General features: G+C 32.6%; 8 protein-coding genes, 3 long non-coding RNA genes, 1 other non-coding gene and 1 pseudogene across 36 annotated transcripts; 4 read left to right on the plus strand and 9 right to left on the minus strand.

The window, feature by feature from the left end:
- Positions 1-28,439: 28,439 nt before the first annotated feature.
- Positions 28,440-31,289, minus strand: LOC106385205 (notchless protein homolog). The gene is made up of 12 exons (XM_013825150.3): positions 31,033-31,289; positions 30,832-30,913; positions 30,656-30,745; positions 30,456-30,581; positions 30,258-30,385; positions 29,972-30,171; positions 29,690-29,753; positions 29,435-29,545; positions 29,227-29,361; positions 28,929-29,126; positions 28,796-28,852; positions 28,440-28,697 (listed from the first exon to the last, which is right to left on the minus strand). The coding sequence occupies exons 1-12, from the start codon at positions 31,186-31,188 to the stop codon at positions 28,614-28,616; spliced, it is 1,431 nt and encodes a 476-aa protein (XP_013680604.1). The 5' UTR covers positions 31,189-31,289; the 3' UTR covers positions 28,440-28,613.
- A 70-nt stretch (positions 31,290-31,359) lies between these two features.
- On the minus strand, positions 31,360-31,432 carry TRNAK-UUU. The gene has a single exon. It is a non-coding gene; the product is annotated as a tRNA-Lys (tRNA).
- A 7,084-nt stretch (positions 31,433-38,516) lies between these two features.
- On the minus strand, positions 38,517-40,878 carry LOC106383393. The gene is made up of 9 exons (XM_048748754.1): positions 40,606-40,878; positions 40,489-40,551; positions 40,129-40,402; positions 39,924-40,038; positions 39,546-39,626; positions 39,353-39,464; positions 39,119-39,276; positions 38,922-39,042; positions 38,517-38,855 (listed from the first exon to the last, which is right to left on the minus strand). The coding sequence occupies exons 1-9, from the start codon at positions 40,876-40,878 to the stop codon at positions 38,517-38,519; spliced, it is 1,536 nt and encodes a 511-aa protein (XP_048604711.1).
- A 1,169-nt stretch (positions 40,879-42,047) lies between these two features.
- LOC125581680 (protein SAR DEFICIENT 4-like) lies at positions 42,048-43,126 on the minus strand. Its single transcript, XM_048747520.1, has one exon. It carries the CDS (start codon positions 43,124-43,126, stop codon positions 42,149-42,151), a length of 978 nt encoding a protein of 325 aa, XP_048603477.1. The 3' UTR covers positions 42,048-42,148.
- Positions 42,048-46,559, minus strand: LOC106407018 (DNA-directed primase/polymerase protein). Its single transcript, XM_048747519.1, has 14 exons — positions 46,316-46,559; positions 46,089-46,234; positions 45,843-46,003; positions 45,617-45,763; positions 45,487-45,538; positions 45,194-45,368; positions 44,957-45,039; positions 44,637-44,843; positions 44,403-44,519; positions 44,112-44,268; positions 43,920-44,027; positions 43,770-43,835; positions 43,450-43,682; positions 42,048-43,322 (listed from the first exon to the last, which is right to left on the minus strand). Exons 1-14 carry the CDS (start codon positions 46,398-46,400, stop codon positions 43,224-43,226), a joined length of 1,836 nt encoding a protein of 611 aa, XP_048603476.1. The 5' UTR covers positions 46,401-46,559; the 3' UTR covers positions 42,048-43,223.
- Positions 46,560-47,797: 1,238 nt separating this feature from the next.
- LOC125581681 lies at positions 47,798-50,218 on the plus strand. Of its 18 annotated transcripts, none has more exons than XR_007319322.1 (7): positions 47,944-48,271; positions 48,378-48,497; positions 48,687-48,777; positions 48,932-49,037; positions 49,447-49,532; positions 49,628-49,736; positions 49,820-50,218. It is a non-coding gene; the product is annotated as an uncharacterized LOC125581681 (long non-coding RNA). The 18 variants fall into 18 exon arrangements; XR_007319327.1 differs by having other exon boundaries at positions 47,946-48,271; positions 49,710-49,736; XR_007319330.1 differs by having other exon boundaries at positions 47,798-48,271; positions 48,378-48,777; positions 48,849-49,037; positions 49,116-49,532.
- Positions 50,219-54,880: 4,662 nt separating this feature from the next.
- On the plus strand, positions 54,881-64,461 carry LOC111214240. Its single transcript, XR_007319336.1, has 4 exons — positions 54,881-59,610; positions 59,707-59,961; positions 60,047-60,147; positions 60,244-64,461. It is a non-coding gene; the product is annotated as an uncharacterized LOC111214240 (long non-coding RNA).
- Positions 64,462-77,158: 12,697 nt separating this feature from the next.
- On the minus strand, positions 77,159-79,096 carry LOC106404583 (annotated as a pseudogene).
- Positions 79,097-86,061: 6,965 nt separating this feature from the next.
- On the plus strand, positions 86,062-87,153 carry BNACNNG18230D (uncharacterized protein PAM68-like). The gene has a single exon (XM_013847448.3). The coding sequence runs from the start codon at positions 86,569-86,571 to the stop codon at positions 87,043-87,045; it is 477 nt and encodes a 158-aa protein (XP_013702902.1). The 5' UTR covers positions 86,062-86,568; the 3' UTR covers positions 87,046-87,153.
- Positions 87,154-92,556: 5,403 nt separating this feature from the next.
- BNACNNG18240D (heavy metal-associated isoprenylated plant protein 13) lies at positions 92,557-93,474 on the minus strand. The gene is made up of 3 exons (XM_013845271.3): positions 93,270-93,474; positions 93,070-93,145; positions 92,557-92,977 (listed from the first exon to the last, which is right to left on the minus strand). The coding sequence occupies exons 1-3, from the start codon at positions 93,279-93,281 to the stop codon at positions 92,712-92,714; spliced, it is 354 nt and encodes a 117-aa protein (XP_013700725.1). The 5' UTR covers positions 93,282-93,474; the 3' UTR covers positions 92,557-92,711.
- A 3,832-nt stretch (positions 93,475-97,306) lies between these two features.
- LOC111212019 lies at positions 97,307-100,109 on the plus strand. 8 transcript variants are annotated; one of them, XR_007319338.1, is made up of 8 exons: positions 97,307-97,594; positions 97,698-97,785; positions 98,382-98,441; positions 98,522-98,573; positions 98,682-98,789; positions 98,906-99,027; positions 99,190-99,553; positions 99,798-100,109. It is a non-coding gene; the product is annotated as an uncharacterized LOC111212019 (long non-coding RNA). The 8 variants fall into 8 exon arrangements; XR_007319339.1 differs by having other exon boundaries at positions 99,841-100,109; XR_002662815.2 differs by having other exon boundaries at positions 97,308-97,594; positions 97,678-97,785; positions 99,820-100,109.
- Positions 100,110-106,593: 6,484 nt separating this feature from the next.
- On the minus strand, positions 106,594-107,460 carry LOC106404934 (heavy metal-associated isoprenylated plant protein 13-like). The gene is made up of 3 exons (XM_013845575.3): positions 107,313-107,460; positions 107,092-107,167; positions 106,594-106,997 (listed from the first exon to the last, which is right to left on the minus strand). Exons 1-3 carry the CDS (start codon positions 107,322-107,324, stop codon positions 106,684-106,686), a joined length of 402 nt encoding a protein of 133 aa, XP_013701029.1. The 5' UTR covers positions 107,325-107,460; the 3' UTR covers positions 106,594-106,683.
- A 32,579-nt stretch (positions 107,461-140,039) lies between these two features.
- LOC125581682 (heavy metal-associated isoprenylated plant protein 13-like) lies at positions 140,040-140,903 on the minus strand. The gene is made up of 3 exons (XM_048747523.1): positions 140,766-140,903; positions 140,550-140,625; positions 140,040-140,457 (listed from the first exon to the last, which is right to left on the minus strand). Exons 1-3 carry the CDS (start codon positions 140,772-140,774, stop codon positions 140,213-140,215), a joined length of 330 nt encoding a protein of 109 aa, XP_048603480.1. The 5' UTR covers positions 140,775-140,903; the 3' UTR covers positions 140,040-140,212.
- Between the last annotated feature and the right edge of the window lie 3,276 nt (positions 140,904-144,179).

The following is a 144,179-nucleotide window of genomic DNA, read 5'->3' on the forward strand; positions in this document are numbered from 1 at the left end:
GCTGGGTGAATATAAGGCATCACTGATTTCTAGATGCATACCTTAGGCACTAATATATTAGCCTAGCCATAGTCTTCTTTTTGACTGGCGATACCTGGTTTAGTACTTATATTGGCGTTTTTCAGTGTACTCATATAGAAAAATCATTCATTCATTTAATCTAAGCAGACAATGTAAAAGAAATAAATTCACGGAGATAAAAATCAGAGAAAGCATACAAGCAAAGCAATCACACAAGTTTGATGTCGAAATCAGATTATCAACTTGATTCTTTTAGGCAATCATAAGTCTCATATTCCATAAGATCATCTTGACAATGTTCGAAATTATTTTCACCATCTTTATAGACCAAGTGGGTTTCAGGATTCTTCCCTTTCAGACTCTCTTTAATAGAGGTCACAAAAATGTTTGGAAGTCCTTCATATCTTAGCTCAATGGTTCCCCATTCCACATCTATGGCACACTGTTTTGGTCGAGCTTTGTGGTTTAATGTATATACCACGGCCACTGCCTTGACCATGGTCAAATTGGGTTGATACCCACGGCCTCTGCCATAGTGATTCCCACAGCCAAATGTGTTATAGTGGCCATGGCCACGTCCTTTCCACCCTCCACGGCCATGACCGTGTGGTATATCATTCTGGACGTGGTTACCTTTTTTTTTCTTCTGTGACCTTATTGGTATCAGGTAATGGGGTTAATGCATGAGGTCTTAATTCACTGTTTCTCATCAGTAATCCATTATTTTGCCCAGCTAGCAATAGACTCATCCACGGACTTATAGTCATGGATTCTGAGATTCCTCCAATCAAATATGGCATTTGGTAATAACACCGTTCTTTGGTGATCATATCTCGATTTTTAACTCTGTCCAAAGGTCTAGAGGATTCTCTATAGTCAGATACTGATCTTTGAGACTCTTAATAAGATGATGGGTAATAATTAATATTGCTCTGTATCAATCTTTCTCATTGGCATTATTATCTTCTATGATACATTCACCAAGTCTTTTTGACTTTAGGATAATCTTTGTATCCAATGCCCACCGTAAATAATTATCTCCAGAGATATTTAGGGCAGCAAAATCCAGGTTGATTTTTGACATCTCAAATCATATATCACTCAATATTTAGGTATAATTTTCATGCGATCTTACTCTTAAAAACAATCAATTCGGATTTCAATCTTGTGAGGACAATGAGACTATCAATCTTAAAGGCATTTAATCAATCAGTCAATTTCTAGCAAGTCTCAGCAATACTATTTCTATGTACTCATAATATTATTGTTTATCAAGACTAGCAAAAACGAATTCAATTAATCATTTAATTAGGGTTTAACAATCAATGGATTTTAGCAAGACTAGTAAAAAGATTTATCAATCACTCAATCAGTTTCAATGCTGATTTTAGCAATACTAGAATATAAATTTCAAGCATGAATTTCAATGAATCAGTTTCAAGACTGATTTTAGCAATACTAGAATATAAATTTCAAGCATGAATTTCAATGAATCAGTTCCAAGGCTGATTGATAGTTAGCATAAACCATGTGTAAATAATTTATCTAGTATCCGAATTTATCAAACCTCAAAAACATATAATCAGATCAATCAATTTAATCGAATTTAGCATACAATCGTAAACCTCAAGACATTAGATTTTGTCATGAATCTATCAACCTAGCATACAGATTCTCAATTCTCAAAGACATCCAAATCAGATCAATATAACCTATCATACGGATTATTTAGGGTTTCTATTTAAAATAGATCAGATTAAAAAACTATCAATGCTTGCAGATGATATTAAACCTCAAGAATCATGCAATCAGATCATTTGGATTTTAAACAAGTAAACCTCGATCAATCTATCAACCTATCGAATTATATAAGCAAAGCAAGCTAGTACCCTATCGGATTCAATCAATGTTTTAACAGGCTGGTCAGTTTAAATAATTTTAAATCAGATGAACAATTAACCAAGCATGATGAGAAAATAAATCTATCAATTTAACGGTCAAACAATTCTAGCAACATAGCATCAGATTTAATCAGATTTAAAACCTCAATGATCAAAGCCGAAAACAGTTTTGATTTCAAAATATTCGATTAGGGTTTTAATATGTGATTTGATAATTATAGTATAATTAATTTTGATACTTATATTATTTAGCGTTTATAGATATAGGGTTAGGGTTTATCGGATTTTAACTTGTAAAAACCGATTTGAGGTTTTAATCATGTAGGAACATGATTTAGGGTTTGGGGTATCGAACTTTTAGAGTTTCTATTTACTCAATTAGGATTTTTGATCTATTACCCTATGGTTTTGATTCATAAAGATTAGGGTTTTAGGGTTTCATTCTTTATCAATCAATCCAAGTTCGATTATGGGTTCTTAGGTTTTGAATTACCTTTTAACCTTAGATGATTGTTGAATCGGACCACCAAAGGAGTTGAGCCACGAGCTGGACACGAACGGGACGCGATCTGGAATGGATCGAGTCGCTTCTATCGGGTCGCGGACGTCCGTTGTTGCTTGATCGGAAACGCCTTGATCGTTGGACGTGAGCTGTCTGATGCTGTCGCGAACGAGGGAGAGGTCGCGTGCTGGAGCTGCTCTCGGGTCGCGAACGTCTGAGCTAGGATCAGGAACGCCTTGGGCTGAAGCTGATCGGGGACGCGAGCTGGAACAGATGCGGGAACAAGAGACGCGATCGGGGTTTAGGGTTCGTCGGATCGCCGGCTAGGGTTAGGGTTTTAGGGTTTTTCGATTTGGGTATTAGCTTAGGGATTTAGAGTTTCGTGTTGATAACGTGTTATAAAAGTAATGGAAAAGTCTATCTTTATTCATAACATAGAGGTTCCTTATATAGGAGATTACACCGTCATAGATAAATGGAAAGATTACAAATCATAATCTCTTGGTTATGAGCCATCCACGATCTGGTTCATAACATCATCGTATTTTTTAAATAAATTAAGGTTTAAAGCGAGATTAAGAAAAAAAATATACTGTATAAAGTTTAAACCTTTTATTTATGACACGAAGAATCGTTTCGTACGTTTAGAACAATATAACTTAAGATATATTATAATATTTGATACCACGGATACATTTCTGAAAATAAATATGATAAATAATGTAATTTTACAAAATTTATAACGTTCTAAGATTGAACTGATATAAATTGTTTAGATATAACGACTTCATCATACAGAAAATCCCGTTAGAACATGACTAAAATGATCAACTATTTTCGTATCAAACCGTATTTATAGAGTAACTTTATAAGATTACGAATTTTGTTTATTTTATTTATTTATATGAAACATTAACAGATCGAATTAGTAACTTATAAATCGGATTTATTAGTTAACATATCTACACAAAGGATATATTCTTGCAAACTTTCCTATTAGCTCTCTCAAAGAAACAAACTATTAAAGCGAGATCTGATCTGGAAACCCTAGAGGTGATCACAGCCGTGGGCTGGAAGAGTTCGGATTGATCCGGTCCTTTAGTTCTATAGGTTCAAGCTGAGTCTTTTTTGTAACTATGTGGTTTTAAGGTTCGGACACCTTGGTCTTGTTAATGAAGAGACGGATCGAGGAATATGCGCTTTGGTGTCGATCGAGTCAGTTGATCCATGAGTTTCAATCCGATTATGTGGAGATCACAGCTATGGTCTGGAAAATGAGCTCAATTCGGTCTATGTAATTAACGGTTTAGGTAAGGTTTCTTGTAACTAGGTGGTATAAGGGATGGTTCATTCTCTGTGTTGGGATGAATGAACTTGTCCCGTAGTAATAGAAAGGGTACAATGAAAATTTATTGGGTAACGTCTGATCTTTAGTGAATGAAAAGTTGTTATTTAGGAAAAAAAAAGAAAAGAAACAAACTGTTATAAATCATATTGTGGATGTACATAACTGGCCCGGTTCATAACCGGTCCAATGCTAAAGAGAGAGAATCGACCGTGAGGAGAGAGAGAGAGATAATCGGCATCTTGCCTTTTCCTTCTAGATTATAATTTGTACTCTTTTCATATTTATATTTTCTTTCTTTAGTCTTTCCATTATTATATGACGGTGTAATTCTCTATATATAAAGGGCTCTTTATGTTTATGAATAATACATAAACATAGATTCTATTCTATAGTTTCACAACACGTTATCAACACGATAGAATCAAAATCCCTAAGCTAAAACAAACCGCCTAAAACCCTAACCCTAATCGGCGAACATCCTTACCGGCGAACCATCCTAATCCCGATCGCGAAACCTTACATCCCGATCCTTGTTTGCAATCTGTTCCCGATCAGCTTCATCTCAAGACGTTCCTGATTCTAGCTCAGACGATCTCGGCTTGTTCAACCTCAGCTCGCAAACAAGACGATCTCAGACAGCTCGCGACCTGATCAGCACGTTGGACAGCTCGCGTTCCCGATCTCAGCAATCAGACAGCTCGCGAGAACATCAGCTTGCGTTCCGATGATCAGTTCCAGCTCGCAGTTCATCTCTTTGGTGGTCCATTAAACCCTACTTGAGGTTAAGGTAATCGAAACCTTAAAGAGAACCCATAATCGAATTTGATTGTTTGATAAGAATCGAAACCATAAAAACTACAAACCCTAATAGTATGATCTAATGTTGAAATCAAAACCATAGGGTAATAGATCAAAACCCCAATGAGTAAATCAAAGCTCATAATCATAAGTTCGATACCCCAAACCCTAATCGAGATTGATTGTTTGATCAATTAAAATCGAAACCTTCATGGTTTTGTATCTCAAAACCCCAATGATCTAAGATCAAAATCGAAACCCTAATATCCATGATCCTAGCCGCATACATGCATGAAATCGATTTTATTTAAAACCCTAATACTAAAACACATTCGATTTTATAAACCCTAATTCGAAATCAAATTGATTGATTGAATGAATTAAAATCGAAACCCTAATCTAATGCTTTGAATCGAAATTGATTGTTTGAATGATTGTATGTTTGGATATAGTATGCTAGCCTTGATTAATTAAAACCGTATTGAATTTGATCACATAGAAATAGATTGCTAGAATTGATAATCTCATTCTTTAATTTGGTTGTTTGAATTAATAAAACCGATTGAATGATTTTCAAATTGAATTCGCATTGATTGTTTGATCGAAACCCTAATGTCTTGAAATTAAAATCAAATACTATCTTGTTTGATTGATTAAAACCGAATGCTTGAATTGAAATAGAAATCGCTTGCTAGGTTAAATGATTTATTCATTCTCGTCTTGATAATGATCCGGCTAGTATTGATAGTTTTCATACATTCACGAATGAACCCTAATTGTTGCATTGCTCGACTGTTTGATTGCAATTACACATTGAACTCTTAGAAAACCGTTTGCTAAGATTGAAAACGAATAACCATTGTATTGATTGCATTGAAACCGTTTGCTAAGATTGTAGCCGTGCGGCTTGTTTGCATCATGCATGCATAATAGTACGAACTGATTGCATATAGAATCTGAATGCTAAGATTGAACATGTATGCATCATATACGAATGACCTATTTGCATCATACCTAGAATCCAGATTGCTTGAGCGTATTGATTGCATTCACTTGAACACTTTTAAATCTAAATTATGAAACATATGATTTCAGATGTCGAAAATCAACAACTTGGATTTTACTGCCCTAAGTCTGTCTGGAGATAATTACTTGCAATGGGCATTTGATGCTAAGATCATCTTAAAATCCAAGGGACTCGGTGAATGTATTACCGAGGGCAATAATGCAAGTGAGAAAGATAGATAAAGTGCAATATTAATTATACGCCATCATCTTATTGAGAGTCTCAAAGATCAATATTTGACTATTGAGAATCCTCTAGACATTTGGACAGAGTTGAAAATGAGATATGATCACCAGAGAACGGTGTTATTACCAAAGGCTATGTATGATTGGAGGAATCTCAGAATCCAGGACTTCAAGTCCGTGGATGAGTATAACTTGGCCCTGTTTAAAATAGTTTCAAAATTGAAAACTGTGTGGTGAGGATATAACGAATAAGGATATGTTTGAGAAAACTTTTTCCACCTTCCACACAAGCAATGTGTTGTTACAACAACAGTACCGTGAGAAGGGCTTCACAACTTATGCTAATCTGATCTCTTGTCTCTTGCTCGTTGAGCAGAACAATGAACTGTTGATGAGAAATAATGAATTGAGACCTCCTTGAACAAACCCATTACCTGAGGTACATGCGACCGTAGAGGCTAAGAAAGAGTCGAACCATGTCCAGAGTGATAGCCAACACAACTGTGGTCGTGGAAAATGGCATGGACGTGGTGGTTGAGACCGAAACTCGTTTGGTCGAGGCCAAGGTAACTCATATGGCCGTGGCTCCTATGGAGGCCGTGGACATGGCCGAGACCGTGGTACATCTTTCAAGCCACAAAACTCGACCAAATCTGTGTGCCATAGATGTGGTATGGATAATCATTGGGCTAAGACATGTAGGACTCCCAAACATCTCGTTGACCTCTACCAAGAGAGTTTGAAAGGGAAGAATCCTGAAGCTCATATGACTTATCAAGATGTTGAAGATGATTTCAATCATGAACGAGACGATCTTATGGATTATGAAACTTCAGATTGTTTAAAAGAATGAAGTTGAATTCGACATCTATGTTTTCGGGTTCTTTGCTTTATGTTTTCTATGTTTTGATTGTTTTGAACTTATTTTATTAATGAATGAAAGTTTTTATATGAAGTCTCTAAAGTATCATTCCAGGTATAGCCAGTCTCATAGAGGGCTACAGCCAGGCTAACATCCTGTTGCCTAAGGGTACGCATCTAGAGATATCTGATGCATTGTATTCACCCAGCTCTAAGAGAAGCCTATTGAGCTTTAAAGACATTTGAATGAATGGCTTTCATATTGAGACTAAGGGCAAAGGAAACAAAGATCGGCCAAGGCTATAAGAAAGTCCTAGAGTCTATACATGCGCTCTCTACTGGCCGTTTATTATGCTAAGGTCGGAATGATAGAGACCAATGCTGGTGAGTTCAAGTCCCAAGCATTTAATGATTACTGTATGTCCATGGGGGTAAGTGTGGAACACTCCGTGGTACATGTACATACACAGAACGGCTTGGCATCATTCATAAAATGAATTCAGCTAATAAGCTAGACCATTGCTTATGAGGTTTAAGCTTCCGGCCACAGCTTGGGGGCACGCGGTCTTGCACGTGCCCGAACTGATTCATATCAGACCGTCTAGTGAACATAAATATTCCCCATCACAATTGCTTACGGGTCATGAGCCAGACATATCCCATCTAAAGACATTTGGCTGTGCCGTCTATGTACCAATTGCTCCACCACAGAGAACAAAGATGGGACCTCAAAGGAGGATGGAGATATATGTTGGATATGATTCTCCCACGATTATAAAATACATTGAGCCAACTACGGGTGATTTATTTAAGGCCAGGTATGCGGATTGTCACTTTGATGAATCCGAACATCTAACATTAGGGGGAGGTAGCAATAAGCTGGTAAAAAAGATTACATGGAATCAAACATCCTTATCTTGGCAAGATCCTCAGACTCAGGAATGTGATTTAGAAGTCCAAAAGATTATACATTTACAAAATCTAGCTAATCAATTGCAAGATTCCTTTGCTGACCCGAAAAGAGTGACTAAGTCATATATGTTCAATCAGAATGGATGTTCAAGAGGGACACAATCAAGTTGCTACAGAGTCTAGACACGTTTGAAACGTGGTATACCAATAGGTTCCAAAGATAAGAACCCTCGGAAAACTAAGAAAGATGCAGAGAATGAAACCGAGGTTGTTGAAACCCTAGACACGACTGCGGCCGTTCCTAAATTCCAGGACTTAACCGCGGCCGATCCCAAAACCCTAATAGCGATCGCGACCGATCATGAATGCTTAGATGCGGCCGGCCCTGATGTATCTAATACTGATTCTTGGGACGCCAAGATTTAAGGTACTGAAGGTCCTGATAATAATGAGATATCAATAAACTATGTCTTGTCTGGGATACATTGGAACAGAAAGAATGTCGACATTGATGATATATTTGCATACAAGGTAGCACTTGAACTTATGGATTTGAATGAGGATCATGAAACCACGTCTATTTATGAGTGCACTCAACGATCAGATTGGATCAAATGGAAAGAAGCTATAAACATGGAGTTAAACTCTTTAAAGAAGAGAGATGTCTTTGGACCAATAGTCCGGACACCATATGATGTTAAACCAGTCGGCTATAAGTGGGCTCTGTGAGGAAAATAAATGAACACGGCAAGGTCGTGAGATATAAAGCATGGCTTGTCGCACAAGGATTCTCACAGAGACCAGAAATCGATTATGAGGCGACATACTCCCTTGTGGTGGATGCTACTACTTTTATATTCCTGATAAGTCTGGCTATAAGAGAGAAATTAGACGTGCGGTTAATGGATGTTGTAACTGCATACTTATATGGACCACTAGATAATGAGATTTATATGAAAGTACCAAAGGATATAGAGTTGAAAAACAAATCGAGTACTCGAGAACAACACTATATAAAGTTGAATAAGTCACTTTATGGATTGAAACAATAAGGTCGAATGTGGTACAGTAGGTTAAGTGAGTACCTAGAGAGAGAAGGATACAAGAATGATCCGATCAGCCCTTGTATCTTTATAAAGAAATTCGGCCAGGGCTTTGTGATTATAGCAGTGTATGTTGATAATTTAAATATCCTAGGAACCTCTGGAGAGATTTCTCAAACAGTTGAATATCTTAAGAAAGAATTCGAGATGAAAGATCTTGAAAAAAAACAAAGTTTTGTTTGGGATTACAGCTTGAGTACATAAGAGATGGAATCCTTGTGCATCAAATGGCATATACAAAAAAGTACTCAAGAGATTCAACATGACCGAGTCTCACTCATTATCTAGCCCCATGGTCGTGAGGTCCCTCGGCCTGGACACTGATCCGTTCCGTCCTAAGATGGACAATAAAGATGTCCTTGGTCCCGAAGTGCCATATCTCAGTTCCATAGGAGCTTTGATATATCTGGCTAGTCACACGACCATATATATGTTTTGCCGTGAATCTATTGTCTAGATTAAGCTCTTGTCCAACCCAAAAGCACTGGAACGGGATTAAACATGGTCTTTGTTACCTGCAAGGAACGAAAGACTTGGGTTTATTTTATACTAACCAAAACAAAGAAGGTTTAGTTGATTTTGCTGATGCAAGTTATCTTTCGGATCCACACAATGCTCGATCACAGACAGGCTATGTTTTCACACATGGTGGAACGGCCATATCATGGTGTTCCATGAAGCAGACGATCACGGCCACATCTTCAAACCATTCGGAGATCTTGGCTGTTCATGAGGCCAGCCGCGAGTTGTTCAGAACAGGAGGAGTAATACGTGTTGTACTCTTTTTCCTTCACCATGGTTTTGTCCCACTGGGTTTTCTTGGTAAGGTTTTAATGAGGCAACATCTAAAGAGTATTACAATCCCTGTATGGTTATGACATCCAAGGGAGAGTGTTATAAATCATATTGTGGATGTGCATAACTGGCTCGATTCATAAACGGTCCAATGCTAGAGAGAGAGAGAGAGAGTCGACTGTGAGGAGAGAGAGAGAATCGACATCTTGTCTTTTCCTTATTAGATTATGATTTGTACTATTTCCATATTTGTATTTTTTTTTTATCTTTTCCATTATTCTATGACAGTGTAATTTTCTATATATAAATGGTTCATTATGTTTATGAATAATACAGAAACACAGATTTTATTCGGACAAACCAGTAGTCTAACAGGCGTTACTTCTCGCACAATATATATATTCTATAACACATCACAATGCACCATTAATGGTTTGATAGATCGATAATTATGGAATCTATTAAAACCAATAAGAAGAGAAGGGATGGGTCCATGCATGACACGTGAAGTAAACGACAACATGGGATGAATTTTTTGCTGTTACCTAAAAATATTATTTTCATTTATATGGAGTTAATGTCACTCGGAAAAAATTGCATCATCATCATCATATATTGGTGAAGTGAACGATAGAGAACTTGCGTTGGTGGCTTGAAAGCGTGTAAGGCAGCCACGGCGCCCGGTGGCGCGTACGAGCGCGTACCGGCGTAGTTGGCTCCTTTCTTTGTCATTCCGTTCAAACCCTCGTGTGGTCGTTCCGATCTGTCAGGTATCTCCGACTTGCGCGCGGATCTGGGTTAGAGTTTTGATCCGGGAAGAGATCGGCTCGCTGCGACTCTTCTTCCTCTGGATTCGCGGCGAGGAGGTAGGTCAGGCAGATCTTCGTTTCAGCGTCGGTTTTGGTCCCGGGATGTAGAGGCTCCCATAGCTCTTGCATCGCCGCTAAAGTTCCCGGGTTGTAGAGGCTTCGTCAGCTCTGCAGCGCCGGCTAAGCTTCCGGAATGTGGAGGCTCCGACAGTTCCATTGTTGCCGGCTTCTGGCCCCTTAGTTCCTTTCTAGGGTTTAGTTTCTTTATTTTTTGTGTTTGTCACTAGTTATGTGAAGTTGGCTCGGGCTTGTTGGCTGAGTTCTCGTCGGAGGTCGAAGGATTATCTGCAACATTTACTCGCTTGGTTCACATGAGAAACATCCCAGTAAACAACTACACTCCTGAGGCTATTTCCGTGTAGGGAGAGTTCGCAGGGCAGGTAGATGAGGTTGTTTTTGATCCAAAAAAGCTCAGACAAAACACTATGTTAGGCTATTTTATAACAGTGAATTTGGACACTAAAACACATTTTAACTCAACCAAAAATAATTTCTACCACATTCAATAATATACACATATGTAACTCAGATGCAATAATCGAAAATTTTAGTTTCTCTTTCTTAGTTCCTTCCTTCTTTGTTATTGGAGCGTTCCATCACATATATATGTATATTATTTGACCAAACTCATGCTCCTCAACAAACACCACGATTATCTTTGTTCTCTAATAAAATCTAAGATAGTTAAATAGTTGTCTAACCCAAAACTAACAGGTTTACATTTTATTTTAAGCCAATCCCTACCACCAAACGATCACTGCTTGGTTTCCATAATTTCTTTGCTCTGTGGATATATTTCCATGTCTATCACATTTTTCAAATATTTACGTGACTTAGAATAAATTTCCCTAAATTTTATAGTATAAGAGAATTAATCTTTAGCTAAAACGAACTTCAGATTATATTCCAACAACTTTTATACCAACAGCTCTAAGTCTATTCCAACATTGTATACTTTCACAACCCACATAATTGGTTAACCCATGCGGATTTAGCTTCAAATCTCTGTTTAATCATTTATTTATGGGAAAGCAGGACCACCGTAGGTTACATGCACACCCACTTCTAATCCAGTGCCATTGACAGTTTGATACATGTGCTGGTCATGTGAATGGGGAACAATTTAAGTTCGTCTGACTTCTTTTAGAAAGTGGGAAAAGATGTGTGCACCTAGAGAAGAGGGAGGTATTTGTTTTCGTATGATCCATAAATTCAATCTTGCTTTGTTAGCAAAACAGCTTTGGCGCCTTGTACAATTCTCAGATTCATTAGTAGCAAGAGTACTTCGAGGAAGATATTACCGTCTGAGTTTGCCTGTACGAATTGGGGCAGTAGATAGCCCATCTTTGTGTGGACAAGTATTATAGCGCGAGAAAGTTACTACTATTGGGAATCAGAAACAAAGTGCATTCTGGATATGAAATTAATGTCTGGCAGAATCCATGGATTCCATCGACCCCAGCAAGGCCGGCTAGGTCCAGAGCCCCAGCCGTTAATCCAAAGATGACTGTAAGTTGTCTTATTAATTTTGAGTTAAAGGATTGGGATACTAGGTTACTGGAATAGTATGTTGATCAAGAGGATATACTGCTGATTCAGAGTTTGGCCATAAGCCATAATCATCGACGGGATACTTTTTGCCGGAGCTACACAAAAAATGGTCAATATACTGTCAAATCTGGATATTGGGTAGCCACAAATATAATGAAAGATGATGAGGAAAAAGAAATTCAAGAACCTAATATAACCAAGCTTCAAGCCTTTGCTTGGAAAGTGAATGCGCCACAAAATATTTGCCATCTTATATGGCAATTGATATCAGGGTAGGTAGCGGTCACAGAGAATTTGGTACGTCAGAATATGCGGTGCGATAACTACTGCCCAAGATGTGGAGAGCCAGAAAAAACTGTTACTCATGCGATTTTCGAATGTCCACCGGCCTTACAAGTATGGGCATTATCATCAACACCGTTAAGCTCTCAAACTTTCCCAGTCTCAAGTATCTACGCTAATATGGATTTTCTCTTTTGGAGGAAGAATAGCATTATGGAACCGGAAGAGGATAGGGATCCTTATCCTTAGATAATCTGGTACATTTGGAAAGTTAGGAATGATAAGCTATTCATAGGTATAGATAGGGATCCGTTGGAGCTTGTCAGGTATGCAGAGAGTGAGTGCCAAGCTTGGCACAATGCAAAGGATACTATACCTGCTCCTCCACAAGCGCAAACTGTGGAAGAAACACAATCCTTAAGCTTGGACAATATTTGTATGGTGGAAGGCTCTTTGACCGCCACTAATCAATTCAGTGGAATTGAATGGGTCTGGAAGGATAGCCTGGGGAAGATCCAACTTTTGGGGACACGGAACTTACAGAGGCGGGAGACATCACTACATTCGGAACTGAAAGCGCTGAAATGGACAATGGAGAACATGCTACAGCATTCGACCTGCCAGAGATTTGGGACAGATTGCAAGGACCTGATTGCAATGGTCGCGGATCCACAAGCTTGGCCAAACTTCTCAATTGAGCTGGAAACCATCCAAATTCTCCAGATGTGTTTTCCGGAATTTAGGATCATCTACATCCCAAGGGCGCAAAATGGAATTGCTGATTCGCTAGCTAGGAATGCTCGTTCATTTCATAGATCTCTTTATTTTATTGGTTGTTCTATTCCGGTCTGGTTACTTAGACCACCTCAAGTTTAAGTAATAAAATAGCCGTTTGCTGCAAAAAAAAAAAAGAAAGTCAGCAGCTATATTTGGATTAGGTCTGGGCATAGTATATGTAACCCGAAATCCGAACCGAACTCGAACCGAAAAACCCGATCCGTATCTGGTCCGAAGTGTAAAAAAATATCTGAATGGGTCTTGTAAGGTGGTACAAAACATATTCGAACCCGAAGTGTTATTAACCGAACCCGAACGGGTAACCCGAAAAACCGAAAAACCCGAAAAATCTGAAAAAATATCCGAAGAAACCGATTTGAATGTCCAAAATAATATACAATATAATTATCTGAAACATGAATATATACTTCAAATATTCAATCTCATATTTATTTTGATATGTTATCTAACAATAAGTATTTAAAATTTAAATAACTACCTTAAATACTTAATTATATATAAATAAATATATATTTCTTATGTTTTACTTTTAAATTTTAGATTTTACTTCGGGTATATCCGTACCGATCCGATATAACCCGAATCCGAATAATATATGATTACTTTATGGGTTCTATGATGTGATACAAAACCGACCCGAACCCGATGTGCTATATCCGAACATGACTCGTAATTCCAAATTTACTAGAATGGGACCTAGGAGGTGTTATAAAAAAGGACCGAAATCCGAAAAACCCGACCCGAAAGCCAACGGGTACCCAAACGTCCAGGCCTAATTTTTTTTTCTTTTTGATAAACCCTATTGGCTGATCCGGTCGGCCCCGGGAGAAACGCACTTAGTGCTAAAGAGTGGACTAGCCCGAAAGCGTACAATACTGCCTGACCCGAGTTTGGAATACCTTCCGACTAATGCCAGAGGGTGGACCAATCATCTGTTATGGTCCACCATGTAAACCACTTGGACCGAAGCCCAAGCCCAGACTGGCCAAATAGTGATAATTTAGTTCATAGAAAGAATCGAGCCCAAAACTGATGTGGGTACACACCAAGCCCTAAGAGATTGCCCAGACCTAATTCGGATCATCAAGTCCTTTCTCACTCTTGTTGGTCATAAACTCTCTTGCTTTCGCAATTTTACAATGCTTCCCAATTTTCGTTAAATCTAATTTGTTTTTTTACTTCCAACCATAGACACGTAGCTGAACTAATCCTCTCCAATAGATTCTCGGTCACTACTACAATTTTATATTTTAGTTTTATGTGAAAGTAGGTGAAGTTATGATATTTTTTAGATGGATTCATTATAATTTACATGTTGATTAATTCTACCAGTTGAGAAAAGAAGAAGATTAATTCTACCAAAACAAAAACAAAACGAAAGCGTAAATAAGTTCTGTTTGCTTTAATCCCTTCTCATTTCCTCCTTTATCCTCCATGAATAGTTGAATACACGAACAAAACATAATTATCGGTTTCAAATAATAGTTATGATATTCAAATACCTACAATTATAAATTGGTTTTAAGCTAAGAAAATATTAATGCGTAATATACTATTATAAACTGTTTTAAATCAGTCATATAGATTAAGGGCATGACTGATTTCCCAATACCACCTGAAAATACAGCTTTTGAGGTTGGTAGTAGTTGATGATGTTTTCCAACAATCACAGAAAACACTCTAAATCGCTTTAAATCATTCTAAACTTTTTAAATTCAAAAACTAGTTCCAGCTTGCGTTTGTGGTTATTGGCGGTTGCAGGAAGGTAATTCTTTTTTTAAAAAAAATATAAACATACAAAAATATTCAATAAAAATTTTAATTGATACAATAGAAATACTATATATATTTTTTTAATTTATATTATAAAATTTTAAAACAAAAATATTTTCTATATTTTTTTAAAAAATTAATTATATTATTTATAAATATAAATTTTAAATTTATTATAATAATATGATTTTTAGTATTTTTATAACTATGTAAAATATAGATATTGTTAATTTATTATTTAACCAATGATGCATTTGGTGGTTAACCAGTCATAAGTATCATGTGCACCAAGTTCTAACCATAGTACCAGTGTACAAATCTCTTGATAACGCTTAAAACCGAAACCACCCGCATCGGCAAACGCCCACAACCGCACCCACAACCACTGCGGTTACACAAGTCAGTCCCTAGATTGAATATATTAACGAAACTGAGATTTGATTCGAGATTAACTAAAAACTAATTTTTAAATGACGTGTTAGCAAAATATCTTACATCAAATGAATCATAAATAGAATAAACCACACAAATATATATATTATTGAGAAATTTCTTGAAACACTCTAAGTTAGGTACTATTTTCAAAAATACTTTCAGAATACACTCAATCAAAAATATCATAACAGTTAAGATTAGGGTTTAGTGATTATTGTTTAGTGATTATTATTTAGAGTTAAACTCAACGTTGGCAACCAAACATGAGGGTTGTGCTGATTGCGGGAGTTAACCCAACACCTTACAGCACGAGCTGACGACAGCCATGCACCACCTTTGTCCACGCACCCCTCTTTTTCAAGAGGATTCAGGACATGTCAAGTCCTCGTAAGGTTCTTCGGAGGATGGGTTTAAGTTTATAAACTTCTATAAATAATTCTTAAAGAATTATAAATTATTCAGGACGGTTAATTTTATTTTATTTCTTAATAAATTTAAGATATTTATGGAAATAGTTTTCATTCAAAGGTGAATTTAAAAAGTGTGATCAAATTTGAAGTGAAGTTAGAATTCCTCCCTCATCATTGATCAACTAATTCTTACTAGAAGACGATTTTTTGGCTAAACAGGAAGACAGTTCATGTAGATATATTAGACATGGCCATAATCTGTTGAATTGAAATGTAAATTGTATAAGGTAGTCTTGCAAATTTGTCAAATGTTAACGATTAGTATCGTTTATTTTAATGAGCACATTTAATTGACTGATCCAATCTAACTAATATATTTTTGGCAAAATTGTGTTAATGGATCCGATTTGCTCTGATTCTAAATTGTTTAAAATAAGAAAACCTACTTCCACATTAAGTGGGTGAACCAAATCTCCCTAAAAGTTTTGGTTTAACAAAAACTAGATCTTGATCCGCGCAACCGCGCAACCACGCGGTGTTATTTTTAATTTATATGTATATATATTTTCTTTAGATCATTAGTGGTATACTTTTCTAATTTTAATCATGTATTTAAATGTTTATATAACTATTTAAATATAATAATTTATAGTTTACAAGTTGTAAATAATCAATTGCTTAAACTATCACATGTATTTGTTTCTTCTTATTATATATTTATCTTATTTTATTTGCATTTAGTTATTAAACAAATTAATACGTGCATGAAAAAAATATTTGAAAAATATTTTGTATTTAATTTATGTTAAATTTTTATCAGCCCTTTAAAACTGGATTTCATTTTAATAATATTTTTACGTTTATTAATTTTCCAAAATATATTATTCTATATACAAAAATCTAAGACATGTTAATTTTTATACGTGTATTGTAGTCTGTCATCATATTATATTTTTTAACATAAATATTTTGTATTTATGAAAATAAGATTTATAAATCTATCAATTTTATAATTTTATCATATGTAGTTCAATATAATAAATTTATTTGAACATGATTGATTATGATTATAAAGTAAATTTATTTGAACATGATTGATACTCCTCATATGCATGTCACGAATGATAGACAAGTGCGAAACTTGATCGAGTTAGCTAAGACACACTTTGTACGCCTTTGTGTATCAAGTCAGAGCCAACTAGAAATTTTTGGTGTTAGATAATAAGTGTAGACGTCTTTGTAAATCTACAAAAGTAGACTGCAGTTGAAGTCTACGTCGTAAATTCTATTAAAAGTGCAATTGTGTATTATTCATCATATTTGTTCATGATTTAATTATTTTACAGTGTATGTTAGTAATTTAATGGTCTTGGGTGAATTTCAAAAGTTAATGTGTTATAATTATACACTTGGAACTTATTGCAAAAAAATTTGATTAGTTTTACTCTTGAAACTTTTTGAGAATTTTGTATAGATTTTATTCTTCTCACGTGTGTGTTAGTTATTATTTTAGCCTACGGTGGTTTTACTTGTTTGGTTGATTAGATCTTGTGAAAAAATTGATATCTAACAAAAAATTAATAATATCATACAAGTGAAACACAACTAAAAATGAATACAATCTTTATAGATTATGCATTAAACAATTATTTAAAAATTAATATTTTATTATGAGAAATTATTACAGAGCAATATATTAAAAAGTATTCTTGAGTATGTTTGATTTTTCATAATATTGATGCCTAAAATAAAGTCTTGAAAAAAGTACCTGCAAAATAAGATAGAGTTATGAGAAAAACATAAGATAAAAAAAAATAAATCATATTTTAATAGAATTTTTGTTAAGTCTACGTAAAGTTATTGTTTAGTAGACTTTAGTTGAAGTCTACACTGACGTAAAGTTTTCATATCTAAAAGTGTCATTTAGAAAATTTGAAAATATTATGTTCTGAAAGATATTTCAAAAATAGTTTTTTTTGTCATCCTTGTAACAAAGCAAAAACATAAAGTATGAATCTTTAAATTTAGTTCATTATAAACACAAAATATCTTATAATGAATATATGTAAAGCTTACATTTTTGGGAAGATGATTTTAAAACTTTGGAAGAGAATACCTGCAAAAAAAAGATTAAAAATTAAAATCATATTTTGAGTAAGCTTCTAATGAAATATGCTTAAAATTCAAGGCTTGTAGACTTCTTTTCAAGTCTACCAGCCCTAACTTTTAAGTAGACTTCATTTGAAGTCTACTCTATAAAAAAAAATTAGATCTGAAATAAGTTAAATTCTAAAAAACTTTTAAAAATATAATTTAATTGATAAAATAGTAATAATTAAAGACATAGAATTTGAATATGTAACTTTATTTTAATATAAATACTAAAACACATATTTAAAATCTATAGATGTAAACCTTACATTTTTGGGAGGAGAAGAAAACAACTATGGAAAAAATAACTGCAAAAAAAGATAAAATTATTAAAAACATAGAAAAGAATTAAAGTCATATTTTTGTAGGCTTCCAATGAAGTCTGCTTAAACTTTGTGGTTTAGTAAACTTCATATGAAGTCTACTAGTTTTAGTAAACTTCTTTGGAAGTCTACAGTGTCTGATAATTTTCAGATCTGAAAAAATCTATACATTTTGAAATTTGAAAATAATTTTAAATCTGAAAATACTTTTCAAAATAGAATTTATAAGATAAACTAGTAGCAAATTAATGCACAGAGCTTGATCTATAAATTTATTTGAATATAAAGATATAAATACATATTTAAAATCTATTAATCTAAAACTTACATTTTTAGAGGAGAAATGAAATCCATGAGTGATAATATCTACAAAAAAAAGATAATATTGTTAGAAATAAATAACATAAAAATACTCATTTAAAATCTATAGATCTAAAACTTACATTTTTTAAAGGAGAAGATGAAAACCATGAATCATAATATCTAAAATGACAAGATAACATTGTGAGAAATGCTTGAGAAAATTTTAGAGAGAAAAAAGAGAAATGAGAGAGTTTTTGAAAGAATTGAGAGAATTTTAGGGAGAAGTAAGAGAGTTTTAGAGAGAAGTGAGAGAGTTTTAAAAACTTGTGCAGCCACTTAAGAGAGAGACTGTATTAATTTTGTTTATATAGGGAGACAAAAATGTAACTAGGTTAAAATTTTCGATGCTGTAGACTTCTTTTGAAGTCTAATAAAATTAAAATTTTGGAGTAGATTTTACTATAACATAGTAGACCTTTTTAGAAGTCTACTATAATAATTTCATTATTGTTGCTTATTCTTTATTATTTTATAATTTTAATATATGATTTACTAAATTTATTTCTTTATTTTTTAATAGTTATAGTTTTTGATTTCATTTTTTTATTTTTAAGGAACTTAACTTAGTTTAAATATAATGATTTTTTGTAAAAAAAAATTGAAAAATATAGACTAAAAAGACGTCTTCAAATAAATAGACTTTATTGTAGGTGTACGATACCCTAAACCACAAATTTCAAACCCTAAATGTTTTGCTTGATAATCAAAAAGTCTCAATTATACAAAATATAAACTACTAAACATTAATATGCAGATTTAAGTTAATAAAACAAAATCTAAACAAAATCTAAAATCTAACCCTATGAAATCAACCACTAAAAGACATAACATGTTAGAACCTTTTGTTTCTAAACTATGAACATTGTCTAACACATGATAACCAAATTGGTAAATATTCTTCAAAATTGTTCAATTATATGAAATTTTAATTTATTTACTTCATATTATCCATTATATTAATGATTAGTTAAAAATATCACAATAATCATTTTTATACATTTTCAAAATTAAATTATTAGATCAAATTAGAGTGTAGACTCCAAAATAAGTATATAAGGTAGACTTCGTAGGAAGTCTATATATATGTAGACTTCTTTTATTGCGTGTAGACTTCCGAAGGATAAAAACGTAAAATATATTTCTGTTTTTTTGTTTGGTCATAAGGATTAAATAGTACTTTCACTATCCCTTTAGGTTGGCTTTGCATTTGACTGAAAGTGGGGTACACTTTTAGGTTTGACTTGAATATTTAGGTTGTTTTTAGCAAATGTCCCATAAAAGTATGATAGAATTTTTATTTTAAAATTTATAAACAATAAATTTATATATATTAATGCATAATAATATTTCATTGCTAATTACAAAATTAGTGAAAATATTTACACAAACCTTTTAAAAATTAATATATCGTTAAGATATTTAGGTCAACATAATGATTTTCTTTTAATATGATTGATTATTATATAATTGATAAAATAGGATATAATATTTATTTTGCATTTTATAAACGATAACTGAATATATTAATGTATAATAATATTTCAAAACTAATAACAAAAATTATTGAAAATACTTACATATAATTTTTGAAAATTCAGATCTTTATAAAAAAAATTAAAGTAAAACATATTTAAAGATATTATTATTAAAGTAGTTCAAAGGTTCTATATATTATTAGTCTTGTTCAAATATATTTAATAAAAAAATTTAAGGTTGATCCAACATAAAAATCACACATGAAATGACGTTGTGACTTCTATTTTAATAGAATAGATTATAGCTTCAAATTTGGATAATATATCCGTTGAAGATATGATGTCTCTTGATTTTGCTTTGTTTTATATTTTATTTTGACTCTCATTTTGATTATTTAGGCGCATTTAAAGTTCATTTAGGTACATAAAATTTGTATTTATCTTTACCAGGTGTTGGAGATACTTCTTGGTGAAGGTGATTTAGGCATTTTGGAACAAAAGAGTGAAGAATAAGGTGTAAACGGATTTCCACACTAAGGGCCCGACTGGTTTAAACGCAGCGGTTGCGGTTGCGGGTGCGGGAGTTTACGGATGTGGATGGTTGCGGTTTCAAGCTTTATTAAGCGTTTTGTATGACTGGTACAACGTTTAAAAATTGTTGTGTTTGCGGGATATTTGTGACTAGTTGATTATAAGATATTGCAGCGGTTTAATAATAAATTACTCATATTAACATATTATAACATTAAAAATTATAAAAAATACTATTGTAATAAATATAATAATTATCAACATAATATAATTAATAAAAATATTATGTTTATTTATAAAAATTTTAAATTAGTTGAAAGTTATAATTTTAATAAAATTTTCTTTAAAGATTTATATTAAATTTTTTTATAAAAATATTTTATTTCATTTTATATATGTGTATATCTTTATATATTTGTGTATATAAATGTTTTAAAATTCTAATAAATAGTTAGTTTAAAGTTTTCTTAAAGCAAATTATGATACTGTTTGTGAATTTTAATTAATATATAAAATATGTATATATTTTTATTTATAATATTTCCATTTTAAAATTTTAATTTTAAAATATTTTTGAAAATAATTTTATATTTATTTTTCCACCCGCAACCGCAAACGCTAGCTGGAACCAGCTTTTGATTTTAAAAGGTTCAAAGCGGTTTGGAGTGATTTGTAGCGGTTTGTATGATTGTTTCTAAACGCTGTCAACCGCTACCAACCGCAAAAGCTGCGTTTGCGGGTCGTAGCGGGAAAACCAGCCAGACCCTAAGTATCATAGCGGTTAGGGCGTAACGACTTCATAGGAAGTAGGAACCACCCATAGCGGCTTTGTGTGGTTGCTACGAGCGAAAAACCGCACATTTTTCTAATTTATTTCAGGTTGGCCTAATTTTTTTGGGTTGACCCAACTTGTTTTTAGTAGATCAATATTTACTTTTAGAAGCCAAAAACCTAGTTTTTTCTGGTTTTCTTTCTAAACACTTGCATATTTGATGAAAGACTCAATTTTTATCGTCTTTAATCTATTTTGATCTTTGAAAATTGTGTTTATTGAGTTTATCTTACTATCTACTATGATTAATCTTAAATTTTACTTGTGTTTTGCGTTTCTCATCATGATTAGTGAGTAGATACGTTTTGAGTCAATAGACTTGGTAGATTAGGATGATTGAGTGATTATCTAGAGTGTGTAGTACTGTTATATACTTCTTGTTCTATGCATAGCTTGTGATCTTCATGCTAGATTAAGGTTGATCTCTGATATCTTGCATATTTCTAATGTTTTATCCATTCACCCATGTGCATTTTGATCATATAGATTAGGATTTAGCCATGTTTAGGTTGCATTTTGCATACATGAGTCCTTATCAGGTATTGGAGTACCACATGGAGTTCTTGGAGACATTTGGGTGCAATTGGAGTCCAAAAGAAGTGTTTAAAGTGATCATTGGACGAGCACCTTACCGGAGCGACCAGTCTGGAGCGACACCGTCAAGTCGCTCTGATCTCCCTATCAGAGCGACCTTACCAGAGCGACAGGGAAGAGTCGCTCGCGTTTTGATCACCCGGAGATGCGAGAACGAGTCCGGAGCGACCTCTCGCAGCGACACAGCGAGGTCGCTCCCGAAGCATGGAGCGACTACTCGGAGCGACGAGAGGAGGTCGCTCGCGTTTTCTTCACTCAGAAACGCGAGAACGAGTCCGGAGCGACCTCTCACAGCGACACAGCGAGGTCGCTCCCGAAGCATGGAGCGACTACTCGGAGCGATGAGCGGAGGTCGCTCCGCGTCTTATTTCTGCTCGAACTTATGATTTCTCAAGGGCCTTTTGGTCATTTCATGATGCACGTTTTTATTTTCTAAACCTATGTTTTAATACTCTGTAAGCCACCGGGAGGCAGATCATCTTTGTTCTTAAGAAAAACCACCAAAAAACCTTTGGAAAGTCATCTCTTGAATCAATTGATCAGTTTTTGTTATTGAAATTCTGTGTTCTTATATCTATTTTTTGTGTTTCTCTACATGATTAATCTGAAATCCAACATGGGTTTAAGATGAATCATGGAGATTAGTGAGTAATCCCCCTTTGAATTCATGGGTTAGGGAGATTAAGGGTGATTAGGTTAGAGCTAGGATGTTTTAGTGTAGATCATTCATATTTCCTTGCTAGCAGAGTGAACCTAATGCATCTTCTGAGTTGGCCACTCAGTTGTTGATCCTTAGACATTTCTCACCTGAAAGGTGTTCGAGGAAATGCCCGAGACAATTCTTCCTAGCTTTTAGCATACTTTGCCAAAGACATTTGTTGTTAGAGGTGCTAAGATAGCCATTGGACTTGCTAGTTATGATTACTTTCATATTATTCAACCAAAGACATTTGATGCTTGGATTGTGTTAGTAAATGAACATTCATCTAGACATAGAGTTTGTTTAGGATTGTGTCTAAGCTTAAGGTTGATAGTTTGATTGATCGTTTGCCATCCTTAGTTCGAAACTTGATCACCCGAGGTCTAATACCTATATCCATGAGTTCTCTTTTCCCATAGTTAAGAAAGTATCATTTAGTTATTCCTTTTAGTTAGTTATAGTTTAAAAACCCTTTTAAAAACCATTGGTTGCACTTAGATTAAGTGATTACTTGCATTCTCGGTACTTTCATATCTCTCAGAACTGGTTCGACAATCGTTTATACTACAACATTTGTCTTAGGAGCCTTGAAAACTCCTAATATCAATCTCCCTAAATCTAGATCCAACAGAATTCATGTCCGGAATGTGTTTGATGAAATGTTTGAACCATCTTAATATTATCTTTGCTTGTTTGACCAATGGAGATTGATGTTAGCAAAACATAGGAAGCTAATAGATTCGTTAATCATGCACGCTTGCTTGTATTAAACCAATGAAACTTGATGTTTAATACTTTATTAGTATAGACATTATTGTCACAGAAATGGATTAATCTATCTGTTTGAGTCTATACTTATTATACTTTATCTGTTTGAGCACTCTAGGTTGGATTTTGATCATCTTAACTCAATGCCCTTGCCCATAGGTTCGTATTAATTCCTTGATTTATAACTTGCTTAGTTTCTTTGTTACTTGAAATTGAATCATTGAGTTTAAACTTGTTACTTGGTTACTTTATTGAATCACTTGATTGCACTTAAATTAAGGTTAATGCCTTGCATTCTCTTTGATTAAATTCGTTTATGATTAGATTGACACCTCTTGTACTACATTGACTTTGAGGAGTAAACTTTATCCATATCAAGATAGCATTTCATTTTACCTAAACTTTCACCGATTGAAGTATTATAATAAGAATCAAATTATATTTTCTAAATGGAAATAAAATAAATCATAGGTCAATAGTGTTTATGATTCCGGAGCACGTGCGCCTAACGTATATCATGTGATCAATTCTATAGGGTTAAAATATAATCGCACATCAAAAGAGTGGAAGGTGGACAATAGACAAATCGCAGAAAAGATATCCAATCCAACCCTCCTACATAAAAAGTTGAAGCAAAAAGGCATCACTCTAATTACCAGACATGACTGCATTAGTTCCCACTACAATCATAACGTTCACTGATACACTAATAATAATTACTACTACAGAACATTACATATTCTGTTTACTACTAATTAATGACAACAATTTGCTACAATTTTTTTTGCAACTAAAAAGATAAGTCAAAAATTCAAAAGTAAGTTTTCTTTTTGCATATTCAAAATTTAAAAGAACGAAATGGGTTTATATATCGTTCAAATTGAAAATTTTAATGGGAATAAAGAAAAAAAATTAAGCTTACAAAGGAAAAAAATCACAAAGAATTCACACACGCACAATAGGTCTTTTCCCATCAAGGGGTCAGAAGCAAAAAAATTCTTTGGACAATATTGAAGGATGCCACTTTATAAAATAAAAAGAAGGTATAGTACCAATAATATTCCATTTGTAATTCATTTTGCAACAAACTATCGAGAATATAACCCTTTACGAGCACAAAAGGTTTCTCATATATGATTACCACCAAAAAGAATATGGCTTCATTGCATGTATAAACCTTCCTTTTTCCAGAAAATAAGACGAGATAGAAAAAAGGAATACGTTGATAAAAAAAAAAGAGAAAAAAGGAATAAATGCTTCTAGAAAGAAAACAAGGAATCAAACCCGAACATCACACTATATTTACTCGCAAAGTTACACATTTTTCACTCCTCATTCTTCTTTTCACAAAGTAAAAAAAAGAAGAACAATGAAGTAAGTTTTGACTAATGAGTTTCCTTTTTCTTTTATTTAAGTGTTGCGTCCCAAACAATTTGAATTGCGGAGTGACCAGTGAGGGATTTGATTCTTGATGTTGTGTTTTACATGCTATGAAATAATCTAGAGATACCATGTCCACAAGTAACTATCTTTCTGAGCTGGAATTATTATTTTTTTTGTTTGTTGAAAAGAGCTGGAATTATTAGCAATATAATATACAGTAATTCTATTTCTAATAGCATTGTATCATCTAAAACAGTATCCACATATATACTGTATAAAAAATATTAACTTTTAAAGTTCAATATCTTCCAACAAAAATTTATTTTAATAAACTGTATTGTAAGACCATATGTGGAAAGACAAAGTGTTGGCTTGTTTCAGGAAAATGGCTAGAAGTTAGACCATCCGCATTAGTGAACCCCATGGAAGGGGTTCACAAAACATTTTTTATTATTATTTTTTTTCTGTTTGATTTTTGTTTAAAAAAAAAAAAAAATTATTAATAGGACCAATCGCGGGCCGCCACGTGTCGTGGGGCCCGCGCTACAGTGACGATCCGGGTTCACTGGAGTGAACTCCCCTTGGACAGGTTCACTGATTTTTATTATTTTAATATTTTTTTTTTCTCGAAATCCGGGTGAACTCCCCTTGTGGATGCCCTTAGGGCATCATTATCGGTGGGCTTTAGGTTGAGGCCCTTAGCGTAGGGTCCCTTAACTTTTAACTAAAAACGCTAAGGGACGACCCTTAGATAAGGGACTTTAGGGTCGTCCCTTAGCGTTTTTAGTTAAAAGTTAAGGGATCCTACGCTTAAGGGCCTCAATCTAAAGCCCACCTATAATGATGCCCTTAGAACCTAGAAAGAAAGAAAAAAAAAAGGACGTAACGTTAGAGACATGAAAAAATATGTGGCTTTAATTTGGCAATGAGGTTATATGATCATATGATAAGACGTAATATATATAAATATTAATCTTATGATTTCTGTACCACGCCCACTATAATGTTTTATTCATATTTGATGTTCATCTTTTTTTTTTTTTTGAAGAAAAGACATCTAAAGGGAATGAAATGAGAGAGATGTTAAGTTAATGGTTCTAGTTTCTTTCACTTATCTTTGAAAAATAGGGTTTCGTTTTAATAGTTTGGTCTATGTCTAAAAGGAAAAAACAAGCCAAAGAAAGTGTTATGGTGATGATCCCATTCAAACCTCATTCTATGAATCAATTTGGTTGTCTCTATAAGAAGAAATTCGTTGATCTCTTTCTCCTTTCGGTAGAGGTGATGGATGATAGATAGAATCGACTATAGCTTTTGGTCCTTACAAAGAGGGGCCATTAGAGAGAGAGAGAGAGATAAGAATAAAATGATGCGATTGTCATTATCACTTGGTGTTTGATTGTAAAATATTTTCGTGACCAAGTTTTAGTTTTTGTGGGTTTGGTTGGTTTCAAAGGAGGATGAGCCAAATATTCTTAAACCTTGGCCCCTCTACGCATTTTGTTTCTTATGGGTTTGGCAAGCGACAACTATGGTAGATCAGCCTCAAGTAACTTTTTCTTTTTGCGTGCTATGATTATGTCGTCTATATATTCAAAACCCTTTTTATCATTTACAACGGGTAAATTTGATTCGAACAAATATAATATCATTTTTTTTTGTTTATTAGAATCGTCAACTATTACAAATTATAAAATAACGATTTAGACAATTCGACAACGGATTATTTACATGTGCCTACACTAATCTCAGACGCTTCTATACGACATTTATAATAATTGACGTGTAGCAAATAGTTTTCTTTGAACCATGTTAAATTTGTTTCCATTAGTTAGTAATAGAGTTTTTCCGCACTACGCAACAATCTGTTAAAATTTTAATTTATTCTTTTATTTTCAGGTGAACTCTTTTATTCTATTTGTATTTATTTAATTTTCAGTTTGGAGGCTTCATTTTTTTTTTGGCCGGTATAAGAAGTTCAACATTCATTTGAGCTTCTTAGTGAGGAGAGGCATATGTTCTTCAACATCAATCCTTCCTTTCACTGTCACCCTATTTTTGGGTGCATCAGAGAAGGAACATGAGCCGCCGCCTTAGTCATTGATTTTCCCAGATTCAAGTGCATGTTTAAGATCAGAATGTTTAGATGGACCAACAAGGTGTCAAGGTCCAAACTCAGGTCTACATTATCGTGACTAACAAACCACCTCAATGTGTATAAACAATTGAGTTGTTTACATAGAAGGTTACTTTTCCTGTTTTGTTTCTTCACATACTCTGGATTTGAGGAGTACTTTGTGACTTACTTTATCATTTTCTCTTCTAAAAAAACCTCTTCGTTGGACGGGATGGACTTTGTGGTTAAGAAATAAGGGTCGAAGGAACTAGGTTTGAGTATCTAGTTAGATTGTCCGGTTGCAATTAATGGGTAGGTACATGAGACAGTGGGCCTTATGGCGAGCCGTTAGATTTAGTTATTTTTGAAAGGGATCCGACGGCCATTGTTAAAAGAAGTACATCGCTACTAAAAGCAGTAACGTAGGTTTATAATTAATATGTGTCAGATTTACGGAGCTCTGAGCTTTTAGCACATCCATAGATTTTTTATTTTAAGATTGATCTGATGGTTGGTGTCTAAATCGTGGTTAAGGTAGTTGTGGTTGAATTGTGCGGCAGGAAGCAGTTGTGGTCATGAATTTTGTAGTGAAAGGCATGGTTATGGACGCATAATTGTCGTGGTTAGTGAAATTAGTTGACAGGAGCGTGGACAATGGTGTTGGTATGCCCAAAATTTGTGGTCATGATAGTTGTAGTTTAGTTGTGTTTGGGAGTAAATGTTCAATCGTCTCTTCGAAAACCTGTGGATGTGGGCATGAATTGGATAGTCTTGTGGATGTGGTCGACAATTTGATAGACAATAGTGGTTGTGGTCAGTAAATTGTTATCCACTAAATTACAAATAAAGCTATTTTCTTTGAAACTAGAAACGAACAATCCAAAAGAGAGAGACATAGAAATTTTTCATCTTAATTACTTGTAAATGAGTACGAGAAAGACCGAGCAATAAAGAATTGTTTTTTCAAAGACGTAAGCGTTGACAATGTCTTGATTAAGAGCATCGATTTGAGAATGAAGAGCTTTAATGGTTTCTTCCATCAGCTTCTCAATGCTCGCCACTTGTAGCTTAACCTCCACCTTCTTCCTCTCTGCTTCACAATGGCGGTTTGTTCGTCGAATGCTTTCACCTCTGTGGAATGCTTCACGCTCACGAGCTTCTCCTTGATCTTACTGTCTCTCTTATCCATGAAGTTTCCAAACGGCCAGTAATAGACTTTGTTGTCAATAGAGAAGGAGAGACAAAAGTGGATTATGGTTTGTAAAAATATTTTCAGATTCTACACTTTGCCGTCAGTTGATGAAGAATTAGTATGTAGTTACTTATGATTGTTTCTCGACAGAAGATCAAAGAGTAAAATAAAAAATTGGATATAAATAAAAAAATACTTAATTAATTAAAAAGAAATATTTAGTTTGTTTAGTTAAAAGAGCATTTCAAAGAAATCACAACAAAAAAATACTCTACAAGTTGGAAGTATGTCGAAGTGTAAATAGAGGATGAGAAAATATCTCATATTGTAATTTTTTCTAAACAATTTCATGTATTTACCTTAACGTAAAACATTTTCCATGCTACTTTCACAACAAGAAGTGAGAAAAACTGCTTTTTTTTATTAAACCTTATATCAAAATAGCCAATAAAAAGTAAGGAGATGCAAAACCGATCCTTCAGTAGAGAAACCAAACAAGTTGAAGAACTCAAATATCTAAGATAGTAAACATATAACTGGTTTAAATAACATAAGCTCCATAATGCACTTTCCTTTTAACCCTTCCATAGCTTCAAAACTTTATCTTTACCACCAGAGACTACTTTCTCACCATCTGGACTCCAATCCACAGCAAAAACCTATCCCCAATAATAAAACAAAAGGGTCGAAAAATTAAGAGAGGAAAAAGATTGAAATTGCGGTAGCAAGTTAAGCTTTTGAAGGTGTTGGTTAGTACCTCATCTGCATGACCAGGAAGATCTTGTTTTAACGTTTTCGTCCTAATTTCCCAAATCTGTGTGGAAGTAACAAATTATTTAAATAGAGTCTTAGTAACATCTCCAATAATGAGTATACAAGCAAGTTATTACCTTGAGAGTAGAGTCTTTACTGCCACTCAAAAGCAATCTACTGTCAGCAGACCAACTGACTTGATAAACAGGCCCAACGTGGCCACGGAAAGCTGTAACGAATTGTCCTGTGACACCGTTCCATAACCTAACTGATCTATCGAATGAAGCACTTGCAATCCATTTCCCATCAGGTGAGAAGTAGACATGATTTACAAGCTGTTCATTTTAATCAAATATTCAAAGGTACATAATTAGAAACAGAAGTAAACTAACAAGACTTAGGTGAAAAGAGTGAAACTGTAAAGTAATGTTTAACCTGTTGATGACCGGTCAAGCGCTTTTTAGGTTGTTTGCTAACAGATGGTTCCCAAAGGAACATAGTGAAATCATCAGAGCCTGATACTAATCTTTCTGGGGAATCCCCTTTTGTTTGGTTGTATCTTTCTAGCGCCTATAACACGAAAAATGTTCTTAAATCATGTGAGAAAGTGATCTTAACTTGTGGAGTGGGGTGAGAAGCTTACCTTTTTCATTTCTTCATTTGGAGGATACTGTCTTCCAGTGTGGTCAAAAGCTCCTGTTCGAAGAACATATTCTGTGCTCAGTGCAAGGGAGTTAACCCAATGTCCATGACCCTAAAGTAATCAGAAGAAGCAGAGTAAAATTGAAGTGGCCAAAAGTGAATCTAAACGAGCTACAGGTCACAAAACATGTTAAGAGATATTAGGCAGAAGAGGAACAATGATCATAAGAAAGTCCAAATATAGCTAAAAGTTCACCTTCAACTCTCGAATGAGCTTCCCCTGAGTAGTCTCCCACATCTTTATCGTACAATCTTGGGAACTGACAGGAAAAAAAAAACACAAAATCATGTAACAAAAGTGATCATGGGGGCAAGTACCAAGTCATTAACTAGATAAAATACACTGCAAGTTAAGTTTCTTTCTCAATATATGATTATTAGATCAGAGATCCACCCAACATCAACACTTAAATCGCCTAAGCTTTAAAATACATTGAAATATCTGACAGCAGACCAATGAAAATGGATAAGAACATACCCTGTATAAATAATTCCATCGCCACCCCATTTGACACAAGTCACAGCAAGAGTGTGTCCACTGAGACAGATCAAAGTTTTTTTAAGAGTAACATCCCAAATCCTTGCATCCCCATCTTTGCTAGAAGTTACAAACCGACGGCATGGTGAACTAAGGTGGACTGGCTCCCACGAGATACCAGTAATCCATTTCTTGTGACCCTAAGGAAACAATGTAAAGATCAAAGGTAATGAGTGATCATACATGTAAACATTCCACAAGTTAAAACAATATCAAGTAGACTTACTGTAAGTGGATTGCCGTCTAGCTCTCCCTTCTTTGGATTCCAACAGCAGATTTCACCTGATTTACTACCACTGACAAGATGCTTGCCATCTGGAGACCAAGCAATTGAGAGAACCCAGTTCCTGTGTCCTGAGAAGATTAGAGGCTTTATTATTAGGATGAACTATTATTACACATCTGGTGAGGGAAATTTTCGAACCTTTGCAAGTAAACAATGGAGTCTCAGTGTTGAGATCCCAAAGCCGGACAGTTGTATCACCAGAACCACTTGCTAGCTGCTTACCATCAGGACTAAACGAAACACAAAGAACAGCTTCCGCATGACCTATGATTTAAAACAAAAACCACAAGTAAGCAACTGATACATAGAACTAGAACAAGAAGTATGATATGACATACCAGCAATAGTTTGTGAGCAACGGTTAACTGGACGAATTCGAAACACAGCTTGTTGTTGATAAACTATAGTCAAAACCTTCTCCACAGACACTGTTAAAACAACACACGTTTGTAAGAACATACTTAAACAGAGACATAAGAGTGACACAACAAACCAAGCTTGATTGAATGGTTACCTTGGTTTTTCTCCAAGTAAGTTCCAACAGGAACAAGAAGCTCTTCGTCTGATACATAGAAACTGTAAGGTAACATCTCCTCCTGCAAACCAATACTCAAAAAATTCAAAACTTTATACATAATTCATGGTGGGTAATTAACAAAGTTTCTGAAAAATCATTTCTTTTAAACAAATTTAGATGGGGGAAAGTGTTGGTTACGTTGTTGAGGAACCTGTTGACGAGCTGAGTAAGCTGCAAAGGACCAGCGGTCTGAGGAATATACATGGCGGAACCTAAGTTAGTTCCTTCTGGGTCTGTTAACAGACACATCACCGTGTTGTTCCCCATCCCTGCTTGGCTCGTCTCCATGTTCATCGCGACGAGGATGGAGTTTAGCGACAAACTCCAACTTCGTGTTGGCCGTTTTGAGAGAAGAGGAAACTGCAATTAGGTTTGTTTTAGTTTTAAATCGACCCGAGGCTTTTAGGGTTTTAGCCAAAAACCACAAAAAATAAAAAAAATTGCGAAAGACAAAATAAGATCGATCGCCGTCTGTTGGGCATCGAACCCACGGCCACGGGATTAAAAGTCACGCGCTCTACCACTGAGCTAAGACGGCATCTTTGTTATCTGTTAATTGTTTTAATAATTGTATTAAACTACGTTCACATCAAAGTTTTTGGATCCCATTCATGTGTGTACACCAAAGGAAGTTAGCTATTTAATCAGTAATGCAATTATGTTGTAGTGCTGTCTAAGATTATGCCATGATATAATAATACTGTAATTTGTAAAAAGGCAAGAAGAATTAAAAGCCAGCACCACCTTATGCATATGTACCTGAAAATTGTTATCCTTTCTTCACTGAGATCCATAGGGGTGGGCGTTCGGATACCCGTTCGGGTTCGGACCGGGTATTTTGAATTTTCAGGTATTTCAGTATATAGGTGTAGAACCCGTTCGGGTATTTTTATATTTCGGGCCGGGTTCGAGTATTTTTAGTTCGGATTCGGTTATTTCGGATCGGGTTCGGATATTTAGATTTTGAAAAAACCTATTAAATTTTTTTCTTTTCTCAAATTTCTTGTATTTAAAATAAAACTTTCACTTTATTATTTTTTTTATTTTTAATAGATTGAATGGTTAATAGATTTGGAGATAACATTTTGAAACTAAAAAGACATTAATTTGGTTATTGTTTTTAAGTTTTAGATATAACTTTTTGTTAATTCTTGAAATAAAAAGCTTAACATGTATTTTAAGTTAGTAGCAAATCATTTTCTCTGTAATTGTATGTATATCATACGAATTTAAAGTATGTGTAATATCAATATAAATATTTTATATAAAATGAGAGATGTAAACTAGAAATATAAGGTTAATTATACATACTAGATCCGTTGTTCGCGCTATGCGCGGATTATGTCTTTTAATTTATTCTCTATATATTTAAATTTCTTAGCAAAGTTTGAAAGACAGAAGTTGAGTTTTAGATTTTGTAGAGAAGTAGAGATTTAACAAAAAAAAACAATGATAAAATTGTTAAAAATGTAAATAAACCTAGGTATCAATTGGGAAAGGGAATAATAATCCGAATGATGCATGGATTAAAGTCACTCTTTGCTGCATGCTTTTGCATGATCTCTTATTCGCCATTTAAAATGCTTTATGTAATCAATTGATTTGTTGAAGTAGAAATTTGTTGCTGGTGATGAACTGAGTAGTAGTTTGCCTGGAAAATATTGGATATTATTGTTCTGTTGGAAAAGAAAAAAATTATATATGTATTATTTTTTTATGTGTTTAAAAAAATTATTTACCTTGGAAAAGTTTAGGAATTATGCTTGTGATGATGACAACTTTAAATTTCCTATTCTTCTTGCTTTGTAGGATGATAAAATATGTTGCTTGCTTGTCGCACAATATGAGTTTAACCATTGTCGACCTGAGATAGAGGTGTATGTATGAAGAGAATTATGATTTCGTTTTTGCCTACTGTGTTAGACTTACCTGTTCAGCCGTAAACCAATCGTGGCATCAATATTGATTTCTGAGTGGTACGGATTTCTTTTTTGTTTATGAGTATCTATCCGACGACATCTGCACATTGATTTTGAGTTAGAACAAAAATCCATGTTTGTTTAATTGATATTGAGCTGACTTACTTACCTGGTAAGTAGGTAGGTGTAGTGGCTAAGTGCAATAGATTTTTGTAATTCTGAGGAGAGAAATTGTGAACTGGAAATATTGGACCGATGTCTGTAACTTTCGATGTTGTTGTCTTTTGGTCGATCTGAATGTAATACGGCAGCTGGGTGAGTTTTCGATGTCGTGAATTATGTATGACAGAAAATCCTGAAAATTCATATATATCTCCCTCGGTTAAATTTTTCGGGTCATTTGGCTGAATGTTTCGGGTGAGCCGACCTTCTAATAGTTGTCCCTGAATGTGAACAAAATTTGTTGTGCCGAACCAATTAAGTAAATAGTGAGTAGTTTAAACCAAATACATATATATATGTATATGTTAAAGTTTTAATAAAGGCTTACGTGGTGGTCGTAGCACATGAAGCCGATGCAAATTTGAGTATTATCTGTTTGGTGTTTTCTGATGTCCCAAACACTTCTTATACATACCGTGATAGGGCGCACTGAAATCATTTCCTGAAGTTGGTGGATTCTTTGAGGAATGTGTTGCATGTGAAATGTCACTGTAAAACATGTGATTTTAATTAAGGGCATACATTCTTTAGAACTTTACAAAAGAAACTATCTTCTGGGATTAACACTTTAGCTAAGTTTTACTGTTTGATTCTCTTAAAACATATATTAAATTATACATAATCTTACTAATATATATAAAAATCTAAAGCAAAAATCAAACGACATGAAAATAAAATTTTTTTTAATATGTATAATAAAAATATCTTAGTTGAATCGAAAAAGTATATGTTATCTAATATATTCAAATAATAATCAAATAGTAGGGATATTATATATCAAAAATTATACCTCTAATGAAATGCCAAATTGAATTGCTAATATTTTCAAGTTTTTTTTTAAGAAATACAATTTTATACAATTTTGTACCAAAATATATTTATCCACACAAACAATATTATAAGATAAAAGTACATAACAAAATATATTTATCAAATTAAGTAATTAACTAAATTTGCATCAAAATATATATAGCATTGTTTTATTTATTTTATGTAGCTGTTGCAATGGGACATGTGATTTCAAATATAGCAACTTTTATATGAAATGGATTTATAATATATTGAAATATCTTTCTTTTAGTTTATTCAAGGTACAAAAAATTATAAGCAAACAATAAGAAATCTACTTGAAATCTTTGGAATGTTTTTTTTTGAAAACAGATTTACCAAAATGGTTATTTTATCTATCAGAAATATACTTTGCAATTAGTTTCGATTTCGTTTTAATTTGTAAACGTAAATATAAAATATGTTACATTTAATGATATTAAAAAATTTGCATTGTTATATTAGGAAAATAATTGTTGTTATAATTTAGATAAATTAGGAAGAAATATTAAATTCTATGTTATTCTAAGACTAATCAATTCGGTTATAATTTTTTATGTTTTATTAGTATAAAAAAAAAGAATATGTCAAATCGAATTGTTAATATTTTCAAGTGTTTTTAAGGAATACAATTTTATCAAAATTATGGAGTAAAAGTAAATATAATCAAAATATATACAGCATTGAAGTAAAACAGATTTTCCAAAATGGTTATTTTATCTATCAGAAATATACTTTGCAATTAGTTTCGATTTAGTTTTAATTTGTAAACGTAAATATAAAATATGTTACAGTTAATGATATTAAAAATTTGCATTGTTATATTAGGAAAATAAATTTTTTTAATTTTAAAATAATATATTCGTTTATACTTTTTATGTTTTAATAGTATCTGAAATATTTACAATAAACAAAAAAAAATATGTCAAATCGAATTGCTAATATTTTCAAGTTTTTTTAAGAAATACAATTTTATAATATTTTGCACCATTAATATATTTAACCACACAAACAGTATTATATGAGATAAATAAATAACAATAGGCACCAAAGCAACAGGCACCAAATCAATGTTCTAAAAAATCAGAGCAACAGTATAAAATTGTATTAGACAATAGGCAGGGGGTGTAGGATTTGTATTAGACAATAGACACCAAAGCAACAGTATAATGTATGTGAACCTATACACTATAGCTTTATGAGTTCATTTCGATTTCAATTATTCTCATGTTTAGAGTATCCTAATTATTTTATAAATATAACCACTTGTTATTCAATGAGTATAAAATTGTCCATGCTGAATGAATATCAATAAGTATCCTATTTATTTTAACAATGGTTTGTTTTCGATTGAATAGGGCGATGCTGGTGAGGAGTGAGAACGAAGTTAACATATTTACCTGCAGATTGAACGGGTTGGTCGGAGGGTGACGTAACCATTATGCTTACAAAGCTTCTCACAGAGCCTCGACCTTTCTTCCAACAAACTCAACGGCTCCCTCCCTTCTCAACTCTGTCACTGGTCGCGAATATGGTCGAGTACGTTTCAAAACTTTCACCTTTACTCCAACAAACTCAACGGCTCCCTCTCTTCTCACCTCTGTCACTGACCTGCGAAAATGGTAGTGTACGTTTCTTGCGGCTGTGGGAGAGGAAGATGCGTTTTTGAAAGAGTTAGGTTTGTTATAGGTTTTCTTTTTTTTGGTAAGGTAAAGAGAAATATTGGTAATGTTGATATAATGAATTATACTCCTTTTCCTTTCAGATCAAGATTCCATGTAATTATGAGATTTAATAATGATTTTGTATTAAAATAATATCATGTGTATTGTTAAGACTGTGTGAGTTTTGACCTCTTTCCAAAATTAGTTATAAACGTACTTAATGTGTTTATACAAATAATTGGCTAACCACATCACCATCCATGTTACCAAAAATAACAAAAGGGGTTGAACCCATAAATAATAAAATATGGAGTTGTCACATAAAATAACTCTCTAATACTTTTACTATCCAAGGAGTTTCGTTATAGTTAATTAGGTTTCTATATAACTTTTCCTCAACCAACCAACCATTAAAAATTCAGTAAATTATGCAATTTAAAAAAACATAAATATTATCGCGCAACCACATCTTATTCTTGGTTATCAGCAATACAAACATTGAAACAATTAAATCAAGATAACTAAACTAAATTTGAAAGTATAATTATTTTCAAAAATGAATGGATAATACTTAATTATTTAGCAAATATTTTAATATGTGCAACAATTTTTGTGTTGGAAAATATTATGACAATGACAACTAAAATATCAAAATTTTATTTTTTATTTCATGTTTTTCTTTAAATTATTAAGACAAAGATTTGATAACAAAATCTGAGACAGCTTATTCCGGAAAGGTAAATAACGCAAGCAACTATGTAGATGAGATAGTGGGTCTCATGTACATTAAGCAAGATTTGCCCTACAGTATGGGCATGTTAAGGTTTTTGTAATCCAATCCAAGATGCAGTGATGATGATAGAAATGTTTACAATTTAAAGAGTTGATCTCTTCTTGTGTGCCAAACTCTTCGCAGCAAATTGGGCATATATCATCTTTTTCGTTAGGGGTGGGTCCCCTTCGATTTTCACGAAGCTCGATGATATAGATGTCTAGGTCAATTCTGCGGACAGCGTCTACGCTGTGATCAGATATATTAACAATTACATCAAGATCTGTGACTGTGGGATCTCCAAGGGTCGGAATGGTGCGTGCGACAAAGTCAGAAGTCTGCTCGATAATCCTCATTGCCGAATCAAAATCTATCTCATGGTATTCAAGCATGCTCTCCATATCGCGTACCGTATCGTGTAGTAGGTGGCCATTGCTTGCTGCCTTCATGACGACGGATACCACAATTTCTGTTTGTTGTGTCCTTGGTCTCCTTATCCTTATGGTAATGACTCTTTTTGGAGATGATAAAGATGTTTCCGTTTTGTGGCGTATCACCCAAAAATACCTGACTCATGTTTATATTTTGATGGAGTTGTTTAGAGGTATGGAAGAATTGTATAATGGAATCAGAATGTGAGAGGTCATATAGGTGGCAAATTCTAAAAGTCTTTTAGATACACCACAAGTTACAACATTAATATATGTTGAATAGTAAAGAAGTTACAAAATATTAAACATAACTTGGTCTTAACCTTAATAAATTGATCATAGTTATAAAATATGTTTCAGTTTCAATTATGTATAAAAATCGAACAATAAATAGATAAATATATTCATTTGACCAGTTTATAACCATGTTTTACTTTTATATAAATTTCAAAACAAATTATAAATTGTAAAAAGAGCCATATATTTTCAAAACATAATGTTTGAGTTTTATTTTGTAATTGGTACATTATAATTGGTAAATAATTTATTTATCTTCGTTCTATTATTTCTATAAAATTAATATCCCAAACTTCAAAGTTTAAAATAAATTGAGTCTATTTTGGTGTTTATACTATATCATTTTTTTTTTGAATAAATTAGAGTGAAATGATTTTGAAAAATTATAAACTTTTTATTAGGAATATCATTAATTATTATTTTATATGTAAACATAGTTTAAGTAGAGTCTCCCTACTTAGTGTAGACTTTATCTACTCATCCCGGAGTAGACCGATCAATTAGTATGGAGATTTATTTGTAACAAAAACTCGTTCAGTTATTACCCAAAAATCAGGATCATTACATCAATATTTAACAATTAAATAGGAGAATTTGTACCTTTTTAATTTTATATATATATATATATGTTATAATAGAGAAAGACTACTCTAACATATCTATATTTTTTTTCTTTCCTTTGTGTGTAGAGGTTTGGTTTGTTCTGATTATATTCGTAGTTTTTTTTTATGATAAGTGCATCAAATCATGATAACCCAAAAAAATAAAAATAAAAAAGGTTTATTATTAATAAGATTTAATTATCTCTGTTTCCTTAATTTTTATTACATATAAAACAGGAGTTAAGTTTATAAGACGATATGGAAGAAATACAATTTGTTTTTACTAAAAAGAATTAAAAATTAAAAAATTGCATAAATGGCCAAAAAAAAATACTTTAAATAAGGTATAATTATTTTTCCAAATCCTGATAACCAATAAAAAAAAAGACTTTACTATAAAGAAGATAGAAAGAGTCAATGTTTTCCCTAATTTTTATTACATACAAAATAGAAGATAAGTTTATAAAAAAATATGGAAGAAATACATTTCATTTCTACTTAAAAAAGTATTAAAATTAAAAATAACATAAATTCCAAAAAAATAAAAAAATTATACTATAAAGAAGGTAAAATATTTTTTTCAAGTTTTCAAATGTTTTTTTTTTTAATAGTTTGAATAGTTTTCAAAATATACAACATAATCACTACTTAAGATAAAAAAAACTGCATAAATTATAGCAACACTAAAATGATCAAACCTCAAAAATAAACAAAGGAACAAACAAACCATAAAAATATCCAAATAGAGCATATGATATAAATAATGTCAAGAAAAAACTGAAGCAAATGAACCAAAACATAGTCTTTCAACAAACTGAAACAAAATCCGAAGCAAATGGACCAACGCATAGTCGGTCAACAAACTCAACCCAAGTACATAAAACATGTTAGCCACATTTAGCATGCTTAGCATCATCTGACACAATCATATCAGAACCTCTTTTCAACCCATCATCTGCATGTTCCTCATTCAAAATGGAAGAACCTTCCTCACGATTACCAGTTTCCAAAGTCACCGCAGTAGGAGGGACAACCACAATGTCGTCTAGATCGCATCCAAGCGCTGGAACCTCAAGAGGGAGGACCTTGGTGACAGTTAAAGCTTGCGTCTTGCCTTCCAGGTTGTGGTTTGATATCTTGATAACGAACGTGCGTGTCTGTCCAATGGTATCAATCATGGCTTGAGGCACCATGACTACATGCCCATCTACTGCGCCCTCATTAGCCTATAAAAATTTAAACAACCGTAAGTACACAAATGAAAGCTGAATGATGGAAAGGTTTGTGATTACCTCATAGTAGCTCTCAACCAATCCAGAGGCTTTCTTCCCAGTTAACTCATGCCCAGCGTCACCGAGAACCACAAAGCTCGCATAATCATTGTTGTCATAGACATAGAGCTTAGTGAGATACCTGTTTCATAGGCACAATAATAATGAATGTTGAAGGTGTATATGACAAAAAAAAAAATTATAAGTACAATTCTTACTCTGCAGCACCAGTAATCTCAGCCTTTCCACACTTCTTACACATAAGCGTGGTAGGTCCTTTAGTTGCTTTAGTCTTGCACCCACCACAAGCAATGTAATACCATGCGGAATCACGCACAACATCATCAATAGTGGCTGTACACTCGAACCAAGCGACCTATAAATTTACAACAGAGAAGATACTCAATAAGTTATCATAGCGCAACGCAAGTATAAAAAATGAGATGTCATACCTTCGCTTCTTCCTGCTTCATGTAAGAGAATAGCTCCCCTATAGTAGCTGTCTCAGCCTTGGTGACAATTTCAACATTAACTCTATTAGCAACTTCTGAGTTTGATTCAAGCCTGAAATGTTTAAAAAAAATATATAAGCAAGACGTTCGATAGATTAAAGTTGACGTTGCAAATACACAGGTCAATACATACCAAGCCAGATACTCCGTGGTTGGTTGAACATCCATATCAAAAAAACCCGTGAAGATGATAGGGATGACAGAGATAAAGCACCTGTAGCATAACCAATTTTCATACCAAAGAATAACAAATTAATCAATCAAAATGAGCTTACTAACATCTATAAACCAGAACAAAAGTTAAGTATTATGAACCTCCAAAACGCTTAGGATTCACAGTTGTCACCAAAATAACACTCGGAGATTTTCCAAGCGATTTAAACTTCTCACAGAAGTCTGTAGCTGCCTTGTCTCATATGTAGAGCTTCATCACAGGACCACTGTATCAAAGCGAACACATGTATTAGGCAAAAACATATACGTCTAGAGCATAAAAAAAAGAAGAACTTACTCATGTGTCTGAACATGAACCAAAATTCGCCGCATAGAAGCTATCTCGACTTCATCAAGCACAAGACTCTCGTTAAGAGTCTGCTCATTCACCAAGCTAATATGACCAATATAATCTGCGTATAAAAACAGAACTTAATCATCTACGTACTAAACAATCGAGAGATGTCTGATCAACATAAACAGATAAGACTGAGAGATCTTACCATACAGATCCCCTCTGAGGTCGCAGGCCGCTTCGAACTGTTCATAGCCATGGAAACGGAATCGATCTTCAGGAAACCAAATCGAACTGTCTTTGAGAACAGAGAGGACAGAGTTCCATGAGAAAGCAATGGTCACGTCTGGATCAGCAACCCGGTACACCTTCTTGGTCTTAGAACCAAAGAAGTTGTTGAGTCTGTAAGTGGAACCGGGAATCATGTGTCGCAGATAAGTGCCAATCCTCGATGGTGGGATGAATCCCTGAATCACAGTACCCTGTTCAAAACGACCAAGAAACGTTTGTTATTAATCTATCGGGCAACATAAACCAAAAACAAAAAGGAAAAGTTTTCGTAACAAACCTCTTCGTCAATCAAAAGCATCTCTAGACCAATAAGGATCTTCGAGAGTGCATTCCTGGTCTCCTAAAAATGGATGAGACGAAACCTTAACTCGTCTGCTTGTGGTCCAAACGTCACATTTTTAAAGAACACGACGCCATCGTTTTTGTCGGAGGGGACATCAGAGCAGACAACGGCCTTGCCGTTACGTTTCTTCAAAGAGGAATCACCGGAGACGCCGGATTGGCCAATAGGTTTCATCGGTGCGGCGGAGGGTTTCATCGGTGCGGTGGAGGGTTTCATCGGTGCGGTGGAGGGTTTCATCGGTGCGGCGGAGGAGACAGCGTCCTTTCTGGTAGGTTTCTTGGAGAGAAGATCGCTGGAAACGGAGTTTTTGCTGTTGGAATTCATCGGTTGAGAGGATAGTATCGTGTGTAATCAAACTGGGGGAATGATCGGTGTTATAAAAGAAATCAGAGAGAGGGATGCGAAAGGAACCCATTAATGGAGGTTAATGGGGGGGGGGGTTTGATGGATGGTTGATTGAACAGACGTGAACCGATAAACGGAAGGAAGTGGAAAGGACGAAAGGGATGAGATCGTTGTATGCGCAAGAGAGAAGGAAGTTAGGGTTCGTCGAGACGGTTCGATGCGGTGCTCTCCATTTTGTCTAATTTTGTCTAAGCTAATGGGCTTACGGGCCAACTCCATAACGGAAAAAAAACATATCGAAGCCCAATTAAACCGACGTGGAAGAAACACGCAATGCGATTGGTTAATTATTATTGCCGACGTGGAGGGTCTCTCTGATCAGCTTATTTGCCTTTTACTTATTGTATGATGTTCGGTTATCTTCGGATATCCATTCGGGTTCGGATATTACCCGTTCGAGTTCGGAAATCCAATCTTCCCTAATTTATTACCCGTTCGGATATTTTGCTACTTCAGTTTGAATTTCGGTTCGGGTTTTTCGGATCGGGTTCAGGTGCGGGTTCGGATATCGGGTAAAGTGTCCACCCCTAGAGATCCATACTTACCTCATGCAACTACAAACACTGCAAATAGCCTTAAAAACGAGACTTTGATGTTACATAAGCGGATAAATAACAATTCCCAACCTATGTCATACACCATTTCATATTAAGAGGCAAACATACTCCATAACATAAGTAATATGTTATCTTGAGATCAGTTTGATTAAACTCTGGTTCAGCTACTGCTGATGATCTCATCACAATTAAAAAAAAAACAATTTTTATATTGATCAGTTTCAAGATTATGATTATTTATTTTATTAAGAATGTATCGCATAACATTGTGCAATTACTCGTCTTATCTGTTCCGTTTTTGTTGTATATATATAACAAACACAGACTATACAGTACATGGTGTTTATTGATTAACTTAATGGATGACTGGATCTCTATATCTTAGAATATCAACATTTCAAACCAAACCAACTCCTCTTAAACCGGACTATAAATCTGTGTAATTGCAGTGGACAAGACTTGAGCTGAAGCTCATTCAGCAACAATTCCTCTCCCTTCACCTACAGCAAGCAGAATTCAACAGATCCAAAGTTCCACAACAAAACTGCATTTTATTTAACAAATGGCTAACACCAAATGCATCATTGACACACCCCATATCAATACCTTATTTCGTTTACAAGACATATTCCTTAAGAACTACTGAGATAAGTCTCATAAACAAGTTGTGCAGCTAAGAGATCTACAGTACCCGAACCAACAGACTTGAACACAGTTATTTCACTTGCACTCTTTCTCCCTTCTTTCTCCCCCTTTACCAACTCAACCAAGTTCCCACAAATCTCTTCTCTCGTTATCACTCCTCTCTCAAACGGTCCCACCAGCTCTCCCGCTTCTACCAACGCAGTGTCGTTATCCACAAACACTCTCCCTCTCTTGATCGCCTCGTCGTCACATTCCTTCATCTCATGGCTAAACGATCCAACAAGGTCAAGATGTGTTCCGGGTTTCAATAACTCGCCTCTGACCAATGGAACGGTTGAGTTTGTTGCACAGCTTATGATATCTCCAAGAGGAATGATCTCATCTAACGAATGGTGGCTCTCGAATGAGATTTTGCTGTGTTGAGAATCCTTAGAGAGAGTGTCAGCTAAATCCTGAGCCTTTTGAGGGGTTCTGTTCCATATGAACACTCTTCTCAAACTTGGTTTCGCAGCAAGATGGGATTTGATCAGATGTGGTGCGAGAGCACCGGAACCAACCATGATCAGCACCTGACTATCGTCTCTAGCTAGGATTTTGGAGCCTAGGCCTGAAACAGAGGAAGTGCGGTAAAGGGTTAATACGGTACCGTCCATTGATGCTAAGGTTTGTCCTGTGGTGGAGCTGAAGAGTGTGTAGGATCCATGGATGCCTGGTAAGTTCTGAGAGGAGTTATGAGGGAAATAGGTGACGAGCTTGACGCCCATGTAAGGGAGAGAAGGAGAAGATGACCAAGAAGGCATGAGTAGGAGAGAAGAAGGTGGTGAAACGATGTGGTTTTGGCGGACAGGGCTTGTGATTGTTGAGGAATGTCTGGGGAGATTGGTCTGAAAGTGATTGATCAAGGTTTCATGTGAGAGGATCGAAGGAAACAACTTGGCCGGAATGAAAACTGGGAGCGAAGCCATTAGAGAGATCTGCTGAGGTTAGGTATGGAGGAAACGATGGTTGTTTTGAGGAGAGAAAAGGGAAGAAGACAATACCCAGATTATTCTTGACTTTTGTCTAAATCAAAGGGCATTTTGGGGAAGGACTTAAAGATGAGATTCCTTGTAGGGACTCTTCTACAGCTATCCACCAGTCATCATCTTCCTCGAAACTTTCCTGTGTGCCAACACAACACAAAAGCTTATTCTTTTATTAAACGCGAGAAACTAGACGGCATCTGGAGTCAAGTCAAGAACATGACACTTTGTTGTTCCTTGTAGTAAAAATGGTTTAGTAAACTAACCAAGGTGTGTGGTTCCAGTGTCTTCGGTTTGCTTTCAAGATCATCTGCAATTTTAGCTGCTTCAAGCCACCATGAGCCTCTGCTGGAAGCACTATCTGGTTCGCGTTCGTTATCAATGTAACTTTCTCCTTCTAGGTAAAGATTGTTAGATACATTTTGTGCCTCCCCTTGATCGTAAACTATATCTTCAGGTAAGTAACTATCTGGAACTGGACGTATGGGAGATCTATAATCTGCAAGAGAAAGTTACAAAATGCAAGTGGTATATCTTCTGCTTTCAGAATGTTTTTGCAAGAAAATCTTCTGAGAATAGTACACACCTCGACAATCTGGATCATAGCATTTCTGATAATAGATTCCCCTTCTGATGTCAACGATGTACATCACTACAACAACAACAAAGTTTGTTAGCTGAGAATAGCAGAAAACGGTTGAAACTCAGAGCAAAATAGATGAAATGCAGTTGGTACCATGATTGCTTTTATGTTCCCTGCCAATGCGTTCGCAGTATCTATTTCTCAACATGCTGTACACAATCAGGCTATCTTCTGAAAACCAGTACCAGCATCTTATCTTACCTAAATATCACAGAATAATTCTTTAAGAAGACGAGCATTACAATTTCTCCAGAACAAAGATGTTGCACAAATAGAAATTGAAACCTGAGACAATCCCGGTGGAAGCAATGGATTCTACGAATTGGTCTACGAGCGGGAACGGGGATTTGCCCCCGAAGTACGATGTTGACATGTCACTTGTGCAAGCATCCACTTGGAATTTATGAGCTCTCTGGTCTCTTACAATACTGTTATTGTTCACCTGCCATCTCCAAAGAGTTCAGTTAAAAGGGATATATACATTTGTGGAATCTTCCTTCAAGTTGGAAGGAAGATGCAATTGGAAGCCAAAAGCAGACGTCTGTGATTGTAAGAGGCAAAATTGATGGAAATTACCTCTGTGTCAAAGCAAAGTGTCTTCATACAGTCTGACTCCATCTTGCAAACCAGAAGCTTCTCACAATCTGATGTCACGTTGCAGATTAAGGATGACATGAACACATCTTGTTCGCTCTGTTAGTTTACCAATGGTTTTGATAGATATTGTAATTATTATGAACTGTTCTTAAGTAATACAACAAGTCAGAGCTGAAACAGCAACATGGAAAATGAGAGGGAAGGTGGACTTACCATATCCTTACATTTGAAGCGTCCTGTAGGTAGAAGTACCGACGTCTTTCCAGCTTTGGATGATAATGCAAGACGGAAGCAACGGTTTCTCGAGTAAACAGCAGTATCCACAAAAAGTAGGGATGCCGAATCATTAGCCTCTTTGTGAACAAACAACTTGCGTAACCTCTCATCTTTTTCCTTCGTACTTACTATCCGTGAGCATAGCTGAAGAAGAAAAATCAAGAAGGAAATGAGCCATGCCCAACATAACCTCCAAACTTGCAACTTAGAAACCATCTTTTCAGGCAATAAAAATGAAACTATTGTTTGAAGCATACCTCTCCTACAAAAGCACCAACGTGTAAGTTGTCCTTAAAGGCAACCTTTGGAATGATGAGAATCAAATGCCGGGAGAACTTATCTGCAATGAGAACCAACCAACCAACCTTCTTATACTGAAATATCTAAGGAAGGACATTTGACAATAACTAGCATTTTTTTCAGAGAATAAAAACTGAAGCAAACAGAACACAACTCAACTCATAATCAACTAGCAGTAGGGACAGCAACTATACCTTTAGTAGAGGAATCAAGCTCTACCATCCACTCCTCTTGTCCTTCAATAGCATATTTCTCATGCAATGCTTCTAGAATGACTGATATCAAGATATCAACCATTTGATCCACATCTTTTCCTTCATTTACTTTCTGATTGAACTCCAAATCAAAGTACATATGGCATGGCAGTCCCTAGGAAGGTGTAACAATCAAATCAAAGACCAGTCATGCATAGTTGTTGGATTTGCAAGAGCTATGCAGAGCACACAGAAACAGTTTACAGCGGCATACTAGAATGAGTGATAGATACCTCTTGAATCACTTCATAATGGTGTCGACGCCTTGGATCCATAGATTTGTATCTAAGGTAGCAGAAGAACAAAAACAAGTTACGCATTACAACACTATACGAATGTTAAAAGAGGTAAGCAAAAGGAAACCTGTTCCAGAAATCTTCATAAGTTGAAACCAGAAACCTTCTTTGTCCACTGAAATGATCTTGATAACTAAAAACACGCGCGTTCTCATGCCTCTTTACAAACTTAACCGCTTCATCTTGCCGAGGAAATGTAGCCCAAACTTGTTTCCTAAAACAAATCAAATGATACAGGCATACAGCTCACCTTATAGAGACGAATATAAAGAGCTTGTTCATCATGCATATACCTGGAGATTGCTTTCCTTTCTTCAGTGAGATCAATACGTATCTCGCGTAACAGCCTCAACAAACTCAAGGGCCTTTTGGGAGGAACGCCATTGGGAGACCCGTAGAATACAACTGGTGAAAACTGTCTCCCAATAGTCTTCTTTACATTACTGGAACCAGACTGGGATATGACATAAGAAGACAATCATAAACACACATAATAACCCAATGAAATAAAGACAACAAGTTGGGTTGATGATACATACAAGGGATTCAAGACTGGGACTTGCATCAATCTGGTTTCTTTTACCAGACAAAGAACTTGTCTGCAAGCTCTTACAGGTCTCAGGAGAAGTGTTGTTATCCGGATTCAACATCTTTTTTCTCCGTTTCCTTTCTCTCATAGCAGAGGCTGAAAATGAAGACATGAGATTCAATTGGCAATTGGCAATTTCAACAGAGAGAGAGAGAGAGGGAAAGAAGGAAAGCTGACCAGGAGGAGAGATTCCACACTTGAAACACTGAAACAATCGATCTACGTCATCCATGGTCGTCTTCCCGCTTAGTTTCTTCGCCATTCCTCTCTCTCTCCTTTTCGCCTCTTCTCTCACAACAAGATCAAAAAGAGAGAGCCGCTTTAAGCGAAAATTTTCGAATCGAACGGCGCGGTGAAACGTAAGCGGAAGTCGTCGTCGTCATCTCAAAATATCAATTGAAATGTCTCGTTGGAAGAAACACTACCTGCCGTTTGAAGGTTATAAATAAACACATTATGTCGTCTTAGCCTTTGATTAGTATTTGTAACCCTCTTTAGTCTTTACTTTTCTAAAAGAAAAATACTCGCGCTAGTCTGTATTAATAATTTAGATTAGTTTTATAATAACTTTTAAATTAATTATTTAATTTATTTACATAATTTTCTTATCTGAAATATGATTTGTTGTTTTTATTATTTATGTATATTTATAACAATACCCTTTTATTTGCCATTTAGTTATTTGTATTTATAAATGTAATAACTATGTATATAAGCATATTCATAATTTTTGAAAAATATTAATTTGTATTTAAAATATTATATAAATTGTTTGATGCGTGTAAAATGTTAATACATTATAATATTTTATCACACATTTTACATAGATTTTATTTGAATAACATAAACGATTGAATTATATGCATAATATCTAATTTTGCTTTGAATTTAGAACAATGATTTACAATTAATGTGTGATTGTTATACGTATATGATAGTATAAAATTTATATTTAAAATTTAATCACAATAAATATTTTGATGAAATTTAATTAATATTAAATAGTTTTTGTAAAATAATATAAAAAGTAAAGTAAATATAATGAATTTAGCTAATTTTATGTAACATTTATTTATTGAATTATTAATATTGAGAATCTAAAGTATTAGATTTATCTACTACTTGATCTAATTAATTATTTGTATTGTAGTTAAGCTTTCATGATCGTATAATGTATTAAAATATTTATAATTTATTTTTTTGCTAATAATAGATAATATTTGTTTGTTTTGGAGTTTAGGTGAATATTTTTAAGATCCTTTGAAAACTATTAAATAATTTTGATAATTGGTTTTTTAGTTGCCAAATGCTGACGATAAGATAGCAAAAGTCTTAGATAGGATATTCATTGTAATCTTGAAATTTGTTTTCTAAATGTTCAAAATTTGTATGTTTTTAGTTTGTTGATTATAATATTTATATTGATAAATTCATATTGATTGTTCTTTCTATCATTCTTTTATGTTATCTTTCATGCTAATTTATTGTTAGTCTTCGTTATAAATTTTATTTAAAATCTTAACTAACTTATTTAACATGCTTTGTTAAGCACTTTATTTTTCATTTATCTTATAAACATTGTTCTCTAAATATTTTCTTCAACATAACTCAACAGAGAGCATCTTAAATTTTATATTTTATATGAGCTGAATCTATACTATATTAAAAGGGATATATGAGCTCCATTTAGCCTATCCACGTAGGATGAAAAAATCGACCAATAGGAAGACTCAATTTTGACACGTACTCTAAAAACATTGGAGCGAAGTCTAATCTACTGAACTTCCAAAATGTATATTGGGTCATCTAACTTAAAGCCCACAGCCCTTCAAACAGCTATGACTCTTCCACCTCCTTCATCGCTTCAATCGCTTTCATCCGTAACTATCGTAAATCTCCGTTTAGGTTTAGTTAACACCACCCACTAATCCTCATTCAATTCCATCCTTTAATCCTATCTTCATGTATATCCTTTCACCTCCCTTTGCTTCTCATGTTTTATAAACCTTTTCCTCGATTCTCACCTTGATCCAATTTTTATAACCTCCATTCAACCAAATCAAGCAATAGCAGTCAAATCTCCGGCAAGTTTCCAGTGGCCCCACATTTTAACGACATCTCACGTACTCAAAGGTTCTTCTCTACTCTCTGTTTTATTGTTTGGCTAACTTTTTCAATTGTTATTGGGATCTCACATGGTTTGTTAAATTAAATTACCTTTTCTGCTTATTTCCTTTAGTTATGAGCTGGAAAGCTGAAAGCCCTTGAACGATGACCTCCCCTGCTAAGTTCTGCTGCGGCCAAGTTCTCGAAGAAAGATCTCACCAAGTTCTGCTTCCCTTTTCTCTTTGCTATGGATGTATGAGTCTTAGATGAATTATGTTATCTTGGCTGTCTTTATCTCACCAACTTTATATTGGGATTGGTTATAAGTTTCAGAAAAAAAAAACTTCGAATTGGTTTTGTATTAATTGTTTCATGATTCCAGGCTAACGTATAAGCCGAAGTACAAATTGATATTCTCATCAATAAATATGCTTCTATGCAGGTTTCTTTATACGAAATACAAGAGCAGTCTAGATTCTATCTATCTTATGGATTTTCACTTAGAGTGGACGGTCTCAATTTCTTTGAATAGGGTAAACATATTCTTTACGTGCCTTTTAAACAAGCATCTGGTCATTCAACTACATGTCAAGTTTTCACTTAGGGTGGACAGTTTACTTTCTGGATGCGTCATCGTCAGCTGATTTTTTGGAGCGATGAATAATTGGGATGATACATTTGTTCCAGAGACCAGTTTCTGAAGAGAAAACTAACAAAGGAATGGAATTGATCGAACGATGCACACGAGCAGCTTGGGAGAAGGACGCATGCATGTTGAACTTCAGATTTTCTGGTAATCAACTTCTGAGATTTTTTCTAACCTCCCTTTCCAATTTCAGCAGTCCATGATCAATTTACATCTTCTCCGCAGATTCTTTAATCCTACTGTTTACTGATGGAACTTGGGATTAGATTTGAATGAAATTTTGTATGTGCTGGGGACTTTTATGCTCCCATTTTGCAGAAGATTCAGTATAGGATGAGTGCCCTCCACATCTGTTTCTACCTTATATTGAATAATATTTAAGCTATAAAAAATATCTTCAGCAGACAGCTAAACTGCTTTTACAAAGTATCAGTTTGGATCATAATTTGTTTGTTTGACAATAAAATTATATGGTATGCGTGTTAAATAAATAGCTTCTGAAATTTATGATTAACATTACTAATAAAAACCTCATTTTCAATACATGTTGCATTAGATGGAGTTCAGAGTTCTTTAAAAAAGGATGGCAGTAACTTAATTCCTCTCTGAGAGCAAAGAGCATTAGAGTTAGAAAACTCTGAGGTAACTTTTTAACGGTTGTATTTATATCTCTTCAACAAACAAAAAAATGTTCGTAGATAGATGTTGGAAGATATATAGTAGGATCCTATTTTTAGTCTTTAGGTAGCTCTGGAAATCTAGAAGAGATTGTGCTATGCTGTCTGCACTAAAGATGAATTTGCAATAATTGGAATGCAGGATCTACGAACTTCTGTGTACAGTAAGGTCATATTTCAAACAAATCTATGATTGGAGTTTGTCGTCAAAGCTACCGAGTTTCTAATCTTCCTGGTATTTTTATTGTATAGGCACCAGGCAGAGATAATATTTTTATCATAATTTTTGTCGCCAGATCAATTCGTTTAAGGAGGAGATTTAGATTCTACATGGAACCGTAACGAAAACTCAGCATCGCTTCTTTAACTGTTATCATTTTTATTCAAAATGTCGTAGCCTTTTTGTCACTAACAAATAGACAAGCCAAGCAGTTTAACTTCCAAGGTCTAAAATAAAACAGCTCATTAGTCATTAGTTTCTTCGTACTGATTTTACTGTGGAAAATATAAAATGTTATGATCATATTTTTGATTAGTTTATTTACCCATTGTCATAGTTTAATCTCTTAGTTCAATTCTGTATAACACTACAATTCATGGACTGTTTAGTTGCAGTTCGATAAAACTGAGCAAGTTATTTTTTCATGCTTATTTGTCTATTATTTATATGATATTTAGTGTGGCTTAATGCGTTTGTATACACTTATTTATAAACTTCTGTTTCCGTAATCGTTCAATAGTTACCAAAGGCTTTTATACCAACAACTTTTCTGGTCAAATATTTTAATAGTTCGGCTAACAATTTAACCATCTGTGGTTAACAATATTTGAGAACAAATTTGACAGCAAACCTTTCTCATTAAAAACCCTTACGATTACTAGAATAACTTCGAACGCTTTAAACGCAGCCTCCAGTAAAAGAATCAAAGAAACCTTATATTAATGGAACTAAAACACCGACTAAAATGGAACTAAACTTTCATTCAGTATCTTTTTTCACTTAATTTAACATTCTAGACTTTATGTATTTTCAAGACAAGTTTTGTTGAACATTATAAAATACACTTAAGAAAATTATTGGAAAAAATATTTAAGACATTATCCACGCGTAGCGTGGACAAAAGATCTAGTCAAACTAATGATTATAAGAATTTATCATGTAGTTAACTTTAAGAACAATAATTTTTAAAAATCTTGTAAATTACATCATGTTAGATTTATTTTAGTATAGCTTGCTTGGTTAGTTTCTATGAAGATTTTGACTCTATCTGACTAAAAAAAACATAAGATAATAGTGTTGATTAATATTAAAAAATTAATGGATAATTAAATTTGTTAATTTCTTTTGATTGATTAAAAATAATTTGAAACTCATAAATAAATTATGGCTTGGGGCTCTCAATTTGTTCTCTTACTTAACATATTTAAATTTAACGGATAATCTTTTTTTTTATATTTGAATTATTCTCTAGTATATCCGGTATTTTTTGGTGTGATACATTTTTTGTCTATCGAATTTGTCTTCGGCTTGTATGATTTACTTTCTATCGATGTTTTTCGTTTTTGTTCACTGTTACTCTTCATTCACTTCAAACCCTATATTTTTTTTCATGAGGATTATGCGATTATTTGATTGGGATATTATAAAAGAAAATACATTTGATATTGGTTTCTAATTTATTTTGAAAGTAATTTTTTCAAATTTTATTTTGAAGAGTATATTTTATTTTGTGTTCTTGCATGTTAAAAATCGTGTATTCTTTATCTTTTTTTTTTTAAATTCCAAATATTTTGTATATACATATGAGTCGATTCCATTTTAATGATTTATTTATTAGTTTGTATTATTTGATGCTCAATTATATTTTGTATTGAAATAATCAGTTTTGGAAATTTTAACATTTTACAAATAGTAAACTTTAATTATTATTTTTCATATTTTGATTGGTTGTTTATAATCTTATGTGTATACTCTTAATGATTTATAGTCTCAAATTTTATATATTAAATAAAATGATGATTTAGCACATTTTGGTGTTTTAAAATAATATGTGAGTATTATCAATGATTTATATCTTCAACTTATATATAGTATATGTTATTTGTGAATATTTTCAATAGCATATCGCTTAAACTTTGAAAATCATGAGTTACATTTATTTACTTATAATTGTTTAAAAGCCTTGTATTTTTAAAATTAATTCTTATTTTGTATTTTATTTTAATGTTAAATTTCTAAAAATATTATATATATTAAGTGAATTTATTTATAATGTTTTAATTTTGTTAACTTACTTTGTTTGATATTGCTTTCTATTTTATTTTTAAATGAAAATTGTTTTGAAAATGTTCACCTTTTTGAAAATTAAAATTAAAATAATGATTTGACATAATAAAATTGGTTGTTTTAAGTCATGTGTGGACACCTTCAGTACTTATAGCGTCAGTTTTTTTTATAACATCACCTAAACTTGTATTTAATATACATTTATGTTAAATTTCCAAATACTTTGTATATATATGAGTCAATTCTATTTTAATTATTTATTTAGTATTTTTTTTATATTGATTTCATTTTGTATTCAAATAATCAATAATAAACTAAAATTATGATTTTTGTATTTTGATTGGTTGCTTATAATTCTATGTGTATATTCTCAAAGGTTTTTTTAGCCTCTGTTTTATATAGTAAATAAAATGATGATTTAGCATATTTTGGTATTTTTAAAATATTATGTGAATATTTTTAATTACTTATACCCTCAACTTGTACATAGTATATGTTATATGTGAATATTTCATTAGCATATAGCCTAAAATTTGAAAATCATGAGTTAAATTTATTTACTTATAATTTTTTGAAAGTCTTGCATTTTTAAATTAATTATTATTTTGTATCTATATTTTTATGTTAAAATTCGAAAAATATTTTATATATTAAGTTAACTTATTTCTAACTTTTTACTTTTGTTAACTTAACTAATTTGATATTGATTTCCATTTTATTCAGAAATAAATATTTTTGGAAAGATTAACATTTTTGAAAATAATAAATGAAAATAACCATTTGTCATAAGATGATTGGTCGTTTTAAATCCTATGTGGTCGTTTTAAATCCTATGTGTTTTAAATCATACTAGCATTTGATCCGCGCGGACGCGCGGATATTTGTTCTTCATAGTGATATATTTTTAACTTTTGGGAATGATATAAACTTAATAGTTTAGATGTTCTTATTACAAACTTATACGTTATTCAGTTTTGACAGTAGTGTGTCTTGTTCATTGCGTTTAGTCTCCATTTTTAAACTATGGCATTGTGTTTTTTTATTGTGCTTTTATTCATTTTATTTGGTAAAGTAAACATTAAAGTCTAAAATATTAGAGTTTTAAGTATATTTGTGGGTTTTATTCAGTTTATTCATTTCATTTTATTTTCATTTACTTTTTGAAAAATATACAAAGTATATGTATAATGTTTAGAAAAGGTATTTATAGAATTTACAAAGTGTATGTATAAGGTTTAGAAAACACATATAATATACAAACTGTATGTATAAGGTTTAGAAAAGGTATCCAAGTTATTTCAATTTCCTATTATCGATTCCATTATTAATTATTGTATATTATAGCATGTTTCTAAATATTGTTTCTATTAGTATTGGAATATTCTAATTCCTTTTATTTATATTTTAGATTTTCTTGTGATAAGTACGTTTACGGTATAGCTAAATTTTAGGAATCCGATAGTTATACACTAACCATGTTAAAAATATTAGGAACAATCTTAGGAAGTAAAGAATATTGTTAGTATTCTAATCGTAAAAAAAAAATACCAAGAAAAGGTTTTCTTTTCGATCAATAATATTCAGGAAAAAAATATCCAGAAAAATTCAAGAAAAAAAAACAGTAAACAAGCAATCTTAACTCGTTACCTTCGTAGAAAGACTTCAAAGCAATATCAACATTCATAAACAGAAGCAGGAGCACCATTCATTAGAAAACTAATGGTTAATACATATAAATAAAGAGCTACTATCAAAGCTAAGTGTCGCTTCACATCCAAGCCTCAAATATCAAAAAAAAAAAAAAAAAAGAGATCGATGTGACGTGGTGATGCAGAACTACCCAAGAGCCTAAACTGATAAAGCCAAACATTACGATACAAAAATGATGAATCCTTTCTTCATCTAAACTATTAAAACAGGAGTACACTTTGAATTTAATCCTGAGTTTTTCTCAGTAATTACAATCAAATGCCACTGTTTGATACACGGTCGTTTTGTACAAAAATTCACCTAAACATTCTGTTTTCTACACCGCAATATTCACGGGTTTTTCTCGACTTATGCTATATTGTTTCGGCCTTTGGGCTTATTATATATTCGTGGTCCAGATCATAAACAATTTTTCTATTTTTCCGATCCAAAATATTTTCGTATGCGATCTGTAGCTCAGTTTGCAAAGTCAAGTGATAAATAATATAAAATGTTTACATATTCCATAAATAATTTCCAAAACAAAGGTTTAAATATGAGCTATGTCATAGAAATAGGTTTATAGTAATATCACTTGCCTCTGCAAATTAAAAAACTATGTTATTTGCCACGTAACATAAACTTCTCAATTTTGACAACGAAAAAGCAACATTCATTTATACATTAATTATTGGAAAGAAAATATGTCATATAATACCGTTTTCTAGATAATCACACAGTATAATATTATTCAAATTTGCGAGATAGTTGTTATATGATTTTATGTAAGTTAGTATTATAAAAGAGATGTAATTATATTTTTATATGCTTACAAAATCCAACCTAATTTTATTGTTTTCATCCCAAAATACAAGACCGTTCTAAAAACGATTCCTAATAAAAATATCTTAGTTGAAACACGTTATTTTAAGTTCAATTGGTTTTGTAATTATTAAAGTTAATTCTATCAATTTAATTTGGCTGGTTTAATAATTAAAGCTAGTGGCATGAGATGGTAATTTTTTAGGAAAAGTTAGGGTTATTTTAAATTTGTACTTCAGTTTTAATAGTTTAGATAGATTACTTAATATTTTCAATAGCATATAACCTAAAATTTAAAAATCATGTGTTTTAAATTTATATAGTTCTAATTGGTCAAATATCTTGCATTTTCAAGTTAATTATTGTATTTTAATATATATTAATTTTCGAAAATATATTATGTATTAAGTTAACTTATATGTAATTCTTTGACTTTTGTAAGTTTGTCATAGTTAAATTTATGTATATTTTATTTTGAAATAAATGATTTTTTGTAATATTGACACTTTTAAAAATAACAAGCTAAAATGTTGATTTGTCATATGATTGGAAGTTTTAAATATTATGTGGACGCTCTTAATAGCTTATAGCCTCAACATTTTTTAAAATAGTAAACTAAAATAATGATTTGTCATATTACGATTGTAGCTTTTAAATCGTATGTAGACGCTCTTATTAGCTTATAGCTGTAACTTTTTTAAAAAAATAGTAAACTAAAATAATGATTTGTCATACTACGATTGGTCGTTTAAATCATAAATTTGGAAAACTTCTATTTTATGTTAAATATACATATAACGTTTAAAACTTCTATTTTATGTTAATATACATAAATTTGGAAAGCTGACAAAAAAAAAGCAGACAAAAAAAATACATAAATTTGGAAATCATGTCATTTTCAAAACTAATAATTATCTTTTATTAGCATACTTAATTATATAATATATTTTTTTGGAAACATTAACATATTTAAAAAATGATGTGTCATAATACGATTGGTTATTTAACATCCTACGTGGACGCCCTCAACGGCTTATAGCCTCAACTTTTATATAGTATATACTAGATTTTATGCTCGCGCTACACGCGAGTCTGTATTAATAATTTAGTTTAGTTTTATAATAACTTTTAAACTAATTATCTAGTTGATTTATATAATTTTCTTATCTGAAATATGATCTGATGATTTTATTTTTTACATGTATTTATAAATGTACCCTCTTATTGGATATTTAGTTATTTGTATTTATAAATGTAATAATTATGTTTATAAACATATTCCCAATTTTCGAAAAATATTAATTTGTATTTAAAAATAGTATATAAATTTCTTGATGCATGTAAACTGTTAATACATTATAATATTTTATCATAAAGTTTACATATATTTTATTTGAATAACATAAACAATTGAATTATTTGCATAATATATAATTTTACTTTGTAGTCAAAAAAACTTTTAATGTGTGATTGTTATATATATGTGATAGTTTGATTGTTTTATATATATATATATATATATGTGATAGTATAATATTTAGATTTAAAATTTAATCACAATAAATATTTTGATGAACTTTAATTAATATTTAATAGTGTTTGAAAGATATTATAAAAAAAATAAAGTAAATATAATGAATTTAACTAATGTTATGTAACATTTTATTTATTGAATTGATAATATTGAGAATATTGTATAATTTATTAATTATGTTTAGAGTAGTTAAGCATGTATGATTGTATAATTTATTACAATTTTTTTTTATATGAAAATAATACTTGTTTGTTTTGAAGTTTACGTGAAGATCTTTAAGATCATTTGAAAACTATTACATAATTTGATAAATTGGTTTAGCTTCTAAATGCTGACAGTAAGATAGCAAACGTTTTAGATAGTGTATTCATTGTAATCCTGAGACTTTTTTCTAAATGTCTGAAATTTGTAAATTTGTATTTTTAGTTTATTATTTATAATACTTAGTAGTATATTCATATTGATAAATTCATATTGATTGTTCCACTTATCATTCTTTTATGTTATCTTACATGCTAATTTATTGTTGGTTTTCGTTATAAATTTTATATAAAATCTTAAATAACTTATTTGACATGTTTTCTTAGGCTCTTTATTTTTCATTTATCTTATAAACATTGTTCGCTAAATACTTTCTTACATTACACAACATAGAGCATCTTAAATTTTATATGTTATATGAGGCAAATTTTATGAATTCATCATGTAGTTTGCTTTAAGAACAATATCATTTATTTTTTTTGTAAATCACACCATGTTAGATTTATTTCAGTATAACTTATTTGGCTGGTTTCAATGAATATTTTGATTGTAACTGACTAAAATAATACATTTTTTGTCTATAAGATTTTTCCTTTGGCTTGTATAGTTTACTTTCCATCGCGAATGTTTTTCATTTTCGCTTACTGTTATTCTTCGTTCACTTCAAATCATATATTTCTTTATGTATTCTTTGTTCATGAGGATTATGTGATTCTTTGATTTGGATATTATTAAAGAAAATACTTTTGATATTGATTTCTAATTTATTTTAAAATACAATTTTGAAATTTTATTTTGAAGACTATATCTTATTTTTTGTTCTTGCAAGTTAAAATCGGGTATTCTTTATATTTTATTTTATTTTATTATAGTTAATTTATTTTGTTAAATTTCTAAATATTTAGTATATATATAAATCAGTTCCATTTTAATGATGTATTTATTAGTTTGCCTTATTTGATGTTGAATTATATTTTTTATCGAAATAATCCGTTTTGGAAATTTGAATATATTGAAATAGTAAGTTATTATTATTATTTTTCATATTTTAATTGGTTATTTATTATCCTATGTGTATGCTCTCATTGACTTATAACCTCAATTTTTATATAGTGAATAAAATAATGATTTAGTATATTTTGGTGTTTTAAAATGATATAAGAATATTATCATTGATTTATAGCCGCAACTTATATATCAATACTATTAAAAGAGAATGAGTTTTAATAAATCGACTTAAAAAAGTTGTTTAGACCATTTCCTTTTTTATTTTTTTGGACTTCATATTATAACAATACGTGACAAGATATTTTATCCTATATATAAGTGATTTTTACTCTAACTATCAAACTGGATACATTATTATTTATTCTTAACCATTTAAATCGATTGCTAAACCACCCTACCCAAACAAAATAAATTACATGAACCAAAACCAAAGCACAACCTATTATAACAGAACCTTATCGAAATATTCATTTCCCCCACTTTTAAAAACATCAAAATATTCATTTCACCCACAAGGAGCATAGTACCATCGACTACAAAACACATTACATGTAAGACACTACGTGAGAGCTCGATTCAAACCTCCTTACTTGATACCATAACCTGCCATTGTTTTAGATCTTCTAAACCTGCCATTGTATTACTTCTGTTTGAAGAAAATTATAAAATCAACCATAGACACCATAGCTTATACGAAAGAAAAACCATGCTGGACCCTTTAATTTTTAAATATTTTGGTCTTCCCCTATATAATATAACAGCATGTGACCAGCATTAAAAAAATTTTAAAAAAGCAAACACAAATCGGCAAAAGAATATGCTATGACTATTATCTTACCAAAAATCACTTGGAAATATCTATATTTCTTTCTCTACAAGCTTTTTTATTCAACCAACCCTAAACATCTTTATATACGCCCATCATGTCTCACCAAACCTGACTTTTGAAAAAAACTATTCACAGAGACAAGAAAATAAAAAAATGCGAAAGTGGTTCCTATCATGTTTTATGAAGTCATTGCAATGCATATGGCCAATTCATGAAAAGGTATCAAATTTTATTATGGTCTGACTATGGAGATTTCAAGTTCACGGTGTTGAAGAACATTTACAAATATTTAGGATTGTCTACTTTGATTATATATTCAAAATCTTATGTTTCAAATATGTTTCAGGGATCCACAATAAAAAAACTGTTCAACGACCGAAGAACATTTTGTTAATCTCCTTGATGATCAAGATAAATCCAGTTTTTCGTTTGGATAGAAAATAATTTTGGGAACCATGAAGTAGAAGATATTGGGAGTCCAGATTGTTGTGCCAAAAGTAATTTTGTTTGGAATTCAATATCTCTTACGTGGGAACCAAACACTGAGATTTGAAGAATCTTATCAACGTACTTTTGATTTGTTTTCTTATAAGCTTTTTCATATCGTGCACTTCATATTTCCAGTTGTTTAATAATTGCGGTGATTTAGGTCCAAAAGTACTTCAGTTTAACGTGTCTGTTCATTATGTTTTGGTTAATTATCTCTAATAAACAGATATGATTCCGTTAACATGTTTAATTAGGCACACATTTGGTAATTTTAAATAAAATAAAGAATATACTATTATTCTCACTCAAACACACGAAACAAAAAAATATTATTATTCTCACTCAAACACACGAAACAGAACTCAATAAATGATTTGGAATATGATAAGTGGATAAATTCGAAGGTTTTGAAGATATCAAAGGTTGTATATCGTTATTTAAAATCTATACTATTATTCTCAAACAAACCACACCAAACAAAATGTTGGAAATCAAACCAACGGTCACGTAATTATCTAACAGAAAAATCTAAATTACTTCCTCTACAAGTTTATTAACTACGGCCAACTAAACACTTTACCTTAAATCTCTCAACTAAAATAAATAATCGATACTTTTAGAATATGCTAACTGGATCAATTCGAAGATTTTGCAGATAACAAAGGAAAGAAATCATTATTGAGAATATACTATTATCTAACCAAAAAATCTAAATGACTTCCTCTACAAGTCTATTAATTACGGCCAAGTACACAATTTACCTTAAATCTCTCACCTAAAATAACTAATCGATTGGAAAAAAAATATTCATCCAAGAATTTCGGTAAAAAACATTAATTACAAAATATTATCTTAACCTACATTGTCATTCCTAGCTATCCTATTATAAATACAGACTTTCTCTCAACCCTTTAACCATCCTCTCTATCGAATTCAAACTCACCACACAAAAAAAGAGCATATCGATTCCTAAAATCATGGTTAACCATATGCAGATCACCTTCTTGAAAGACATCAAACCGAAAAAGACTGCTTGGCGTGTACAAGTCAAAGTTCTCCACTCATGGAGACAATGGAATAAAATTTCTGGTGATTCATTGGAATTAATCCTTTCGGATGCAAATGTAAGTGTAGTGTTGTTGATATATTTGCGGTATTGTTTTATTTTTTTATCTATAGTTTAAAGAACATACAATTTTGACTTGGTTATATTATCTTAGGGTACGAAAATACAAGCATCGTGTAAAAAGGCTTACATGGATGAATTGGCTAGCAAGGTTCCTGTTGGAGAGTGGATCAACATTGATAACTTCAGTTTGACTGGTGCTGGACGTACACAAAAAATCCTTTGAAAATGAATTTTCTTCACAACACAGACATCTCCGAGTCAACTCTCCGGATTGAGAATAATTTTCTTGATTTGGTTGATTTCGAAACCATACTAAGTGGCAAACCTGATCCGAACATCCTTATTGGTAAGAGTTGGTTCATATATCTTCAGTTATTATAATATTAGTGTAGATTGATAGATAAGTGTCTGCATTGTGGTTTTTGTTTCAGATGTAATTGGACAGGTTTTAGACTTGGGTGATCTTGACACAGTTCATTGTGCTGGAGGAAAACAACGGAAGAAGTTGGAGTTTACACTCAAGAGACATTAAGTATGAGTTTTTTTTGGAAGATTTTTTTATTACATTTACCATGTTTTCTTACCCATCTAAAGACTAATTTGTTGTATTATTATTATGTTTATAAAGTGACCTAAGTTTGCCTTGCTGCCTTTGGGAACATATGCTGAGAATGTCCACACAGCTTGCCAAAAATCTGAAGAAGGGTTACTTGTATGCCTTTTAAGATTCGCTAAGATTGGTCATTTTAGAGGTATCTATACAATAAAAACTATATCCTTGTTGAGAAAAGATTATATGATTTAGATTATATGTTTAAAAATATTATTTTGCTATCTGTGCATATAACCTATTCTTATTTTCAATAATAGGGGAAGTCCAAATCTCAAATGCTTATGATTCAATATAGTAGTGCGCCTTGCGCAGGGCGAATTGACATCTATTTTTCGCATCGACATCTATTTTTCAGAACAACAAAATAAGGACCAATAGAAGACGAAAATAATTTAAATTACTATACAACAATCGATTTATCTGATTCTTACTCTAATGTTGTGGCGAATCATTCTTCTTCTTCAAAGATATCTTATCACTGAAAATATGAAATAATAATTAGGAAAATAATGGTAATTAATTAAATAATATAACCAGAATATATAGATTTATAGCAAAAAATATAAAATCCTGTAATAAGCGTCGATGGATGTTAAGAAACAAAGAAACTATTTAGAAAACAATTTATTTATCTAATACGAACGCTTACATATTTTGTCGGACTTCGTTTTAGAATTTTTCGAACACATCGATAAGCATTACAATCTGTCCGATGAGTTCTTAGAAGTTATCGGAAACCAAACTGAAGATTTTTAGAAAGTTAGATCTCGGTATTTACAAAATAAATAAAAATCAAAAAGTTTAAGTTTCTTCAAGCTGTATGAAGAAGAAATAAGGGAGAAAAGATTAACCTTAGGAACGAGTCGGCGTCGAACTCGAACAAACTATTCATTGATCGCCATCGGAGAGATTTTTTTTTAATTTTTTTTCTTTCGATCTAAACAAGACAAGTTTTGTACTTTGTTGTCGGAAGAGAGAAAGTATTAAAAAGGTTTGGGCCGTATGTTAACAAAATTAATTTCTAACACAGATAAACCCCAAATTAATAAGACCAAAAATGTAAACATAATTAAATTGAGACCCACATTAAATTTAAAATAGGAAAAAGCCCAAATACTTAAGAACATAACTTACAAAAATATATGTGAAATAAAACATTCTTTTTAAAATCTAACTTTTAATAATGGAACATATGTCTCTGATACTTTTATAAAATAGGAAATTGTAGTTTAGATTTATATTATAGATACTTTTATAAAAAAAATTAAAAATATTCTAATACTTGGTTTTATAATTGGTAGTTTGATTGTTAATATACATACAATTAAATGTAACATAAATCGTTACTATTAACACTATATTTATCCCAGTTTCAAATTGCTATACTATTTTTACACACAAATGAATCTTCAAACAAATTTCGAACAAACTTCAAAAATGCAAACGCGTGATCAAATTTCATAGAAATTAATTGTGCTTATGCAAATGACCTATATATTAGTGATATAATCTTCAAAATTATATGATTCAAACCCTAAATTTCATAATTATGAAAAGCGAAACAAAATCAAACACGCGCTTTGAAGCACGGATCAAAATCTAGTAGTATATGTTATAATTGTTTTCAATAGCATATAGCCTAAACCCTGAAAATAATGAGTTAATTTTATTTACCTATAATTTTTTAAAAGCTTTGTATTTTTAAAATTCTTATTTTGAACTTTGATTTAATGTTAATTTCAAAATCATATATATTAAGTGAAATTATTTATAATGTTTACTTTGGTCAACTTACTTTATTTGATATTGGTTTCTATTATTTTTAACTGAATATTGTTTTGTAAATGTTGACATTTTTGAAAATGAAAATGAAAATAATTATTTGTCATAATATAATTTTTTTTTGTTTTAAATCCGGTGTGGACATCTTCAGTGACTTATAGCTTCAAATTGTTTTATAACATAGCCTAAACTTTTATATAATATAGATTTATGTTAAATTTCCAAATATTTAGTATATGTATATGAATCAATTCCATTTTAATTATTTATTTAGTAGTTTGCTTTTTTGATATTGAATTATATTTATTATTCAAATAATAAATTTTGGAAATTTTAACATTTAAAAGAATAGTAAATTAAAATTATGATTTTTATATTTTAATTGGTTGTTGATAACCCTCTATGTATATTCTCAATGGCTTTTAACCTCAGTTTCTATATAGTAAATATATTTTTGGGGTTTTAGAAATATGATGTGAACATTCTAAATATTTTATACCTTCAACTTGTACATAGTATATGTTATTTGTGAATATGTTCATTAGCATATAGCCTAAAATAAATTTATTTACTTATATTTTTTTGAAAGTCTTGCATCTTTTAACTTAATTATTATTTTTTATTTATATGTTTATGTTAAATTTCGAAAAATATTTTATATATTAAGTTAACTTATTTATAATGTTTTATTTTTGTCAACTTAACTAATTTGATATTGCTTTCTGTTTTATTTTGAAATAAACAATTTTGGAAAATATTAACATTTTAAAAGTAATAAATTAAAATAATGATGTGTCATATTTTGATTGGTCGTTTAACATCCTACGCGAACGCTTTCAATGGCTTATAGCCTCAATTTTTATATAGTATAGATAGCAAAAATTAAGATATTAATTTGTCATAATTTGATTGGTGGTTTAATTCCTATATGGATGCTTCTAATGACTTATAACCTCAACTTTTATATAGTATATATACTAAAATTTGAAAATTCTGTCATAATACATTTTTAAATTAGTTATTATTTTGGTAATTTTTTTAATGTTATTTTTCGAAATTATGTTATATATTTAGCTAACTTATCTATGATGTTTTTACTTTTGTAAGTTTTCCATTTTTGATACTGGTTTAGTTTTTATTTGGAAATAAATAACTTTTTGAAAATTTTGACATTTTAAAAATTAATAAACTAAAATAATAATTTGTCATAATATGATTGGTTGTTTTAAATCGTACTTGAACGCTCTCAAAGACTTATAGCCTCAACTTTTATATATCTTTTGATCAATAAAAGTTTGCTGAGTGAACTGAATTAAGAACTTCTGAGAAGTTACCTTGTAACTTGTTTTGTTTTGATGACCAAGAAATTCTTAATCTTATAGACTACACCAGCCTTTAAATCATCTTCATAGCATGCTATTCGATTAGCTGGTATGAAGGCGTGGATTGTTGTTCCCTGTAAACATTTGTGTCAAACAAACAATGTGGTGCTTATTAAATTTTAAATTGAGAATGTCTAAATAATATTTTTTTATACCTTTTGATCAATAAGAAATAACTCGAGACCCATAAGCAAACCACTCTTGTTGATGTTATATGCTTCCCAAAAGTGAACCACTCTAGCAAGAACTTCATTCTTATTAAAACCTTTTCTAAAATCATCGAAAACCAAAGAAGTAGGAGAAACAACCATTGTGTAAATATCTATTTTCTCTTTGCAATATCTATCCCTTTCTCAAAGTAAATCTTGAAAACTTTTTAGAACTTTAGACAATTATTTATAGTTATCCAATACTTCATATGTTAGAAAGTTTCTTATTTTATGTATTTAGTGAATTTACCTTTTAGATGTTTTAGTTTTTGTTATTCAACTCCTTTAACATCAGTTTTCCATTTTTTTCATTGGTCTATTTTATGTTAATATACATAAATTTTCAAATCATGACATTTTAAAAAATCATTATTTTTTATTAGCCTACTTTATTAGATAATATACATTTTTTTATTAACAGGTAATATAGTATTTAAGGATATGTTTTGACTTTTAAAATTTTTGATTTTTAAATATAATAATGATATATCGACATTAAGTATTAACACTTATATTTTCTGTTAATATACATCAATTTGGAAATCATGACATTTTAAAAACTAATAATTTTTTATTAGCCTACTTTATTAGATAATATACATTTTTTTTATTAACAGGTAATATAATATTTAAGGTTATGTTTTAACTTTAAAAATTTTGATTTTTAAATCTTATAATTATAAATCGACATTAAGTATTAGAACTTATATTTTCTGTTAATATACATTAATTTGGAAATCATGACATTTTAAAAACTAATAATTTTTTTAATTAGCCTATTTTATTAGATAATATACATTTTTGGAAATATTAACATTTAATCTGATTTTTCATATTTGTATTGGTGGTTTTAAATCCTAAATAGACGCGTTTTATGGATTATAGCCTTTTTACTTTTGATTTTTCATTTTATTATAACAATTAACATTTTAAAGCAAGTTATAAAATGTTTATATTTATTTTGTTAGTTTAAGTTATATATGGAATATTAATTTCGTTTTAATTTTTTTTTTTTGGAAATATTAACATTTTAAAAAAGTAATAAATTAAGATGATGATTTGTCAAAATACGATTGGTAGTTTTAAATCCTACGTGGACGCTCTTAACGGCTTATAGCTTCAAGTTTTATATAGTGATGTTACATGCTTCCCAAAAGTGAACCACTCTAGCAAGAACTTCATTCTTATTAAAACCTTTTCTAAAATCATCGAAAACCAAAGAACTAGGAGAAACAACCATTGTGTAAATATCTATTTTCTCTTTTCAATATCTATCTCTTTCTCAAAGGAAATCTTGAAAACTTTTAGAACTTTAGACAATTATTTATAGTCATCCAATACTTCATATATTGGAAAGTTTCTTATTTTATGTATTTAGTGAATTTACCTTTTAGATGTTTTAGTTTTTGTTATTCAACTCCTTTAACATCAGTTTTCCATTTTTTCATTAGTCTATTTTATGTTAATATACATAAATTTGCAAATTATGACATTTTAAAAACTAATTATTTTTTATTAGACTACTTCATTAGGTAATATATATATTTTTTTATTAACAGGTAATATAGTATTTAAGGATATGTTTTGACTTTTAAAATTTTTATTTTTAAATATAATAATTATATATCGCCATTAAGTATTAACACTTATATTTTCTGTTAATATACATCAATTTGGAAATCATGAAATTTTAAAAACTAATAATTTTTTACTAGCCTACTTTATTAGATAATAAACATATTTTATTAATAGGTAATATAGTATTTAAGGATATGTTTTGACTTTTAAAATTTTTATTTTTAAATATAATAATTATATATCGCCATTAAGTATTAACACTTATATTTTCTGTTAATATACATCAATTTGGAAATCATGAAATTTTAAAAACTAATAATTTTTTACTAGCCTACTTTATTAGATAATAAACATATTTTATTAATAGGTAATATAGTATTTAAGGATATGTTTTGACTTTTAAAATTTTGATTTTTAAATCTAATAATTATATATCGACATTAAGTATTAGAACTTATATTTTCTGTTAATATACATTAATTTGGAAATCATGACAGTTTAAAAACTAATAATTTTTTTAGTTAGCCTACTGTATTAGATAATATACATTGTTTGGAAATATTAACATTTAATCTGATTTGTCATATTTTTGTTTGGTGGTTTTAAATCATATATGGACGCGTCCTATGGATTATAGCCTTTTTTACTTTTGATTTTTCATTTTATTATAACAATTGACATTTTAAAGCAAGTTGTAAAATGTTAATATTTATTTTTTTAGTTTAAATTAAAGATGGATTATTAATTTCGTTTTAAATACAATTTTGGAAATTTTGACATTTTAAAAACTAATAAACTAAAATGCTGATTTGTCATCATACTATTAGTCGTTTAAAATCTTATGTGGACGCTCTCAATGTCTTATAGCTTCAACTTTTATATAGTATAGACTAGGGTTAAACCCGCCCGTCACCCGCAATTTAAAAAACAACTAAACATATTTCAAATTTTAGTATATATTTGAATATAGCTATTTATATATAAGTGTTTTTAATCTTTTGTATTAATTTTTAATATTGCAAAAAATTATAATAATAAGATATTATTTTTACATTGTGGAAAAAGATACAAATTTGATAGTGATATATCATTTAACTAATTATTCACTATTCAAAACTGAAAAGAAATTTTGTTTTGTTACTTTTAATCCCAAAATAGATAATAAACCAACTGATTATTAAAAAATATAATTAAACTAAGTGCGAGTTTATAACTTTATTTTTTATTAATAATTAAATTTGATTTCTAAATTATCAATATCTAATGAATTTAAATAATTTTTGTGTTTGTGAAAATATAATGTTAACCTACTTTGTTTAAAATTAAAATCACACATTTAAAAAGTGTGACTGTAACTATCATAATTATCATAGTCTAAGAATGAAAGGTTAAACTCAATCGAACAACAGTTCATTAGAGCTTAATGGAGACAAAAACATTATATTCATGTTTTACTGATAAATTTTAGATAAATTTTCAAATGTGGTAAATTTCTTCACTTGACGATGTGTTTCATGAGCAAAAAATAAATTCTATTTAATTAATAGAAATTTATTTATTAGATTTTATTAATTTTTTAAAAAATAAGAATTATTGTTTTGATTATGTAATAATCACTGTTGTGTTTTTCTTTCAATTTTCATGTGAATATTTTTAAGATTGAGCTTGGTAACCACAAAAACAATATCCATGATATTACTTTCGTTTTCATTTCCATTTTTCGGATTTTGATGAAATGTCAAAAATAATATCGTAAATGGATTTTCTTTTTTTTGTTCTTATAAATATTTTTTAGTTTTCTGTAGTTTTATATTTTGGATTAGATCATGTAAATTTTTTAAAAAACTATTATTTGTTAATTATTTTTCACCAAATTCTAGTTATTCAATGTAATTTCTACAAAAAAAAATATATAGTTTTATTTATTATATCTTATTAATTTTCAAACTGATTTTTATAAGATATTTGTTTTGATTATTTACTAAAACCCCATATTCTTTCGCCTAGTTACTCCTCATGCAGCTAAAAAACTTATATTATTCCTAAAATATTTTTGTGCAAGAGAACAAACCAATCATTTACAAAAAATTGAAGGAGAAAGTGAAGACACCAATGATGTTCCATGCCTCTTTGATCTTATTAAAGTTAAGGATGGAGGATGAAACTTCCATTCTAAGCAGCCTTGGGAAACTTACTTTCTTCATTCTTGTTAGCTTGGGTTCCATGGGTTTTGAGTTTGTTATTTCTAATTTATTATGAGACTCTAAGCCATACCTCCTTATCAATCAAACTCCCTCACTTTTATCAAACCCGAATTAAGCTTTTTCAACTCAATGTTTTTCTTATCCATTACCCTTTTGTTCAAAACTTCGGTTACGTTCTCTCCTGCTAACTCGTAAGCACTTCGCGTCAGCAATGTTCTGTATACTCTAATCTTGGTAGCTTGTCTTTTCTACTCCAACCGCAGATTGCGGCTTATCTCTTGCCTCATAAGTTTCATTTTTTTCCAGAGTTTCCACTGCCCCTGATGATGTTTCTTTTGTTTGCTCTTTTTTCCTCAATCTATCTAACACGTTTCTCTAAGTATTTAGAGTTTTGTAGCTCGGACAGAGTCTCGTGTGTAGAATCTAACTTCAACCTCTCCCAAGTTCTCAGTCCAGAAGCAAATAAAATTGCTAGGCCATGTCCGTTTATTAAATGCAACGACTTAGATGAGCGACTGAAAGGTCTTCTTCATTGGTCGTTCCGGTGAAACACGGGAAAACGCGGCGATCAAACAATAAAAGAGATCCAAGAGTATCTGTGATGCTAAATAAAACATCAACTCCATTTGTCTTCTTGTTCTCTCCCCAGCGACATGTTTCTCTCTCATCAGCTACTAAAAACACCAGTTTTCTTTCTTTCTCTTACATGTCTTTCGTTAAATTTTGTACTGCTGGTTATTGTCACAGTGTTAACTAAACGAACAGGGTCTGAGCACTGTGGGGGTCCAAATAAAGTCTATCACTGGTCACTTGCCCTTCCATGACATGAATATGCTGCGAGGGAACTCATTCTATTTGGTACCAATAGGTTATTGGTGCAGCAGGAGCAGTCATGAACCCTCGTTGCAGTTCTGTTGGATATAAAGAGAACATAATATGTTAGCTTTTCTATTTACTTGTTTCACATTAAAGGTATATTAATCGTAAGTGCAATACAAAACATATAAGTTTGTGATGGCTTGATACCTTCCATCAAAGAGAACATCGAACCAGCATGCAAGACCATGCACTCGGGTACACACGAACACTGTAAATTTCAACAGAACATAAATGTCCAAAAATTGTGTTTTCCATGAAAATAAAGTGACAGGTATATAAGTTTAGACCATGTCATTCACCAAACAGAGAATAGTGCACACTGAGATTTCTTTTATTCGAAAGGGCATGGACAAAAGATTATGTGATGTTAACGAAACACCATTGAACCAAATTTCATGTATAAAGTAGCTATACACCTATCTAAGTGAAATTTGACTCTCACCTGCCAAAGCACACACACAACACACAAAGTCACTCTTAACTCTGCTTAACCAATGAATCAGTTAACCCCAATAACTTATTCTTCTTTGTTTTGTTAAAAAAAGTGAGAAGCTTAGTCAAATCATAATCGCATGGCATAAAAAATCGACACCGCAAGCTCCACGTACTCGCGGCCTGATAGAAGTGAATCTAATCAAATAAAAATCTGTGATTCTGAGATGCTCCAACGTGAAGAACCCCTACAAAGTTAGTGGAGTCATTCTTTTTTTTTTTTTGCTGAAGTCTTCTTTGATGAGGGGGCGATGGTGTGAGCTCACTGTTACTGCGTGAATGGTTTTATACCCATTTTTAGAGGGAAATAAACAGTCTCTTCATATAAAAATGTAATATTATTAGTATAGATTTGGAAATAATAAAAATGTAAAACTATACATTATTTCAGATATTATATTTAATGTAATATTACCATTTTGTTATGAACAATATGGATTGCCATTAACCAAGACAAGAAGAGATGGCCTATCAGGCCACGACCAGGCCCAACCACAGCCGTGTCCAAGAGGAGAGAGAGGGAGAGCCGACTACAGGAGAGAGAGGCGGCTTAGAGAGAAAAGAAAACCATCTTTCCTTTTTCCTATTAGATGTTATCTTTCCTTTTATGTATTTAGTAGATTTCCTATTTCATGTAGGATTAGGATAAGTACTCTTTCCATTTATCTCTATCTTGTAATCCTTATATAAGGAACCCCTTTTGATGATTAATAATACACACGAAATATTCAGTCTCAAACCCTTCATTCACAACACGTTATCAGCACGATGCTCTAGACCCTGAGACAAAACCCTAACCTAAAATCCGTCACACATAAACCCTAAATCAGGCGGAACTTCAAATCGATCGATCTCTCCAACCCCGACGAACCAGACGACGAGCCACATATAAAATTGAAGCTCTTGACGAGAAGAATCCATCAGCGAAAACCGTTCGTCGATCCGATCTCCGACGCGCCCACACTCGCAGAAACAATACACGGCGCCGACTTAGTTCTTTGCAACCCTAATCCGAACCTACAAGATTTTCTAGCCAACTTCAAATCCTATGGAAGATAAGTTAATCATACCTTAGTAGTTTGATGATATCTTGTTCAGATTATGGTGTTCATGTAATCTAATACTCCTTGTTTATTGTTTCATGAGCTGAGAGGAGTTGGTGCAAAGATCTAATCTCAACGAACCCTAATTTGTCCTAGCTCGCGTTCCAGCTCGTTAGCATCCGATCAGCTCCAGCCATAAGGTGTTCCTGATCCTAGACGACCTCAGCTTCCAGTTCACATCACAGGCAGCTCGAGTTTACAATCAACCAGCTCGCAATCCGATCAGCCGCTCGCAAAGGAAGCAACTCGCGACCCGATAGGAGGCAGCGTTTGTCCAGCTCGCGTCCGAGGTTTATCAGTCCATCTTGGAGGTCCGGGTTCTACAATCTGCAAGACAAAGGTAATCCTAATTCTGAGAACATGAATCGAACCTGGTTGTCTTGTAAAGATTGAAACCCTAAAAGATAATCTCTAAAACTAAAAGCCATAGGATAATAGATCAATACCCTATGAGTAAATCGAAGCTCTATAAGTTCGATCTAAACCTAAGAAAGAGATTGATCCATTGATCAATTAAAATCAGAGCCTTAAAGGTTTTTGAATCTCAATTCAAATCCTCTTGATCAAAGATCAAACTTTTCGAAATCCCCTAAAACCCTAATTAGAAAATCGGTTTTAAAATTTGATTTGAAACTTGAGTGTTTTTGATTGATCACCTAGAGCTGTAATTAGAATTGTTTCAAAACTTGAATCTGAATCTTGTTTAAATTGAAACCCTAATTTCGAAGTTAAAGATCCTAAGGCCTTGAAATCCTTAATCGGTCACTTGAATGTTTTAAAACCCTAATCTCGATTTTAAAATTCTAAAGGCCTTGAAACCTTAATCTTATTTTGCTAAATCGATTTCTACTAAAGTTTAAATTAAAACCCTATATTTTATAAAGTAGAATCCAATTGATTAAGGTTGCTTGCATAAATGAGAGTTAGGTTGCTAGATTACTTGATACTAAAATCTAGTTGAATATTACCAAACCTTGAAATTAGTAAACCTAATAGAGATGCAACTATGCAATAGGATTAAATACATTTAGATTAATAATCCCCTATTGTATATACCCGTATGGCCTAATACATTGTACACACTTGCGGCCTTGTGCCCTTGATTGATTAAAAGCCGTGTGGCTTAGTGTACATCTAAGAGGCCGAGTGGCCTAGCATCCGGATAGTCATATGACCCAGACTGCATCATGATCCGATCCTTAAGATCGTTGTATCACATAATAATCGTGAAAGTCTAATGCAAAGCCGTATGGCCTTATATCCGGATTGATATATAAACCGGATTGTATCATGAACCAATCTCTAGGATTGTTGTATCACACTAACATGGCCGTGTGACCTAATTGGCACCATGATTGATTGTTTTCATAGATGCGTAAGACTTGTTTGTGGCCGAGCTTGATAAATACCATGCGGCCACATGATCACATTGTGAACCTAAATTTTAAATGACATTGTGACTCAGATATCGAAAAGGGACTTGGTGATACAATCACCAAGGAAAACAATGAGAATGAATCGGTACAGGGCTATAAGCATTATATTCCATCATCTCATTGAAGGTCTAAAAGATCAGTACATCACTATAGAAAATCCATTAGACTTTTGGGATGCTTTACAACATAGAAATTACCACCAGAAAACGGTGTTGCTTCCAAAGGCTAGAAGTGACTAGAAGAATCTAAGATTCTTGGATTACAAAGTCATGGATGAGTACAACTCAGTCTTGTTTAAGACAGTTTCGATGCTGAGACTTTGTGGTGAAGTAGTAACCAAGGAAGGGTTACTAGAGAAGTCCTATTCCACATTCCATGTGTCGAAAGTCATACTGTAACAACAGTATAGAATAAAAGGCTTCGCCACTTATACTGATCTGATTTTCAAAAGGACCAAATTTCGATATGACTAGTCTTATTGCTTTATGATTGCATTCATGTTTACTTTAACCTAAGGATCATTCACGATTTATATGGAATTGGTTTTAAGTTTATTAAATCTTGCATGATCTTACTTAAACATATGAATGTTTTAAAGAGTTGCCTAAAGGGCATAAAACCAACTAAAAATTCATGAATGGTATAGAAAGCCTAGTAGGAAACTATGGCTAAGGCATTTGCCTATAAGGCATTATATACACCCAAAGAAATGTGGTCCATTGAAGTTATAATGAATGGTTTCCAAATAAGAAACAATGGGCAAGAAAGGTAACAAAGTTCCTTCAGATCTTTAAGAATAAAAACGCCTAAGACCTTTGAAAGAAAGTGGTCGAGACTATACCGATGATCTCTACTGATTTATACTATGCTAAGGATCAGTATGATAAGAGGCAAGAGATGTGGTGACCATATTGAGAAACACCACGAAATTTTACATGGCATGATAGGATTAGCCATCCTAGTATAGAACTTGATGCAAAAGATCAATATTGAAAAGGCACAGAGTTATCTCGTAAAGATCTCACGTTGTGAAACATGTACACATAGGGAAACTCATTAGGCTTAATTATCCCAAAGCACCACGACCTTATAGTATGGTCATGAGGGGGAGAGAGGATAAACCCATGATCAATACTACAAGTTCGTGTACTATGGTCTAAACACCATGATATATGGCTCGGCCATTACTAGACCATAAAGGGCCATTACCCGGCCAAAGAGATGCCATGATACAAACAGCCAAACCAAAGAGGCCATCACCTATAAACAGCTTAGCCACGACTTGGCCATGACTTGGCCGTGACTTGTCTGAATAGTGCAGGCTTGTCCGCACACAGTCCATGACTCGGCCAAAGAAGCCGAAGAGACCATGAGAGACAATGGTCTGGCCGCAAAGGCCATAACCGGCCGGAAAGGCCATTACCTATAAAAGGTTCGGCCATTACCTATATGCTTGGGGACATTATGAATATACATGCACAGAATGATAATAAGCATCAGGCCATATAAGTGAGCATAGATATTCACATCTAAAGAATGAATACAGGTCATTAAAACCAGACAAACCATCTTAAGAGATTCTGAGATAAAACCACCACATACATATATGTGCCGTCTAAGATGGAACCTCAGAAGAGGATTGGAAATATATGTTGGATAGGAGTATTACTTTCTCCCCGAATTCAAAGAAAGCTTGAGCCAAAACATGGGTGATTAAAATAGTGGCCAAGTACGGATTGCATGATCAAATGGATCCGACTATCCAAACATTAAAGGAGAAAGATTATAAGCTGGATAAAGAAAGAGTAAAGGAATGATAAGAATGGTTTTAACCATCATTGTCTTGGCAAGATCCTCGGACTATACATTATGATATAAGACGTCCAAAGAAAGATAATATAAAGATAGCCAATTGAGAAGCTAATCGAAATGCCAGACACTGACCCGAAAAAGAATGACTAACCAGCTTAGCACCAAACGAAATTTAAAGTCCTAGAAGAGACATAATCAAGTTGCTATAGAGTCTATGCAAGATAGACCAAGTGTTCCATAAGAGTAAAGAAACTCGGATAGAAAGAAAAGGTGCATAGACAGATCCGAAGTCATGATAAGAGAAACCATACCAGACATAGAGATAAAGGCTGGCCAGCTACACATCTAAGGTACCAAACCAAGTAGTCTTGGGACGCCAAGCTACTAGGTAACAAAGGTCCTGGATATTGAAATCTCAAAGTGATCAGATCATGTCTGGAACATAGTGGAATCACATGAAAGTGTCGACACACACATTTGTATAAAGATACATAAGAGAATAGCACTTGAACATAAGCGAGGATCATGTACCCACGAATGAGTACTCATCATACAATCATAGAATCATAAAGATTATAAAGAATAGAAAGATAAACGTGGAGGTTCAAAGTATCTAAAGAGAGATGAGCGTATTGGCCATGTACATATACAGAAACGCCATCTGATAAACCAGTGAAATAGATGGATCTTGTGAGATAAAGAAACCGTGAGAGAGGACACATGATCACGTGGACTAGAGTGTCTATGTCTTCATATTAACAGCATTAGATCATAGCTTGTTTACACAAGGTACTCACAGAGATCAAAGGAACAGATTATAAGGAGATGAACTCCTATATGGTGATTGATGCTACAGGTTTTCGATATTAAACCAAGTCTGGTCATAAGAAAGAAAATAGATACACTAAATGTAGTAAGCAGCATATGGATCACTGGATAAGATAAGATAATAGAACAGCTTTGTTCCTAAGCTGATTCATGGACTGAAGCAAAAGCAGCTGCATAAAGTATATAAAAGAAATTGATCACACATGATCATTGATCTTGGAGTTGTGTAAAAGACAATCCAATAACAGTCCATATACATATGAGAATTTATAAAGAAATTCCTTGTGCTTATACTAAACCTAAAATAGGTTAAAAGAATGATACAAAACATCTGTAGGCGTCCAGCACATTGGCTGAGAGCGTCCGGTCCTTCAAACTAGAGACGTCCGACTCTGTCCGTCCTAGGGCATCCAGCTCTTCAGCAAAGAGCGTCCAAATTTTCTAGACACGTCCGGCTTTAGACCTAAAAGGCGTCTGACCCTTCTTCTTGGTCACGGGCTAATAGAAACTAAAGATCAACCACAGGTTGCAATCCGACATTAGATCCCTTAAGGATCCAGCACAGCAGAATGGTCTGCTGCTGTATGAACTCCATAAAGCTTTGTCATAAGATTAAAAGGAGACATCTAATCTGTCGGATACCAAAGAAGTATTGTAGCCCATAAAGCTTATGAGATCTATGACCTAAGGTCATTAGGCGTCATTAAGATATGAATGCAAGGAATAAGACATTACTTAAAGCAAAGAAATTGATGTCCACATGTGAGATACATGAGAGTGTGTTCGGCCGAAGAGCCATGATAAGAGATTATAAAACCTCAAACCAATAATCATTGAACACTCATAAGATTAATAAGTGGACATGTATGGACGTGGTCTATGGACTGGACATTGATCGACCAGATTGAAACATGGCAGAATGGTTATCATAGTTAACCAAAAGTAAAGAGTATAGAAGTAGATGATCACGTCTGAATCATGAATACATGCAAACACGTTTTACAAAGACCAACATGTGATTCCCGAGGAAAATGTGGTTCACATTGCTTAACACACATGCTTTAAATGGGACACTCAGTGTCAAAGGACATGAGAAACGACCTAAGAGGTCTTAATTACGGTGCATTAATGAAACTGGCCGATTACTCCCTTCCTACACAGACAGGATAGATCACGCATCAAGATGCGTAGTATGTAGAACCTACACCGAGGTTCACATCAGGTGGAGTAGTGCGTGTTGTACTCTTTTTCCTTCATCATGGTTTTGTCCCACTGGGTTTTCCTGATAAGGTTTTAATGAGGCAACATTAAGCGTACTACAAATCCTGTATGGTTATGGCATCCAAGGGGGAGTGTTATGAGCAATGTGGATTGCCATTAACCAAGACAAGAAGAGATGGCCTATCAGGCCACGACCAGGCCCAACCACAGCCGTGTCCAAGAGGAGAGAGAGGGAGAGCCGACTACAGGAGAGAGAGGCGGCTTAGAGAGAAAAGGAAACCATCTTTCCTTTTTCCTATTAGATGTTATCTTTCCTTTTATGTATTTAGTAGATTTCCTATTTCATGTAGGATTAGGATAAATACTCTTTCCATTTATCTCTATCTTGTAATCCTTATATAAGGAACCCCTTTTGATGATTAATAATACACACGAAATATTCAGTCTCAAACCCTTCGTTCACAACACATTTCTTTTATTGTATATTTATTTATTGTATTTTTTTTTGATAATGTATATTTACTTATTTTAATTTCTTGTTAATTTTTTTGTATATTATGAAATGGTAATATTACATTATGGAAGATTGTTTGAACCGTAAGAAATAGAGATTGCTTATTTTTGGTTTATTCCGGTCAAAATTATTATTTTCAGTCATATGATTTAATGAGCCACATGACTTCTTTTGGAAAAAAGATTTGCATCCTAACATGGACACTCCTCTTTGTAAAATTAAATATAAAAAATGTAATATTATTATTTTCTTATATTTTATATTTTCTTATTCTAATTTTTGAGTTTATTTATTTAACTTAATATTATCATTTCTTATATTGTATATTTTCTTATTTTAATTTTCAAGTTTATTTCTTTAACCTTTTTGTAAACTAAACGTAAAAAAATGTAATATTGTATATTTTCTTATATTGTATATTTTCATATTCTAATTTTCGAATTTATTTATTTAATTTTTTATATGAAATGGTAATATTACATTAAGGACAATTACAAAAAAAAAATACCACGTGTCGTTTTTTGGAAGAAGTTTTTTTCGCTGATGTGGACGCTCTCTGGAGCTTCAAAAGGTATATTGTATATTTTCTTATTTTAATTTTCAAGTTTATTTCTTTAACCTTTTTGTAAACTAAACGTAAAAAATGTAATATTGTATATTTTCTTATATTGTATATTTTCATATTCTAATTTTCGAATTTATTTATTTAATTTTTATATGAAATGGTAATATTACATTAAGGACAATTACAAAAAAAAAATATGCCACATGTCGTTTTTTGGAAGAAATTTTTTTCGCTGATGTGGACACTCTTTGGAGCTTCAAAATGTCTCTTTTATTAGTATAGATTTTTGTAAACTAAACGTAAAAAAATGTAATATTGTATATTTTCTTATATTGTATATTTTCATATTCTAATTTTCGAATTTATTTATTTAATTTTTTTATATTAAATGGTAATATTACATTAAGAACAATTACAAAAAAAAAATGTCACGTGTCGTTTTTTGGAAGAAGTTTTTTCGCAGATATGGACACTCTCTGGAGCTTCAAAAAGTCCCTTTTATTAGTATAGATTTATTTAATTTTTTATATGAAATGGTAATATTACATTAAGGACAATTAAAAAAAAAAAATGCTACGTGTCATTTTTTGGAAGAAGTTTTTTTCGCTGATGTGGACAATCTCTTGAGCTTCAAAAGGTCCATTTTATTAGTATAGATTTAAATTTCATTAATGCCATTATAGTATTTTGGAACTGTGGTGTGCGTGTTTTAAACCCTTTGTACATGTTTAGTAATAGTATGATTATCCGTATCACTTCGTTTGAATCCAATAGTTCAATCAAATTAGATATCACTTCAACGTAAACTCTGAACCAGAGAATGTTCCAACTTTTGCTTCACTGCGACTTTTAGGTATATCATTTGGTTAGCCGGGACCAAACCAGAGAGAGATTGCATCGATATGAAGTTTTAAAACGCAGCTGGTTTACACACTAACAATCTTTTTATACATATGAGTTATGAAGTCTCACTAAGCAAAAACACACATACACAAACAAACCCATTTGATGGATTAGAGACAGAGAGGCTGTTTAAACAAAGATCAAACATCACTCTTAGCACACAAACACACACACAAGAATACTTAGAAAACAAATTCATATATCATCAACTAGTTCCGGCTTCTGCATTTCTCCATCACCCTTGGAGCTGCAAAACAAACAAGATTTGTGTTATAGGACAGTTCTTAGTGTTTCAAGAGTTCGGAAGGGACCAAGTGGTATCCTTTCTGAGCTATTTATCACTGATATGTTTCTTTCTCTGAAGAAAAGTTTTATGCTTAGAGCAAGAGTTTAGAGAAGGAAGGCTAACCTAAGCCTATAGCCTCAGAGCTCTTCATGATCCTCAGCTTCTTGCAGGAGCATATAAACGTTCTGCAGAGAAAACACAGTAAAGAGTTTCATTGATATATCCTTCTTCGGTTAAGCTTAAGTTGTTGATTGATCTTAGTGGTTTCTAAAATTGAGCACAATCAAAGACTTACTCCCAAGGGACATCACCAACCAACATCCAGACACTGTCTTTGTCTTCATAGGTAACAACATACTCAGAACCACGCAAGAGATCGGTCAAACGACTCTCGTTTAACCCATCTCGGCCACACCCTCCGTGAGACCCAAACTGACCTGTAGAAAATGAAACAACTCAGTCACACTCACATGTATTATTATCTTCAATGAAAGAGACTTATAAACAACAATACCAGTAGTGAAGCAGCTGAACATCTCCTCAAGAGCAGAAGAGAGCTCGACGTAGCTCTTGTAAGTCTTGAGATCGATTTTCCTCAAGTAAGGAGCACCTTCCATGCTCACTTTAACATACAAGCAAGGCTCAGCTCCAGACTTTGCTTCTCCTTCAGTCTCTTGAGTTATTATTATCACCACCACCTTGTTTCTGAGATTGAGAAGAAGCCATTGTGTTCTTCCTGAATGATCTAATCGGTGGCCAACCCACAACTTGTGCCCTGCTCCATCAAATAAACATCATTAAAGCTCTAAAACAGAGATGTCTGAGTAGAAAGGAGAGAGCTTTTTTTTTTTAATATCTTACTTGGAAGCTGGAGGTGCTGCTGCAGCAGAGCTCTTCTTCTCCTTAACCGGAACGGCCGGTTTAATGTCTTTGACATCAGTAGCGGATCCAGGAGAGAAGACCCATTTGGTAGACCCGTTAATGGCGTCGGAAAACACCCTTTTGGCACCTGACACTGGACATGAGCTCGAGAGACAAGAACCGCTGGTCAACTCGCTCCGGTGACTCAGAACCGGGTAAACCGAGTCTTAACTCGGTTGCTTTGAAATTCAGAACGTCGTCGTTTTTGTTGTTGTTGTCTCTGGTTTTGGTTTTGTTGTCAGACATTTGTGCTGCTTCCATGGACAAACCTATGTAATCATGCTCTGCTGCTACGGATTCAGACATTCTCAAGTATGATGAATGTGGAGTAACTGTTGATGCATATAGTGATTTAGAGAAAACAGTAAAACACTTTCTGAGAGAGAGAGAGAGATGAGATGAAGAAGAGGAAAAATAAAAACTTGTGTGATAAACAAAAGCAAGAGCTTTCTCTTCTTTATTTATTTGAATAAATATACTTAGATTAATATTTCTTATAATCAATAATTAGAAGTAAATTATTTCCTCTTTGGGGTTTAAACACAAATCACTATACATTAGATTAACCTTAAAATAGACTACTGACTATGAATTTAAAAAAAAACGGTAGTACTGTATTTGGCAAATTGTATATACATGTATGAATCTATATATACACGCTACATATGTATAGACATCTACTCCCCGACAGGTCACAGAAAGCGTCCTGTTAACTTTACGATTCTGCCATTGTCTCTCTCTTTCTCCATTTTCTTATTCTATTTTATTTAAAAACAATTTGCTTTCTCTTGGAAGCGCATGTTATGCTACCATGCATATGATTTAGCAGCTAAAATACGCTTTCTTAATGTAATCCGTCTCGATGATTGCACCGATAATTATGTTTAGTTAGTGAATTATAAAATCAACTTTTAATAGAGTTCATGACTTTTGTGAATTTGATTGAAATGAGTAGAAATATGTAACTTTTTTTTCACTGCAATATCATTTTATAAAATAAAATGAAACTTTACATATTATGTTTCTAAATCGTAATGAATAGATATTAGTAATGTTACCCGTTCACTAATGGTATAGAGATTTACTAAATCGCCAATAATTGCAATGAAGATGATGAGACTTGAGGACGAGTGAGAGAAGAGAATCTCGAAAAGTTTTGGGCCCATGGGCTCTCATTATTGGGGCCACACGGGGCATGAAAAGTGGAAAGAAACAGTAGGGGTAGGTCTTTGCCACTTAGCCGCAGTAGCAATATTGAGCGGTGTTCCCAAATAAAGAAGTGTCGTCTCCACAAACCACCTTTTTATTTTATACTATGCTTTCCCAAAATCAGGAATATGTTTAAAGTTTTGACCTATAATAAAATTTTGGATAGTTGGAATAATGTGTGAAAGTTATTAAAAAGATCAAGAATGGACTATGAAACTCTGTGTTAGTGTGTTTAGTATAAATGTTTATCAGATTATATATACATCATATTTTTTTGGACAAATATACATCATATTTCACTCGAATTTAGTGGGTTTTTGTGTATCTATTATATATTTGCATCATAATGTTTCATGTATAATATTTATACTATTATTTGCGAAGTGATTTTTGACATTCGAATTCTCACGTTAAAAACTAGAGCGGGTAATATCGTTTATACACATAATGAATAAAATATATTAGTTAGCTAAAATGAGTTTAATTTTTTGATAGGTAATTTTATTTGCGAAGTGATTTTTTGACATTTGTGTTCTCATGTTAAAAGTTAGAGCATATAATATCGTTTATACACATAATGAATAAAATATATTAATTAGCTAAAATAAAAAAGAGTTTACTTTCTTGATAACATAGGTAATTAAAATTAATATAATAAGAATTATCCAAAATTTTAAAAATATATTTTAAAATAAAAAGATACTTCCTATAGATATTGTGTTGTTAACCAAAAATATCTTTTAATCAAAAATTTAAAATTAAGAAACAGAAAATATATAATTAAATAATAATCAAGTAAAATTTATATTATATAACTGAAAAATAATATTTAGTGAATTCTAAAATTTATTTAAATGATGAGTATAGTATACAAAGAAATTTTCAAAAAAAAATAATATATAAGAATTTTCAAAAAACATAAATAATAATTTATCATTATAGTCTCTTAATTAGTAATGCATATATTAATAAATAATTATAAAATATTTATGTTTGCATGTGTGGATATTTATGTCCGGGAGAAACACCTATATACTATATATTCATGAAAGTATCATAATTCATCTATTACGTTTAGCGGTAGTTAGAGATATACATTTCTATCTTTATTATTACTAGAACTTTTTTCCGCGCTACGCGCGGATAATGCCTGTAAATATATATTATTTTGATGTTTAATTAGAATGTGAACTATTTTTCTCATTTGTGTTTTTTTGAAAACTTTATTAGTTATATCATTGACCATTTTGATCTTAAGTTTGATATATTTGTGTTTTTTGTTTGGTGCTTTGCAGTATATTAGTAATTAGTTTAAATTTTGATACTAAAATTTTTGTGTACAGTCTTTATGTAACCAAAAAATATGATTTGCATGCATAACTTTAGAAAGTTGAATGTGTTTATCGTCATTGTATATGACAACTGAAAAGGTTAATTATAATAATTTAACTACTGTATGAAATCAATAGTCTCTGGTAATATGGTAGAGAGTATTTGGAAAGGATCAAGAGAGGAATGTTGTAATAGCAATCGTTAGTTATAATATATAAATACATGTTTTCTCATATAAGGTTATAAACTTATAGTTAACATACGTTGACAACAATTAAATTGTGATCAGGACCGATTCAACACTAGTACGGGCTCTAAGACAAAACAAATCTTTCTTTTGCCTTTTAAATTTTATATTTATTTAATTTTAAAATATTTTTAAAACTTAATCAGTAACATTTTTTTAATTTGTGATGAAAGTAAAACTATATACTTACAAATTATTTTGGGCTTTTATCAATTTTATTTATTAAATTTTAGTTTTTTGTACACTATGTTCTTCAATTTTAGAAGATGTAACCTTTTTTTTGAATGATTGTCATTCCAGCTTTAGTTGTAATATGTAAGAAAACAACCTACAATTGACCATTAGTTAAGACCAGTTTTAACAGATATATGAGAATCTCTTTTAAATTTTGTTCTCGGTTCCTTTTGTCTATGCGTGGATTTGAATCAAAAATTATAAAAATATGAATAAAGATATTATAAACTGATAACTTAGTTTAATTTTTCAATTAATTTTAAATATGAATAAAAGCATTATAAATTTTTAATTTTTATATATAAATATAGCTAAAATATGATGTTTCCATATACTTATTTATGTTTATAAAATATATAGATTTTATTATATATAAGTAAACCATGCATTTGATTTGTAGTTAGTTATGTAACTAATTTAAAAAAAAATATACTTATACGCTTCTCGTCAAATTAGTTACATTCTACATGTAGAAAGTAGAAACTAAAGTAGAGGAATAATGTTTTAAATTTTATAGAACTTAAAAACCGCATTGAATATTATACATGTTATAAATTTTCAACATTTTTTTTTAATTTCTTTTTGCGTTTGGGCCTATTTGATAACATGTTTATTACTCGTTTTATTTTTCACTAATCACTAATTACTCTCACCATTTAATTTATATTATCTGTTTTCCTACATCGTCAAGTGGGTGTTATGACCACCATGTCCAAATTCCAGTTACGAAAAAAAATTGCCACGTGTAGTTTTTTGGAAGAAGTTTTTTTCGCAGATATGGACACTTTCTGGAGCTTCAAAAGGTCCTTTTTATTAGTATAGATTTATTTAATTTTTTATATGAAATGGTAATATTACATTAAGGACAATTACAAAAAAAAAAAAAATGCTACGTGTCGTTTTTTGGAAGAAGTTTTTTTCGCTGATGTGGACAATCTCTTGAGCTTCAAAAAGTCCCTTTTATTAGTATAGATTTTAAATTTCATTAATGCCATTATAGTATTTTGGTTTTGGATCTATAACTACAAATACAACTCAAATAAATCATGGGTTTAGATCGTAATAATTATGATTATTCATTAACTAAATACACATATTTAAAAACTCATTTGTTTCATTTGAAAAATCATTTTATATACATAAAATAAATTTAATATTAACTATAGGCCATAAAATCAAACTTTTAGTGGTGATACTATACCATAAACATACAATACATTAGAATTATATATTTTTGAAATTATTTATTCACAAACGATACTTTTAATATACACAAATCAGTAGGAAAACAGATTTAACCACGTGTGTTTATTCTTTAAAACATATTTACTCAAAATTACAATATAACAACGTACTACAACAGTATGATTCTAGTCCATCGGGATTGTATAAAATTTGACCAAGCGGTATATCATTTTCCAACTGGATAATAGCGGATTTTTGGGTTTTTACCGGTCTATTAAATTTTTAATTAACGAATTTTTCATTAAATTCAAACCAAATTATATACAAGGCGCCAGGTCTACCAATTTGACCACGGATATGGATCAGATATGAAAATATTGCTTGAAACTCAAACATTATAATATAAAAACTTTTAAATTATTTATTTCTAATAAAAAGTTATAAAATTGTGCGAATTTTATCAAAATAGTCAACAAAAAAAGAAACTCGCGCTTTGAAAAAACGGATAAAAAATAGGTATAGCTTCTAAATCGAATAGGGATTAAAAATAATTTAGTTTGATGGTTAGAACTAAGATACAAATATATGACAAGAGAAAATCATTTTCAATTTAAAACTGACAATTCATAATGTTATTACATTTTAATAATGAAAACACATTGGTCTACAATATAGAATATCTATATTATTAAATCACACATATCATCTTTAAATCTATTCCGAACAAATACCACACTTTGAAAGAAAAAAATTGATAAAACATTAAAACTCAATTTCTAAGATCCAAATTAAAAAATAATAGTTATCTTTAAATAAAATTTGGATCAAGAAGTGAAAAACAAATATGTGATTTCTAAGCAAGGATCAAAATCTAGGGAAATTGCCAAAAATACCATTTTCAAAATACCATTTTCAAAATACTATTTTCAAAGTACCACTTTTCATATTTACACTAACCACTTTTACCTTCATCTTTAATGAAGGGTAAAAGACATTTATAAACTTTTGATTAACTTTGACAAAAAAAAACATTTGGTTAACTTATCTAAATTTAAAACATTAACTCTAAACCCTAAATCATCAACCCTAAACCTTTAATCATCAACTCTAAACCCTAAACCCTAAACCCTAAACCCGAAACATCAACTCTAAACCCTAAACCCTACATCAACTCTAAACCCGAAACCCTAAACCATGAAACATCAACTCTAAACTCTAAACCCCGAAACATCAATTCTAAACCCTAAACTCTAAACCTTCAAATCTAAACCCTAAAACATCAACTCTAAACCCTAAACCTAAACCCTAAACCTAAACCCTAAACCTAAACCCTAAACCCTATATTTTTTAGAAATTCGAACCCTAAACCCTAAAATCCTAAACCTTCAAATCTAAACCCTAAAACATTAACTTTAAACCCTAAACGTAAACCCTAAACCCTAAAACCCTAGACCTTCAAATTTAAACCCTAAAACATCAACTCTAGGGTTTTAGGGTTTAGGGTTTACGGTTTAGGATTTAGATTTTAGAGTTTTGGGTTTAGAGTTGAAGGTTTAGGGTTTAGAGGTGATGTTTTAGGATTTAGGGTCAATTTTTTAGGGTTTAGGGTTTAGAGTTTACTTTTTAGGGTTTAGGGTTTAGTGTTGATAGTTTAGGGTTTAGTGTTGATAGTTTAGGGTTTAGAGTTGAAGTTTAGGGCTTAGGGTTTAGAGTTGATGTTTTAGGGTTTAGAGTTGAATGTTTAGGGTTTGGAGTTGAATGTTTAGGGTTTTAGGGTTTATAATTGATGTTTCGGGGTTTAGGGTTTAGAGTTGATATTTCAGAGTTTAGGGTTCGTATTTAAAAAAGAATAGGGTTTAGGATTGATGGTTTAGGGTTTAGGGTTCATATTTAAAAAAAAGGTTTAGGATTGATGGTTTAGGGTTTAGAGTTTGAATTTCGAAATAGTATAATTCGAAAAAAAAAAATATTTTTTTTGATTTTTATTTATTTAAATATTTATTTATTATATATATAAAGTACAAGGACATAAGAGTCTTTTGTCACTTAATGAAGAATGTATTTTTAAAAATGTCATTTTAATGGTGGTAAAAATGAAAAGTGGTAGTATGAATTGGTAAACATGTAATTTTCTCCAAAATCTACTAATTAATAATAAAACAGTAGCTATAACAACAATACTAGATTTTGACCCGCGCTTTCAAAGCGCGGGATTAACTCTTTCTAAAAATATCATTTTATAACATATTATATTTATAACATTTATATTTTTATAATTGTTTTTTGTTATATGTGTAGTAATTATTTTATATATTTAGGATGATATGTATTGAGATACAAATATAATAATATATATAATGACTCATATTTTAAAAGCGCGAGATTTGTTTCTTTTAAAAATCAAATTAAAAAAATTAAATATTTGTTAATTGTAACCTTATGTGTTATTTGATAACTAATTTTTTTAATATGCTGATGTTTTATAGTAATACAAAGTAATTCTGAAGAGTTGTTTTTAAAAAATAGTTCCTTGTATTAATATTTTTAGTTTATTGTAAACTATTAAATCCCAAATATCTTTTCGTAGAATATTTTAAAAGGTGATTAAAAGAAATACAAACAAAATTTTGAATCCATTTTTATGTTTTACTGTTTTTAAAATGGGTTTTCTAATTTTTTTTTTGGTCAAAAAAATCAAGTATTTAAATGAACATCGAATTCGTGAAACCCACCCACAAGTAATCCAGCTTCTTCGACATATGACCGTATGGTCTTACCAAAAAAGAAACAAACGGAAAGTACTAATAAAAAATTATATTCATATTTTTGGCATGGTTAAAGTGCTAATACTATGTAAATAGCATATATGTCATAAATCGATTTTAGTATAGATCTTTGAAGTATACATAAAAATAATTGTAATATGATTGGGTTTCTAATAAAGTCGAAATGGGCTTGAAATCCCAACCTTTTTTACTACCAAAATGGGCTTGTAAATTCGTTTTTAAATACTTGTTTCTGACTGGTGCAATTAATGTGGCTGAAAACCATTTAAAAAATTCAAAAAGTTAATGGCAATTTTTGTAATTAATTAAAAAAATCAGGGACATAATCCTAAAAAAGATTTTGCTTTAATAGTATAGATGCTACAAAAGTGATATACTTTCATTAATCTACTTATTTTAATTTATTGGTAGAAAATACAATTATTATATAATAGATGGTATATGTATTTATGCATTATATATTTATATTTTTAACAACTTTTACTAAAAACATATCATATTTAGTTATATTTATTAAATTATATTTTTATCTTGCATTATTATTTTTGAGACAATTTTTAACTAATTATATACCTTAGTTTTAATAATAATTTTATTATTTCTAATATCAAAAATATCTGATATTATAAAATGAATCAATTATATATAACTACTTATTACTTTTAAAATTTAATCAAACCATTAAAAAGGTTAAAGGTCCGCCCATAATTATTAAAAATTAATCTTTGATTTGGACTCATGAAGGAAATTTTGAAAAGAAACCTTAGTTTCCAAGACTTAAATGAAGAACTTATGTTCTAAGTTCCTCAACAGCTCCCCTCCGAAACATCTCTAAGGTAGGCAATTGTTTTCTAATTGTTTTTTCTTATGGTTTTTGTGATTCTACTATGGATTGCTAATGAAGATCTGCTATATATGGATTGCTAATGAAGTGTAGAAAGATGAATTTTAAAAACTTTAGAACATTCATTTTCATATTTTTGAACTTCATAATTCGAAAAAATATTCCAACGAATTCTCTTTTTTGTTTTCTGGGAATTATTTTCTTGGAAAGAAGGATAAACAGTAGGAAATGTGTGTCTGTGGTGTGGCTAAGAAAATAATATCTTAAAGATACAAACAAAACTTGCCACCTTATCTACATGTATTACAAGGCGAATAATAAAATGCACAAATGAATACTAAAAAGAAATAAAACATTAGAAGTAGAAGAAGAAGAAAGAAGCAAGAAGATGAGAGCTCTCTTGTGCTCACACCACTCACCACCATTATCATTTCTCTCAAGAACAATTTTCAAAAGCAAACCTCAAGATCCAAAAACCCTAATCTCTAGCAACAACAGGATCAGATGTGAATCTAGGCTCCACGCTAGCCCTAAGGGGTTTCAGCCTTCAGACCCGGAAGACGACCCGCCGATACCTCAAGAAGTGTTCGAGAGGATGATGGGGAGGATCGTGGTGTCTGTGGGGACACCACTGGGCTTGGGAGTGGCAGTATTGAAACTACTTGATATTTTGAAGGATAAAAACGTCTGGGACGTGCCTTTGTGGGTTCCATTTTTGACCACGCTCGTGACCTTTGGTGCGTCTGCTCTTGGGATCGCATATGGGAGCTTGTCCACAAACCTAGATCCGACCAAGACTAACTCTCTTTTCGGACTCGAAGAGGCAAAGGAGAACTGGGTAGAGATGTGGAAAGAAGATCAGTAATGTTGATGTTTTTGCCTCTTGGCACTTGTGAGTACATAAATTAATCTGTATCCGTCAGTTTTTGTTTGATATTTTTGTTCGTAATCAAATCTTAGATTCTTAGAGTTATCCTCGATTCTGGATGTCTTATCCAAAACGATGGTGATTTAGGAGGATGGCAAATGATAATGATAGTCATAATCCGAATGGTCCAAACTCCAAAGTAGGAATATTTGAATCCGGATTTCAGTTTTGATTGGGGTTATTCAGTTTTCCAGAATTTTGGTTACAGGTAATATGAATCGGTTTGGTATGATGTAAATCGGTTTTGGATAGGATTCAGATTTTAATAATATACATATTCTTAGTAAGTTTAGGTTAGTTTTCAGTCTTTTTGAATATGATTTTAGTTTTTTTTGGGTATGTCAAATAATTCAGGTTGATTTGGTTCATACCTATTTGGTTTGATTTTTTTTTCGGCGGTTTGGTTGTTCAAATTTGGAAACTACTCTTTCTTTTTTTTTCGAAACTAAACTTATTCTCATATAATAAATAATTTATAACCTTCTATTAAAATCGAAACTAAGTAAAAAGATGGCATCTAACGTTTTTTTTTAAGTTTTAGACATAGTTCTAATATTGAAAACATTGTGATCTTCTTTCAAAAAAAGAAAACATTGTTATCCCACTGATGAAATCTACCGTGTACCAAAAGTTATAGTCTTGTGTGTTCAAACAAAGAGTAGAGAACAGCAAATTTCACCATTTTTTTTATCTAAAAATATATTCATTGGGAAGATCTCACCAAGATATAGTAAAAAGAAAAGTAAAAAAAAAAAGAGAAAGGAAAAAAGATTTTCAAATGAGAATTTATGAAAAGTTGTCGTCATGTTTGTCTTTTTAATTGGTTTAATTTTTTTTTAATGCTAGATATATTATGTTATTATAAATTTGGAATAATATTACAGACTATTCTACAACCGACAATTTTATCCGTCTTATCAAGATTCACGTCTGGCTGCATCACCTGAACCGCCCTATCGAATTTACCCTTGACAGTATTCCTTGTGCTATGCTGCAATTCTCTTGTAAGTCGGTTCTCCATTAATTCGCATAATTTCGTTTTTTCTGAGAATCGAAACTCAGACCTCTTAGTGTAGAAGCATTAATGAATTTTTGATCAAACCATTGGACCAACGGGACCTACTAGATATTAAATTAAACTATATATCGTATTCTTTATATATTCTTTATAATATCATCTAAACCATATTTTGGAATGGAGGTAAACTAATTTTTCTTTGATTTCCAGTTATAGAAGAATTAATATTTTCTACTATAAAGAAATACAACGGAAACACTGAATCAGGTCTATGAATTGATGACAATAGTATGAATCAAGTCTCCATTCCATATTATCCATGAAGCTGATTTGCTTGATTGATTCTCTATTTTAGAAAACTATGATTTCTAATGAGACAAACATTCATATATATTATTTACTTTAACCTCTCTCTAAACTTGCTCTCTCTTCTCTCTAAATCTCCTAAAGACAAACTCTGTTTTCCTGCTGACGTTTGTGGGCTCCAACAACCACACGACATCAGTCGGGTTTTTTCATTGCTTTATGATTTCTACTTTCACTAGTTTGTGAAGTTTTTTTTGGTTTAAGCTTGGATTCTCAGTTGCAAATTTTGATTTAAATGATTGGATCTCAAGGCTTAGGTTGGCTTTTGGCATGTGTGTACTTGCATGCATGTGGTTGTAAGAAAAAATAGATTAGGATGTGAGAGTGAGCAAAGGAGAAACAGAGTATGAGAGTAAATGGATATTGAGAAACAGAGTAAACAGAAAGAGTACGAGAGTAAAGAGTAATCAAGAAGAAAGAGAATAGTGAAGAAGAAAGGGAAACTCCTCACTTTCAGCTTACATTGAAATTGATTACAATGAGATTTAGGGATGTGAGAATTTGAATTGAAAGGCTGAGATTTTCTCTCTCTCCAAATGTTGGATAATAGAGTACATTTTTTTCTCAACAGTTCTATTTCAAACTCTCTTTGTCTCTAACTTCTATCTTGACTTTTGGAGGTTCCAAACAGTCATATTAGGCCTTCCCCACGTACTCAAGACTTCTCCAATCAATTTGCCCAACACAAGAATGTACAGACAAAATCTGTGGATAGGTTGCCGTGGATGGGTTTCTGTGAATGAATTTCGTGGATGAATTCCCATGGATAGGCTGGCTTGGATCATGCAATGACTCTTTTCCTTTGGCCATGTTTTCTTCATTCCAACAACTAACTCATTGCTTCTTCCTTCTTCATTTCTACACTTCCCCTCAAGCTTGACCATATGAGATCCTTGGAAAAGCTTGGAACCTTGAAGAAGCTCCCTCATTAAAAACCTTAGCAAGAAAACCTTGTGAGAAAACTTGCTAAGGGAAAAATAGTAGAGTTCAACAAGGCCTAGGGATTAGCCAGTGAGTCTAAGGAACTTCAGATAACTCATGGTGGAGTCCTTAGACTCTGGATCATAGTCTAACTTGTGCTGCAAATATGAACTCCACAACTTGCACACACCAACATCTCAGACTCTTCTTTAGGCCGGTTGTGTTTCCCCCTCTCTTCTGACTACTCGCCATCTTCAAAGGGGTTTATGGACCACCAGCTTCTACTACAAAGAGCTCCAAGTACTTTGAAATCTCTATTGTAGCCTCTTTTGAAGCTTCATCAATCAGGCACAAGCACACATGCTATGGGCTGATTCATAGCTTCCCAACTGAAGGTAACTATTCTAACTTCATGTAAAAGATGATCCAAAGCTTCCCAACCACAATGTAACTGTTCTAACTCATGCCTTGGGCTGATCCATAGCTTCTCCACTGAAGGTAACTGTTCTAACTCCATGTAGAAGCTGATCCGTAGCTTCTCAACCAGAAGGTAACTGTTCTAACACCAAGTTGTTGCTGTCCTTGTTGAATTCTTATTGCAATGGCTTTAGAGGTAACTGAGGCAATTGACGACTTGGACCTTTAGGATAGCTCACCATTACCCCTCCTCAAGCTTGATCCAAAAAAAAATGAGTGAAGGACCAAGCTTGGAAGTGAGCAACACTGAGTCTTGAAACCAGGAGCGCGTCACCCCTACAGCTGCACTTAAGTCAACTGGTTCCTCCTTTGATCTCTTCTTCACTGCCCCTTGTGTGTCTTTTGAACCAGGAGCTCAACAACCAAATGGTCTGCGCTTAATTCAACCGGTTCTTGCAATGCATGTGGAGCTCCAGCTTGGTGTGTGTGACTGATGACACACTGGTCTACCTCTCCATCAATACTCCTTCCTGAAGTATCTTCAAAGCCCAGCCATATTTTATTTCAGCCCCCACTTATTACCACCTGGTCTCCTCACCAACAATCTCTCCATGGTCAGGAATATACATCATGTATAGGCTCTGGATCAAACAGGAATATACATCATGTATAGGTTTTGAACAGCATGGGCAAAGCCTTCTTCTTTGTCTTGATTTGATGATGGATAGAGACAACACTTAATTTAATGTGTTATACAAATAGTTGAATTTCATTTAGTTTTATACGTTGAAATTTTTTTTTTCTGTGTTTAAAGGTATTACTAATCATTAATACGGTCATGAGAACTTTTTTAACAAGTTTAGATGGTGTAATTTTCAGAAAAAGGGAAATTATTTTTTTTTAGGCTAATTTTACAAATTTTTCTTAAGACTAATTTTCGTTTAGTAAATTTTTTTTTTAGTTGTGAAAGAAGACTTTCGACCTTGACTCTTTCTCGATTTCTTCATTGCTAAATTATCTCATTCGCATAGTTCACAAATGTTTACGTTTTCTCTACAATCGAATAGACAACGTAAAACCCAACATGGCCTAATGATAATGTAAAATGTTTGATTTTTTTGTTGCTGAGAATAACCTCTTTTCATACATAATGCTTTTTAAATCATATTTTTTGAAGATTAAAGATTACTAGATCTCGATCCACGCAACCGCGCAGATTTTTATTTTCATTTATTTTTATATAAACATTTTGTTTTCAATTCTAAATTGGTATATATTATAATATATATGTGTCTATCAATTTTTAAAACATAATAAGTTTACGGTATATTTTTTCATTGAATAGATTGTTTCAAACTTTCACATGTATTTGTATCTTCTTCTATATATATATTTTTGGATTATTATTTCATTATTAAAATCGTAACTATATATATAAAGATTAGTAAAATATTGTTTTATTGCCATATTCAAAAATATTGTAACATTTCACAAATTTAGAAAGTTTTTAAAAAATTAAACTTTTCGCTTCATAGATTTATATTATCGAGTAAATAATTTAAACATTTAGTTTTTGTTTAATTTTTAAAATAAACTATATAGTTTAATTTTTTTTTTCATTGGTTTAAGGTAGTAAAGATTAATCATTGTTAGATAATATGATTTTTGTTATTTAAAAAAAATCTTTATAATTTTAAAAGTTAACACCGACAAATATTTAAATAATTAACATACAGATGTATAGTATTATAACATTAAATTATATCTATTGAATTTATACTATATATAAATCTAATGGATCATCTATTGTTTAAATCCAATTATTGATAGCCCAATAAAAATTTATGGTATGCCCAAAATTTAAATGAAAAGATTAGAGATTAAATGTTACATGACTTTCTAGGAATATGTCAATTTTTTTAAAAATCACACATGAATCAAGGTTGTGACTTCTGTTTTAATATATAAAAGAAAATCTTTATAATTTTAAAAGTTAACATCGACAAATATTTAAATAATTAACATACAGAGGTATAGTATTACATCATTAAATTATATCTATTTAATTTATACTATCTATAAATCCAATGGATCATCTACTGTTTAAATCCAATTATTGATAGCCTAATAAAAATATCTGGTAGGCCCAAAATTTAAATGATAAGATTAGAGATTATACGTAACATGACTTTCTAGGAATAGGTCCATTAGGTCCATTAAAAAAAAAAATCACACATGAATCAAAGTTGTGACTTCGTTTTAATATATAATATGGGTTTAAGACCTACAATTTGTTTATCATAAAAAAAACAGAATTTGAAACCAACATAATGTATTTTTTTTTTGGGGTCAAATGTGTATATATATATTACATGGAATTTGCATAATCCAAATATGAACGGATTCAACCAAATTCTCGGAACATATTGATTTAGTAATATATACTGTAGTACTTTGTGGTGAAGAAGATTAGAAGTAATTAGGATTATTTAGCATTAGAGAAAAGTCAACGTGAATGAAACCTCGTGAGAAAAATGATCACTAGATGATTTTTTTTACTACTATTCTATTATTCACAGTTGAGATAGTTTGAGAATTAAAATGAAATAGAACAACCGGCATAACAAAGTTTTTTTATAGAACAAGCAAGAAAGTAGGTCTAGCTAGAAAATCAGAAATTGCAGATGATTAAGAGTATAAAGCTAACAAAGCATATACAGCATAAATTTACCATACACCAATTGTGTTTTTCTCTTCAAAATAAACTCATAAATGTATATTACATTAACTCAAAAATATGCTTTCATCAAAAAGTTGTTACATTGCTAATCTATATTATGTTATCTGAAAGAAATCTAGGAAAATTATATAACTGCACGTATTATTTGGTTGCTCCACCACAATTACAATAACAGTATGGTGGATAGTATGAATGGTATGGGTACGGGTAGTTAATCGAAAATGGATAAGCAACAAAATCATCCGGTTTCTTCGGTTCAGGCTTTTTCTCAGAGGGTTTAACAACTTCAACTGTAACAAGCTCTGCACTACATATCTTCCTTAGCTTCTTCACGATTCTCGGCACATCAACTTCACCAACTACCGTCATTTTACCGGTTTTGTCATCCATTTCTATCGAAGTAACCCCTAAAAATGTAACAAATTATGAAAATATTAATTTTGCCACCTTATTAAAATTAGTGATCATATTGTATATTTTGAAATTTTATAAAAAATACCTGAAAACCTAGAAACGGCTACCCACGCTTTCTTCCTGATTCCTTCTTCATGAACACTTAATTGTAACACAGATTTCTGTCATTTAAAAACATAAATATGACTGATTAGTTTCTATATATATAACGTTTAACCAACCATCTGTTTATTATATATAATCATTTCAAGAGCGAATGTATATATATATGAAAAAGGGGTGTACCTGCGCGGTCATGGCTCAAGAAAAATATAGAGAAGCTTCAGAAATTTCTGATATAATTTTTAGAGAGAAGAGATGATTTCTGACTATTGCAAGTCGTATAAGATACCCACATATATATATATATATGACAATTCTCCTAAATAGACTATTTTCAAGTTTTGGTTACAAAAATACACCACAAGGAGAAAAATGACCAAAATGACCAAAAAGTTTCATTTAATATGTAAAATGACACTAATACACTAGATATTAAAAAAAATTAAAAAAATTAGAAAAAATTAAAAAATTTAAAAAAAAGAATTTTTTTATAGTTTTAGATTATATGTTTTCAAATTCGAACTTTTTTATAATTTTTTTTTTGGATTTATTTGAATTTTTTTTTCAAATTTTCTTTTTGTAATTCGAAAATATTTTTTGAAACTATTTTTAAAATTTTTATTTTCAAATTTTTAATATTTATTTTTTATTTTATAAAAATTTAAACCTCAGTTCCAAATTCTCACCTCTTAACTCTAAACCGATTTGGATTAATTAATCTTATGGGTATTTTTGTGACCAAAACTTTTTTAGTGTTATCCTAGGGTATTTCGTATATATATATATACGGAAATTTCATAGGAATTTAATAGGAACTTAATATATGTGTCCCCCGAAAATTTGATCTACTTTTAAATAACAAAACCATAGCGAACGGCCACAAAAGCAAATGAGTCAATATCTATTAAAATTTCAGGAACTGTTTGAAAATTAAAATCAATGATAAAAGATAACGACGAAATCAAAGGGAAGAAGCGACGAAGTGTCACTACTCATAACGTAGCGTGTACGACCGGTAAAACGTTAGTTTCTGACCTTCTTGACACTTCGGTCCCGGTAAGAACTTCTCAAGCAAGTTCTCTAGATTCTTCTTGGAATTTGTTAAATTCTGGTTTATTACATGCTTTTAACTTCAAACCAATCGGAAGTAAGTGGATTGACTTTAACCCCTGTTCGAAAAAGCGGCCAAATCGGACAATTACGCGCCGCCGAGGTGTTTGGCGGTGGTGGACCGTGGCGATTCCTCTATAATCGGCAAGAAAATCGGAGCCTGCAATTTCTTTTTCTTTTTGAATGATCAAAATCGTGTGTTTAGTGGTAAATTTATATAATTAGGACATAAACAATACGAAATCACATAAAACTTTGATGTAGGGGAAAATTGAAGCAGGCGGCCATGAAAACTGTTTGAGATGTCGAAAACCCTAAAAAAATTGGGGGACGAAGATGAGTTATTTATATTTATGCCACTCATTAAAAGAAAAAAAATAAAAAAGAACAAAATGAGCCAAGCGCGCCTCGAACCTTGGTACTGAGGTTGATGTCAAGAACTTTTACCACCATACCACTATAACATTATCGTATATGTCTCGTAAACTGGAAAATATAACACTCTATATCCGACAATTGTAAGAAAGTACATAAAACTAGGCCCCGCGTGCTCCCCGATGTTTCGGAACTCGCTAGGCCCACACCGACCGCCCGACAAGCGCCTAGCGTAATCTCGAACAGGGACCCTAACCCTTTATATATTATTTAAAGTCTTGTTAAATTTTGGATGTAGAATACTTATCCGTAATACTCTTCTTGAGATGATGACTTTTATCGGTTAGAAATCTAAGAACTTTAAGACATTTATACTCAGTCAAGCGAGTCTTAGCATGATAGTTATATTCGATCGAGAAGGTCAATATAATCTTTATACCCAGTCAGAAGGACCATATTAATTATAAATTTAGGGTATTTAGAATCTGGGTTTTGATACCACGTAGAATTGGTTATCAAACTAGCTTGTATTATTATGCTCAATGGCAACTCATATTTATACATACGTGAAGAGAATCTTATCTCCTACATTCCAAAAGATTTACTACGAGATTCATAAATCTATATATCTATATATATATAAAAATGTTGGTTTCACTCCTGTGCTGCCACCTCAGAAAGTAAATTAAGGAGAGAGTGACACGTGTGTATATAACAAAAACTCTGATTTCGTTTTGGTTTCTAATGGGCTTTTAAACGAGTTGAAATTTGGTTGGGACTAAAAGTGTAAAATGAAGTTAAGCCCAATTTACCTTTGTCTTCTCACTATTGTTTTCTTCAAGAATAGTGACTCCAAATTTTTAGGGTTTTTATATTTTCTCGAGAGACGATTAATAACGGCCAATCTCCGATGGTCGGCTGGAGTTCTTCTCATCGGTAATGAGAAACCAGAAGCGTTACGGACTACATTCAACCGTAGTCATTAACATTCTTCTTCATTCATTCTCCCCATTAATTCTACCGTTTCTCATTCAATAATATCTTCTTTTTCAAGTCGGTGAATTTACGACTATAAATAGTTGAGTTTGTATCCGTGTAATTCATCATTTCATGCTTCACATACCGTTGTTTCTCGCCTTCTTTGATTTGGATTTGAGCTCTCCGGCTTTGGAAACGAATCCATGGACGTGTTAAGCAGGTTGGAGTGAAAGATCATGGGACAGCGAAGAGGATGGTTTTCTTCCCGACAATTAGGGAGGAGACGGTGACTGTTTTGACACCACCGTAGTAGGATCGAGGTAAGAGAGAGTGGGGTCGGATGGAAACGGCGGATGAGATGGTAGTTGATAAGGTTCTGGTGGTTGTGTTGGAGCTGCGGCTGGATGCTGAATTGAGTGAGAGATTGAGAGAGCGTGTGAAGAAGAGAGACCATGAAGGTGGAGGTTGGGAAGATGAATGGTTTGGTGACTTATATGGAGGTGGATGAGGATGAGCAGATGAGTCTGAGTTCTCGAGATTCTGGACTGTTCAAATTCACTGCTGCGGAGGAGATGGTACTTCTCGATAGGTTTTTTTATTAGTTGGATGTTTCATTTCAAAGCCAAGACTTTATCTATCTCACTTGGGCTCCTAGGTGAATGATTCTAATCATCCTAATTGGGCTTTTTTTATTTGGGTTTATTAGGTTAGTACTTGATATGGATGTCAAAGGGTTAGTAAATTAACTATGGGTTGGTCTTTGTAAGCTCTCTCGAGTGTATGCAGTATGCACTGCACAGATTTCATATTTTTGATAAAAACAGACAAATCTATATTAGATTTTATAACTATGGGAACATGCTGATTAGCATGAAAATAAGAAGGGGATAAATATACTACATTCAAGTGTAAATTCCCACAAGTAGATATTATATTATTTTTACCGAAAAATAAAGTATATTATATTGTTAGTGGATGTAAATGTGTTTTACCTTAATAAATTAAAATAACACTATATTATAACTTTTCTGCAAAATAATTCAATTTTTTGTTTCCTGAGAAACTGTAAAATTGTTGTTGATTTCCAAAAAGAAAATTAAGTAAAATAATTCAAAGAAAGAAAGAAAAAATACACATATTTATATATAAAGTATGTTTTTCTCTATAAATTTCACATTTATCATACCTTTCTAAAAATTAATAAATTGTCTCAGAGTTTTGATATTGTTTACTACTTAGATCAAATCTATTTAAAACATTTATTCATCCATTTTCTCTAATTAGTATTTCAATTTCAATCCCAAAAAAAATTAATATATTTTTTCCAACAAATGATAATAGTATAATACATTGAAAATACATAATTTCTGTAATATAATTCAATATCTTTTTCCTAACAATTAAAAATATAGTTTGTCAATGACGGGAAAGTAGAAAGTGTAAATTGTTGTTGATTTCTAAAATTTAAAGTATTTTAAACATTTTTTTTAAACTATATATCTATATCTATATATGTTTAATATTTCCTTACTTTTTATAAGAAATGCAACTTCAATTTGTTAACTATGAAGATTATGATAGAGTATATTCTAGATCACAAATAATGTATATCCCGCCCGTAGGGCGGGCCGATCCTAGTATATATATATAAATATGTTTGCCTCTCTCCTATGATGCCACGTCATTAATTAGGGGGAGGAAATCGTGACACGTGTCTCATTCTTTTAAAAACGATGCGCTTCATTTAATTTCTCATCCATTTGTACGGGTTTTGTGTTTTGTTGGGCTGAATCATTCTTCGCCTAGCCCATAAGGGTATACTTGATGAAACACGGCGTTTTCCATTAGTCAAGCGTGTTCGTCTCTTTCCCGTCTCTAGAGCTAATGGCGATTGGGATTTCTAATATGCTCTTTCATCTTTTTTTCACTGTCCGAAACGATACATGTAACAGAGTTACCCTCTTTATTCCATTAATGGATCATCCACAATCTACTTTCAATGCGACATTTTGTTATGCAAGGCGGTGGATTTCGATTATAAAAAGGTATGCTTTCTTCCTTTGTAATCATCCTCTCATTCGTTTAAAAGAACCCAGTAAACTTAAATCGTGTGTAATCATCATCTCAGTCTTCCTCTCCGATTTGCAGAATGGCCCCTCCTCTTCCACCGTTGAAGGCCAGGAATATCCGCCGTGGTGGAGATCTCATGGGAGTAGACATACTCCTTGATTCTCAGGTTACTAATTCAGCTCTGCTTTTTGTTCTTAGTGGAATTGTTTTTGCCGGTTAACTTCTATCGCAACTTTGCGGTAATGAATCCAATTTATAATTGTCAGTTTGTGTTTTTTATTCTCTGTTATTGATTTTCATGAGTCCTTTGTCAGCTTTTGATGATTTTTGTGAATTTTTTGAATCAATCTCTTCAGTCATAAGCTTTTTCCATTTTTAGTGTTATAGTTCTTCACGAGAAGAGAGATCGATTTTTTTTTTTTTTGGTTCTAATCTTCTTTTTTTCTGTTTCTGAAATTTTAATTTAAAATTGAATTAATTTGACTGACGGTTACATGGCAGATTGATATGTGAGTTTGATATTATCCAAAGTCTCAGTTTTTTTTTTTTTTTACTTTGTGGTCTTCTTCTTCTTTTTTGAACCAGAACTTTGTCTTCTTCTTCTTCTTCTTTTTTTTTTTTACTTTGCCTTCTTATGTTTGTGTGTTTATAAGTTCTTGGTTGATCTGTTCGATTGGGGTTTGTTGTTATTTTCAGTCTGTAATCTGTATATTTGTTTATTTCCTATGGTCTATGATACTAAGTGTTTCTAACTACCAGCAGGAACCAAATCTCCGTGAAGCAGCAACTTCAGCACTATATTGTCTACCGGAGATGAAAATAGTGAGTCTCTTAGCTCTTACCTTTGGATATCTCTTAAAAAGTTTTTGATAAGTTCTCTTAAATAAAAAAATTACTGGCAGTTACGTGAAGGCAAGCTTTTGAATCACAAGCCAGAGACCAAATACCGATTCAGTAAGACATTCTGTATTTCTCTGTTCTTGACCTTTAAGCATATACAAACTTCACCATAAAATCTAACTATTTTGTAACTCACTATGACATCCATCAATTAAAACGAAGCCAGTTACAGATTCATCGCATTAAACATCTTCTCAACTCCTGCAGCCACGATCTATTCTTCAATGTAAAGTTATCGTCTACGAGGCATTGATCTGCGGGTATAAAAAGGTAAGCCTTCTTCTTCTCAAAACCATTTTCTCGATCTGTTGAACCAACAAAGCAAACTTATTTTCTGAGAAATGGGCCAAATGGCTAACTCGAAAGTTCTTCTTTCTGATTTGAAGTGCGGTAGATGTTTCCTCCACCGTCGACGCCAGGTTGCTGCGATTGTGGGAGGCCAGGAATGTGAAGCAAAATCTGAAACCGAAGAAGATGAAGAACTGAGATCGTTTGTAAAAAAATTGCAGTAAGTCCTTTTCAGATCTTCAATTGTTTTTCATTGGTATTTTTTTCACATTTGGTCAATTCTCTTTTGAGCTTCTAATATAAAACAAATATTGTATTATTGTTGTCAATGTGAGGTTCTTAACTCAAAATTTAATTGCGTACGTGTGTGGTATGTCACTAGAGCAAGATGGAGTGTGACAGAGCAAGCGACGGAGGATAACGACAAGCGGCGACGGAGGATAACGACAAGCGGCGAAGAGTAACACAGCACTCGGCGGTGAGCAACGCAGCACTCGGCGGAGAGAAACGAAGAAAGCGGCGGAGAGTAACGGAGAAATTAGTGGAAGAGCAACAGAGCAATGAACAAGAGGCATTGAGATGGATCAAGTGACGGAAAGAGTGAGATGGACAGACATGAAACAAGCGACAGATAGTGTGACAAGAGATAGGAAATGCAATTGCTGCAGTTCAATCTGGCACAAGGGAGGTTCATAGGCTCTCGGACAGGGTAAATTAATCACTCTGTTAGCAAACATATAACAAAGGTACATGTCCAATTGTGCTTATTTCTTTCAAAGTAGAACCTCATGAAAGAAAGTTGACACCTATTGAAGATATCAAAGCTCTAAACATGAAAACATAAGTAATTTCAAATTCTAACAACATATCAAATCTGGAATCTTCTTTGTATTTGTTCAAAGTTTGTTATATGAATCCTTCTTTGCATGTCGCTCCACATGTTCAGTGCATATATCTGTTTGATAGGGTTAAACTAATCAACTATTTAAGGTCTGAATGTATCATGGTACAGTTGTCGTTTCCTTGGCTTCAGACAAGATATAGCAAACAAACACACTGTGTGCATAGCTTGGCGATTGAATTGGACTAAATGGAAAGACTTTGGCCAGTGGAAGACCGATGAACTATCAAAAGAAAAATTTGTAATGATACGAGCGCTCATACATTGCATTTGTAAATAATAATATTTTTAGCTTAAGCACGTATTAGATGTAGCTCTGTACTTTTCAGTTTGTTTGTTTTTTACTTAAAAGTAATTTTTCTCTTTATATATCACAGTTAGTGTACCAAATATTGATGGAAGTTTGGTGTTTGTTGGTTACAAAATTATAGACCATGCTAGGTATAATAGATATAAAGCAAGGATGCAAGTAATGGTTGTTTTTCTACCATCTGAATTGATTACAGTTAAATATTTATTGTTTTGGAAATGAACGACATAATAATTTTTGTATTGCAGCTGAGTTTTAAAATTACAGCAAATAGAGATTCTAAGATGTCATCCCCATCTGCAGAAACTAATAATGTCCAAAACATCCAATGATAGTTTTCTCCAATTTTAAAAATAGAGCATTTACACTGAAAAAAAAGTCTCTCTGGAATATTGAACTTTTGAGATTCTAGCGTAATATATGTATAATTCAAAAATAAATCATAACTTAGATCGTATGTTATGTGTGATCATGATAATTTTGTACTTATTGACTATAAAATGCATATTATTCATGAATGGTTAACGGTAACAACTGTATTTGGGACATGAAAAAAAAATACAATAGTGTTGTACTTAATAGAAAACTACAATAATTTCACAAATAATCCATTTATAATTAAGCATGAAAAAAACAAAAAACACACTCATTAATTCAAATAATAACTCAGAATATATATAAAAGCTATCATCTAACCATTCAATTGTTATCCAAAATTCTTAAAAAAAAGAACTTTAACCATTCATAATATAAATTGTATAACAAAATTAACAAACACCATATAATATCATACACAAATTCATCAACAAATAATAATCACAATATAACAAAATTTGTTATACTTTGGTGATAACCTTTTTGAATCAACAACAAATTTTGAGATAAAATTATGATTATCATTGTTCAAAATTGATTATATATATATATATTATAAATGGGGGCATTTACATCAAAACAGACTTTGGTGGAAGTGGAACAAAAATTTGAAAACAAAAAATTTCAAACACCTATGAAAATAAGATAAATAATATTTAGATAATGGGTTCAATTAGTTGGATTGTAAATGCAGAACTTTTATTGTAAGAACTCAGACTGTCATTTTTAGTGCCATAGTTGTAAGTTTTTTTATCTACAAAATATTACAATTTTTAAACAGCTGATTTAAAAAAAAAACATAAAGATATATAAGGTGGTAAATTAAAAGGTAGACTCCATTAAATTACTCATATACTAATTGGAAACAAACGTTATAAATAGTTTTAAATGTACTGAAACATGTAAGCAAATCAACCAATTAAGCACCATAAATAAAAATTTCTTTAAAAAAAACAATAATTTAGTTAATTTTTGTTCATTCTACTTTTTACCTTATATATAATTTTTAATGACAAAAAAATAGATACAAAAATTTTGAATCGCGTAAGACAAAAACATTGAATATTTTAAATTATTTTACATTTATCTATAGCTTCTTATATTTTTGTAATGGATTATAAAATTTTTATATTAAAATAATCATACTAAATATATGATCAAAGTTAAAATTTAAACAAAAAACCCGGGCGTAGCCCGGGCCGACTCTAGTATCTAATAAACCACTTGTTTATCATAACTTAGGATAACTCTCCACGATGGAAATGTTGTATACATATCACTTCAAAACCAAAACTGAAATTAAATTCACAACGGTTCTCTCTTACAACTTATAAGTTATAAGTTTTACAGATGTTGGATGCATGTTTGTCCTTAGTTCGGTTTTTAATCATAAGAAAATATAACTCAACTAATTCAATTCCTGTTTTGTGTTACTAGAACAGTATGTTATTTTTGAAGTGATTAAAAATTAAATCTATATTATTAAAACAGAAGTATATTTTGATACTGTTTAGAAACATGGATAGCAGTATGAATGAGAATTGTTTGGAAACATGAAGTACATTATTCTTATAGTAATTTCATTAATATAATTACCTTAATTGTCTTTTCATATTTCACCATGTTTAACAATTTCATTAATTATATTACTTCAACAATACAACACATAATTAATTATATTACTATAATGATAATAATGCCGATTTTTATTTATTAGTTAATCAACATAACTTTGTGTCAATTATAAAATCAAAAGTGTAAAATACTGGATTTTGCATATGGTTAAACGTTCGGTTTACTTTGTTTTACTAAAAACATTACGTAGCTGAAACCATAATTCAAAGGCATGTTTTTGTGAACAAAATAATAACTTAAATCAGAACAATAAAAATGTATTACATTTATTGTCACTTAATTTTTTACTCCATATAATTATTTTATTAAATAAAAAAAATCTTTTTGTTCACTTAATTTTAGCCAAAAACATAGAAATTGTCATTTTTATTAGTTTATAAAATCAGTTAGGCATGAACATTGGTTATCCTTTTAGGTACGAATTGTTCTTTTCGGGTATCATTTTTTTTTGAAATTAGGCCCCCTTGAAGATTATAAATTTATGTGTGGGTTTGAGTTAGGTCTTTCTGGGTCTGGATGAGTTCGATTCTGATGTATAGAAACCTAAAAATATCTAAATAACAAGGGTTTTTTTCAAAACTAACATACAATTTCAAGTCAACCCCAAAACCAATTTTTTTTTGTCAAAATTATTCACCCTTGAAAGTTCCAAACCCTCCTTATGTTTTTGAAGTATTTACAAAATTACCATTATTAATTAATTATTTAATTATTTTGATAATGAGGAGAAATCTATTACATCCTAAACATTTTTTCTTTTTTTACAACAATGCCATTATCATCAATTTTCCAGCCATCATAAACCACCATTTTTGAGCTCTTAAAAGCTCAAGAATTCAATTTGTAACCACTTTTTCCTCTTTCTAAACCAACAAATCTTCATTTTCTCTCCATTTTCATCTAAAAACCCCATATAACTTTCATTTTTATAAGTTAAACTTTTATATTTTGGAGGTTTTTCAATTGTGAGCCGACAAAGGTGGTTCCTTTTGCTCATATTTGGAGCTTGGACAGTGGTAAAGGATGGAAACGAGCTTTACACCAGAAAACTGTAACTATTTACATGGTTTTCATCATTTTTCAGATCTGTGTCGCGATAGTAGGCAGTTTTGTACTTACGATGTGGTCTAAGTTATAAATTTCATATTATTCATTATATTGATGATTGATTAAAAATTTCATAAAACTATTTTTATACATTTTTAAAATTAATTTGTTAGATCAAATTACGATGTTGACTACATAATAAGTCTACAGAGTAGACATTTTAAGAGGTCTAGATATATGTAGATTTTCTTTATTACGTGTAGGATTACGAATGATAGAATTGTAAAGTAACTTTCTGATTTTTTTGGTTTGGTCATAAGGTTTAAATAATACTTTTACTACCCCGTTAGGTTGGTTTTGCATTTGATTGAATATATGGTTTACTTTTGTGGTTATAATCAATATTTGGGTTGGTTTTGGCAAATTTCCTAAATAACAAATGTATCTGAAACGGGTTCGGATATTTGTACCAAAATAACTATATTATCCGATTCGGTCCAGGACAGTAATTATAAAAAACAAATACCAATGTATAAAAATGTAAAAACCAATACATGCGCGGATGCGCGGATCAATCTTTAGTTTGTTTTTAAAAGCATAATCATTTATGAATTCTCTTTAGGGAAATTTTTTCAAAAGATCCTAAAATAATATTTTTTTTGATAAAAAACACACAAAGAAGAAAATGACAAAAACATTTTTATTAAAAAGGTAAACGGTCCTTCTGCTATTACTTTAGATATATAAATATAAATAATTAATAACTAATTTTAAATATTTTGTTTTTTGAATTTTTTTTTTCAAATCAAAGTTTTTTCTGAATTTGTTTCTCAAAATTTTATCTCAAAATTTTATTCTAAAATCCGAATATTTTTTTTAACTTTTAAAATTATTATTTTAAATTTGTATTATTAATTTTGTTTTAAAAATTATAAACCCCATCCATCTCTCAAATCTAAATTTAAATTCTAATTATAGATTAGTTTAATCTAGGGATATAAGTATCTTTCACTTTTTAATGAAATTTATTTTGTCACTTGTGTGTTATATTTATGATAAAAATTATTTTAGTGATATCTTAGAGAATTTTTCTTTTCTTTTGTGAATAGAATGTTTGTTGGAGACCCCTATGTAAGGACACAAAATTGAAATATATTGGGTATATTCATAGATAGGAATTATTTTCTTTTAATAATATGTTATTCAATTCATGTATAATTTGATTTATTAATTTTTTAAATTCAGTTTTAACTCATGAAATCTATTAATGTTTGGTAACGTGCGAACATAATATTCAACTATATTTTGATCCGTGTTTTCAAAATTGTATCAATAATTTATGTATTTTAAGTTTTATATATTTAATTCAAAATTTTTGTATTATTAATTGGGAAAATTTCATGTTTACCACTTTCATGGTACCACTTTTCATCTTTACTACCGTTAAAGAGACATTTTCAAAACTATATTCTTCATTAAGTGACAAAATACTCTTATACCCTTGTTCTCTATATATATATAATAAATCATTATTTAAATAAATAAAAAATAAATGATAAATAATTTTTTTTTATGTTTTCGAATTAATATTTTTCAAATTCAAACTTTTATATAAATTATTTTTTTGATTTTTTTTAGAAATTGTCTTTTTTATTTAATTTTGTTTTCAAAATTTATTTTTGAAAATTGAAAATTATGTTTGAAACTATTTTTAAAAATATTTTTTAAGTATTTATTTATATATTTATTAGAATCCTAAATTTCACATTTAAAAAACCCTACCCCACCACTCAACTCTAAACCCTAAGTTTAGATTTGTTAAGCCTATGGGTATAAGTTTATTTTTCCCTTCTTTAAAAATGAGGGTAAAAATGATTAGTGTAGACATGAAAAGTGGTACTATAAATGTGGTATTTGTGGCAATTTTCCTTATTAATTTAAACTAGTTTTTAAAAGTCAATTTTTGATTTTTTTTTTAAATTTATAATCACTATGCTTTATATATTTTTAATATAAACATTTTAATTTATATGAAAAATTAGGAGGAATATCATTTTAAGTTTTATTTCATGTGTATAAGTTTAGATTTCAATTTTAAATTTGTAAAATAAAGCAAAAGTGCTAATTTGAGGGGATAATATATTCACAATTTAAATTTTAGAATAGTAATTTTAATACAAATTTAAAAACATTGTTATAGTGATTCTATTAATTAACATTTACTATAACGTAATATCATAATTTTAAAATATGATTTTACTTTTAATAAAGTAATCATTCTTATGTATAATATGTACTGGGTTAATTTATAATTTCTGTTTTATGAAATAACATATTTTCATATAAATTTTAATTTATATTTTTAATATTATATAGCCAAAATAAAATTTATATAAATATAACTATAAATATTCAAAATAAAATGATTCGTTTATTTGTTGTGTCTCGTATTTTTTAGTTTAGTTTAACATATTAAAATTGAACCGGATTAAAAAATCTCATAGCATTTCTTGCACTGGTAAAAATTAATTTTTATAAAAATTTTAAATATAAATGAGTTAATATGTTTGTTAAAACTTCCTCGTATTTAATTAGTATATTGCATGATTGATGAAATAACCCGTAAAAATATATACTCGTAAAGTACCAACCATAATATGTTTCACTATATTATGAAACAATATAAATATTATCTAAATATAATATTTTATTTTATTAAATAAATAAATATATTCATCTAAATTTTAGTATCTATATTTAAAACTTTATATATAATGTTTAAATGATCATTTTTGATTTAGTAATTACTTCTATGATATTTTATAATATAAAATACATTGTAAAATCTAAGAATTTTTGTTATTTTGTTTGTATATATACTTTAATTTACTTTCTGAATTTACAAATTAATTACTAGATTAATTTACTTAACTATATTTATTATTTAATTTAATATTTAATAATGGTTTAAATTTATATTTGTGTATATAAGTAAAACTAAATTAATTTTAATTTCTAATAATTGTAAAGACAATTATGATAATTTTAGATTTCCAATATGATAATCTTAGATTTTGCAAGGAATTATCACTAGGATATCCAATATGAAAATTAATATGTTTGGAATATAGGTATTGGATCTCCTAGTGATAATTCCTTGCATAAAGACAATAAGCATTGGCATCTCCATCGAATCCACCATCTGGGAGCCTTTCATACTAAGTCTCAATAACATGTCACTTCCTCTGCATTATTCCAACACTCTTAAAGTAGTTAAAACAGGTTGAAGCAATGATGTCTGGTTGCTCATATAGCTATTGGATCTCCTAGTGATAATTCCTTGCATAAAGACAATAAGCATTAGCATCTCCATCGAATCCACCATCTGTGAGCCTTTCATACTAAGTCTTAATAACATGTCACTTCCTCTGCATTATTCCAACACTCTTAAAGTAGTTGAAACAGGTTGAAGCAATGATGTTTGATAGTAATTTTTATCATACAAAATTTTTCTTCAATTTAAGCTCATTAAAAGAAATTTATATCACAGTAACCGAAAATTACATTCTTCCATCAAAATTAAGTGTTCCATAGACTAAAATGAAGTGTTACATAATCACACAAGTATTTGGTTCTTCCACCACAACTCTGTAATTCTGGCATGGCTGATAGTAAGAATTCGCATAGGACGACTGATACTGGTAGGGGTAGTTAAAATGCGTAACCGGAACAACAATTTCTGCCGGTTTAGCTGGAGCCGGTTTCTCCGGTTCAGGCTTTTTCTCAGATGGTTTAACAACTTCAACCGAAACGAGCTCTGCATTACATATCTTCCTTAGCTTCTTCACAATTCTTGATACATCAACTTCACCAACTAAGGTCATTTTCCCCGTTTTGTCATCCATCGCTATTGAAGTAACCCCTAAATGTTTTTGACAAATCATGAAAAATGTTAATTTCGCCAACTTATTAATAATAATAATCATATTGTAAATATAAAAGCTTATAAAAAATACCTGAAAACTTAGAAACGGCCGCCCACACTCTCTTCCTGATTCTTTCCTCTTGAACACTCAATTGCAACACAGATTTCTGTCATTTGAAACCAGATATCAGATTTGCAAATATTAAAAACATAATTAAGTATGATTGATCAGTTTCTATAAATAACGATCAACCAACCCTCTTTAATTATATTTTAAATATTTCAAGAAACTACATGGAAGAAAGGGTGTACCTGGATAGTCATGGCTCAAGAAAACAATAGAAAAGCTTCAGAAATTTCCAATATACCGTAAAGAGAGAAAATGAGAGGAGTTATAACTTGAGATGTTGAAAGCTTCTTGATGACAATTGCACGTCCAAAGATATCTATTATATAGAAATTACATAGGAATATGCGTGGAATTTAATATATGACCCACGAAAGTTTAATTCCCCTATTTTTAATAATAAAAACATTGTGAAGGACCACAAAAAAGTTAACGAGTCAAATTATTAACTTTACTAGTATATTTGTTGGATTTGGTTGAACATTAAAAAAGATGTAACGAGGCAGACGAAAGCAACAGGAAGAAGTGTCACTTGCTCATTATTAAACCGCGTTAAGGACTTGGACAACGTTATTTTTGACCCTATTGACCTATTCGGTCACGTAAAAACTTGTCAAGCCTCTCTTTCAGAGCCTTGTCTAGGAGAAGTTGTACCACAAAGGCACAAATACATCAACACGGAACTGAAATTGAAATCAACCTGGAATTGAAGTTACAACGGCTTGGATTTTAATTTGTTTTTCCTTAGTTTGCTTTTTAATTACAGTACCAGATCTCGATCCGCGCAACCGCACGGCTTTTTGTTTTCATTTATTTTTATATAAATATTTTGTTTTTAATTCTAAATTGGTATATATTATAATATATATGTGTCTATCAATTTTTAAAACATAATAAGTTTACGGTATATTTTTTCATTGAATAGATTGTTTCAAACTTTCACATGTATTTGTATCTTCTTCTATATATTAATTTTTCAATTTTATTTCATTATTAAAATCGTAACTATATATATAAAGATTAGTAAAATATTGTTTTATTGTCATATTCAAAGATATTGTAACATTTCACAAATTTAGAAAGTTTATTAAAAATTAAACTTTTTGCTTCATAGATTTATATTATCGGGTAAATAATTAAACATTTAGTTTTTTTGTTTAATTTTTAAAATAAACTATATAGTTTAAAATTTGTTTTCATTGGTTTAAGGTAGTAAAGATTAATCAGTGTTAGATAATATGATTTTTGTTATTTAAAAAAAATATTTGTAATTTTAAAAGTTAACATCGACAAATATTTAAATATTTAACATATGAAGGTATAGTATTACAACATTAAATTATATCTATTTAATTTATACTATCTATAAATCCAATGGATCATCTATTGTTTAAATCCAATTATTGATAACTCAATAAAAATTTCTGGTAGACTTAAAATTTAAATGATAAGAATAGAGATTAAATGTAACATGACTTTCTAGGAATAAGTCCATTAGGTCTACTTTTTAAAAAATCACACATGAATCAAGGTTGTGACTTCTGTTTTAATATATAAGATAAGGAAACATAGATCCGAAAACTACTGTATTTTAGATTCTTGTTTCATATTTACGTTGTTAAAATTATTAAGAAATACTAGAGACTAGGTAATAACCCGCACTTCGCGCGGAATGTGATTATTAGTTTTGTTATTTTTAATAAAAAGACATTAAATCTGTTTAATCTGGATATTAGTTCGTTTTAATTTTTTTTTTTGGTTTTTAATCTCCTAAAATATAACTATTATTTTAAATTAACATTTTAGTTTATTCGGTTAGAATGTTTGATTTTTTAGTTTCTTTTGGTAAAAATCAAAAAATATTATTATTTGTTTATTTTCATGTTATGAATTTTAGATATGCGTCATGTCGAACCAATGATTTCATATCATAGTTTGTAAACAGATAATAGTTCAAGAAAAAGAAAAGAAAATTATTAAGACAAATCATTTCACTACAATTTGGTCGGTAGTGAAAGAAGCATTAAGAAAAAAATATTTCAACTTCCAAAAAAAAGATACTTCAGTGGTGGTAAATACTTAGTTACAAGGTGCTCACATCAAGGTGCGCATGTATGTGTATGTAAAAGTATATAAAAAAGTTGAAAAATATATACAGATATTGTTAATTAATATTAAATGACATTTTTGTTCAAAATAATACATGAAAGATAAAATTAAAATTAATTAAAAATTAAAAAGGCCTTGACATTAGTGAATTTTTTTCATATACAGAAAAATAAATTGTATCCGTAAATAAAGTTGGACACATATCGAATATCTGGGTATTTGGAGGCATTCATGTCGATTCAATCTTTAGCCACTTGGATAGTCGGTGACTCTGATATCCGAAATGATTTAGAATTCTAAAGAATATCCGAGTTGATCCGTAGATAAAATAAAATTTTAAAAATAATTGAAAATTTTAATAATAACATTTTATTACAAAAATAAAATATTATTTAACTTTTAAAATTTTAATACCTAATATAATAAATTTAATTCATAAAAATATTGTAAAACTTATATAAACTATGATATATATAACATATATATATATATATATATATATAATTCTGTACATATATGTATATATATGCATATAGTAGATCGAATTAGATATCCGTTCCTAAAAATATTGGTATTTGTGATTTGTTTGTTTTTTAAAATATTTTATTTTAATATTTGATTTGCTTCGTAGAGTTATGGATATCCAAATTTTTTGTTTCAAATTAAAACGGATAAAAAATCAAATCAAAATTTATAAATATTTTGCCCAACTTTATCCGTAAACAATAAAAATAATATATATATAGTTTAGTTTTTGATTCGTTATTCATTTTGATTCGAACAGAAAAATCCAAAGTTTTATTGGAACGATGCATGTGAATTTTATATTAAAAAATACAAAGTATATAGTGTGAACACATTTATGAATATAGTGTGAACGCGTTAACATACTTATTATCGAATCATTGTGAGTCTGCGATGTGTCTATTATAGTGTGAATGCATTTATTACAATGATTTTCTTTTAATATATAAGAGATTTAACCCACACATTTTCAATAAATTCTAATATCAATTATAGTAAACTATATTTATTAAATATTTTTGTTTTATATTACAAAATCATATAATTTGATAAATAAATAATTAAAAAGAGTACATATTTTAAAAACAACAACTATTAGTATATGAACCAAATAATTAATAGACTCAAAGTTTTCTAAAGTATACATGTATATATAGTAAAATTCGAAGTAAATACTAATATTTAAAGAATTTAAAACTCAAACTTTAAGTATGATATTTAATTTAATATATATTTTAAACTATTTCTCGAACGACATAAACTTAAACTTAATCTCAATATTAAACCTAAACAACACTCACACTAAACCATAAACTCAAATGCTGTAGTATTTTTGATTGAGTGTAAAATGATATCTAACTTAATGTATTTAAACATTTTTCTTTAATTTTTCATTCTCTTATTAGACAGAAAATAAATATTTTAATACCTAATTGAAAACTTAAACATTGTCGTTGTTTATGGAAATTGGTTCGATTTCTTGGTCAATAAATTTCGTAAAACCTCAACAATTTTTTTTTTAATTATGTTCTCAGTTAGGTGAAATTGGAAATAAGATATTTTTCATTTTGGTAATAGTAAATATTTATATCAATTCTTTTGTGAATCTCTTAGGTGGTGTAATTCAATAATTTATTTTAATAGATTTTAAATCTAAACACAATCCAGTGTTTTTGGAATGATGATTATAAATTCTATTTTAAAATATAGTGTTATTCAATGAATTTAAATACATTTAAAACCTAGTGTTATTCAGCTTTTAATGATTTTAAAATTCCTTGTATTTTGGATTTATTTCAAATCGTTTCTTATGGAGTCTCATGAGAAAATGATGGAAGTCAAAATCCAATGCAAACTGTAGAGGTTTTAAAATTCATCAACTCAAACTATTTTAAAATTTTAAAATTTGATAAATTACAAACATTAATAATTGATTTTAAATCACTAATTTAATAACACCCCCGAAAATCAGTGAAAAATATTTTCATTCATGATAGTAATTAAACATTTGAGATTAATAATTTCATAATTTATTTGTCCCTGTTTTGAAAATACACTCTAGATATTTTTTACTTGAAAACTACACCATGATACAACCTTTTGGGAAACCTATTTTTAAAATATCAATTAACTGAAATAATTTTATATTCCTAAACAATAATTGATACATCTAATATTCCTTAAAGTAAATTAATTTATGTGTAGTACTGAAAATAAGGCTCTCTTATATTCATGTTATTCTGAAATTTAGAGTCTATAATTATGTTAAATAACTTAGTAAACAATTCACTACTGTATCCTCCCTCTTCAAGGAGGACGCAAGAGTGGGATACTGCAAAAATAAGAGAGTTCTATCCTTCTCAGGAGGAAAGTATTCTGAAGTTGCAACCTAGTTTGACCGGAGCTCCGAATAGATTATGTTGGTTGGGAACCAGACCAGGCGCATACACAACGAAGTCAAGATATGAAACTGCAGTCGCTGGTACTTCGGAGCCATCGGAGGGTGACTTAAACTACAACTGGAACAGAGATGTATGGGCCCTAAAGACAGCTCCAAAAATCAAAATGCTCATCTGGAAAGCGCTTAAAGGAGCAATACCTGTGGGTACGGGACTGGTAGAACGACACGTTCCAGTTGAAGTGAGCTGCAAAAAATGTGGCAACCCTGAATCTATTATTCACCTGTTCTTTCAATGCCCGTTTGCTAGAGAAGTATGGCAATCTGCCCCCTTCTGCAGAGAGATTGATTATAGCGGAGCAATAGATTTGAAGGAACTCTAGAACATGATCAAACTCGTCCATGCCTACCACTGACCGGAATTACCTCAACGGAGCTATCAACTTGGATCATGTGGGAATTTTGGATAGCACGAAACAAAATGCTGTTTGAAAACAGACTTGGCTCAGCTCGGGATCTAGTATCGAAAGCATTATCTGCAGCAAGAGAATGGCAATCGTGTCAGCTCTCTGCAACAATTGGAAGTAAGAAAGGCAGAGTTCAAAATCACCCAGAAACTCTGACACACTCCCATGTGATAAGATCAGATGCAGCCTGGAAAGCAGGGTCTCCCTTTGCAGGATTGGGATGGACAATCACATCCCATGGAAGAACAGCAGAATTTTCGGCTTGGATGTCACACATTTACTCTCCGCTGATGGCAGAGAGTATTGCAATGAAAGAAGCTCTTACCAAGGGGCGTGAGCTTGGCATCTCAGGCTTGAGGCTGGAAGCAGATTCAAAAATATTAGTCGAAAGCATCAAGAAAGGGACTCTTGTCTCAGAAATTTATGGTGTTGTTTCTATAAATGAAATGAAAAGCATCAATACACACTCTAAATTTACCAAGGGGCGTGAGCTTGGCATCTCTTACCTTTTTTTTTATTATTATTAAATTTTAAACCGGCACAGGCTATGACCGAAGTCATACAATTTAAACAAGCTATTACAAAGGTAAGAAGAAGATCATATAAAGAAACAATCAAATCATCAGTTTCGATTGACTTTAGGAGTAGAAGAAGAAAACATCTAGCCACTGCCACTGCCACGTCCACGGTTTCCTCGTCCGCTACCCGTGAACTGAAAGTGCATCTTTCTCACTTTTGCTGTCGACTTAACTGGTCTTTCTCGAAGGATTCTTTTTCCGAAGGGTGTCATAAGATCATTCGAATTCGTCTCTATGTCAGAACTCATCAGATCTACTTCTTCCCCTTCCAAATAAATCAATGATGCAAACCTGTTTGAGCCTAAAACGGATTCAGCTATTCCATTACCTCCTCTTTGGACAATTGGTGGTGCTTGAGCGATTGGAGTATCAATGACTGGCAATGTTGGAGTAGACCCCATAACCAGAGATTCAGTAGCTTCATTAACACAAATAAGAGAAGGAGAAATATACATGTTCTCAAGTTCCTTTAATGGTAGCTAAGGACACTAGGTCGACCACATTAACAGTAGAAATGGGTTCAACCATATTTGATTCTTTACTTGCATCAAGATGACTGATAGATGGTGGAGGGCTTATCTTGTTGGCGTGGAAGAAGCTTACCTAGGCAACAAGAAGTTTTGTGCCCCAAAAGACCGCAATTAGAACACTTAGATGGCGTTCATGAGTATAATACATCAACCATAGTGATTGAGCCACTCTCATCCTCAATTGCAACTTTAGGCGAAAACAGCTTATTTAACTTCACTTCTACCAGGATCTTTGCTTCTCACATTTGAGTAGGGTTGAGCCAAGGTTTGCTAGTAAGCATTGGAGCTCCTAGACTCGAACCAATCCAGCTGATCCCTTTGACTGAATAGAGCTGGTTCGGAATGTTTTTAGCGTAAGACAAACATGAATTGTGCTTATCTCTGGAATTGCTGTTGTTCCCGTTGGATTCCAAGCAGAGACAAACATTAAGCAATCATCAACATGCCAAATACCATGCTGAATTATCGATTGTATAGTAAATTCATCCGGAATGTGGAGTAAGAAAGAAGATTATCCTATCTTTTGAGGGAACAATTCTACAACGTTTTCCCCAAATCCTAGACATAACAGCATGAACTTGTCCTCCAGCAGGTGTGCAACACAACGGGAGAATTGTCCTATGATACTCTTTTTTGATTTTCTACACCCTCAAGAAGAACTTGTCTAGGAATGCATACCTTTGGAGTCCCATCTTCCATAAAGCTTGGATTAGTTACCTGGTGAAGATTTCGAACTGAGGGGTTCATCTTTGCTGCCCATGGATATTCTGGAGAAACGAGACCACGATCAAGATCTCTGGAAGCAAGAGACTCTTTACCAACTGCAAGACAATACGATGAAGATGGAGCTGTAGTAGCCAGCAGCAAGCGATGGCCACTGAGACTCAAAATCTGAAAGAGTAGAAGTACTGTTATATTTGAGAGTGGGATTGCTGCAGGAGATAAGTTCTTCTTTTTTCTTCTTCTTCTCTTCTTTTTTCTTCATCTCTGCCTCAATAGCTCCCTCACAAAACGCTCACCCTCTTCCTGTCTATGGTCTGTGGAAGCTTAGTCGCCAAAAAAAGAAGTAAGGAATTTTATTGAATATTTTATTGGGAAGTTACCCGTGAGAAGACGAACATGGCAAAAATCAACATGAAAATTTTGCATCCAAAGTGGAGCTGTCCCCTGAATTCTCATTTTGACTTTCTGAATTGGTATTCAAGGTTTGACCAGAAATAACACAATTTCCTTCAATACCGACACTTTTCACTGCTAAACCACCATTTGCAAGAGTAGATCCAGTCACAATTTCATACCTAAGCATCAGCAGTAGTCTCTGGACTGACATATAGCAGCATCCAATAAGAGAACATCTATTGATTCTTAATCAACCTAAATGCCTCTTCCGGGGTCTGAACCACACCGACTACAACCGAGCAAAACACTCGGCGGCATTCTCAGAGCTGTTGAAATCAACAGTGATGTAACTGCACTCCATGTCCACCAGCTGAAGTGTTGCATTCTTACTTCCTTCGTACTTTTAGTTCACTGACTCTATGGCTGTGTTCTCATCTCCGCACTCAGAGCTTGGTATTGGTTCAATTCCTACACATGTTTAAGCCGTCTATAACACTCAGCCAAAAGTAAATAAGTCTTAAGATAGTACAAACAGAAGAAGAGAATGTACCACCTCTCTCATTCACAGACTTGTGAACCAGATCCATCAAGGTCGCATGACCTGGTAGTAATAGATGTTAAGCTAGATGAGCTTCCAACCTAAAACCAATTGATGATAAGTGGAGTGGCTCATCTATCTTATATATTACTAAAGATCCCTTCCAACTACCGATGTGGGACACTTTGTGTCTAATACGCCCCCTCGAGATAATGCCTATTTGAGCGTCAATCTCGGAATCCTCGGGCAAGGATCGATGGGCCAACTTTGGGCCAGATCGATGTGGATCGGGTTGGACTGCGTGGATCGGGCTCTGATACCATGTTAAGCTAGATGGACTTCCAACCTAAACCAATTGGTGATAAGTGGAGTGGCTCTTCTATCTTATATATTACTAAAGATCCCTTCCAACTACCGATGTGGGACACTTTGTGTCTAATAATAGAAGCATACAAAGTAAGATAGAAGGACGGTTATTGCATGTTTTGTTTTGTTGCTGATTCACTTTATGTTGATTGGTTAAGAGTTATAGGACTCAATTCCTATAGCAAATCATTGTTTAAATTTATAAATATTAGCAGCAAAAGTCGCCAAAACATACACTCCATTGACACGCTTCTTGAATATTTGATCGAAATGTTGGATTAAGCTTGACAATAGCTAAAGACACAAGCTGTCCTAATCCTAGTGAGATATGGATTTGTAATAAGATTAGGAAATAAGGAAAGATTGTTGTGCTAATAGGATTAGGAGTTATCTAGTCTTATAAATAGAGATGCTTATGTTGTTGCATCTCTTGTGAGTTGAGGGAGTGATTTTGTGATTTGAAACTTGTGAGTTTGATTGATTAATAAGAGAAGGACTTCTTGTTAAACTCTGTTTGTGATTCAATAATTGGTAATAGAGCCATACACATTGACACAAGCCGAGAACAAGAGATCGTGTGAAGAAAACTACCATGGCTGATGCAAAGGAAGAAGCTGAGACGAATGTCAAAGAAACAGGACCTTCGTCCATCAAGTTTCCGATGCTAACCTCTACCAATTACACTGTCTAGGCTATGCGAATGAAAATTGCGCTCAAAGTTAATAAAGTATGGGAGACTATTGATACGGGAAGCAAACATGAAGAAAAGAACAACATGGCTATAGCTTTGCTCTTTCAATCCTTTCCTGAGGCTCTAACACTACAAGTAGGTGATATCGATACAGCCAAAGGAGTATGGGAGGCTATCAAAGCAAGACATGTTGGGGCTGACAGGGTACAAGAAGCTTGTTTACAAACCCTAATGGCTGAATTCGACAGACTCAAGATGAAGGAAGAAGACACCATTGATTCCTTTGTGGGAAAACTATCCGAAATCTCGTCGAAATCTACCTCTTTAGGTGAAATCATTGAAGAGCCGAAGATCGTCAAGAAGTTCCTGAAAAGTCTACCAATGAGAAAATGCATTCATATAGTCGCATCACTTGAGAAGGTGCTTGATCTAAACACAACTAGCTTTGAGGATATCGTAGGTCGACTAAAAGCATATGAAGAGCGTATATGTGAAGACGAAGAAGAACATGAAGATGATCATGGCAAGTTATTATATGCCAATAACAGTGAATCTCCTCAAGATGGCTATGGACGAGGAGGACGAGGAAGAGGTGGACGAAGTAATTGGAGAGGACGAGGTCGAGGACGCAATGGTGGTTTCTTTGCTCAGAGAGAGGCGTATAGACAAGGCCAAAACAGAGATACAAGTCATATAACGTGCTTTGCATGCGACAAACAAGGACATTACGCAAGTAACTGTCCGGACAAGCTACTTAAACTGCAAGAAACTACCGAAAAGAAGGAAGGAGATACACAAGAAGCTGATGAACTTATGATGCATGCAGTAGTGTATGTCAATGAGCAGAAGGTGAAGCCAAGTATCTTTGAAGTTGAACAAGGGATGGAAAACTTATAGTATCTTGATAATGGGGCAAGTAATCACATGAGTGGGAACCGATCGTTCTTCATCAAACTTGACGAGGGAGTTACAGGAAAGGTTCGGTTCGGGGACGACTCACGTATCGACATAAAAGGCAAGGGATCAATCCGCTTTGTTCTTAAAGGAGGTGAAAATAGAATACTAAACAACGTCTATTATATATCGGGCCTAAGGGGAAATTTTGTGAGCTTAGGTCAAGCCACCGAAGTAGGTTGTGAAGTAAGAATGAAAAACGACGTTCTAATGCTTTATGAAAAAGCCGGAGTTCTAATGATAAAGACCACACGGTCAAAGAACCGTTTATATAAAGTATCTTTGCAAGCGGATACTATCCAATGCCTACTTACCTCTGGAGCTACGAAGTCATCAAAGTGGCACGCGTGGTTAGGACATGTCGCGATCGACACAATGAAGATGATGATAAACAAAGAGCTGGTCGTGGGCATTCCTCATATAACTATCGAGAAAGAAACATGTGTTTCTTGCCTACTTGGAAAGCAAACGAGACAACCTTTCTCCCAAGCGACTACATTCAGAGCGGCTCTTCCACTTGAGCTCGTGCACGGAGACTTATGCGGACCCATATCACCTTCCACACCAAGTAAGAAACGCTATGTGTTTGTCCTAATTGATGATTGTACCCGCTACATGTGGACTATACTACTCAAGGAGAAGAGTGAAGCATTTGAGAAGTTCAAAGTGTTCAAGAGACTTGCGGAACAAGAAACAAAAGGCTCGGTGAAAACATTCCATACAGATAGAGGAGATGAGTTCATGTCACATGAGTTCTCGGCTTACAGCGAGAAGAATGGTATTAGCAGGCACACGACAGCCCCATACTCACCTCAACAGAATGGGGTTGTCGAACGTCGAAACCGTACAATGTTTGAGATGACTAGAAGCTTGCTTAAACACATGAGCTTACCCAATTATTTATGGGGAGAAACTGTAAGGCATGCAACCTATCTAATCAATAGGATTGCAACAAGATCTCTTGCGGGACAAACTCCATACGAAGCCTTGCGGAGTAAACGACCAAATCTTAGTCACCTCAAGGTTTTTGGTTGTGTATGCTATGCACGAACTGAGGTTGTGGGAAGGAAGAAACTCGGTGATAGGTCTAAAGCGTTGGTACATCTAGGAACCGAGCCTGGCTCGAAGGCTTACCGACTACTCAATCCTTCAAGCCAGAAGATAGTGGTTAGTCGCGACGTATATTTTGACGAAGATAAACAATGGAAGTGGAGCAAGGATGAGACAGAGAAAACAACGGAATCTAGTATGTTTGAGTTTGATCTATTACCGTTAAGAGACAATGGAGATCAACGAGTAACTGAGGCGATGAGCGAAGCTGATGATGATAGTGATGAGAATGAGGAAGACGGGTGTGAAGAACACGAAGAGGATGAGGTGATCACGCAGCCAGAGTTAAGACGATCAAGTAGGGCAACAACTACACCATCATACCTAGAAGATTATATATTCCTAGCCGAAGCAGAGTGCGAGAAGCTACTGATGGTTATAAACAACGAACCATGGGATTTTAATGAGGCTAAAGAGCTCGCCGTTTGGGTTGATGCTTGTAAAGATGAGATATTCTCCATTGAGAAGAACAACACATGGATACTTGTCGACTTACCAAAAGGTTTCAAACGTATTGGTTTAAAATGGGTGTTCAAAATAAAGAGGAATGCAGATGGAAGTATCAGCAAGTACAAAGCGAGGTTGGTAGCAAAAGGATACGTTCAGAGACACGGCATTGATTATGACGAGGTGTTTGCTCCAGTAGCTCGGATTGAAACCATCAGACTAGTGATTGCACTTGCAGCTTCGCACAGGGTGGGAGATACATCATTTAGATGTAAAAACGGCTTTCTTACGTGGAGAATTGAAGGAAGAAGTCTATGTTAGTCAACCTGAAGGCTTTGATATCAAAGGCAAAGAAGATAAGGTGTATAATCTTAATAAAGCTCTTTATGGTTTAAGGCAGGCCCCTAGAGCATGGAACATCAAACTAAACCGAATTCTTCAAGATTTCGGCTTTACTCGATGCTCTAAGGAACCCTCAGTATACAGAAGAAAAGATACAAAGGGCTTATTTGCTGGTATGTGTGTATGTTGATGACTTGCTTGTGACTGGTTCTTCCTTGCAGTCGACGTTTGAGTTCAAACAAGAGATGGCAAGCAAGTTCGAGATGAGTGACTTAGGGAGATTGACTTACTATCTACGCATAGAAGTATTACAGTATGATGGTGGTGTGGTGTTGTCTCAGGATAAGTATGCTCGCAAGATCTTGGAGGAAGCTGGTATGAATAACTGCAACCTTGTTCATGTGCCCATGGAAGTGAATACTCGACTTTCTAAGTCGATTCTTAAGAAAGGCATTGATGAGAGAGAGTATTGAAGAACCATAGGATGTCTTCGATATTTATTGCACACTCGGCCTGATCTCTCTTTCAGTGTAGGCGTGCTAAGTAGATATATGCAAGAGCCTAAAGTCTCTCACGGTGTGGCCTTGAAACAAATTCGTCGGTACCTGCGTGGTACAACAACACTTGGCTTACGGTACACACGATCTATTACACGGGAACTGATTGGTTATAGCGATAGCTCGCACAATGTGGATGAGGATGATGGCAAGAGCACAACTGGACATGTTTTCTTTCTAGATCAAAGTCCAATTACTTGGTGCTCACAGAAGCAAGAAATCGTGGTACTGTCTTCATGCGAGGCTGAATTTATGGCAGCAACGGAGGCTGCCAAGCAAGCGATTTGGCTTCAGGAGCTCATGAGTGAAGTCGTGGGAGATGTATGCAACAAGGTGACCGTGAGGGTTGACAACAAGTCTGCCATCTCACTCACAAAGAACCCAGTGTTCCATGGTCGTAGCAAGCATATTCTTCGAAGATTTCATTTCATTAGAGAATGCGTAGAGAATGAGCAAATTGAGGTTGAACATGTTCCGGGGAATGAACAAAGAGCTGAAATACTTACAAAGGCTCTAAGTAGAATTCGATTCAAGGAAATCAGAAGTCTTATTGGAGTTCATGTTGTGAGTGAAGATGGAATCAAGCTTAAGGGGGATAATGTTGGATTAAGCTTGACAATAGCTTAAGACACAAGCTATCCTAATCCTAGTGAGATATGGATTTGTAATAGGATTAGGAAATAAGGAAAGATTGTTGTGCTAATAGGATTAGGAGTTATCTAGTCTTATAAATAGATATGCTTATGTTGCATCTCTTGTGAGTTGAGAGAGTGATTTTGTGATTTGAAACTTGTGAGTTTGATTGATTAATAAGAGAAGGACTTCTTGTTAAACTCTGTTTGTGATTCAATAATAAGCCATAACTCCCCCTGCACCATAACAGTAATTAAATCATTTTTTACAGTAATCAAATTCTAATATCTAAGAATAGAAATTTAAGATAAAAGAATACAAATCTTACCCCAGTTTTAGCTGCAAGAGGCTTTCCAAGATGACTAAGTTTATATTCCAACTCTAATATTTTTTTGTTAATAATCATATGGGATGCCTGGAAGATTGACTTGATCACGTGTTCTAGATGCTGTTAACAACAAAAGATAATTTACAAACCACAAAGAACGGGACAAAATTATGAACCAATACTTTTTCCTCAAGAAGTATAAGATAGAGTCTGATGACCAACCCAGCTTTAGCTGGATTTGAAAACCAAAGTGGCTCGCGCAAAGAGGGGGATATATTATCGAAGTAAACATTGTGGTATTGACGTAGAAGATTTTGAGCTGTGTCATGTGTGTAGCCATTGCTGCGCTGGACTTTATGGTTTAGTGCGAAGAATTTTCAGAGATTTTTTTTGGATCATGGAAGAAAACGAAGTTAACAAATATGACACCTGTTCGCTCGTTAAGGAGAAGCTCAAAGCTTAGTTCTGACTCGACTGGACCAGGGAGATGTCAGTGAAATATACTGGAACAGGAGACTTTATGGAGGATTCTCATGGCCATAGCTTGATCTTTCTTCTGAGGAGGTTGTAGGTTACGGTAGATCGAAGAATCCAGAAAGAGGTTATATAGGAGGAAAACAAAAAGGAGATGAAAGGATACATCTTGAATGTAGGTGTAAAGAACAGAATCAATGATTCAGAGTAAAGAATGGTACCTTGAGATATTCTTGATCAATTTAGTCCTGACCTTTTGGCTTCAGTCGCATATTTGGTCTTATTGTAAACCTTTGTTGTTGTTGTAAACCTCTGTTATTGTTGTTGTTGTTGTTGTAATATAATCCAATTTGTGAAAAAACAAAGAAGGCTATACGGAATGACAAACGCATAGAAGTTTTCTCAATGGTTAAGCTACGGAATTGTATCAGCTTGCTTCCTTGTGCCTAACAACCACCAGCATCTTTGAGTAGTTATCATAAATACACTAATAAAAAGTAGTTAAAAAGCTATAAGTTATACCACCTGTGATAAATTCATGAAAAACAGTTAAAAGTTCAAAAAAAAAAATAAAAAAAAATCTAATAAGTACTTACTTTGCATGCACCATATCCAAGTACTGTACTTCTTTAACTTTGAAGTGTTCCTCTTAAATCGTTTCTGAGAAATTATTTAATGAAGTGACATTGTCGTTTCTTTTGATTGTTGTTATCTTCAATGTGAGATCTCTTATAAGGTCTACCTTCACTAGTTCACTTATCGGTCGTTCATTCCTTACCATGCGTGAATCTCAACGTAAAGAGTGTATATCATCACGATATGCTGAGTATTCTTCAAACCTGACTTGTGACCATCCTCTTGAAAGAAAAAACACATCTTCTATTGTCCTACACTAATGTCGAATTCCCTTCCTCGATAAAATGATTAGTAGATGAGTAAGAGTACAAAAAAATTTAACAAAGCGTATGCGTAACATTTTTAGCATACATAAATTGATTTTTTTTAATTATCTATATACATAAATAGATTTTTTTCTCTTCTTTTGACACGTGGAAAATGGATTCGAAGACATGTGTCATCATATTTTCTTTCTTTTTACGTTTTAAATCGTTTTTCTTTTAGATTACTCCAATTTAACCTGTAATTTTCTAATTGTGAACTATCTAAACCTTTTTTCACTAACTATCATCACAAAAAGTATAATAATCTATTTTATTAGTCATTAAAATTCAAGATGAATAACAAATAAGTAAAGTATATTTTAAATATTTAATTTATTCAAAACTATAACATAAACTTTCATTAATTTATTATTTTTTACTATTTAAAAAATTTTCATTTCAAATTATATATTTATTTTACTATTAAAAATTATAAAATAACCAAATTAAGAAAAAGAAACTAGAGCAAAATACATAATTTAAACCTAAAACCTCCACAATCATAAAAAAAAAAAACTAAAATGTCATAGTAACACTAATTCAATAAATGTCCAAAACTGAAAAGAGATCAAAAACGAAAACTAACTTACCTCACCTTATCATAGAGTATCTTGGCCACAACAAACAAAGCTTAGAAAATGGTAGAACGATAAAATCTGAAACAAAGCAATCCCCGAACACAAAAGAGTGCGATCGAACACCAACGAAAGAACCAAGAAAGCAAGTCAGAGGAAGAATAATCACGGAAGGCTGAAGTCACCATGAAGCAGAAAGACACATGCTTAAGTCACCGAAAGAACAACCACCAGCTAAGAGGTAAGAAACACCTCACAAACTAAACAAACATAGACAAGTTGCGCATGCCAACAAAAAAACACAAAACTCTGGATAGAAAAAACCAAAATCCAAGAGACTAACTCCGCACACCTATACCAAGGGAAATATGAGAAGAAGAGAAACAACCTGAGGAAGGGACAATGTGAGGTAAGCACCGAGAAACCAAAAATTAAGCTTCAGACCAGACACAACCTTCTAAGCCCACAAAGCATACATGGAGGAAATCACTATCCAAACCTTGAGTGGCAAACATGGCGAAAGGGAGAGCCACCAGAGATGCAAGCACTGATGAAAGCTGTAACGAAATGACAGAACATAAAGGGAAGGGGGAGACGAAACAAAATCAGCAAACCATGGAATCGTCCTCGAGCTATGAAAGAGAGCATAGAAGTCAGATCGCCAAAAACTAGATCTCGATAACCAAGACGAGTAGGAACTATCGACGACAGACCAACGATGAGGAAGATAACACCAAAGACGCGTAAACTCTGATCCATCCCAAGGAGATGCCTCTCCTAATATAAGCCAAAATCTAAGGAAGAAAAGGAGCGCCAATCATGATCGGAATAGCCTACAACACCGTAAGAAACAACCGCACAAGTAGGAATTCATAAACCCGATCTACAACAAATACCAGATAATCTCACAGGAGAAGAAGACGGGGAAGGACAAGAGCACTAAAGTGAATTTTTTTCCAGTGATGATGAGAAGCACCGCACACCATTTACACCAGGAAGGTAAACAAAATACATAGATGGTGACGGCTCAAGGTCAAACTATGGGGATAGGGCACAAAACATCTTAAAAGAATAATGTTCCAAAATATGAAAAATAAAATACAATTATGATGTTGAAACCGTTAATCTCATAATATAAAAAAATCCCAAATGCAAAGTTATTGATATTCAATATGTTTTACATCAGAGACCCACTTTACCACTAACAAACGCTACTATACACACAATAACACATTGTTGAAAAAACAAATACATAATATATTAACATATCACCTATCTAATACGTAGCACACTGAAATACCAAATAATGCTCTTAACAAATAAACACGACCACATAATTACATCACCCCAAAAATCATACTTAACAATAATGAAACAATATTCCACGATCGCGCGGAGAAGCCCCTAGTTATAAATAAACTCAAACAAGAAAACTTGTATAACAGTAACCCAAAAATACACTCTTCCCTAAAAATTAAGTGTTCCATAGACCAAAACTGAATTTATTGAAAGAGAAGTAGAAAATTACATAACCACACAAGTATTGGTTCCTCCACCACAACTCTGTAATTATCGCATGGTTGATAGTAAGAATTTGCATAGGAATAATGATATTGGTACGGGTTGTTAAACTGCGTAACCGGAAAGGCAACAATTTCGGCCGGTTTATCTGGAGTCGGTTTCTCCGGTTCAGGCTTTTTCTCAGGTGGTTTAACAACTTCAACCGTAACAAGCTCTGCATTACATATCTTCCCTAGCTTCTACACGATAACCGGTACATCAACTTCACCAACTACCGTTATTTTCCCGGTTTTGTCATCCATTGCTATCGAAGTAACCCCTATTTTGTTAACAATCATGAAAAGTGTTAATTTCGCCAACTTATTAAAATTAATGATCATATTGTAAATGTTGAAGTTTATAAAAAAATACCTGAAAATTTAGAAACGGTCGCCCACACTTTCTTCCTGATTCTTTCCTCGTGAACACTCAATTGCAACACAGATTTCTGTCATTTGAAACCAGACATCAGTTTTGCAAATTGTAAGAATCTAAGTAAGGTTGATCATATTCTATATATAGCGACCAATCAAACATCAGTAAATTATATTTTTATTATTTCTAGAGCGTATATATATGAAGGAAAGGGTGTACCTGGGCGGTCATAGCTCGAGAAAATTATTGAAAAGCTTCTGAAATTTTTGATATATTCTTAAAGAGTGAGAATGAGAACAGATGTAACTTGAGATGTTGAGAGATTCTTGATGACAATTGCAAGTCCAAAGGTATCTATTATATATACAAAGTACATAGGAATATGCGTGGAAATTAATATTGACCCACGAAAAGTCTTTGTTTCTTTCTATTTTTAATAACAAGCATTGTGAAGGACCACAAAAAGCATTGTGAACGAGTCAACTTTATAACTTCTACTAGTATAGTTTTGGATTTGGTTGAACATTAAAATAGATGTAACGAGGCAACGACGAAATCAACTGAAGAAGTGTCATTTGCTCATTATTAGGCCAAGTTAACGACTTGGACAACGTTGATTTTTGACCCTGTTGACCTATTCGGTCACGTAAGAACATTGCTTGACAAGATCTTTAGAGTTTGTTCCGGGAGAAGTTTAGTTGTACTTGTAAGACACATACATCAAAACGAAAACTTAAACCGAAATCCAATTGGGACTGAAGTCAAAACGGTTCCCTTTTATAGATTTTAAAGATTTTGGATTTTCATTTGTTTGTCCTTAGGTTGCTTCTTAATCGTAAGAAAACATAGATCTGAAAAAACGTAGATCTGAAAAATTAATATATGTAGATTCTTGTTTCATATTTACACTCGACAAAAATATAGAGAAAATGGTCAAATAAATACTGAACTTACAACCTTTAACACAACACTTCATTAATCCAAAAAACATATAAACTTTTGTTGATCAATGGCCAAATTAGGTATAAATTTAGTCAACAATAATTTTCACTTGACCAATGATTATTTTTAATGTAATCAAAACGACATTGTTTTGCTAAAATAAAAAAAAAACTAACAAAATTCACCATAAAAATACTAAAGTTACACAGTTTCGCTAAAAAGCATGAAAATTTCATTGATCCAAATATATAAAACGTGTTTTGTTTAAGAAAAATTATATATAAACCAAGACTTCAAAATCCGAACCGAAAAAATTTATATTTTTTTGGATCAGTGAAAAGTTCATGTTTTTAGCCAAAATATGTAAGTTAAATATTTTTAAGATGAATTTTGTTAGTATTTTTTTTTTATTTTAGCAAAACAGTGTCGTTTTAATTTCCGTTTTAAACAAAATGTCGGTGTCTGGATATTTCTTCATCGATGTCTCAATTCCATAATGTGTTCCATGTATTTATGCTACGGAAGTGATCGAGATAATGTGGTTTCAGAACCACCATCCAACTTAAGAGAAAATTTCAGTGTAGAGGGAATACCACTCTAGGTCATTAGCAAGAAAGTTAAGGCAGATGGCAGAAATAAAGTCAAAATAATCCAAGTTGCATGTGACTGCAATGGGGAATAAGAAACAACTAGGGAACATGAAATGGAAAATTTGTTATTTCATACCTTGACACATGGCAACGGTTCCGATTAGTACATACATTAATGACATTTGTTAAATCACATCTCAAATTTAATAGGATTTTAATACTTGAACTCTCATAACTAGACTAATTCATACTTTGACTAATTATCTGTTAGTCAAACATTTAAAAAGCTGACATATCTAATACTAATGCTTTACGTGGTAATGCTAAATGTGACAGAAAATCTAGTCAGCTAATTAAAAATAAATAAAAGAAAGCTCGGCCAAACAATGTCGTTTTCTCAAATTTTTTTTGTGATGTTTCTTCGTATCTATCTCTTTGTTTAGTTCCACCGAGTTATACACTCCAGTTAATTTAACAAGCTCGTCGTCGGTCTTGGTTCTGTCGATAAGCATAATTGACTTGATGGGTTTCTGTCTTAATATATTTTCTTTAATGTTTGTCTAAGTGATACGGTACAATTGCTCTCACTAAGCGAATCTATTGCCTATGCCTCTTTTATTGATGGAGGGTACAAACAAGATATCAGCTCGATCTAGGGTTTTCGATTGAAAACTCTAGAGACCTGCTTCTTGAAGAAGATGAATTTAATCGAATCTCTCTCAAGGCTTCTCGTACAAGATGAATTGAATCAAATCTCTATCAAGGTATAAAGCTCAAACCTAGTTTATTAATTATCAAAAGCGTATCTTACAAAGCCAGAAGAGAACTCCTTATATAGGACTCTAAACCGTCATAACACTTAAAACCTAATCGTAAAAGGAAACATAAAGCCAATGGAAAACATGAATAACGAAATAGGAAAGTTGCCGTTTGAACGTCTAAGATGCTGTTGCATCAGGTCCCCCGGGGTGAAGAGGATTCGACCGCGAATCGTTAGGCTGATCTGGTGGCAGGTAACGGGATTGATATTTAACATTAAAAACGTCTGAAGTTGTGACATCTGGTGGGAGGCGGAGGCGGTAAGCGTTATCGTTGATGCGCTCCAACACTTCCAATGGTCCTATCTTCTTGGCCTTCAATTTGTTATACGCGTGAGCATGCATGCGGTCACGAGTCAACACTGCCCAAACCAAGTCGCCTACATCAAATACAAGGCGCCGGCGATGTGAATCAGCAGCGGCTTTATACTTGGTAAGTGCAGCTTCCAAATTTGTTTTAGCGTGGACATGAGTCTCAAGAATTTTCTCCACGAATTCTTCGGCACCACCATGCAGACGAACGCGATCAGGTAGTATGGCCAGGTCCGGCGGGGCGCGAGGAACCATACCATAAATGATTTGAAAAGGGCTGAACTTGGAGCTTCGATTAACAGCATGATTATGTGCAAATTCCGCTTGAGGTAGTTTAGAATCCCACATCTTAATAGAAGTTCCTACCAAGCTGTGCAATAGGTTACCAAGTGAACGATTAGTAACTTTGGTTTGACCGTCGGTTTGAGGATAGTAAGCGAAACTCATATCAAGGCTTGTATCGATTAGTTTCCACAACGATCTCCGAAAGTGACCCAAAAACCTGGAGTGTCTATCCGAGACTATAGACAAAGGTAGCCCGTGAAGACGATAGATCTCGCGAAAAAACAGGGTGGCAACTTGAACCGCATCAGTCGTACGTTTGCAAGGAATAAAGTGAACCATTTTTGAAAATCTGTCGACGACCACAAAGATGGAATCATATCCCCGTTGAGTTTGCAGTAAACCCACTACAAAGTCCATACTTATATCCGTCCATGGTTGAGTTGGGATAGGTAATGGAAGATACAAACCGGCGTTGGATGCTTGACCTTTTGCTGTTTGACAAGTAATGCATCGTTCCACAAATCTCTCAACGTCACGGCGAAGTGCAGGCCAAAAATAAGAAGTCGAAACAAGATGCAAGGTGCGATCTCGACCAATGTGGCCTTCCTTGTGTAGCTCAGAAATAAGTTGCAGACGAAGACTGCAATCCAGAATACAAAGTTTATTGTCACGAATCAAGAAACCATCATGTATTGAATATGGTGGAGCAGGGCCTGTCGTCGCAGCCGTCCATATCGGCCCAAAAATTAGATCCGTCGGGTAGAGGTCAATGAAGAAGCTGAACCCCGCAACAGAGACGTGGAGGACGGACATCAGAGAACGCTGGCGACTAAGGGCATCGGCGACGCGATTGCTTGCCCAGAAGTGTGACGGATAACAAAAGAAAATTGTTGTAAGTATGCTATCCACGAGGCGTGGCGCGAAGAAACCTTATCCTGCGTGCTGAGGTGTTTGAGAGCGTCATGATCGGTATACAAAACGAATTCCTTGTGGAACAAGTAATTTCTCCAATGCTTGATAGCTTGAACTATAGCATAGAATTCGATATCGTATGTACTGTATCGAAAAAGGGCGCCTGAGATTTTCTCGCTGAAAAACGCAATAGGTCGATTCTTCTGACTTAAGACGGCATCAATACCCGTCTTGGAAGCATCACAATGAAGTTCGAAAACGGCGATAGAAGGATGCTAAACCATGAAAACTACGTGCTTCCGAAAGCGTACTAGGTTCTGGCCAAGATCGAATGGCTGAGACTTTGCTCGGGTCGACAGCAAGACCTTCCGCTGAGACGATGTAGCCGAGGAAGTATACCTCCGACGAACCAAACGAACACTATTTTGAAGTTGCGAAAAGTTTATCACGCCTGAGCACTGAGAGGACTTCCCGAAGGTGTAGCATATGGTCGGCGAGTGTAAGGCTGAAGATGAGGATGTCGTCGAAATAAAAAACTTTCCGATAAACGGTCGGAGAGCTTGATTCATGACTCTCATGAAAGTTCTAGGGGCATTGGATAACCCGAAAGGCATTACCATCCACTCAAATAGACCCTCTCGTGTTTTGAAAGTAGTTTTCCATTCATCTCATGGACGAATGCGAATCTGATGGTACCCACTTTTTAAATCCAATTTGGAGAAGATTTGTGTCTTTCCTATCTGATCCAGAAGATCGTCCAGGCGTGGTATAGGAAAGCGATAACGTACAGTGATTTTGTTTACTGCCCGGCTATCGACACACATGCGCCAGGAGCCGTCTTTCTTCGGAATTAATAGTGCCGGAACGGCGCAAGGACTCATACTCTCACGTAAAAAACCTTTGGTAACTAATTCCTCCACTTGGCGTCGTAGTTTTTCATGTTCTGTGGGGCTCATACGATAATGGGCGCAGTTAGGTAAGCTTGCGTCTGGGATGAAATCTATCTGATGTTGTATGTCTCGCATAGGTGGTAATCCTGGAGGTAAGTCTGGTGGAAAGACATCGGCGAATTCTTGAAGAAGTGCTGTGAATTCCGGTCGTGTTTCATGTGGCATTAGTGACGGTGATGGAGTCATGGTGAGAATAAAGATGATGTCTTCGTTTCTCATTGCTGCCTCGAAAGGTTTCTTATGTAATACTAAGAGGGATGAAGCCGAAGAAGGCGGAGGAGCTGGCGATGGGAGAGGTGGTGGAGATGGCTTAAGAGTGAAGCTCTGGTTGTTGTGTTTGAAGGTATAGGTATTAAGGAACCCATCATGTAGAACACGACGATCAAATTCCCATGGCCGTCCAAGAAACAAGTGGCACACATCCATTGGGACAATATCGCAATATATTTCATCATGATATCCATTACCTATCGAGAAGGCGACAAGGGCGCGGCATGTCACGAGTAAGTCGTGAGTATGCTCTAACCACGCGAGTTTATAAGGAGTGGGATGCAGCTCGTCTTTGAGAGATAACTTTTTAACGGCACCTGCAGCAATGACGTTCTCGCTGCTACCAGAGTCTATAATAAGTTAACAAACTTTGCCTTCGATAGTACATCGGGAATGAAAAAGGTTGTTGCGTTGCGGGAAGTCTCCATTAACACGAGGGGCAAGGCAGGAGCGTCGTAACATTAGCGAAACTCCAGTATCTGCTATTAATTCTTCATGATCCTCATCTAGAACATCGTCATCATCTTCTAGTTCAACGTCGCGACCAGACGAGTCAAGTAAAAGGCCGTGTTTGTTGCGGGTTGGGAAATTTGCTTGGCGATGACCGAGTTCTCCGTAAGCAAAGCAACGCAAATTTCCAGTACGAGCTGGACGTGTTGCTGTATCAACTGGAATGATGGCCGTTTCGGTTGGGGTAGAAAGTGTTGGTGGAGTAGTTGTTGATGGAGTCGGGGTCGTTCGCTGCTGTCGAGTCAAGTTCCATGGTGTGGCACATGTCTTGCTCTGTGCTTCGACTGTTAAGGCCTGTTGATGAGCTTCAGATAATGTGAGCGGGTTAAACAAATTCAATGTGTATTGAATCTGTTCTCGCAAGCCCCGGATGAAGCGGGCCACGAGTTGCCTGGCTGAATCATGAATATCAATCCTGTTTAGTAACAAGAAGAACTCAGTTGCGTATTCTTCCACTGTGCGGCTTCCTTGACGAAGGTGTTGTAAACGTTGAAACATTAGCTGATCATAGTTATATGGTAAGAACGTCTTGCGCATGTGTTTCTTCAATTTGTCCCATGACTCAATTTTAGGTTTGCCTAAACGAAGTCTGGATGCTTTAAGTTGAGTCCACCAAGCGGTTGCTCTGCTTGGAAACCGCATTGCTAGGACAGGGACGCATTGGTCAAGCGGAACATGCTTAAATTCCAAGATTTCGTCCACCGTGGCGATCCAGTCAAGGAGATCTTCCACGACTTGGCTGCCATGGAACTCTGGTATTTCGAATTTAAAGCTCCGATCCCATCGCTCGTTAAGTTGAGCTGGTTGACCTCTTTGTCGATTTTCTCCAAGAACTGCAAATGGGTTTGCATTGTCATCGTGATCGGACTGTTCATCGTCTTGTTCTTCTACTGGTGCGGCGGCGTTACGTTGAGCTAACAGACCTTGCATTTCTTGACTAAGTTGAGCAAGTTGTGTCTGCATCTCTTCCATGGTGCGGTGTGTAATCTCGGCTTGGGTTTCTTTCTTGGCGCGGGGCATGGTGACGAACGGAGGTTGTGTGCGCGGGTTGCGGGTGGTGATGGTTTTGCTCTGGTACCTACCTGATGGAGGGTACGAACAAGATATCAGCTCGATCTAGGGTTTTCGATTAAAAACTCTAGAGACATGCTTCTTGAAGAAGATGAATTTAATCGAATCTCTCTCAAGGCTTCTCGAACAAGATGAATTGAATCAAATCTCTATCAAGGTATAAAGCTCAAAGCTAGTTTATTAATTATCAAAAGCGTATTTTACAAAGCTAGAAGAGAACTCCTTATATAAGACTCTCTAAACCGTCATAACACTTAAAAATCTAATCGTAAAAGGAAACATAAAACCAAAGGAAAACATGACATAACAAAATAGGAAAGTTGCTGTTTGAACGTCTAAGATGCTGCTGCATCATTTATAAACACATGCAGGGGCGTAGACAGCTTAAGAAGGGGGGGGGGGGGGGGGGGGGGGGGGGTTCAGCTGACCGCAACACTGTTTTATTTAAATAAACTTTTATTGACCAAAAAATAAATTTGATGCCACAAAAATAATTACTAAACATTAAAGATACAATTTAATATACAATAAAAATATTTATACTTTTTATCTATAAAATTTTGGATTTAACCTTTTCCTATAATTACAAAAAATATAAAATCACAAAACACGTTTTGTTATTTTAAACTTTAACAATGTGTTTGTTTAAGCCCAAATTGTATCAGACCCAACAAATTTATAATATAGAAACATTAAGAAAATAAGTAAAATTAAAAATGAAAAAAAAAAAATGTTCCTCTTCCTCACAAACTCAAGACAACAGCAAACTTCCAGCACGTGATTCGCAATTATTTTATTTTATTTGTTAAATTTGAGGTTGGTTTTCTATATTTTTTTAATACTCTACTCTTTTGTGTGTATTATTACTTTATGTTCATGATCTGAAAAAGATTTAATTGCGCACCGCACCACTGTTTTATTTAAATAAACTTTTACTGACCAAAAAATAAATTTGATGCCACAAAAATAATTACTAAACATTAAAGATACAATTTAATTATACAATAAAAATATTTATACTTTTTATCTATAAAATTTTGGATTTAACATTTTCCTATAATTACAAAAAAAATATAAAATCACAAAACACGTTTTGTTATTTTAAACTTTAACAATGTGTTTGTTTAAGCCCAAATTGTATCAGACCCAACTAATTTATAATATAGAAACATTAAGAAAATAAGTAAAATTAAAAATGAAAAAAAAAATGTTCCTCTTCCTCACAAACTCAAGACAACAGCAAACTTCCAGCACGTGATTCGCAATTATTTTATTTTATTTGTTAAATTTGAGGTTGGTTTTCTATATTTTTTTAATACTCTACTCTTTTGTGTGTATTATTACTTTATGTTCATGATCTGAAAAAGATTTAATTGCGCACCGCACCACTGTTTTATTTAAATAAACTTTTATTGATCAAAAAATAAATTTGATGCCACAAAAATAATTACTAAACATTAAAGATACAATTTAATTATACAATAAAAATATTTATACTTTTTATCTATAAAATTTTGGATTTAACCTTTTCCTATAATTACAAAAAATATAAAATCACAGAACACGTTTTGTTATTTTAAACTTTAACAATGTGTTTGTTTAAGCCCAAATTGTATCAGACCCAACTAATTTATAATATAGAAACATTAAGAAAATAAGTAAAATTAAAAATGAAAAAAAAAATGTTCCTCTTCCTCACAAACTCAAGACAACAGCGAACTTCTAGCACGTGATTCGCAATTATTTTATTTTATTTGTTAAATTTGAGGTTGGTTTTCTATATTTTTTTTATACTCTACTCTTTTGTGTGTATTATTACTTTATGTTCATGATCTGAAAAAGATTTAACAATTAGTTTTATATTCACAAAGATAATTTTTTTTTATTTATAGGATAAAAAGTTAGTCTCCTTCACTAAGAAAAACATATTTGAAAATGTAGCCGATGAAACTGTTATAAAAGGTTTTCAAGCTACGAGTGAACGTAGAGTACATTTGTAACTTTTGTGGTTTGTAAATTATGTTTTTGATTTTTTTTTCTGACTCTGGTACAAAAGGTTTCTGGCTCCGCCTCTTTAATACATGTCAAGATCAAACCCAAAAAAGAAAGACATAACATGAACGCAAGACAAAGGCATGAATGAAGAATGATTGATTCAGGTTGATTATGTCAAATTCTAATCATGTAATAGCATATTAGCAAACTGATATGTTCAATTTGAACCTCGTTTAATCTTATATGAATCCAATTATGTTTAGGAATTGTCTTGAAAGAACGAAAAAAAACTTTTGTCTAAAAAAAAAAAAGAACGAAAAACATGAAGTAATTCGTAAGTATAGAAAACTTGGAAAATAGCCTAAACCTAGTCGAGGAAGTTGAATTAAATTTGTACTGAAGGTAAAAAAAAAATGAACTGGGTCCCTTCACAAAAAACTTAAGTCACTTCTAGAAAACGTTTTATTTGCTTTTTTAAAATGGCAAATCTATTAAATAGCGCATTTTAATTTTTTTTTGTTCTCTTAATAACCCTACAAAGTCAAAGTGACCAAAATATTTTCCATTAAAAGGTTAAATGAAAATTCTATCATCATTTATAATTTTAACTAATTTTTTTATTACATATATAAAAATAAATAAATATATAATTTCAAAATATTAAAATCAAAAATGTTTTTCTTGGATTTTGTTTCAAAAAGAGATTCCTTTTTTCAAACGAAGTCTATGAAGACATTCCTAAACGTGTATGATATCTTTTTTAATTTGTTAAAAAATTTCATGAATTTATGATTGCTTTCACTCGACAAAGACTGCGATTTAGGGTTTCGATTTTGGTTCCGATGGTCATGCGACGGAGGGATCCCGGAAAGTTACGGTCAACAGCGGGCCAGTTTCTACGGATTCAAAGGGGGATTGTGGTGAGAAGAAATCTTTTCAATTTACTAAGGAATTTTCGGGAAAATGGAAAGACAGAGAGATCGATGGATATTGGGGATCAAGGAGATCTGAGAATCGTATCTCTTTACTGAACTTTTGGACATCAAACGGACAATCTCTGGATCTTCGAGGTAGGATTTCCGGTCTCTTTAAACCGGATTTAGATCTGATAACTCAATCTAATGGTTATTGGAACCGTGCTAAGGTGTCAGAAAGGGAGAAAAGGAGATCCTATTCAAGCAGAGGAGACTATAGAAGAGACGAGGGAGGATCGGTGTACAGGAACTCTCGTTGGGAACCCTCAAGAGGATATGCTCAGGAAGATCGTAATAGGTTTGCTCGTGGTTCCAGGAGAGAAACCAGTCAACTAAGGGATGTGGAGGAAGATCATGAAGAAGGTGAGTTTCATAACAAGGTGAGAGAAGTTAAGGAAGATCACCAGGGAGACAAAGAGATACCTCAGACTAAGAATGTACCGGCGGTTCAGATGGAGTTGACCTTGCCACAAATCGTCTCTTATGTGGTAATCTTAGACTCGATAAGAATGGAAGATGGTGTTGACTTTGGGAATAAAATGTTAGAGGAGGGGATTAATGGTTTAGGTGAGGATGTAATGGTGCGATGACAAACATGTCAACATTAGTGGGAAAGGGGAAGAGGAAAACGATGATGATAAGTTTCTGAACATTACTGATGATGATCTTATGAATCAATACATCAATGAAAAACAGTTGTGGAGTTCGTTTGTGGTGTTTGACTCTTTTGGTTTTAGCATTTAATAAGCTCTTGGAGCATTTTAATTTGTCTTCTTAATGCGTTTACTTTGGTTTTCTTTATGTTGCTGCTGATGGTTACATCTTTTTATAAGATCATGAGATGGAATAAAACTGGTTTGTTAGCTTATTGGTATTGGTATTTTTGTTTTTTGCTGAGAAATGCATTTATAAAAATACTATTTGTCAATGGGATGCTTGGTATTCAGAGGAGGACACTCTGGTTATGTGGATTACTTTGGTTCAAGTGTACATACTGGAATCAAACTCAGAAGTGGAATATGGTGTTCATAGTGTAAGTGCTCTTGTGGTTGGTCTCATTAAACCAAACACGAAGCCAGGTTCAGTACAAGAGTAAGGTTTCAACAAAAACATTTGTTCAGCCGTTTCATGATCTCATCGGGTTGCATTCATCATTAACGAGTCAATACGGTTCACCAAATTGTAGGTGGGATTTTGATACTATGGTAGGTTTTCATTTTTGATTTGCTTTGAGAGAGAGGTTCTGTTTCTTTAACTTGGAAGCACTTTATTTCTCTGGTCACTTTTGGTGGTTTTGGAGCTTATTGATATTCGAATATAATTTAAACTTCGCTTTGTTAAATAAAATGACGATCATGTTGGTTTGGAATCGAGACTGGCGGCTGTTGGCAAAAAATTGGTACAATGGCTATCATCAGAATGCTGGACTAAGACGGTGTTTGTTTGTTTTACATAGGTTTGTTGAATTTTTGAATGCAGTTCTGGTATGGTGGCCGTGGGGCTTTGGAGTTATGTCTTTATCGGGTATCATTAAACCTGTATTTTATGGCTCGAATGAGCAATACAAATATTGTTATATATGAAAATACTAAGATGGAATTGTAGAGGACTCGGAAGTCATTGGACCATAAGTTATCTCCGGGAGATATGACACAAACATAAACCAGATTTTTTATTTTTATCTGAAACGAAACAGGATTTTGAATTCGTACAAGGGTTTCAATCACACTTTGGATATGATAGTTTGGTTACTGTGGACCCAAATGGGAGGAGCGGTGGTTTAGCTCTTTTTTATAACAATGACTATCAAGTTAAAATTTTATATTCTAGCAACAGAATGTTAGATATCGAGACGGTGGCCAAAAGAAAACAAGTTTTCCTTACCTTTGTCTATGGGGAACCGGTACAAAAGTTAAGAGAACAAGGCTGAGAGAGAGACTAACTCGGTTTGGATTATCACGATCTGAACGTTGGTTTATAATTGGAGATCTAAATGAGATTACTGGGAATCATGAAAAGGATGGGGGATCCCTAAGATGTACAACTTCCTTCATTCCTTTTAACAAAATGATAAGGAATAGTGAACTACTAGAATTTCCGGCTCGAGGTAATAAACTGTCTTGGCAAGGAAGGAGGGGCAAAGGAAAAGGAGCAGTGATGATCAGATGTCGATTGGATCGAGCCTTGGCGAATCAGGAATGGCATACGCTTTACCCATGCTCTTACACAGAATACTTGAAGATGGTGGGTTCTGATCATCGTCCTGTGGTTGCTTTTTTGGAGGATAATTTATCAAGGAAAAAAAAGGGACAATTCAGGTTTGATAAGAGATGGGTTGGACAGGAGGGTCTCAAGGAATCAATTGTGGCAGGCTGGACAGAAAATCAGGAAGGACAAATAGTGGATTTTGTTACAAAAATTAATAATTGTCGTCATGAAATATCCTCATGGCGAAAGGATAATCAACCATATGGGAAGGACAAAATTAAAGATATTCAACAGGCACTGGAAGAAGTTCAAATGGATAATAATAGATCACAAGAGGAGATTCTTGAGGTTTCCAGGAAGTTACAAGAGGCTTATAAGGATGAGGAGGAATATTGGCACCAGAAAAGCCGGAATATGTGGTATTCATCTGGAGATCTTAATACTAAGTTTTACCATGCCTTAACAAAGCAGCGTAGGGTCCGCAGTAAAATAGTGGGAATCCATGATGAAATGAGTAATTGGATAACAGAAGAGAACGAAGTTGAGAAGGTGGCGATTGATTATTTTGAAGGTCTGTTTAGTACTACCGATCCAACGGAATTTGATAGTTTTTTGGAAGAGATAGTTCCATCTATTTCCTCCCAAATGAATCAAATATTATTAAGAATAGCAGCGGAGGAAGAGGTCCGACAAGCTTTATTCATGATTCACCCGGAGAAAGCGCCAGGTCCGGATGGAATGACAACTCTCTTTTTTCGGCATTCCTGGCATGTTATTAAGAAAGATGTGGTTGAGATGGTGAATAATTTTTTGGTTACAGGAAATATGGATCCACGTTTAAATATTACTAATATTTGAATGATTCCAAAAATAGAGAGACCTACAAGGATGGCGGAACTAAGGTCGATAAGTCTATGTAATGTTGGTTACAAGATCATCTCGAAAGTTTTGTGTCAAAGATTGAAATTTTGCCTACCACGACTAATCTCGGAGACACAATCGGCTTTTGTGGCGGGCAGGTTAATATCGGATAATATTCTTATAGCGCAGGAAATGTTTCATGGACTGATAACCAATAAGTCTTGTCAAAACAAGTTTATGGCGATCAAAACGGATATGAGCAAGCGTATGATAGGATAGAGTGGAGTTTTATTGAGGCTCTTCTTCACAAAATGGGATTTGATCCTCATTGGATCAATTTAATGCTGGAGTGCATATCGTCGGTTCAATATAGGGTACTTCTCAATGGTCAGCCACGAGGTCTTATAACTCCCCAGCGGGGCTTACGTCAAGGGGATCCTTTGTCTCCTTATTTATTTATTATGTGCACTGAGGCATTAATTGTGAATATTAAGAAGGCGGAGAGAGTGAAACAATTAACTGGACTGAAGGTAGCAAGAGCTTATCCAGCAATCTCTCATTTGCTATTTGCAGATGATAGTCTTTTCTTTTGTAAGGCAAATAAAGAGGAGTGTCAAACCATTCTCAGGATTTTAAAGGAATATAAGGCTGTCTCAGGGCAACAAATTAATTTTCAAAAATCCTCAATTCAATTTGGCCATAAGATTGATGAATCCAGTTGTCAAGAATTAAGAGATATTTTGGGAATTTATAATATTGGAGGAATGAGATCTTATTTAGGTTTACAAGAAAGCCTTAGAGGATAAGGTACAAGTGTTTGGTTTTGTACAAGACCGTTTGAATAATAGGATTAATGGATGGACTTTTAGATTCTTTACTAAAGGAGGAAAAGAGGTGATTATTAAATCGGTGGTTGCAGCCCTGCCAAACCATGTGATGTCTGTTTATCGGTTACCGAAGGCTACAGTTAAAAAGTTAACGAGTGCAGTAGCTCAGTTTTGGTGGAGTCTAGGAGGAAGCACAAAAGGCATGCATTGGAAATCATGGGATAAATTATGTGTGCCTAAAAATAATTGTGGACTAGGCTTTAAGGATCTTATTGATTTTAACACGGCGATGCTTGGAAAGCAACTGTGGAGGCTGATTGAGAAGCCAAATACTCTTTTTTCAAGAGTCTTCAAAGGACGGTACTACAGGAATGCTTCACCCCTGGAACCGATCCGTTCATACTCCCCGTCATATGGCTGGAGGAGTATTATTTCTGCTAGATCTTTGGTTTGTAAAGGACTAATTAAAAGGGTGGGAACAAGTTCATCTATTTCAGTATGGAATGATCCTTAGATCCCAGCCACTCGCCCGAGACCAGCAAACAAAAACCTTCAAAACAATTACCCGGACCTCACAGTGGATTCTCTCATTAACTCGGAATCCCGAATATGGAATTTACAGACAATCAGGGCTTTGGTGGATCCTCATGATGTAAAAATTATTGAAAGTATTCCATTAAGTAGAAATGAGATGGAAGATAGGTATGGATGACATTTCACTAACAATGGGAAATACTTGGTCCAATCAGGTTATCAAGTGGAACGGGTCTATCCTGATAAGGAAAAACCACCAGAATTTTATGGTCTCACAGTGGATATACTAAAAGCTTTCTGCTGGAAAGTGTGGTGCCCCCCGAAGATAAAACATTTCTTATGGCAAATCTTTTCAGGATGTATAGCGGTAATGAAAAATCTAAAAGCGAGAGGAATACAAGGGGATATATGTTGTGCTCGATGCGGAGATCCGGAGGAATCAATAAACCATGTGTTTTTTGAATATCCTCCAGCACGTCAAATGTGGGCATTATCTAAGATACCATCGAATCCTAATATTTTTCCTTTTAGTTCTTTTTTCGCTAACATGGATCATTATTTTTGGAGAGTCAATCCAAAGATGGATGACCTACAATTTTCATAGATATTATGGTATATATGGAAAGGTCGAAATAACAAAGTGTTTAACATTCTGGATATTGATCCAAGGGACACACTTAAAATAGCAGAATTGGAATCATCACTTTGGGCTGAGGCACATGTAGTAAATGATCAAACGAGGGGGCATCTGGTACAGACCAAACCCACACTAGTGACTCTAGGACGATGGTGCTTCGTAGATGGTTCATGGAAAGATAAGGATTTATTTTCAGGGCAAGGCATGTATAGCACTTTACCGGGTTTTGATGGTTTATCTTTCACCTTTTCATTCGGAGGTGGAGGCATTAATTTGGGAAATGGAATGTATGAAGAATTTAAGACAGTTTCAGGTTACTTTTGCAACTGATTGTTCTTAATTGGTGAAGATGGTTTCGGAACTAGAAGAATGGCCAGCATTTGAAAGTTACCTGGAAGACATTAAGCTTTTAAAAAGAAGTTTCCTCAACTCAGACATCGTTCATGTACCCCGGACGGAGAACCTACTGGCGGATAGCTTAGCATACGCAGTGCTAGCAAACAACCGTCTTTTGTTGTTCACATGGATGCAGAGTTACCGATTTGGTTTACAGAGTCAACATGAGTATGTAAATGTTTGTTGTCAAAAAAAAAATGATTGCCTTCACAAATGTGTAAATATAGTCTGTAACTTGTATGTATATTTAGGAATTTCTAAACGTGTATGTGATCTTAATGAATTTGTTTTATATGCATATTTAGGAAAATATTACTTAATATAAAACATATTTCAAAACTTTATGAAAACGATTTTAAATATGTATAATATCTATAAAATTTAGATATCAAATTAAGGAAGGTCTTCAAAAAACTTTAGGAAGATCTTATACATATTTGAGAATATCTTACTAAATAAACATATAATTAAAATTCGGTAAAGTATTCATAAAAGGTTTTTCTAAATACACATTTAGGAATGTTTTTTAAATATAAGTTTATGAAAATTTTCTTAAATTTGATGAAGTTATTATACACCTTTTCAATATCTTCTACAATTTTAGGAACATATTATACTTATTGGGGAAGGTCTTTCTAAACTCAAATTCATGAAGATATTATACACATTTAGGAAAGTCTTCCTAATATTTTAAGAAAATATAGTTTCTAAGAAAAAAATTATAATTCCTTTTTCCTTCAATTTAAGCTCATTACAAGAAATTTATATCACAGTAACCCAAAAATACATTCTTCCATCAAAATTAATAGTTCCATAGACTAAAATGAAGTGTTACATAATCACACAAGTATTTGGTTCCTCCTACACAACTCTGTAATTATTGCATGGTTGATATATAGTAAGAATTAGCATAGGACGAATGATATTGGTACGGGTAGCTAAAATGCGTAACAGGAGTCGGTTTCTCTGGTTCTGGCTTTTTCTCAGGTGGTTTAACAACTTCAACCGTAACAAGCTCTGCATTACATATCTTCCTTAGCTTCTTTACGATAAGCGGTACATCAACTTCACCAACTACCGTCATTTTCCCGGTTTTATCATCCATTGCTATCGAAGTAACCCCTAAATTTTTTTAACAACCATGAAAAAGTTAATTTCGCCGACTTATTAAAATTAATGATCATATTGTAAATGTTGAAGTTTATAAAAAATACCTGAAAATTTAGAAACGGTCGCCCACACTTTCTTCCTGATTCTTTCCTCGTGAACACTCAATTGCAATACAGATTTCTGTAATTTGAAACCAGACATCAGTTTTGCAAATTGTAAGAATCTAAGTAAGGTTGATCAGTTTCTATATATAGCGACTAATCAAACATTATAGTTTAATTATTTCAAGAACGAATATATATATGAAAGAAAGGGTGTACCTGGGTCATAGCTCGAGAAAATTATTGAAAAGCTTCAGAAATTTCCGATATATTTTTAAAGAGGGAGAATGAGAACAGATGTAACTTGAGATGTTGAGAGATTCTTGATGATAATTGCAAGTCCAAAGGTATCTATTATATATACAAAGTACATAGGAATATGCGTGGAAATTAACCATAGGAATATGCGTGGAAATTAACCAGCGGCCTTGGGCTAGTGGTACTTGAGGGGAAAACCCCCAATACGGTACCCGCAGTTCGAGTCCCGCTGGCCACCCGAGCTAGGGTTAAATCCCAAGAATACGTGGAGTACCGTGGGCCTCGCGGGAATAGTCGGTTGACTACGGTCGCCGGAAACCCGCAGTTACCTAAAAAAAAAAAAAAAAAAAAAAAAAAAATATGCGTGGAAATTAATATTGACCCACGAAAAGTCTTTGTTTCTTTCTATTTTTAATAACAAGCATTGTGAAGGACCACAAAAAGCATTGTGAACGAGTCAACTTTATAACTTCTACTAGTATAGTTTTGGATTTGGTTGAACATTAAAATAGATGTAACGAGGCAACGACGAAATCAACTGAAGAAGTGTCATTTGCTCATTATTAGGCCACGTTAACGACTTGGACAACGTTGATTTTTGACTCTGTTGACCTATTCGGTCACGTAAGAACATTGCTTGACAAGATCTTTAGAGTTTGTTCCGGGAGAAGTTAAGTTGTACTTGTAAGACACATACATCAAAACGAACACTTAAATCGAAATCCAATTGGGACTGAAGTCAAAACGGTTCCCTTTTATGGATTTTATAGATGTTGGATTTTCATCTGTTTGTCCTTAGGTTGCTTCTTAATCGTAAGAAAACATAGATCTGAAAAAACGAAGATCTGAAAAATTAATATATGTAGATTCTTGTTTCATATTTACCCTCAACAAAAATATAGAGAAAATGGTCAAATAAATACTGAACTTACAACTTTTAACACGAACACTTCATTAATCCAAAAAACATATAAACTTTTGTTGTTTAAGCCAAATTAGGTATAAATTTAGGCAACAATAACTTTCACTTGACCAATGTTTATTTTTTAATGTAATCAAAACGACATTGTTTTGCTAAAAAAAAAAAGCTAACAAAATTCACCATAAAAATATTAAATTTACAAAATTTCGCTAAAAAGCATGAAAATTTCATTGATCCAAAAATATAAAACATGTTTTGTTCAAGAAAAATTATATATAAACCAAGTCTCCAAAATCCGAACCGAAAAAATTTATATTTTTTTGGATCAGTGAAAAGTTCATGTTTTTAGCCAAAATATATAAGTTAAATATTTTTAAGATGAATTTTGTTAGTTTTTTTTTAGCAAAACAGTGTCGTTTTAATTTCCGTTAAAAACTAAATGTCGGTTTAAAAAAAAAAAATTTGACTAAAGTTATATATAATTTGGTTCGGTCAACATAAGTTCATATGTTTTTTGGATTAATGAAGAGTTCGTGATTTTTTGGCAAAAATGTGCAAGTTCGGTAATTAGCTGACCGTTTTCTCCAAAAATATATTTAAAATATTTTATTTTTCTAAATGAATAATTTTTGTTTTAAGTAGCACAATCATTTAAAACGAATGTATGTTTGAGACGGACCCAAAATGGGAACTAATTCAGGTGACTTCATTGTTAGCAAGAGTGGTATTTTTTATATCATGTTAGACTATTGTAATATTTTTTTTCCTTCGAGTCTTTGATATAGAAAATTCTTGTGTTTATTTGGTTGTGTTGAATTATTCTGGTCATTTTATTGTGCGATGTCATGCTCGGAATAGCTGATTAGCTTGATATGGAGCCAGAAGTCTCACATAAGCTAGACTGAAAAGGTTCATTTAAAAACTGTAGTCGTCTATTAATTAAATTTTCTTAAGCAAGCACTTGCATTGGTTAAGTTTTCATATGACAATCATCGTGCATTCATTGGAATTTTGCATACAAAGCATTATATGGACGATCTTAAAAAATACCGCTATGCTGATCCAAATGAGTGAGCACAACATATTTGGTCCAGACTTTGTTTGAATAGACAACTGAAAGAATCTGATTACTCAAGATGAAAATGAAAATGAAAGAGCCTCAAAATAGACAAAAGATTTATGAGGACAGATACATGAAACAGTATGAGTTCGAAGTTAGAGATGTAGTATATCTCAAAACCATCACTTACAAATGCAAAGTTTGAACATCAAAGAATGCAAAGTTAGTCCAAGATACATGGGAGTATGGGAACGTTCAAAATCCTGGAAAGGATTGGACAAGTCACCTATAAACTGGATATTCCTTCATTGATGGCTCAGTTCCATAACGTGTTCCATGTATTTATGCTATGGAAGTGATCGGGATAATGTGGTTTCAGAACCACCATCCGACTTAAGAGAAAATTTCAGTGTAGAAGGAATACCACTCTAGGTCATTAGCAAAAAAGTTAAAGAAGGTGGAAGAAATAAAATCAAAATAATCCAAGTTGCATGTGACTGCAATGGGGAATAAGAAACAACTTGGGAACATGGAACGGAAAATTGGTTATTTCATACCTTAACACATGCCAACGGTTCCGATTAGTACATACATTAATGACATTTATTAAATCATATCTCAAATTTAATACTTTAACTCTCATAACTAGACTAAATCATACTTTGACTACTTATATGTTAGTCAAATATTTAAAAAGCTGACATGTCTAATACTAATGATTTACGTGGTAATGCTAAATGTGACATAAAATATTCTAGCCATCTACTTAAAAAAAAATAAAAGAAAGCTCGGCCAAACAATGTCGTTTTCTCAATTTGTTTTTTGTGATGTTTCTTCGTATCTATCTCTTTGTTTAGTTCCACCGAGTTATACACTCCAATTAATTTCACAAGCTCGTCGTCGGGCTTTTTGGTTCTGTTGATAAGCATAATTGACTTGATGGGTTTCTGTTTTGATATATTTTCTTTAATGTTTGTCTAAGTGATACAGGACAACTGCTCTCACTAAGCATATATATTGCCTATGCCTCTCATGCAGGGGCGGCGGAGACGGCTTAAGAGGAGCGCGGGGAGGCTGTATTATTTAAATAAAATTCGTATTGGCCAAAAAATAAATTTGACAACACAAAAATAATTACTAAACATTAAAGATACAATTTAATTATACAATTAAAATATTAAATTTTGGATTTAACCTCATTTCCCTATAATTACAAAAAATTTAAATCCCTAAACACGTTTTGCTATTTTAAACTTTAACAATATGTTTATTTAAGCTCAACTTGTATCAGACCCAACTAATTTATAATACAGAAACATTAAAAAAATAAAGTAAAATTAAAAAAAAAAAAAAAATGTTCCTCTTCCTCACAAACTCAAGACGACAGCGAAGT

This window comes from Brassica napus, chromosome C2 (assembly GCF_020379485.1).
Source record: "Brassica napus cultivar Da-Ae chromosome C2, Da-Ae, whole genome shotgun sequence".
In the NCBI taxonomy this organism is placed as follows: domain Eukaryota; kingdom Viridiplantae; phylum Streptophyta; class Magnoliopsida; order Brassicales; family Brassicaceae; genus Brassica; species Brassica napus.

Bases quoted from the DNA above. Each gene is read 5' to 3' on its own strand.
- LOC106407018 (XM_048747519.1), bottom strand. From the start codon at position 46,400: ATGGCGAAGAAACTAAGCGGGAAGACGACCATGGATGACGTAGATCGA. The intron at 45,539-45,616 runs GTTTCCTTTTGC...CTGCTACCTTAG, and splicing joins TATGAAGATTTCTGGAACAG to ATACAAATCTATGGATCCAA. The intron at 43,683-43,769 runs GTGTGTACTATT...TTTCTCTTGCAG, and splicing joins CTATGATCCAGATTGTCGAG to ATTATAGATCTCCCATACGT.
- BNACNNG18240D (XM_013845271.3), bottom strand. The intron at 92,978-93,069 runs GTATTTTTTATA...TTACATTTTTAG, and splicing joins AGCCGTTTCTAGGTTTTCAG to GGGTTACTTCGATAGAAATG.
- LOC125581680 (XM_048747520.1), bottom strand. From the start codon at position 43,126: ATGGCTTCGCTCCCAGTTTTCATTCCGGCCAAGTTGTTTCCTTCGATC.
- LOC106383393 (XM_048748754.1), bottom strand. From the start codon at position 40,878: ATGAATTCCAACAGCAAAAACTCCGTTTCCAGCGATCTTCTCTCCAAG. The intron at 39,627-39,923 runs GTAAGTTCTTCT...GTTATGCTACAG, and splicing joins GTTCATGTTCAGACACATGA to GTGCTTTATCTCTGTCATCC. The intron at 39,277-39,352 runs GTATGACATCTC...GTAAATTTATAG, and splicing joins TGAAGCAGGAAGAAGCGAAG to GTCGCTTGGTTCGAGTGTAC.
- LOC106404934 (XM_013845575.3), bottom strand. The intron at 106,998-107,091 runs GTATTTTTTATA...AAAAACATTTAG, and splicing joins GGCCGTTTCTAAGTTTTCAG to GGGTTACTTCAATAGCGATG.
- LOC106385205 (XM_013825150.3), bottom strand. From the start codon at position 31,188: ATGAACATGGAGACGAGCCAAGCAGGGATGGGGAACAACACGGTGATG. The intron at 30,746-30,831 runs GTAACCATTCAA...TTGTTTTAACAG, and splicing joins TTACTTGGAGAAAAACCAAG to TGTCTGTGGAGAAGGTTTTG. The intron at 29,546-29,689 runs GTGAACTTTTAG...TGATTACTTTAG, and splicing joins AGCTCATTCGAGAGTTGAAG to GGTCATGGACATTGGGTTAA.
- LOC125581682 (XM_048747523.1), bottom strand. The intron at 140,458-140,549 runs GTATTTTTTATA...AAAAAAATTTAG, and splicing joins GACCGTTTCTAAATTTTCAG to GGGTTACTTCGATAGCAATG.
- BNACNNG18230D (XM_013847448.3), top strand. From the start codon at position 86,569: ATGAGAGCTCTCTTGTGCTCACACCACTCACCACCATTATCATTTCTC.